The following is a 144,179-nucleotide window of genomic DNA, read 5'->3' on the forward strand; positions in this document are numbered from 1 at the left end:
ACCACTTGTACTACAGTGTCCCTCTTGGTATTTCTGGAGAAAACCAGCAACCATTTGTGAATGGCATTGCAATTAACTATTGCATACATGCTGTAGTTAAACTCCCACTCACCCCACTTCCTTACTTGCCCACATCCTTCCATTCCTTTCTGCTCAGCTCTCATTCTCCCATTTTTATCTGAGGTAAAATATAAAGTATTTACAGCAGGCATGAACAAATTCTACACCACAAGGTCTGGAGCTAAGGATCACAACGTTAACCCAAATGGATGAGGAACTCCTGTGAGTTATTTACCAGCACAATGAGGTCTGGTCCAGGTTTGCCTCTGGCTAGAAATTGCCAACAGGTTTCATCTGTGTGGAGCTTGCCCCACCTCCTATCAGAGCACCTGAAACTGCAGTTGCTCCTTGGAGAGAATTAGGAGAGTCAACTGATCTTTTCCTGTAGCTTTAGAAGAAGGATGAAGAGGTGAAGAGTGTAGGATTGAACAAAGTACCTGCGTTGAGTGAGGGAAGCAAGGAAGAATTCTCTGAGAATTCACTTGAAGGGATTTTGTTTATATTATGGATCTCTGGGTGGTTTTGGACTTGACTTTTACATGTTGTTAAATTTAATAGCAAGTTACCAATGCTGATGTGCTTTGACTGGCTCTGAGTTCTTGCCAGTATACCTTCTGCTTAATCAAAGAAACAAAGGTTCCTGTCATCACTTGCTAAATATCCTGGTTGTTTCAAGTAGTGCTGTGGGGGAGCTAGCCAGTGTGCTGCAGACCATTTAAAATTAAACCTTCACCATTAGACAAGGTGGCTGCTATTAATGTCACTGTAATGCTTGTGGTGTTTCCTCTTGCCTTCTGCAATGATGTGGCCCTGATGAGCTCTTTTGCTGTTGTGGGGCAGGGGCAGGAAGGGCAATGTGTTTTGTGCAACTGTTCAGTGCCCTTAGGTTGGTTTGCGCCCTTATGTACTGGTGTGATGGGGATTTCTGGCTGACAACAATGGAGGCAAATGAGTGTAATGGAATGCTTACAAATAGTGCTGCACAGGTAAATGCTGAAATTTCACTTGCTGTGTGACCATAGCAAAGTTAAAAAAAGCCCAACCAAACTTCAGACTGTAATTAGGAAGTAGATTTCGGTTTTTTCTATTATTTCAGCTGGGGTTATTTTCTGCTGCCTCTTCCATTACAATTTTTCTCATGTATCATGCTAGTTGTTCTGTGAATCACACATCTGTAGTACCCTTTTGGCTTTGAGCTCTTGTCCTATTTTTATGCAAAACTGTGAGCTGAGGTTTCATAGACTAAGCATTGGACTGGTCAGCTGTCTGAGCTCTATTGCTGCCTCTCCCTGGATTCACTGAGTGAGTAGAACAGCTTTTCAGCCTAAGTTATCCATGCTCCCTGCTCAGATGTGAAGTACTTTCCAATCTGGTGTGATTTGTAGTGCTGCTGCCAAGTGTGCTGACTTGGTGCCTCGTGAGAACTTCCATGGTACTCGGTACCACCGTATGAGCGTGTTGATGCTCTCTGCACCATGCTTTACCCACACGTGGATTTAACAGTAGAGATATTTACTTCGGAGTGTTTTGAATAGATGTATCATCCTGAAACCTTTCTGTGTCTCTGGCAGCATCTTGACCCCTTTTTCTACCTCCACTTCTGTCCCCACAATCAAAAAAAGCCTGTGTGAGCTCCAACTCCGTTGTCTGGTGCCTTTTGAATCTTAGAAAAACATTTGGCTTCCACATTCCTTACACTCTCCAAGCTGCCACTTTAATCACTGGGTGGTTGGAGCGGGCTGTGGGTTTCAACATCATCCTGAAATGCTGGCAAACTTGATTCACTGTGACCTTGTGGAAAAGAATTACCTAAGGAGACTCCTGAGCGTGTCCAGTAAGGACTGGCACAGTGGAAAACAGATTTGCTGTATTGTTTCTGTCCTTCACGTGTCTGAATCCTTCAGTATGTACCTCTGGGAACACAGTTTGTTTTTCTGGGAAAGAAGCTCTTAGCTTGTACCACATAACATCCCCAGGACAGAACACACGTTTTTGGAGCGGAGGACGAGGATTTTTATGCAAGTACACGATGTGTACTGGGCCTCTTGATGCATGCTTTTTGTACCTCTTGAGATTCAATTTCTTTTCTGAGTAGGTGAGGACAGCAATACTCATACCCACTTGTGTTTAAAAAGTGGCATTTTGTGAGAACTTCTTGTTCACCTCCATGTAATCCCTTACATTTCTTGGGCAGTTAGTAGGATATGAAATGTACCCTGCTTGCCTGTGTTTGTTTGCTGTGCTGTACTGTGTACTTTTCAGCTGAAACTGTGAGGAGAGCTCAGTATCTATCCATCAGTCAGCCAGAACTTTCTTCATTATAAATTGTTTTAACTAGTTTGATGGTCCAGCTGTCTAATTTAGCTGTCTGTCCTGCTAAATGCTGTACAGCTGCAAGTTGCTTTCTGAGGACCTGTTCCTCAGGAGACCGGTTTGAACAGTTGGAAGTAGTTCTGTGATTTTTTTCCTCATACTTGGTGAAGGTTTAGGAATGGCTCAGCCTTGAATTCAAGTTTTTAAACTGGCTGGTATTTAGGTGTTTTCCTTCTCAGCTGGTGTTTGTTTTATTTATTAAGGGGCTCAGTGGAGCGGTGGGGTTTTTTTCCCCTGACAGTTTGAAAGTCAAAGGGCAGGATTCATGGTGACATCCTGTGCTTGCCTGTCATGCAGCTCTGTGTGAGACTGAGGTAGGACCTGGAGCTTACTCTGACTTCTTTTAGGTGGGACCACAGGCCAGCTTTTTGCACGTGGAAGCATGGTTTTAAGAAGGTACAGGGATGGCAAGCAAATGTTGTTCAATGGGTCCAAAAAGGCAGAGAGGCCACGTGTGATAACATAAATTTATTTCCGAATAAATCGCAACATTAAGAACTACTGTACAGAGAAACTGCATCACACTGTTACAACTCTGTATTTGTGCTTTGTAGGATAAGTAAACATTTATTCTATCACAGCAAAAAAATCGTATACTGACAACTAACTGGACTTAGTTTAAAAATAAATACACTTTCCCATCTATTAACTCAGAAGCGCTGTAACACTTGGTGCTTTTGGTTAACTTCCAGCCTCAGAAATGCTGAGCACTCAGAGTTGCCACTCACAGGTGGGAGTCAGGGATGTTCAGCAAGTCTCAGAGTGGGCCAGTGACTGCATGGTTACCTTCAGCAAATGCAAACAATCAACCTTTATCTTGACAGTAAAGTGACCTTCACTGTTGTGTACATACTGCAGATAGATGTAAAATTACTCACGTGGTTTGATGTTCCACATTGGATTTAGATTTGCTAACAGTTTGTGTTTTGTAACAAATGAGTGATGCAATCATGCGTGTTTAGGAATGGTTTTCAAGAGAAAATTGTGAATATGGCTCTTTTTCATAAATTATTTAAAACTACTTTAAAATTTTCAAAAATATTTAGTGCAAAAGGACAGGGTCTTTTCAAGAAATATTACAGGAGCATATACTGTTATATGGAAAATAAACATCTCTTAAATATTTTACTGGGAAAAGCAGGCAGGCTTTCTATTATGCTGTTTGGGGTAGGGAGAGATGAAAGAGAAGTATTTTCAAAGAAACAAATCACAGAAGAGCTGTGATGTGGTAAGTTATATGTGCCTTTAAGTTCAAAACCAATCTCTTTGGCAGAGTCAAGAGAACGTATCATGAAGTACATGATACTCACAGATCATCTCAACAAGACGATACCGTAGTGTTATCTTACCAAACGGTTATATAAATGCTGTAGTAGTGTGAACTATCACATGTAGTCCAAACCTTTATATTCAAAAGGAACAAGTATGCTGAAATTTTAACAATCATTTTGCTTTGTTACAAAAAATGAAGGTTTTATGAGGAAATGGTACTCTTTTCAGATAGCATTTCTTTGCCTTATTAACAATTTATTTGATTAAAGTAAAATTTAAAATAGTACTTTTTTCACTGCTTTTAACTGATATGTAGCATGTTACATAGTGCTTTAAATAGAAGCACTTTAGGTAAGAAATGTACTATCTTAACTCCCTCTTACCAGGTAGGGACACTGAGGCACGGAGGTGAAATGACTCGCCCAGGGTCGGGCGGCCTGTCTGTCTGCGTGCTGCCCTCACTGGGGTTGTGCTCAGGGGTGTACTGGGGTGGCTATGCTGAACTGCACTGCCTCTAGGTGAAATGGAACAAGACATTGAGGGAAATAACTGAGAGGCTGGGCTTCATTTCCTTGAGAAGCAGACAGGACTGGGGAACAGCCTCCAAGAGAAATAATCACAGGAGAAGAAACTAAAATGTGTTTCCAGCAGCTCTTTATTGTGTTGTCTAACTGCAAAGGTGTGAAGTCTTCAGATCTTTACCCCTTTAGCAGCGTATGGGAATTTAAAAAAAAACTAAACAACAATTTGTCTAGGGACATGTGTGTGTGTCCAGGCATCCCAGGACGTGTGTGCCCAGGCATCCCGGAACACACCCGGGTTCTCACACGTAAGCTGAACAAATACTGGTGTCTCAGAACTGAAAACTAGCACACTATCCCATTTTAGCTGATGGATCTAATGAAACTGATGAAAATGGAACATATCAAGATACTTGATTAAGCCTTTACTGTGTAGTCTGTTGATTCAAAGGCTTAAGAATCCATCCCCTTCTTGTACAGTACGTCCTATAGCACAACACATCAGCAGTCCCCCGTGGTACGGACAGATAGAATACACCTTGGTTTCGCTTTGCGCCTCGTTTGGCCATGGAACAGGCATGTGCTGTTTCTGTGGAGTTTGTACATCTTTGCTCATTTCGTTCAGTGATGTTCAGGAATTGGAGCGTTACACAAACCACTGCTTATTTAAACAGGAATAAAACAAAAACGCTGAACAAGTGACCTTTCTTAACCCAATTCCAGAAGCCAGTCAAACAGGCTTGGTGTCACGGCTCTGCCCTCCTCGCTGAGCTTGCAGTACTGCACCACGGCGTGAAAGATGTCTCCCACTTTCCAGGACTTCCGTTGAACTAACTGCACAACATCTAAAAACTAAACAGAAAAACCAAAACAAAACAGGCTGAGGGTTTGGCTGACCTCTTGCTGGGGTTCTGTTAACTGAATTACACAAACGCTGCCCTAAGCCCATCCTTTGTACATGTGCTGTTGTAGGAGGGAGTGGACACACTTCACCACACAGCAACACAAAGGTTCTCTGTGCTTCTAAAACTTCATTTCTGAAGTTCTGTTGCTCCCCAAAGACTGGGATGTTTTCTAAATTAGCTGCTTTCATTAGTTATTTATTGCAATGAAAGTAAGAACAGTGAAAGTGAGCTTGATAAGGTATCACAACTCTCCTTGTTATCAAACATATTCTGTCAAACAATGGAAGCATGACTGTTTGAAAGAAAAAACCCCACAATCCTCTTCATTACCTTCAGCTGTATTTTGGTTTATGCTTAATTTGCTCTATTTCCACATACACATCCCACAGATTTTTAAATATTCTCATAGTACTGGTGAGAGAGAATTCTGGGTAAGTTTGTCACATGAAGACATTTGCCACAATTGTAGTTCAATCACAGAGAGGATCTATATTTGATTTTTTTTTTAACTTCCAGATAAACCAGAGGTTAAGTACATGTTCTTAAGCAGCTGTACATAATCCTGAATTTTGTCCACTTTGTACTTCATAATGGGCTTCACAGGGTCATACATCTGGTCCCATTTTTTTCTGAAGCACATAAATGAAAATCAAAGCTTTTCATTTCTTTGAATTTCACAATCAATATCCAATTAGCTTGCTCCTTCTACATTTCCCGTTTTAAACCACCCACGAAAATATTGAGTATCTCCTGTTAGTGTAGCTGTTTGCTATTTACATACTGAAGCCTAAACTTTTAATATGTATTTTAATGATATTTAATAGGCACGCGATTTCCAAGAGCACTGTTGTAGGCAGGATGTGCTTCATTATTCTCTAGTGTATTTTTGCAATTGAATTAACTGTTTGCCAAAGCACATGGGTAAAGCTGACAGCTGTTTCTTTAATTAGATGCAATTTGGACTGTTGCTGCTGAATGCATTTTAAATTATGTTTATGATTCCCAAATGCATGTACTCAAGAAAATCAAACAATATCTCTGCTACTCAAAATGATCTTCCCATAGACATTATTTTAAGAGACCAAAATACTGATTTGTAATACTGTTTTCATTAATTGATTTGAATACTGTGACACTTTTAGTAAGCCTTGGGGCTTGATGACCTTGGAAAAGGCTTGTTATTCCCAAAATGCTGTAAGTAGTCGGTGCTCCATTGCAGATGGCACCAGATGCTAGTCATTCAAGTGTCTGCAATGGAGCACCGACTAATCACTCAGGAACAAAACCAGTCTGCACTTCTTGTGGCCACTGTGGGCTTCAGTCTTGCTCCTGGTGCTCTGGCTTCTGCAGACCCCTCCAAAAGCTGCTCGGTGCTGGCTGTCAGTGCCTACCTGCCCTGCCCTGCAAACAGACTTCTGCTTTCCAGTTGGTGCTGGCAGAGGCTGAGCCAGGTGTGACCAGGAGCAAAAGGAACTGGCACAGGCTGTGCTTTTTCTATTGCTACGGCAGGGGAGGCTCTTCATAACTTCCATAAAATGATGCAAAATGTTTCAGTCAGTCTAATTTTCCAGGCAGTGGGTGTGTGATAAAATTACAGCTCCACTGGTTGGTCGCTGCCTGGGTAAAGCTGTGTCTCAGGGCAGCAGTAATACAAGGATATGCTGGCACAGACAGATCCACCCTGCCTATCCTCCCAACTTGCAGTCAGCTCTGGTGCAGGTGCCTCGCTGTCCTGTTCCCTGAGACCGTGAACCTGAGCTAACACAGGTTATCTGAGGTTTGCAGTCAGTCTCTTCTGCACACTGGGGCAGCAGTGAGGTCCGTTCCTTGGCGTGCAGGGACCTCGTTCTGCCAGCACAAAGTGACTCTAAAGCCAAAGCATTTGGCCATGGAAGATCTCATGTAAACAGAGGAACTGCCAGGCCCCTGTTGGGACCCTGCTGTATACCCCGCCATAGCAATTTAGGAACAGCCAAGCACAAGCTCAGCCCTGCCTGAGGCTGCCCTCATCAGTGTGGTGGGCAAGGCAGAACCTGCAGGATGGTTAGGAATTCCCAAGATGGAAATCTTTAAGTACAGCTTATGCCTCTCATCACAGTCAGCTCTTAATGTTACCGAGTAGCAGAACTTTGTGTGTGATGTCCACCCACAGGTGATTTTTATCTTTACTTTTTAAGTTATGTGCTTAAACTTCACAAAGCATCTTCAGCCCCTCCAGTGCAGCCACTGTGTGCTAATTCTGCCCTGGGTGTTGGTATTTCACACATCATTGATATGAAAAAGAGAAAACATGTTAGAGAGGCTTTGGAGAAAGTCTCAGGGTGATTCTAGTTTCTTGTGCCATGGGCAATGTACTGACCATAGCTTAAATTCTGACATGTTTAATTCTCTCCTCACCTTCAGTTACAAACAGTAGTATTGCTATAATGAAGATGCTATTACGTGTTTTTAAGTTCATTAACTTCAATACACTGTAACTGCTACCGTGATTGAAATGAATTAACAGTATGCCCAATTCTATAAGCAGTACCTTTTCAATCCTGTTTTCCTGAGATTTCTTAAAATAGATGGTTGGAATTCCAAGTTCAGAAGCAGCTATCCACTGCAGGGTGGCTCGCAGCTCCGCATCTGGGCACTCTGGTTCCAGATCAAAGTTTATCACCAGTAGGTCCTTTTGGCAATTGGCTGTTCCCACTGAAAGCCCAGAAGTACTTTCTGGAAAAATAATCCCAGCAGTTACTGGTGCAATTATGTGCATTAACTTCAAATTGTATGCTTGAATTGTTATGGTTCAACTTACCCTCTGTATTTTCTGCCTGTTCTTTAAGGAAAACCTTTTCTTCTACTAATTCACTTAGAAACAAACAACAACAAAGCTTATTAGTGATATTTAGGAACAGTCTACAACATTGCTTCTTGATGGATAAACTTCTCCCTCAATGTAAGACCTAGAAAACTGCAAGAAAAAAGTTACATAGGATGAATGAATAAAATGCTGAATATATTTAAATCATTTAGTCTGTAAATCAGGAAAAGCTTATGGGAATCACAGCACTAGTCCTGTAATAGGATGAAGTACTTGTACAGGTTGCACTGTGTGTTACATTTCACCAGGATCTGTCTCTCTTTACAGATTACATAATGACAAGCAAACGACATTATGGAAAGACACAGCAAGTCTCATAACCTGGGGGGAAATACTGAACTTCCTATGTATGTAATATATAGGAAATACTGAACTTCCTATGTATGTAACATACTCTTTGCTGTAATAACTCCCTGGCTGAATCTTTTCCAGTCTTGCTTTCCAGTTTTATCTTTCATAGTTAGGCAGGATCATAACTATCAATGACTTCAACTACTGCTAGTTTGGATAAACAAATTCCAAATTCTATTTACACTTCACAAAAAACTTCCAAAATTCTTACGTTCTGAGGTATCCTCTCTTTCTCAAACTACAGAAATGAACTCCAGGCATCTGGTCACTGCTTCTCCTTCTTGTTCTCAACACGATATCCATGTCCATGTGGCAGGAGACTGCCAACTGACTATTGATGTCACAGCTATAGCCTTTGGTATGTGTTTCCAGACTGCCCCGTTTTGCCCTCAGTTGGGGCGATGCTTCCAGGGTAAGGCTTTGTTTCCAACAAGGGAGGGTGCTACTCTACCGCCCTTGTTCACAGGATTTCAGAATGTCCCCCAAGGCTTCAAAGAATCAAGATCACATGTACTCATGAACTGGCTGCTGTGTGGTGTGAGAGGGGAAACGGCAGCATGCAAGGTGTGGTCTGTCACAGGTGCTTAATAACGCCCTTCCCACCGCGTTCTTTTCCAGTTTTCTGTTGGAATATGGATGCGTTCTGTTCCTTGATTTTGGTCTGTGGAATTACAAACTTCTCATGCTTATTGGTTAATAATAGCTCCTGAAAGCTGACAAGGGGAGTTAGGAATGTACCCCTTTGGTCCTTGGAAAGGTAAGCGAGAAGGATCATTTTTAGGCGTGCCTGTAGCAGGTATCACTGCCTGCTGTGAAGGTGAGAATGTTTTAACAAGCTTAGTCTCCAAACAGGCAGCTGAGAGAGGAATGCCTGTAACTCTATAGAAATATAAATGCCCAGATTTATTATGAAAAAGCTTCTTGAAAGCAGGGCAGTGGTAGTATAGTGAGTATTTTTCTGAGGTGACAGACTTTGTAAAGTTCCCATGTGTCATGTGTGATGTACAGTCCGTCTGCTTCTGCAGTGGCCTTGCCCTGACTGCATCAGGATGCTTGCCAGCTGGCAGGCTGCACCAGGTTTCAGGGTACCAGAATCTTTAGGCAGGTACTTGCACATCTCTCAACAATTTTATTGCATGCTCAGTAGAAACATGTCTAGAAACAACACATAAGATGTACTTTGGGCAAAAATATTATAGGTCTTGGAAAGAATGCTATCACATTTTTTCCTTTGACCTGAATTGATCCTTATTTGCTTGGCCTTATTGCCATTGCAGTGAATATCTGAAATTATTGGGAGAACCAAGTTGTCACATTGGGAAACTGATGCTGCAGAAAAGTATCTTTCAGGCAGAGTGGTTGGTGGCTCCATATTCTCTTGAGAGACCCACCTGGGGGGGCTTTCCCTGGAGTCTTTCAGTGTCTGGTGCTGTTGCTCTGCACAGACACCTGCATATACTTTTTTCGGAAGCGATCGGCAGGCTCAGCAGCAGGTGCAAAGCAGGGCTTGGCACATTTTAGATGGTGTAAATGATTTGCAGTTAAAATTAGACTAAACATCAAGTCTCACTCCAGTGACTACTTACTTAATCATAGGAGAAGATGGCACGTTCTCCTGATAAATTTCCAGGTCCATAATGCCAAGACTGCTAGTTGTACTGCTGTTGCCATTGCTGACAAAGCAAAAGTTTAAATATTAGTGCCAAGCTGCACTGAACATGTCTCCATACATCATTTTTTCCTTAATTTATTCACGTACAAAACAAAGGGAGGAGGCTGTGTCCTGTTACGCAGAGTTCCATAAAACCAGATACGCTCAGCAAGTGGGTCCCAGAACGAAGCACACTAATCTGCTCAAAATAATGAGGCTTTTATCAAAATAGTTCTAGATGGAGCATGTATCAAGTGATGCAGGTAAAAATAAAAGTGGACTATCTTTTTGTGAATGGCTTCTGCAATGAGCATCTGGCCTTAAACAAAAAAAACAGTCGGAATGAGTCCTTGACAAGAAGGTTTGTCAGGTGCAGAGATGTCCTGGAAAAAACCTGCAGAGATTCAGATACCTCTGAACATGGTGAGATACAGCAAGGCAGTTGCTTGCCCATCATATGACTTACCTGCTGGCTGACTCCATGCCTGTAACCAGCAGCAGTTTCAGAGTATTGCATCGTACCTCAAACACTATTGGGGATCTGATGGAACCCACAGGTACAGTGACAGCCCCTTATGTTTTGGACTACTCTGAAAGACTCAGACTTTAATTAAAGCCACTGGTCATTGGGGCCACTAACACACAGTATTCTTTTTGGCCTCCCCATGAGAATGAAGTATTACATCTGACAATGTCTGGAAAAAACAACACCAGTTTGCTTGACAACATCACTGTAAATTTGGCAGTGAATGTCTATGCAGGTATTGTAACAGTCTCACCTACAAGTTGTGAACTTGTTGGCTGCCAGTCAACTAACACAAACAAGTTCTGCGTGGTGAGTCAACTCAAACCACTTTCTGCTGAACAGCAATTAATAGCAGTTTTCCTTTCATCAGAAGGACTGACTTACACAGACCCTTTTGCCACCAGGTTTTCTGAGTCCATGTCAGCACGCCGTGCAGTCAGACTCGTTTCCATGCAGAGCCAAAAGGTATGATGCATCAGCTCTCCCAGACAAAGGACTTGTTAGAGGTTGATACTACAATGTACTGGGATGAATGTTCACCCACACTGACAGGCAAGTTTTCTTCAGAATTTTTTCAGTGAACCAACAGTGCTGACAGAGGCTCTTTCCCCTCCCTGCTTCATTTCCATACTGTCTTTTCCCTCCTTGTCATCTTAATACCCAAGAGGAACCTTGCTCAATTTGCGTTTGTGAAAGGGCTGAAGTCAAACTAACATCACTTGATATAAACTCTAAGGACTAGATAACATCTTTAAACATATGTCCTGACTTGAATAGGAACAAAAAGCAGCACACTGCAATGGGAGCACTGCAATTTATGCCTGCTTGGGGGAGCTTGGCCATCCTCTATTGATCTGCTCCCTTGTGCCAGTCTAAGGCTCTGTCTCTGCTCTAAGTGTGCAGATACCCTGTGGGAATAGCAGTCTCAATCTCAGCTAAGAAGATACCAAAATAAACTTTATGTGAATAGGAGCAAGTAAATCAAAGGCAAGGCCATAGCAATAAGGTTGTCTGATGGTCCTTTCACTGTAGGACTGAGCTGCTTGAGTGGTGCCAGGAAGTTTTTCCTTGTCTGAATCTAGCTGCTCACCAAGGCAAAGACCTGACTGAGAACCAGAATGTGGCTCAGGTTTTTTTTGCTTTTAAAAATAATGCAGACAAGAACTCTGTCATGTGCTTTCCTTCCAGTACTCTGACTGTTGACCCTCATTCCAGATGCATGGTAGTCAAATCACTAGCTTGGTTGACCACTAAGAACAGACAACATGGGTACCTCAGGGATCGCTCGCTGAGTTGTAAGTAGCTACTTGTGTCATCAGGGTTGTCCTCATCGTTAGCTAGCTGGGACCAGCTGCCAGTGCTTTCTTCACTGCTGCTGAGGTGGTTTGGAAATTCTTCAGCTGTTTTTGTGTCTCCCACGATTTCAGCATCTGGTCTGCTCTGAGGACTGTTGCTGGTGGGGCGACAAGGAAGGCACACTGATATTGTAATAAGGGTAAACAAGCAGGAACCACCCATCTGCAGGCAACGCTGCTCAGTAAAATCAACCAAGCTGCAGAATTATGCAGATGCAAGAGAATGGACAATCTTATCATTTACACATGAAGTCCAGTTGAACATATGGCCTGAGATGCTCTTAAAGAAGGATCACTGCTCTAAGCAGCACAGAAAAGGTTTAACTCGTACAAAAAAACCCTGCTCCTTGCCTAGGCCTATTGCTCAATGCACTTCAGTCAGTCAGGGGTTGAAACACGTGGGATGTGCCAGTGCAGAATGACAGCACTTCCTGAAAATACCTATCAGGGTGAAATCCCCATCCTGCTAAAGGGTGAACTGAGTTTATTGCCAGGGATTTCTACTCTGTTAACACTGTAGAAGTAACAGCAGGGAAGTATTACAGGTTGGGAAGCACTAATGACTCTTGGTCTTCTGTGCTTATTAGGATATCTGCTGTTTAGGTTGGGGAAGGACAAAGTGTTCTTTTTCTAGGTAGATGTGCAGTGGGTAGTCAGAAACCAGACTGAACGTGGAGTCCAGGCCAAGCTGAAAAGTGCAGGGTTAAGGGAAAAATGTTTTATAATTCTGCATGCTTGGCATGGCACACAAACACACACAAAAAATAAAAACTATATTCACAGTAACTTTTCAGAGGCAAGCTGGACTTTGTGAGACTTACTGTGGCACTTCTGGTATGCAGTACATAATAATCCAAACTCCCCTCTTTTTGGATGATAATAAAGACTTAGTGATAGAATAACAATTAAAGCAAAACCATATTTTGTTATATTTACTGGATGGTCTGCATTTGCAACTTTGTTTAGAACGATATAATGTGTCCTGGCAATCCTCTGCAGGATGCCTCTAGAGAAGTTCTTGCCCTCAGACCTCTAGCTATAGTTACAGCTGAGGCTCCCTGCCTTCAGTTAGAGCAAGAGATCACCCCAAAAATTCTATTGCTCTCAAGTAGTTAACTTGATTAAGAATATACTGAGACAGTATCATCGTGGTTATCTCCTCCTGCTGTGCTCTCACTGTCACGACAACAGAGAAGTTGCTGGATCTGTGTTGGAGGGATGCAGCCTCCTGTACAGGGAGAAAGGGAGTTGTTTGCCTGAGGGCCTCTGCTCTACCAGGCAGGCAACATCTGTCAAATAACTGCATTCGTCATCCCTGACCCCTTGGGTACAGAACTCCTCATCTGCAGTAACGGGAAGGTGCTGCACGGACAGGTTGCAGGGTAGTGGTGTCAGCTGAATTTTTAACACAGGGAAGGTAGCACCTTGGTCCAAAAAATGACAGATTTTTGTGGGAGGCTGTTACTTGGGGGGGGGGTTGTTTCATTTGTTATGAGGTTACATCTCAGAGCAGTGATGCTTTGAACTGACAGTTCCCAACTTCTGAACAGTCAGTGGGCTGGGGCGGTTTCTGTGTGTCTGTCACAGGCCTGGATCTGCTGCCCTGCCTGTGTACAAGGAACAACTCTTTGTTGTTGGATTTTTATTTTTCTAACTGGCTATATGTCTGCTTGACATTTTTCCTGGAGTCCTGTGTGTCTGTATCTATACTAGCAAGTAATTTTGTGCAGTAGGAGTGGATCAAAGTAATTGGTGCTGATATATACACACCCATATATATATTTGTATGGTTTTATTTCAGTCTATATTTGGTCCAGCCAGCCATGCTACAAGTGGTTCATATCCACGTGAAGAACCACTGGAAGCTCTGATCTCCTAGTATGGGTACCAGCACATCTGGTACAGGCTTGGCATGGCTTCTGTTTGAGATTCCTTTAAGGAAATCTGCCCTGTATGCTGGAAATGGAGCTGATGGGTGGAAATGGACACGGGCTGATTCAGAGCTGAACCAACATGCTAACGAGGTGTAGCCTTTGGGCACCAATTCTGCCCTACTAATTGAATTGCTCTAAATTTCCTGTAGGCACTTTAGGAACCCTGCATCAAAGGCAAAGTTGTTATTAGAGGGCTCACAAACTGCATGGAAATAACTTCCAAAGAGTCAGGATTCCAAACAGGCAGATTTCTATGTGTATATTATTAAAAGCTGGCTGTGCTCAAAGGAAGAGCAAGGGCAGCAGGGGAGAGTCACTATGAAAGAACAGCAACACTGTGATAATTATCCACCTAATTACTGCTGTACACAGGGAAGTACGTGCTTTCCCACTTCAAGCAGGGTTTTGTTGAAAGTCAAAGCAAAGCCCTGCCTAGAACAGACCGAGCTGCAAAGTGGTTTCTAACACTGGCACCTGCTCTCTTTCTGGCACTCTGAGATAATGGGGTGCTGCAATGCTCCAAGTGATTGGCGGTTTAGATACAGTTGAAGTAACAGATATGATGAAGTATAGCTAAAAATAGGCAATACCTCGAGAGAGAGAGCCTTGCTCTTAACCTTGGAGCGTTTGCAGCAGCCCTCTACGTTAGCGCCGCGCTCTCGTACGGCAGGGATTACACTTTGCCTTAACCAAAGCAAGCTGGAGCTTTTCCAACAAAAGGGGTACAGCTGAAGGAGAGCGGGGTGGGCTCCAGGATAAACTGCATGAAATGAAGTTTTATTTATTCGTCTAAGTTGTAACTGAGGAGTCTTGAACCAAAGGAGGTGAGGGGTACTTTGAAGTACTGTTTTACTTCCTTCACTAAAGAATGCTTTTCACTTATAGCTCCAGACAGTAAACTCAAAGCTGAACTTCAGGCTCTTGGAAGCCTGGTTTTGTTTCCAGGTACACACAGTGTTACAAACTACAGGTCAAATTCTGCTATCTTCTATTTTAAACTAACATTGACTTTTGGTGGTGTGGTGGGGTTTTTTGGGGTTTTTTTGATTGAGAGATCAGCCAGTGCTGAATGAAAATTCAAACTTTGTCTTTCCTGTGTTGGCTACATAAGACTTAAATATCTGTAGAGGGAAAACTTACTTGTCTGTGCAGTATTAGATTTGGATCTCGGAACTGTAACATTTTCTTTAAGTAACTTTGTTCCAGAAATCAGCACTGTGATATGTTATTGGTCAATTTTATGCCATTGGAAACCTGTAGCCAGAACTTTACCTGTTTATTTCTCCAAAAGAGCTTCTCTTCTTATATAACAAAATCATTTTTACTGGGAAATGAAAGCAAACACCAAAGTAACATGCTGATCTGATGCATACCTGTTTAGCAGGGAACTGGAAACTGCGTGTTTCCCATCAAAAGCTTCTGGAGGCTTTTCTTTGCTTTGATGCTCCTTTCCAGAAGGGCCGCATGAAGTTTGGGACTTGGAGTCTTTATCTGTCTCATCCCGTTGCTCAGTTTCTATCTGAATTAAAGGCACCTCCCTGTGCTGAGCTGCAGGGAGGTGTCCAGGGCTCTTCATACGCTCTTTTTTCTCACCCAAATTTACTGCTTCCTTTCTGGGTTTTGATTGGATCTGAGCTGTGCTTGGGGGATGCTTGCTTTCCAGCACGTGTTCTCGGCTCGTATAGTCAAAGGAATCCTGCTGGACAACAATTAAATTTTTACCACTTTCAACAATATTGGCAGCCAGTCTGTTGGCATATTGTTCCACGTGCGGTGGGGAATCGCTGTGGAACTGCTCTGCCTCTGCCTCATCCGCTATGATTTTGTTCTTGCGCATTAGCGACTCGATAGAACTTGCCCACGTCTCGTGAATCAACATATCTGTGATCTGGTCAGTCTTGCATCTTTGGTACAGGCATGAGTCAGACTTGCAAAGACCTGAAGAAGACACGGTGCTGACTGGTTGTACACTTAAGGAATCTTGGTGATGGTGAGCAAATCCATCTAATGACTTGGCCTTAACTGGGACGTTAACTGTTAGCCTAGAGCCTGATGATCTGCTGTCAGGCACTGACGACTGTCTAAAGCAAAAAGGTGATCGTAGAGAGGGTGGTAGCAAGTTGCCACACCAGTCCTTCGAGTTCCGAGGGGAAGAGACGTTCTCTTTATTTTCCTTTTCTATTTCTCTTAGCATGTACCTGTAAAATTCCTCTGTTATGCTTTCTGTGCTGGACTGTTTGGATGGGCAACTTGGTCTTACATTAAGATGACCGTTTTTCTTGGCTACCTGTTGCAAAGCAGAAGTTAAGATGCTGTTTGCATTTTTTCCTGCATAGTAATCCAGTAATAAATCAAAACCTCTTCCTTCATTTTCCATTTGGTTCACCATAAATCTTGAAAATTCGTCTGTAATGCTTTCACAACTGGACTGCTTTGAGACAGAGCTTGTTTGGCTCACAGACTGACCAAAGGTGTTCATTAGGCTTAGGGTATTGAAAGAGGCTTTAGAATCCGAATCCTCCTCTGGTATGCTCTCGCAGCTTGAGGCCTTGGCTCGGCTCCATCTTTCACAGTGCAGCCTGTTCCTGGGGTGGTTTGGACCTTGCCAAATGCCATCAACCATGGAGAGCTCGGTGAGGTTCATGATCTTGGCAGCCACTTCATTTGCAAAGATATTGACTGAATCTGGTGTGTCCTCAAGGTTTATAGATTCATCCACCACCCGATTCATCAATCTTTCCTTTAGCTCAGGATGCTCATCTGTTTTTCTTTTGATCTCACTCAGTCTGGGTGCCCTGTGCTTCCGAACAACTGAACCATTAGCTTCCTTTTTCCTTTTCATCGTACGGCACGATAAACTCTGGGTCACCAGGTATTCATTGCCCCTCTTCCAAGCACAGAACCAGGGTTGCTTTCCATTTGAATTTTCAAGACAAATGGCAGCTATTTCTGTTGCCATAGAGACAACTGTTTCTGCCAATTCTTCTGCAAAATCTGTTATACAATATTTATCCCTTGAATGTTTCACTTGTAGCACAGGCTGAGAAGGAAGCAAGACATGATTTCCTAATAAAGACAAGCTAACCTGAACATCGTTATTTAGCACAGCATCACACTTATGCTTGGCCTGGTTTTCTGCGTTGGTGGTGGCACTGGAAGACAGTTGTTCCTGAACACCATGCTTGCATTCATTGCTAGCAAAGGTGTTTTCTCTGTCGGAAAATGATCTGTAGTCTTTCTTCTTCTGATGATTGTTACCCTGATTTGGGGTTTTGTAACAGTCTCTGGCAGTTCTTTTCAGGTATCTTTTCTTGGGAGATGTTTTTGCAACGAGTGCGCTATGACCTGTGGGTCTACTCACTGGTTCCGAATTCAGTGCAGCGTTTTCCCTGTTGTTTGCATCTTTCACGTTACTTTTCCTAGTGTTTGTGACATTTCCAAGATCTTTGCTAGTGCCAGTGCTGCAGGATGCACCATATGGCTTAACAGCAGCGTGATCAAGCGGGCTGCGTGAAGTTTCATGGGCTGTTGCCTGCGTTGACCGTCCTTCTGCTCTTGTGACTTTCTCTGCTTTTGTGGTCTCAGAAAAGAGAGGAGAACACTCTTCAACTTGTCTTATGTCATTCATCTTCTTGCAAGTAAAATACATTACATTAAAAAGTAACTCATTTGCAGTCTCAGTGAAAATGTCTTGTGTGCTTGAGCTGTTTTCTGAAGGGGGGTGTAGCTGCCTCTTCTTCCGAACCTCTTCAATAGAATGTCGTAGAATAATATTGGATAAGTTTTGTGCAAGCTCATCCCTGATTACTTCATCAGTGTGTGGAATCCGTGGCCTTGCTGCTGTTTCAATAATCTTTCCGTTGATGGATTCCATAAAATGCCCTACGTTTTTGTACGTGTTGGGTTTTGTCAAAACGATCGACGCCTCTTTGAGCAGCGCCTCTGCAATGCTGTCATTGAGCTTCTCCATGCTGCTGCCTATAGCTATGCTGCAGTGAAGAGTAACGGCTGCAGAAGTCTGAGCAGCAGACAGAAGTCCAGTGGAAGCTGCAGGATACTTCTCTTCCTTTGTTTCCCCCAGACCACAGACAGCTACGGCACTTGCTACTTGAGTCATGCCGCACAGTGCAGATGGAAATGAATATTCTGTGCCAACACAGTCATCAAGTAGCTGTGATGCTGCTGCGGGTAGTTCTTCGTTATCAACTGTGCCACTTTTAGAGTCGGCGGCTTCTTGATCCCGTCGGAATTTCTCTGCAGCCTGGGGACTGGAAATGGTTCCAATGACCGTGGCTGCACAAGCCAGAGCCACTTCCAGCGCACTCTGGCCATGTCCATTCAAATGTTCTTCCTCAAAGTAATCTGAAACCTCAGCAGAACTTTCTGATTCGTTCCAGTGGCACAGGTTGGGGAAGGCAGACCCCGGCCACTCAGATGCGTTCTCACAGTTGTCTGGACTTTGCACTATGACAATCTTTGGGAGTTCATTCCATGATCTGGGAGCAGACAGGTCATCTGGCTTACAGGAGCTTCCTACGGAGATGCTGACTGCAGCCTCCTCACTGAAAGTGGGTCGAGACTGTGACAGTCTAATGAACGCATCCTGCAGAACAGACTCTGCTAAATTTGTGGCGTACTGACCAGTAGTTGCCTGCTCATTTTGCAAGGGCTCATCAGCTTTCCTGATACCTGCACCATCCTCTCTGTCTGTCTTACTGTTGTGTTTTGCTGGTGGGTCATGCAGAGGCCCCAGCTCCTCTTTAGCCATTTTGGTTAAGGATACATCTTCTAACATGTGAGCTGAGCAGGAATTTTCAGCCTCACCAGTCAAATTAGCAGTACTAATGGAAGAAGTAGCTCTTCCAGCTAATTCCTTTTGCCACAGTATTTCCTGGTCTGACTTATCTTCAGGTTGTAAGGCGCCCTCTTCAGACACAACACTTACAGCTTCAGAGACTCCAGCTGCTGCATTATCTTTATTAATGCAGCTCCCTTCCAGAATGAGTGGCAACCTGGCTTTTCTGTAGTGGAGACTTTCAAATCCCTTTCCTTTAATTTTTTTGACATCTGAAGATGCTTCTGAAATACTTATTTTTTCGTGACCTATTAAAAGAAAAAAGAAGTTAATTTTTGCAGAGTATCACATAACTTTAAAAAGAAAGTGACTGCATAAGTGTGTATCACGTTACTGCTCTGCAAAGCTACTGCATCACCATGTAACCTTGTCTTTGAGCCACAATTTAAAAGTACGACTGGCTGTCCATTTTCTAAATGCAAAGGAAATATATGCATCAATTAACATAAAGTGCAATTTCTGAGAGTGCTGCCCTGGCTGTCTTGCAGTATGAACAATAGCAGAATTATGGTCGGTCGTGTTGCTTTTACCAGTTTTATATTCATCAGTGTCATTGTCATCCTCGAGGTGCTCGGATGCTGTGAGGAAATCTTCTTCTATTGAGGACACTGAGCAGTTTGTGTCATCCTCAGGCTTTAAGATGTGGGTTTCTATCTGCAGCTGTCTCTCCTGAACGAGCTCAAGTCCAATCAGAAACTTGTTTATTTCAAAAATGATGCAGCTTGCGCTGTTTTTCCTGTCCCCCCTCGCACACTGAACCAAGCAGACATCTGCCAGCCAAGGACACTGGAGGGGAAAAGAATCTCAAATAGTTATTTAATTAAAAAAATAAAACTTATTTTAAACTTCCCCCTCCATAAATATCTCAGGAATGTTCTGTTGCAAAGATGCAATGTAATTTGTCACTTAGATGTTTGTGACACAGCGTGCAGTTACATATATGCTAAAATAAGACTGCTTGGGCTGATAGCTTTTGTTATACAAGCAGTTTAGTAGAGATGTCAGATGCATCCCAGGGGCATCTTTATTTTGTTGAAACTACCAAGTAGTTTGTTTTCAATCAACTTCTTGTTCTAATGACAGAGACCTATTTGCTTTTGGCCATGCCAGTGTTAACCACCTGACACGCTGTTATTGGGAGCCTCACACCCCCCAGTATTACCTGTCTCTTGAGGGAATTCTTTGTGCCCATGAATTCCTTTTCAGGATAATTTCTGTTGCAGCACGTGTTTGGAGGCAGCCTTGTAAATACTGCCTGGTGAGATTGTTAAGAGCAGGTGACCTCTAGATGTTTCTACACACATTGACAATGGTGGGTTAGTTGGGCTGGGTTTTTTTGTTGTTGTGTTTTGGGTTTTTAAAAAATTTTGCTTCTTTGATCTTCTCTCATTCCTTAGTTGCCCAAAGTCCTATTTCAAACCAGTACAACCTCTGACTGGAAACAGGACTCCATTGTGTACCATGCTGAGCTTTTATATGAAACTGTCTTACCCAGAGCAGCTGGGCAATTAAGTTGGAAGCTGAACAAAAACCAAGAGACAGGAACTGTTGTTACTCTGGTTTTATTGATATGAAAACTGTTGGATATTTATGCAACCACACAGCTAAGTTGATATCTCTGCATGGGACTGTGTTTGTGGTCTGGGTGTACTCTAAAGCAAAGCCAAGCTTTTGCAGCCTGTGATCTCATGCTTTAACTCCAGGTCCCCAGGAAAGAGCCAGCTTGAGTGGAAGGAACTCTGGATTGATGCAGTAGATTTTAAGATATGCAAAAGCTGCCCTTAATCCCCTGTGCATTTGCAGGGCATCTAGCATAATGTAACCCCATCCTAGATCTTGTCTTCGAGTGTGAATGCAAAGCAAGTATCTAGTGATCAAGGGAGTGGGATGACTATGATGTTGGAATAGGCTGTTTGATTAGCCTGGTCTTCCTTTCCATCAAACAAAAGAGAAGTGTCTGAACAGAAAAACAGATGAATTAGTATGTTAAACAGAAAAGATAGATTTTTTTTTTTTTTAAATAGCTGCTAAGAAATTGGTGCTGAATCAGACTTGAGCATCCACTGTATTATGAAAAATGTTATTAAAACCAGATGCAGCCTTAGATCAAACTTTACACTGCTGTTTCACCAGACCACAGTTTGCAGGGTTGTACTTTTGACCAGGGCTAAGGGGGAGCAGAATAAAAATCCCTGTATGAAAGCTTCATGAGTCTCCTTACAAAAGAAATTCTCTGGAAAGGATAAACAGCATCTGCTTATCTGGCCAATACATCTCATCCAGTCTCAGTACAAAGCCTTCTTAATCTTACAAGACAGAAATTTAGGTTAGTTCTCATTTGTCTCTTGCCCATTTTCTCCTCAAGAAGGGAAAAGCAGTCTTTCGGAGATGGGGGCGACCTGGGTACTTGAGTCATCTTACTTGGGCCTTGAAGCAGCCCCCTTGTGCATCTGGCAGCGGGTTCTCCCAGGGAAGTGGGGTTGGGAGCTGCTTCCACTGCTGGCTTGTGCTCTTACTTTCTTTAAATCTTTCTAAGTTCAGCTAGCATGCAAAAATGGCATGAATGGTAAATAACCAGGCAACTTCTCTCATTAGACAGCAGCTAATTGGCATAACATCTTGGCAATACAGCTGTTCTAGGGCTGCTTCATGAAGGCTTTTGTACACAAGTTAGGTTTGTGAAAAAGGGGTTTTTTTGTTGGTTTTTGTTTTGTTTTCCTGCAGTAGATAAAACTGGAGATACCTGTTCAAGTTTGCTGAGACAGTTTTGTACTTCAGGGTAACTCTGCAGTTTTAATGAAGTTGTTTCCAATTTATCCTTGGCCAAAAGAGATCAGAATCAGGCCAAAAAATATTGGAGTGTTTTTTGTTCTCTTCCTTCACTCAGACATAAAGTTTGAGAAAAATGGAATGGAGAAGCAGCTTTTTATTACTACAAGGAGTTAAGTTTCCAGAACTTGTGTATTAAAATGCCTTTAAGTAAATGTTATTGTTCACTTCCTTTCTCTGCATGGTGCCAGTAAGAGGAATTCTCAGCCTCCAGATCACAGATGGGAACACTTCATTGACAGCAATGGGAGTGATGGGGTTGGCATGGAACTTTGCCTTTATGGCCTTTACGTGTTAAGTTTTAATTAATGCATTAATTACTTCTCAATTGACAAAAACTAAATGGGGTACCAGTTCTGATATGGTTAATGTAGCTTGTTATTTTCCATTGTCACATAGTACATAGAGTAACCTCTAGGATCTTCAAGTCCTGCTGTCAGCTCCCTTCTGAGGTGTGTGAGTGGGAGAAGATGGACTAGGAACAAAAGTGGGAAACAGCAAGACTTGGCTTCAAAGCAAGTCTGTAGGAGCTGCACCCTGAACTAGTTATGTGCACAAAAAATGTGCTACATCTTTCCTTTCACCCCTCTGTGTAGCCCTTCTGACTCCTGCTACTCTTAAAATCTGGGCTTACGAATCATCTCTGCCACCGATGCCTGCCTTCCCTGAAGGATCAGCTGCTAATATGGCTTAGAGCGTTATCAGCTGTAGCCCAGATATCCACAGGATCTAGAGGGAATAGCAGGATCTCTCTCCTATTTTTGTGCCATCCCCACCCCCCTCACCACACACTCTTAACAGACTGATTGATTTTTATTTTTTTTTTAATGCTTGCAAACTCCCACTCATCCCTTAAACTGGTGCTAGGTCTTTTCTTTCAGCTTCCTTTTCTCCAGTTTTCAAATTCCATCCTTCATAGGTGTGGTGTGACCTTAAAGATGAGTTTGATTCCTACCTGGGGAACTTCATAATCGGCCTGAAGGTTTCCTGACGATAATCCACTCAGCAAGACTATTTCATTTTCCTTTGGTGGCTGTACATTCATTGAACTGATGAGCTTGGGGAGATTTGGAGAGACGCTGATCAATCTCTGTAATATGAACGACAGATTTTGCTCTCAGGTAATGAAGTCAGAGTTGCTCAGTTATATTCATAAATATCAAAATGAAATGCCACATGTGGGCATCCCTTTAGAGAGCTTACTTGAACTTACTACTTTGAGTCAATTAAAAATCACTGGATGCATTAAAATGCACACTCTTCCTTTCAAGTCACCAAGCATGACAACAGCAACAGTGTGAAGTTCTGCACAACTGTCCAGCAGGATGATCTGTCATCCATGACGTTATCATGTGCTGAACAGTTTGATTGTGTTTGTGCATGTGAATCCTTGGCTGTCTTATTATGAGTGATTTCCTAAGAGACTGAGAATACCATGTCTGTATGTGGTCTAAACCAAAAAAGACTCAGTAAGCACTGTAATGAGAACAGGGCAAATCTTCCAGCAGGCAGATGAGAAGAAGGAAACCAAAGGGAAAGTTTGCTGGAAATGGCTGACTAAATCAATCCAATACTAATGGAAACATTTAATACACAGATGGAAAATGCACTTCTTTGCTGTTTCACTGTGCCTTCACTATCTTTCATTTGTAAAGATACAATCATTTTCTATCTGTTATGCGTTTGCTAGAGCCAAAAGTGGTAATAGTTGCATGATCAATGATGCTACGTAACATAGGAGATTTGAACTGCAATAGAAGCCCCCAGTGATGTGCAGGAGATGTACATGAATGAACACAGACCAAGGCCAGACCAAAAGGACAATCCCTACTACTCTAAGGGTGCTTGCAATTCTTTTCTGCCAGGGATCCCCATGTGCTTGCTTTATGAACAGGGAATCAAGGGTGGCCCCTCTGAGGGAGTAAATGCCACCTCCATTTTATGCACTAACATAGCCCATCCAATGGTAACACCGTTAAGGGGGTGCAGATCTCAAGCACCAAGCCATGTGCTTTAGTTACTATGCAATTCAATCATACTTCTCTTCCTTTTCATCTTCAAAACAAGCTTGCAGTACTGTTAATTTTCCTCAGAGTGAATTAGATGTAATAAAACCTTCTGGCTTAGCAAATCTAATTCAGTATTGGGGAACAATTCACTTTTCAGGAGACTGATCTTTAAATGAGGCCAAGTATTTATATTTGACACAACTAAATTCAGTTCTTCAATTCAGTTTGACATTTCAGGATAGTACAAAAAAGTTATCATCCTTTTCAAATTATAACCTTCCTGTTATCACATGCATTTCTCTATGTATATCTATTTTTCTACTGCCTAAATTGCCACATCTAATCAGATTTCTCAGGGAGGAAATCGTGCATTTTTTTATATCTCTTCAGTTCCTTAACTTCTGAATAAAAAAGTCTGGGAAGACAATTATTTTACAACAAAAACCCTAATTTAACCTATTCCTAGGTTCAAAGGGCAATGCAAAATCCTAACAGTACGTATTAGTAAATAGTTATGTATTTCATATGAACAACAGCTATGCTAACATCTTTAAAATTCTATGAAATGCTTTCACTGCCCCAGTGTGTTGTACAAAAATCCCCCCCTCAAAGCTAATTTACACAGACTGTGTGTTATACACAGAAATTGTGATGAAGGAGTTTCCTCTTCGAAAAGCACACACAGTGCCTGTCGTAGTGGCAAAGGTTTATTACCTACACTGAAAGCTAAAATAAAAGTATCATCTCCCAGTTATGGCCAATAAACGTGGTGACTCTGCCCCAGAAACTGCTTTTTTAAAAGAAGGCCAACTGCTGTGTTCCCCCTGTGCCCAGCCCTGCCGTGTGCCAGGCGGGAAGCGCCAGCTCCGGGCAGCAGACTGGGCCCTGCTGGGCGGGAAATGTTCAGGCCTGTGAGGAGCACACAGGCAATGAAAGCGCCTTTTACAGGTATCAAGCTCTAAGACTGAGGGAGAAACTTTTGGTATTTCCTTATAAGTTGCTATAGCTTTTGTTCCTTAACACTATAAACAACAATAAACCCACTGCTTGTTAGAAAAGCACCGGTGCTTCTGTGGGCTCGGTAGAGCTGAGTCTTTCAAGCTGTTCTGCGCAGTTAACCTGCTGATTCTACTGTAAAATCATTTTGCTGCAAGAAAACCACATTTATTTTGACATCTGAATTTTCATGGACCCAGGATGCAGGAAATGGCACAGTTTTTTCTAAGTCAGTTCCTGCTTTATGAATGACTTGGAGGAGGCAACAAAGACCCAGCATTGGTTGTCCTCTTATAAGCGAAAAGTAGTTTCAGCAGACTAACTGTAATGCTTTACTGAGCATTACTGATGCTGTCAGGAGATCCTACCTTTGTTCACTTACCGCATCTTGCTGCTATGTTGCTGTGTAGACCATAGACACCAAGCCAGGGCAATGAAAATGAACTGATAAAGGAAGATGTAAACTCAAAACGGACACCAGGCCACATCTTTAAAAAAGGACTTCCTCAGATCTGAGGGGGTTTTTGAATGATAAGTATTTTGAACAGCAGATAATGATGCAGTTTGTCTTATTGTTTCTAAAATAACCAAGGTCTTTTTTTTTTTTTTTTAAATGCCTTTTTTTCTACCCTTCAAACTTTCAATTGCAGAGGTAAAACACACCTTCAGTTCTGGTTTATCTAAACCCATCCTCAAAACCACATAGTCAAATCATCTGGAGTTTGATGGAATAAGACTGGTCAGCTGAACAAGACCTAAATAAGCAGAAGATTCTCAAAGATTTTTGGCAGTAGTATTATGAAAAATTTAAAAACTGGATGTATGACACATCCACGTTCATTTTTCTGATAAAACCAGGACTGAGCAACAAGTCCACTCACATGAAAACTGCTGCAACAACTGTTAGACATTTTGGGATTGGGGGAGTAAGAAAAGCTATAAAATACAGCCTGGTGTTGAGGTAATTCCTGATGCATTGCTCTCTGTAAGGGTTAAAACGCTTAGGGCTAACTTTGATTTGTCCATAGAGTTTTAATTTGCATTTATATTATGCTATACCTGACTAGACTGATTGCACATGTTATTAAGACCTAGCAGTTACCTGTTTCACTTGCTCGTTGCTGCAATCATCTCTGTTTGCATCTAAATTCACAAAACAAACCTGTAAGAAGAGAGAAAAAGAAATGGTAGCTTATAAAGCCATCAAAATGGCAGCAACCCTTTTAAAGTCTATACATATGCTTTTTCAAGACTTGCAGCTGAATTTGTGAAGCCTTTTCCTAGTAAAGAAAGGTTGAAAAGTTAGCAGAGAGAGTAACAGAGTGGGAACAAAAGGAAGAGTTGTGACATCATCTGCTCTGACAATTAGCTTGTCTGATGAATGGGCAGATTTTGTCAATAAACTGTAATACAGAGGATGTTAGGGAAGAGAGAGGAAATGTTAAAAATGTATTTGTGTATCAGATAAACCTTTCTGCCTTGCTTTTCCAACGATTTCACCTTTTCAGGTAATCAGTGCTAAACGTGTGCAAGTACCACTGTACGTACAAATCAGGAGCTGCTTTTAGTGTGTTCATCACATAAATATTGTAGTATTTTTCCTATCTTTCCAAACTTCCTAAGTAGAATTTAAGAATTTATGGAAATAACTTATTTTAGCCTTGATTCGTAAGCCAATATGCAGGAAGTTTTCAGCAGTGCTAATCAGGCTCTATAGTAGGTGGTGGAACAGCTTACTATCTATTGCATTTACATGAGATTCACTAGAAAGTGCTACTTTTAATGACAAGGTCTTTTGCTGCTTCTTTAATCATTAGGCATTCCAGCAACCATTTAACAGTAGTGAGATTAGCTTAAACAGAAACTTCAGATCTAAAGACTGTTTAATTTCTGGAAGCTATTTTATTTTTTCTTACATGACTGGAAGGCCATTTTCTAATTTTCAGAAATAAGAAAATCCCTCCTCCAGCTTTACCTCTGAGTTCGAAGCAGGGACTCCAAAGCCCAGCTGACTGTCCTACTTCTGAATGCAGGGTATATCTCTTTAGAAGTTTGTGAGAATTTGGTGGTGTTTTGGTTTAACCCAAAAGCTGGCACAAACTCAGGGCTGAGCTGAAGCCATCAACTGATTCCAAATAAACTGCACATCCCGAATTTAACTTCTAAGAGCTGTGTGATTTTTTTTTTTTTTTAAATTTACTGTTTGCTGGGAAAGAAAAAAAATGCTTCTTTCCCCAATTCCATGTAAATTTACCCTAGAAAATAAAACACTCTAAATTATCCTTTCACCATTATTCTTGTTACGTATCCGAGCTCCTACTGTGTGCCTGCTTTTACCCCAAGACAGCACCGATTTCAGTTTATATATGCACGTACCATACATACAGATTATGACCATCTGCAGTAACAGCCAGCACAGCAGATGGAAAGATCCAGCCAGACTTCCCATTGTAAACCAAAAAACCCCATTGAAAAAGAAAGCTTTTTGCCCTTTTAAATAGCTTAATGGCCTCTTGATACCAATTTATATGAACATATTTCCCAACTTTTTTAGAATTTCAGGAAAAATATTTCTCTGACAGTGTAAATCAGGATACAACGCTGTCATCTGCATTTTATGTCTGCCTAACTTTTAAGAAGTGTTTACAAAAATTTCCAGGCTGGAAAGTATTAAAAATACCCTCTAGCAATACAATGTGGTAGTTATGTAATGTCCTAAATATGTTACAGTAAATTAAGCAGACAAATTTTTGTCTTTTTTTTTTTTTCCACTGGGATTTAATGTGGAGGTATTTTATGTATCAGCAATAGGTGGCTCTTGCAAAGTGCTAGAAAATTGCACTCCTGATTCCCACAGGGACCTGCCCAGTGCCTGCAGTGAGAGCTGGGTATGAGTACACAGGTACCCGGAGGTGACCGTTCATCTGGCAACCGGGGTATGAGTGCTGGAAGACATGGGTCCTGTTTCCAGTCCTCTCAAGTATGGTCACTACCATACTGAAGGTAGGGTTATTCCTTAGGAGCTTTGTTTCCAAGCCCCCATGCCAGATTGGTAAGGTCTAGTTTTGTGCTGGATTTGTGGAAAGGCTGCGCAGGAGAAGTCCTGCCTGTGTCACGTCCAAACGCTCAGCTCCCTGGTGAACCTTGTCTTGTCATTTGCTACATACACCTTGGTATGATAGAGTATGTCTCTGCTGCACTCCTACCAGTGACACCAACTACTATCCCAAAGGCATACCCTTTCCAAGCAGCCAAAAAACCATCATCTCTCTCTCCTTCACATGGCATGGATGACACACAACTCACTAATGCCTCAATAGATGAAATAACAGTGTAAGTACTAATATCTATTGTTCAAAGTCATATTCTCTTTCATCTTAAAAATTTATTTTCAGAACCCAATGAACTCACAAAATCTCTGTCAGTACTACATCCAGTCTCCAAATACACTTGTCAAATTCCATTGACGTTGATTTATTACACTGCCAGTGCAGTCTCTTGACATTTTCCCGTTCTGTGGATTCTGCAGTTTTAATTATGGGAAATTTTTACACAAAACTAGATTTGCACTGGGAAAAGACAGTGAAAACTCATTTATTTTTGTCATTTTACAGTTTGCTTTGAGATTAGCCCTGCTTTTTGAGCAGGAGGTGGGACTAGATGGCTATTGTAATAATAATTTAACTCTACAGCTCCATCCTGGCAGGCTCTGTGCTACTGACACCTTCTAGGACATTCACATTTTTTTCTTGGAGATATTTCACTAGAGGTGCTCAAAGAGAAAAAGATCCACCTGAAAAATCTCTGCTTACACAATATAAAATTTGAGCTTTCACTAGGTTGTATTGATCAGTGACCTTCTAGTAACTATCAGAGACACCTCCATCAAAACACAGCAAACCAAGACTCCAGAATAATTCACGATCTGTAGGAGGGAAACATTGCCTAGATTGTGAGGAAAGAGCTAAGGTCAGGTCAGCATTTACTAACCTCTATTTAATTCTGATGTTCCTTTCTTTGGATCAGATGCAGGTTAATGTGTTTTAGCTTAGTTTAAATAGAACCTTGTCCTAATCATAGTATCTTTAAATGTCAGTTCTTTCCCATACGCTTCTCCTTTACACCTCACATCCTTGTCTTCCCACAAACTTCTTTTCACTTCCAAAGTATGTCTGCTCTTCGTTCACACTGAGCTACTCTCTGAAAACCATGCAGAAATGTCAAGATACTGCCTTTTTTCTGGCTTAGAAAACATTTATTTTGGTGGGGAGAAAACAACAAAAATTAAGTGGTGTTATGTAATAGAAAAAGGAAAAAATCTACAACCCAAATTCTGGCTTTACAGAGTCACCAAGAACTTCCTGTTAGATGCCAACATCTGCTTTTGGCCCAGTAGTGTTTCTGGTGTAGAAAACTTGTTTGCTCAGGTGAGAACAATGCTTTCCTTTTGGTGGACACGTAACACTGCACAAATCTAGTGTCTGAACACTGGCAGAAAGCAGTATGCAACACACCCAGAAAGCATTGAATACACAACCACATTGAATATAGCAACCCTTTAATTATGGAGATTCTTCTATGTGAATAACACAAATTGGGTGTGACCCCTGAGCTTTCTCTCCATAGAACTCTCCCAGTATTTCTGCTGGGACAGTACCAGGCAGGTTATCACTAACTTGCTGAGCTGTGATCTTGAAGAAGCCCTTACTTTCCAGGATCATATAAAAAGATTGGTTTTTTCCCTATTTGCACGCTGATTTCTCTAACTGGTAAGAGGTGTATGGAGTAAATTCTCTAGATCAATGATTTAAAGTCCTGAAATTTACTTTTGAGTTGGTGTGGAGACCGTGTAGACACCTCAGCATCCACTCTCTGCATATTAAGACTATTACTCTGAAGAGAACTACAGACTAAGAAACAATTTTTTTACAAAGCACTTAAAGATATAAAATACTATGCACACAATTTATTTCACTCATTGACAGGTGACCTCAGGGAAGTGCTAAAAGCATAACGCTGTCCTCACTCCAGTAAAGCAATTTCATTTTTTCCCCCACAGTACTGATGTTGACAAGGACCTGAATGGCAACCAAATAAATAAATGATTGTCTTTATTTTCCTTATTGCTTTTATTTCAGCTTGCCCTAGCCAAGCTTGGTATTGCTGGAATTTTAACATTCCTAGACAAAAATAAAGCACACTGATGGTAAGAAAGAAACACTGTCTTGGAGAGAATATTACCAACAGTATTTTTTTTTAAAAAAGTGTACTTTTCCCAAGTGTCTGGTCTAGGCTGAAGTCTATTTCAGTTCTGTGCAATTTTCCCCAGATAAGAGATTGCCAAACTCCTTTCTTCTGTTCTAAGAAGTGTTAATGCCTCCTTCTAATGTCTGTATCAGTGCCTGACAGTAAGGAAATATTTTACAGCTTTTGGTGAGATGAAAACAAGTCCTTCTGTTTTGGTTTTTGGTTTGCCTTTTTCTTTCTTTATTTAATTATGTAAGCTAGTACTTTTTTTTTCATTATGGAGAAAATCAGTTTGTTTTCCAATCCTATGTCAAACTAACAACTCAGCAGAGAAGTGTGAAGGCTGGGCTCATCCTGCCACAGTAGCTTCTTGCAGGGTGCTGTATGGCTAGGAGCTGCTAGCAGTTCTTGAGAAGAGAAACAGCTTTGAGATGCTTTTTTCCCCCAAAGTACAAGTTCTTCCAGCTTCTCAGGGACGAGGTTGAAGCGAAAATCCACTCTTATTCCTCCCTCTCCCTGGGATAATAGCTGTCCCTTGCACCTAACAGTTACTCTGGTAAGTGAAGGGAGAGCCATAGTCTTTTGTTCTCTGGGCTTTAAGGGACTGTGATCAACACTTGCTTAAGTGCTGCAAGAGGTCCTTATTCCTCCTTTCCACCTAACCCCCACCCAAGTACATGTACACTATATATTGTCCTCCCAAATAAAATTCACCATCTGTTTTAAAAGAAAGGAATTTAAACCAGAAAGGTAAGACTTAAAGTCAGAACTACATACAGATGGCTCTGCAGCCTTAATTCTGCCTCGTGTGCCCATGTTCATGCAACACAGGGTCTCTGTCTGATTCACTGAACAGGATGAGTGCAAAATAAATGCAGAACGATGAAGAAGCAGAGACCTGCCTAGCTGCCATTTTACTAACACTTCAATTAGAGTCTTTGTAGAATAAAGGATGCTATGAAGCATGGTTTATTTATTTCTAATTCATGGCAGTTGGTGGGTTATGACCACATACAAAGCAGTATCCAAATGCCAAACAGTGGTAGGAGGATGTTCAGGTGGCACAAACACAATCCCTGTCCCTCTCCCAGTGTATCCATAGAGCTGATCCTCATTAGCTCAAGCCTAGGTGTGACTAGCAGGCTGGGTTTGGTGCTAAGTACCTCAGCACAGGCTAAACATCTGTGTATGGATTTGGATTTGCAGGGGAATTGTGCAGAACTGATGTTCTGTGCTGTCCTGGTTGGTATATCAGTATGTAAATGCTGTGTGGAAACTAAGCTTATAGGGTCTTTACGTCCCAGGCCTGGGCTGCTCTGCTTTCTCCATCCCCTCTCCTGTCTTCTGTCACAACACCAAGTCTACTTAGACATGCAAGGTGCCAATTCAGACATCCCAGGAGAGAGATAGAGGAAATCACTGGTTTGGGACTGTGCTGTAATCTGGCCATAAAATTCATGTTTAATTTCCTATAAACAGAAGTGAAAAAGATAATTAGTCCCAGGAGAGATTGTAGGAGAAAACGGTTCTGTGCAGGCAGTTCCTGGGTGCAAAGGCAAAACACAGTTCAAATGCCTAAGCATGAGGATGTGTGGGATACAACCGTGGGGCCTAGGAAGGCTGAGTGACTGCTGAGCCCAAGACTGACAGTAGTTTTGTGTATAAAACCATCCAAAGCACTGATGAGAATGCACTCCTCAAGGGGAAACAACTGAAGCAGTGACTGTGTTTCCACAGCAGGAAAGACAAGTTCAAACTGTGCCATTCCCTGCACTTCAAGATTCCCCTGATAACACCCAGTAGTTATTTTGTTCATTTTAAATGTTAGTGTCTGCTGCTGACAGGCCTCCAGTGGTGGGAGCAGGAAGGTAGCTGCATGTCAAGACAGTCAGATGCTTCCTCTCTCTGCTGGTTTGGCTGATGATGGTATGAAAATCTCAGTGTCACTTTCAGTATGTGTTTGACTGTACTTGTTTCTATCTTCCCTTGTTCCTTGTGCCCAATGTGAGTAACACACATCTTCCACTGATGCAGTGATGTACTGATTATTTTAGCATTAGCCTTTGAAAACTCAAAGGCTTGGCACTTATTTCTTCAGAGTTTCCCTTCTGAGTGGTTTTTCCTCAGGATATGTATTGTTTCTTGCATGCTGTTATGCTACTGAACACTTTATCCCCTTTTTTAATGTAGAAGTGTGAAGGTACAGTTTGTGAGGGTTGTGAAATTTTACAGCAACTGTGACTGCTATGACAGTTGTTCTTAAGGATTTAATGGAGTGTCTGACCTCACGTATTTCTGCTCTCAGACATAACTCTGTGATGGGATGGTAGTTTTGGAATTCTGAGCCCTGTTCTCATTCTGATTTCATCTGTGCAAATGTAGAAAAACAATACAGTTGCTCTAAACTTTTATTATACCAAAGTCAGGGTGTCCTGACTCTAGGAAGATAGTTTAAATGACCATAGTTGCCCCACAGCACAACAGCTAAACGCAGATACTCCAAGGCATTGCTCACTGGAACGGTGTCTCATTCATGTACAGCTGCACGTTGTGTTCCCTTAGGAATCAGTGAAAGCCCTAAGAAAAAACACTGGTTTGCTCTGTGCATCTGAGGCAAAGCAAACTGTAACCCACATGAAATACTGAAGGAGTGGTGATGTGCCATATTTTGTCCAGAAATTTCCTGTGAGCTTTGTCTCTTTGAAAAGGACCAGCAACCCTCACGTATTCTGGACTTGCATTAGGATGGCATAAAATGCCTTTTCCAGCAGATTCCAGCCAGGCAGCCATCTGGTTTTTTTCTGTCTGTATGACAAGATCATTTGTTTTGATGGTTATCAAAATGCTGATATGCAAAGCACCCAAAAAGAACGTTGCATTTATTTTCACTTCAATTACTTATGCTAATTGGAAGCTAAATAAAAAATCTTGATATATATATATATACATACATGTGTGTGTATATACATCATACCTGTGTTTGTATATTTATACATAGTCTGTCCGTAAGGACCCCCAATTACTGACCTCTCTGTCAGAGAGCTTCTTATGTCTTGCTACTTTCAAGTAGCATTTATTTATGATTTTTTTAGAAATAAATAGATGTAAAACTACGATTTCTACATAAATGTTCTGAAATGTCACATGGGATTACCTTTTAGCTAAGAATTAAACTACCTCACAATTCTGGAGACCCTTTTTTTAGCATCTAGGTTTGGTGGGACCTGTGTGAAAGGAGGCTGCTTGTGTGCATTTTTGGGGAAGCTTGTGGCTTTGGTCACTTCACTACTCTTTACAAAAAGATACTGACACCTGAGGCCACTAAGTCTGCGCTTCTCAGTACAGTTTGTACAATGGAATTCTGATTCATGTGCTGAAAAGGAAAGGCACTACCAGGTTTTCATTATGACTCAGGCTTTGGAGAGTAGAACTGTCCCTTATGCTGCACCTTCAGAAATTTGAGGTCTTGGGCAAATTCATTGCGTTTCATGGGAATCTTGTTATCAATGAGTCAGGGACTGCCCCAGTGCCTATGCACACACATATTACTTCACAGAAATGACCCTGCATCTCTCAAGGCCAAAACCAATATCCAGCTTAGTAATTCTACTCTTTTCTTGCCTCTTATTACCATTAAAACATCCATGTTTCTGTCACCAATTTACAGACAGATCAAATGCAGTTCTTGCAGCAGAATGAATAGGAAGCATTACTGCTTGTGCAAGACTACAAAGGTAATGCACATTTCTGTAAAACCTTATGTGCCTGCATTAGTTGTCTTAGCTTTTTTCCTAGGCCTTATGCTTATTTATATTCTTTCTTTCTGTACCCATTTAAACATCAAGTAGAATCTCTGAGGATGATGTAATGTAACCGTGACAGCTAACAAAGCTGAGAAATCTGATTTCAAGGCCAGTCTGAATAAAACTGATAAATATAGACCAATGAACCATAATTGATACCATCATTTAGCTTTGTTCAAGTTAATCTTGTCTTTTTCCATTTCCTGTATATGAAGATGGAAAAACTGTGGTTCCATCAGACCGTTGCAGGGGATGTTATTTTCAAGGAGGGTTTGTTTCTGAACAAAATAACAAGTATGAACCAGAGATCAGTTTGTGGGTTGCATGGAAGCCAGTCCTGCTCCTTCCCTTTTCCTTGCATCTCCGATCTGCTCAGCAGGGCAGGCTGATGCCTGCAACCCACATATCAACACAGTCTGGAATGATACATCAGGGAACAGGCTACTCCAGAAAGACAAAGCTAAAACTTTACAGCACTTGCAAATTTTAGACACTTCTAGGGAAAGAATTTCATAGATTTATGACAACTGAAACTTTTAACAATATGCCACAAATTTTTAACTGTTGTGGTTACCTGTTGCCCAGACTCTGCTAAATAACTGCACCAAAGAATATAAAATATTTAAGGGCTTGGAAAAACAAACTATTTAACAATGAAACTGAGGTGAAAGTCTGACTCCCTGCAGCTGTAAATTCCAATTGTCTTGGCAGTCCCTGCCCTTGGTAAGCCAAGAAATGTAACTGCCTGTCGTCTACAAAGCCAAACAGGTGTATTTTTTAATCTTACAAGCAACCAACGCAGGAAATTATTATGGTGTTGTGTAGCTGGAGGTGAACTGGTTGATGATGCTTTACTAAAAGAATTTTGAGAATCTGGGACAATTGAGTATTTGCCTGTTACTTTTTTCACACACCTAGATAGTCTAGTTTGGTATAGTGTTGCTCTAGGCTACCAAAAAAATCAATTCTTTTTCTCAGAGACATTTGTATGTCATGTAGAAGCAAAAAAAAGAGAGAGTAAGAAGTAGTTCATTCTGTTTATATGTGTATGTCAGACAGTTCTACAGTGCTCTATAGGCACTTTCAGTATTTGAGAAAGATGAGAAAGTAAATGCTGCTAAGCCTCACTTAAAAAGAGAAATAATTTTGCCAAACAAAAATGTCAAGTGAAATTATTCTGTAGCAGTGACTAAGACAGAATGATGGGACTCAAGTTCCACCTGCTCCTAGGTCTCTGGGCTGTATGAATGAGCAGGTATCAACAAAGCATATCTATCACTGGATAGGAGTAATCTGTGCATTACACAACTAGATACAAGCTGTTAGACCAGAACCTAAAGCAGCAGTATGTGGAAAAGTATATATATATTTTTAAACTGAGCTACTTTCCTCTACTACTTGATGATGCTTATCACTTCGTTCCGATACGCACTGTGTCTTCTTCCCCCTTTAGTAGCATAATGTTGTTGTATATCAGAATTTAGACCGTGTTACTCATTTTCATACTGCGTTTCAAGCAGCAGGGCAGGTCTCCTACATTTTGTTCATCCCTGAGCTTAGATGCCTTCATTCTGGACTACAGCAGGGAAAGAAGGAATGGGGAGGTGCTACTTTGCAGGGCAGCTAACAAAATCAGCTCCTCCGTGGTTCTCACACGCCTCCTGAAATATGTCTCCTGATAAATCTGTACTCAAAGCCTGTGGAAAGGATTTCAGGACTGGAGGCAGTGGATCAGAAACTATTGTCTCTAGACAGGGCCTCTTTGCTCCCCTGGTTAGTGAGATTCTTCTGTGCTACAGATGTACTGTTCTGTAACTTCTGCTCTTGAGAAAATTATGTGGGAACTAAGGAAGAAAACACAGAAGTCTGATGATGGGTTTTGTCTGAGCTCAGCTGTATGGTAAATATAAACAAATATAAAAAGAATAAATACTATGTTTGTAAACTCTTACTGGTCAGGATAATGCCCTAAACTCTTCTCCCCACAAAGCCCACCCTGGACCTAGTGCTGTTTCCTGCTTCCTGGCTTGTACAATTCAATTTTTAAATCAAGATCATCATGTTTTCTCCCCTCTGCGATGGAAAGCTTCATCCTTCCCTTAACAGTGTTTGCATTCAGTACACAAAAGATCCAGCTACAACTGACCAGTATTGCAATCAACAGAAATTACACCTTTATAATAGATGCAGTGACAGCATTTGGTGACAGTGTCTTAGTTCTGTGCACTTTATTGTCAGTGTCTAACAGAGTCACCCTGTGGAAATCTCTACATTAAGTACAAATAACCACCCCACACTTGTTCCAAGACTGAACCAGTTTACTCTCTAGAAACTTTTCCCACTTAGCAACTAGCTAGAGGTTTCCACTGCAATTCAGAAGGTAACACACCCTGTTCTAAGCACTGAGTTCACAACACATGGCATAGCCTCTGAATTCAGCTCTTCACAGTCTCTAAATACTGCCTGAAATCTACTAACCCACATTAGTTCAGTCACACAAAGGCCAATGAAGATAGGACACAAATGACTGGGAAAACAGGAACTTGAGAGCAGAAAACCAGGAATGTCAGTGCCAGGTTTGTCAGAGTCAAGGATTAGCCTCAGAGAGCAGAGATGCCCTCTGCATTGTGTACCCTCTTAGCATTTTGTTCAAGACATTCTGCTGTGTCACCCATTCACCAGCTCAGCCTTTTACTGTGGGCTTTGCTCCTGTTGTGGCTCCTCCCATCATTTCTGAATAAAGTTCTATAATAAAGATAACATATGGTTGCCAGCAGCTTCAGTCATTTTAAACTAAACCTGTAGTGACTAACCTCTCTTTCTGCTGAAGGAGACTTGCATAGCATGTCTGCTCACGTGTGCCTTACGAATTCCAGGGCAGTTCTGCCCCAGCTGTTAGACAGGTTATAAATAGGTAGAGCTCTGAAGCAGCAAGATTACTTGAAAAAGACGAAATATTACATGTTCTTGTGCTTGTGAAGTAGTCTGGAAAAAGAGTCAGCTGATTTTCTGATTGGCTATGTGAGTGCTGGGATTAGAAATGTCTCCTTACCTACATATCAACATTTCAGGGCATCTTGAGGTGGCCAAGTCTGATGACCCTTTCCCTTCAGTAGATGGTTATGAAGGTGTAGCTTTATCTTGTTTCTCTGTTGCATAAGCAAGGTTTGTGTTCACACTCAGCTGGTGCACTTAAGTCTCTCAGCTCCACCTGTGTTCATGAAACCTGCAGGAACTTTTAACTTTGGATGCTCTTACCTACTGTCAAATTAGATAGATATCAACCTACAGGTTGTCACCTGCACCACATGTACTCACAAACCATCTCTGCATTGGAAACGAAGATCTAATCTCCAGCACACAGAGTCTTGTGTGGCATCTGAAGCACGTTGGATACAAGATCCTGCAAACTGCAGGGGAGTGGCAAGAACACTGTCAGGGCAGAAGCACCAGCTCCTCCTCCCGCTGTCAGCACTGGTGGCAGCACAGTCTGTCTCCTTATCAAAGCTACCCACCCTTCAGCCGCCTTTGTTCTTCTCACCTGCCTCCCACAGACCATCAGGCCTCAAAAAGCTGAAGCCCAGTGCTCAGTTTTTGCTGGTGGAGCCTGTTGCTGTGGGAGGCTGTTTGACATGGGTCCCTCAAGACACCGGACTCCTCTGTCTTTCTATTTAAGCCTCTCAGAACCATCGGGGGAGGCCCTGTTTGCCAAATGTGTCTCTCAAAGGAGTGGGCCTGTAGTTCTGTCTGCTTTTCCATTAAGTAGGGGTTTGCTTTGGTGTTGCCCTCTCTTTCCCTCTGTTTATTTTTAGAAGGCTGTTCTGTGTTAGCATCCATTAAAAAGCATTTAAAAATCTTCTATGATAGAACCGCAACTTTTTGAAACGAGATCATGAATCACCATGCCTACCATGCTTGAAGACTCTGGTGTTCAGTCACATAAAAAAGATTCTTCAAGTCAGTTAATTTGACATCTTAAATATATGCTCACAAACCCTAAATGCCACTGCATAATTAGAAAGAAAGCCTTAACTGAACTTTGAAATTTTCTTCCCCACTTCTTTATTTACTCTCCCCTCAACTTGAATTTGCTCTTTCATTGCTCTCAGTTGAGTCTGAAATTATTTCTGTTGGTAAATAGACAGCCAGAAACCATAATTATGCTTCTTTACTGAGGCTGCAATCCTAGGTATTCTCTTCTTTTTTTACAAAATTAATCAAACTATTTGAACTATCTGTTTCAACGAATTGTCAAACTATTTTTATGCACAGAAATCCACAGCTGCTTTGGGACAGTGTTCTGCCTAATTACATGTAGTTTTGGACAGATTTAGGTCTTGGCCCAGTTAAAGTCTGATCTATTGATTTCCAGAATCCAGTATGAAGTAGTAAAGAGGAATAATTTAATCTCACAGATTTCTTTAGGCATCCTTTTTTTTTTGGGGGGGGGGGGGGGGTGGGGGGGTGAGGGCATGGATTTGGAAGGACTCCTCTTACCCAAATACACTGTTTAAGAAGCAAGCTGGGAAATTCTTTGAACTCTTCATACTGTTCCCTGCAGTGCTTTCTGTGGCATCATCCCAAAGTTGGGCTCATTATAGAAAGCTCCTACAGTGATGATTAAAGTCAGGGCTTTTGTAGCTCCCAGTGTCTCTACAGAAGAGAGATAAGAAATTCTGGTATCCACTTGAGGATTGCACTGGATCTTCTTGGAAAAAGGAGCCAGAAACCTCAGCCTAAGCTAATTTCCTGCAACACTATCAGGAGTGGTGTTTTAGATCATTTCAGAAACAATGTGTGGTTAGGTTCCTGGTTGTTCTCTAACTTATGCTGATACTTTAGGAAGGTAAATAAATACCTCGGCAAAATAAACTCCTATCCCTGTTTCTGCAAGGAAAAGAAAAAAAACCCTGTATACTAACACTATGATGGTAAAATCTATGTTGTGCTTCTTTACAACATCTTTATGCAGAGCATGGTGGCTTGTGGTGCATTATAAAGCATGTAAAGGAAAAGACACTTTTGTATGGTTTCTGGTAGAGAGACAAAGGTCCCAACCATTCACAACCTGCTAGCTGAAATTTGTTATCAGGATATAGAGTGTTCTCACACCCTTTTGGTTTTTGTGGTCACCACTATTACTTAGCCCCTACTGCTCCACCTCTGAGTAGCTTTGGGAAGCAGGCAGAATTTTGTTTCCTGCTTTGATAATTAATCTGTGTTCTGCCATGGGTTGGATGAATGTATTTTCATTTCCAAATTATTCCCTTCCTTGAGCATAGAGATAAACGCCTTCTGAAGAAGGATGTGTTACAAGGATTGACATCTCCTTTTTGTAGAGTTCTGAGGCATTTAATAAGAAATAAGGAAACGGAAAATTACCAGTTGTTGCTTTTGTGTTGCAGTTATTTGCCTTTAGATTGCAGTTTCCTTTCCCAGACTGACTAAACTCTGGTGACTTATTTCCCCTGCCACTGACTGCCATCACTTCTTTTTGGAGTCATTATTAGTTATAACTAATATGTATAGCTCAACTTTCTGGTAGATAGAAGACTGAGAATGGTATCAGAGACATAGATTTCTCCTCCATCCATTGTAGAATTTGATCCTTTAATTCTGAATGGTTAAAGAGGATCTTGAGTTGGAACATATCTTATAGAAGGTGTTTGGAATAGCCTGGTAGTGACTCAGGGAAAAAAAATAAACCTTCTGGAAGACAGAGCTAATTATCCATTAACGTTTGGATGCAGTGCTTGTCTCACATTAATTTCCATGCTTGCCAAAATTATTTTGGCAGAGGAATCAGCTGTGAAATGTAGAAACAAAAATATTAGTTTGGAAGTACTAGATATGCCATGTAGCTGTTTGCTCAAATGGAAGTGTGAGGCAGCAGTATCATACAGACCAAAGAATTTTCAAGTGATAACCCCAGAATATGAGGGAGCTCAGGCACACCACCTGCACTATAACCTAAATAACTCTGGCTTCGTGACAGGTATCCCTCACTTATACAGTGGTACCTTCCTGAGATCAGGCTACTGCAAACCATCAAAAAATCCAACCTTGTTAAATTAGGACCACGGCACTCTATTGACAGTTTCTCTGTCCAGAACATCAGAGCATGCAGGGCAGGTTGGGGAAACATCAACTTGAAGCTAAACCTGGGCCTCCCACCATACAATTCTTCACATCATTAGAGCAACAATTTCCCTCTCCAGCTGTGGGTGGAGAAAGTATTTTTTTCCCTTTGTTTCCTGTATTTTCATTAAAAAAGCCACAAAATTCATGTTAAAAATCTCTCCCATGTGGTGTGTGGCTGCTCCCTAACATGCAGATGAGGTTTCCAACCACTCTCCTTGCAAGTCTCATGGGGCACTTCGAAACGCAGACAACCCAGTATATACCATCTTCTTTCAGTCACTCAAGTTCACCTAAATAAGTCCTGACATGACTTTCCTGTGCCTCCCCAGGCCAGCAACAATTATTTTTGAGGTACACATCCTATGCAGTCTGGAGGATGTGTTATACTGCTCTCCCTCCAGCATTTTTAGCATTTTTAGCATCAATTTAGTCCCAATTACTCTTGAGAAGGTGCACACCTCAAATGACTTAGTGGATTTGTGGATCTTGATATTTTAGAGACTGTATTTTAATGGCTGGACTGCCTTAATCATACGAATCATCCCAAGTGATCTCTTCATAATCTGATGCTTCAAAACCAGCTGTGAATATTTTCTTCCATTAAGGCTTATTCCTTTGGATTTGATGTAATTAATTGTCACTTATGACTTAAAGAAAACATGCCAATAAATATTTATACCACATGGGCCATCTGCTGCCTCCAGTGCCCTGTATACTTTAACGTTTAACAAACTTCTATAAGCCTCGCGCTGCGATTCGTGTTAGAGGCAGCCTGTGGTTCCAACAGCAGCATCCACTTACAGATGTCCACTCTGGAGGTAGCCCAAGAATCAAATTTCTTGATATAGCAGTCCATGGAGGTCCTGAGAATCTGCCAGTGAGAAATGCTGGAGGGAATACAGCGGCAATACCACGCTTGTTTATTTATAGCTTTGTCAGAGTAAGGTTAAGCATCTGGTTCTCTTAAATACAGATAAGAAAACACTGCTGCATCAGACTATCACAGAGGGACAGGAAAGAAGACAGCAGATCTAGACAGAAGATTAAAGAGTGTCTAAGTCTGAAGTTACAAGGAAAGAAAAGAAAATCAATTGTCAGTCTTCCCCACCTATATAGGAGGCAGCTTTTGGCTGCCATATAAAATACATGTGTGGTACTGAAAATGCAGAAATACAACCCTTTAAGGACATCTTTAATTTTTGCCTTAACATTAGCTCATACACGAAGATGTGTGTTTCAGAGCCAAGTATGTACAAGAGCAAAAAAGCAAAAGATATTTTACAGATTATAGAAGTAATCTTTTCAGAGGGTCTTTTAAACTACTGCTCAGTTGGCCTGCACTTGACTCCATAAGGCAGAGAATAATTGGTGAAGAAGAGGATTTCTTATTTCTCTGTGCAAGTGAGAGAGGGGGGTCTCTGGAAGGTACAATTCCTTACCACAGCAGCAGGAACACCCACACATGCCTGAGAAAGGACTAAGCCTCAATGCCACAATTTAGCCTGCAGCTGTTGATTCTTGCTCCTTGTCAGGATATAATTAAGGTATCGTCAGGCTGAATAGGAAGATGGGACTTAAAACTAAAAATACCTCTAGTAATTATGGCTTAGATCTGAAAAGCAACGGATGGGTTTTGATTTTTGAAAGAGACAATGCTGTTCTTGAAGATGGTTGAGTAATTACTGAGTGAAAGGTAAAATAAACACTCTTGTAATCCTCTGTCTGAATGCCATAGTGCTGAGAGCGTGCATGCAACCTCATGAGGGAGGGCAAACATCTTATGTAGGTCTGTCCCTTTTATGCAGACAAACAGGGCTCTGGTATGTTTACTAGGAAATGTAAATCATCAAGCACAATAAAACAGTTGTCTCAGCTATGTATGGTCACTACTCAGGAACACACATATGGTTTTGATTAAAAAAACCCTCCTTTGGGATTCAAGATTGCACTTCCATACTTGACTTGGTGAAGAGCCTTATTGACTCCTACCAGTCCTGGAAAGAAACATCTGCTTTTCTGAACTCCTGTAAGACCAGCTCTCCACCCCTCAGTAAGGGCATATGCTTTCATTCTTCAGTCAATATGGAGAACATACTGGGGATAGGGGCCCAAAATAAGAGATACAAAATGTCCCAGTGCTCAGATTTCAGCTTCCTGGCCCAGTGTCTGCACTAGTGTTACCAAGTTACCTGGAAGTATTTCTAGTGTCAAAGGCTGATGTGACATAAATCAGTATGTTTGTACCTAAGCATCTAAAGATATGTAGTGTGCATCCTTAAAAAGACTTGGGTGAAGGAATGAATAAAAGCCACTCATAATCTGCTTTTATTCAACTGAAAGCTGTTCTCTCTTATTTTCCCTCAAAATATACCTTGCCAAGGATTTCCCCTTTCTGCATATGTTATCCTTCAGTTTGAATTAATTTGTGGAACCTGTTTCCTGCGTGTTTTTGTTCCATCACTTGAGTGAGCACTGGCATTTGCCTGGCAATACAGTGAGATGACTCAAGGAAGAACTGTCCAGAAAAACTAATTTCTTAATTTCAGGGTTACTTCTCTTTTTGAACCAACTTACTGCACATTTGTAAAACACCAGGTAGTAACAAAAAAATAAAGTAGAGACTGTAAGGCATGATTTGGCTCGAATTAATGCACAATAGTATCCTTAACCTCCTCCTGAATCTGCTTAAAAGCTTGATGGCTAAAATGCAGTGGTGGTTTAAGCCAGCAAAGCAGCTAAACACCACACAGCTGTTTGCTCATCCTCACCCCCCAGTGGGATGGGGGAAGAGAATCAGGGGAAAAAGGTAACATTTGTGGTTAACATAAAGACAGTTCATGGGGAGAGAAAGGGAAAATAATCATAATACAACAGAACTGCTCACCATCTGCCAATCACTGCCCAGACAGTTCCTGAGCAGCCCTGCTTTCCTGACCAGTTCCCCCAGTTTAAATACTGAGCGTGCTGCCATATGGTATGGAATATCCCTGTGGCTAGTTTGTCCTGGACACGAATGGTCTCAGCTTCTTGTGCAGCCTCTGCTTTCTTGTTGGGAGAAGCTGAAAATTCTTTGACTGCTTGGCAATAACTAAAAGCACCAGTGTGTTATCAACATTATTCTTAGCCTAAATCTGAAATACAGCATTATGCCAGCTGCTAGGGAGAAAATTAACTCAATCCCAGCTGAAACCAGGCCAAGTACAAAGAAACTGATGATGCTTAGGTAGCTGCTTAGGACAGCAAAGCTATGCAGTGGCCAGGTAAGCAGCCAGTTCTGAAAATCCAGCTGTTATGATAGCAAAATTACATTCTTCATTAGCTCAGTAAACAGATCAGAGACAACATGATCCATAATGACATCACCTGTTTGCTTTCTTTACAATCTGTTTTATTTCTCACTCAGGCAACAGCCTTGCCACCCTTCAATAATATAAGCATTGATTCCTTTCCTTGAGATGCTAATGTCTGTCTTGTAGACTGGTTATGTTCTCCTGTACTCAACCAGCTAGCAACACCAAGCAGCAATTCTTCTTCCTGGATGTTTCCACCTTCCATATCTATCACTGCCATTTCATGGTATAAAGTTTGTGTTTCTACTTCTCCAGGATACTTAACAAAAAGTTTGGAGCATTTCTGCCAAAGTCTGGAAATCCCATTGCATGGAGACACGCTGCTTGGGAAGGGAAGGATGCATTTTCCTAGATGAGTGGTCCTCAAGAGCAATCCCTTGCTAGGCTGCAGGGATTGGAAAGGGCTGCTTCCCAGACTCTGTGCTGGGACAAGGTTGTCATGTGAAGAGGGAGAGGATATGGTGTTGCATTTTGCAGGAAGATTATTGGAATCTGGGTCCATTTTGAAGGAAAATATTTTTTCAGTGCAAATATAATTTCTAATGGCTTTTCTATCTGTTAACTGGTCTAGAGTGTGAAAGTCCAGAGAATTTCTGGAAAATTTACTGCTATGATTTTTGAATCCTGAGGTAAATGAAGGCCAAATGTCTTGCAGGACTATAACGCCATATCTTTTTTGTTTTATTTTGTATCCCATTTTTTTTCTAAATTATCTTTTCATTAAGACAATTAAGAGATCTTTAGCAGCACAGCAATGCCACCTTAATCATGCCAGCATTGCTACACCGGCATTGAGAAGAGGAATGCCAAATCTTATGAATTGCTGAGAAGAATCAGAAATTACTTTTCTGTGCACAAGATTAAGACTTTGCCCTTTAGGAGAGTCCAATGCTAGAAGAAACTACAAATCATCTAATTAATGAAGAATTTACATTTCTTAACTTGTACTAACATAAGCCAACCGCAAATATTCGGAACTGGTAATTAAAGTAATTTACATCTTTGGAGTGAAAGTAGGGATAAAGTATCTGTCATTTTTTTTCTTTTAAACTAAGGTTTACTTGAAAACATGCCCAAAGCAGGAAGCATTTGATGTAGGTCCAGAGAAGGATAGTTGGCAATAATGGTGAGGACAAAGGTCTACACAATTATGTGGAACTACATTTATTTTATGAGGTCTCTTCATGGGGTAATAATGTCACATTACAGATATTTTAATTATATTTATAAATCACTATGTGCAACTTATGAATGATTATGTCTTCTGAATCCATGTAATTCTATTAGGTAGATTTTGATTAAGTTCTTATTCAGTGGAAGCAAACAAGACTTCCATAATTAAACTACCTTTAAAATTTATACTATCTAATTATATGAGCATGAAACTATGTATTCTAATCTGCAGCAGTAAAACACTGCTGAATGGTATCATTGTTAATTGAACTAAGTTTCACTTAATGTTTAGCAATTACGCAAATATTACCTGAGGAGGAAAAAACCACTTAAAACATCAGTGCAGAAGAAGTTGTTCCTTGATGAACTTTAACCTTTTTAAGCAGACATCATGGCAAAATCATATAGTGTCATCTGAAATAACAAGTGTAGCACACTTCAACCCCGGTGTGTTTTAAAGAGACCTGGTAGCACGTTTTACTCCCATACAGAAATGAAAACAGTACTACTACAGGATTTACTTTCACTTTCTTCCACTGTGTCCTACTTCAAGCACAGAGAGGCAGCTGAAAAAGATCTCTTTCTCACTAGCCTGTGTGGGACGTCGCCCTAGAAAGCCCTAGTAACCTGAGACAGCCCTGTTACCCTGACCTCAGTGTGTGTAATCTCATTCCCTCAATGTAAACACAAAGAACTGGACAAAAATAGTATGCACATAAAGTAGAAAAGGAAAGTTAGGACAAGACAATTACTTAAATTCTGTTCACATCATACTCACTATACATATAATACTTCTTTTCATAGAAAACACACCAACATACTGCCACTTTGGTATAAAAACGAAGAACAGGTACCACATCTTGCTAATATTTCTCCTTATGATTTCTATTGTGAATGCTTGCAGATGGATTTGAGTAAATATGGACACACTAGCATTTGAAATCACAGTTTTCAGAGCTCAGAACATTTCCAACTTAAGCAGATATGAAATACTCTTCCTCTAATGCAATTCATTACTGTCATACTGTAGTGGCTACGTTTTCACTAACCAGTTTGGAAATGAATGGACTGTTACATGGACCAAAATTCCTCTTCCACTTAAATCATCTCTGAAAAAGTAGTCTGCTATAACTGAGTTAATTGCTTAGTATTTTAATAAATCAATGTTAGTATACATGATGAGCATATGTAGGACAGCCATGAGTCTATTTTTACTTGTACTAACTGTGCTAATCTGTAATGGGAAATAGTGAATACAGCATTTATGAAAGCTACATTCATATGGTTTTGCTGCATTTATAGTTACAGTAAGATGAGACCCATTATAACTAAACATGAACTCTTCCAAATGAAAACTGAACACTAAAGCTAAGTGTATCACCAGCTATCTTTGGGAAAAGCTGCCATTAATGATATAGCATGGTTCAGATTTCTTTCTTTGTTCTGCAAACCTAATGACAACTTTCAGAGGGAGTTTGATTAAAACATCTCTGGCACCATTGGCAACAGCAATTTATAAATCATCCACAGGAAAGAGAAGACAGAATGTATTTTCTGCTAAGGACAGTCTGGTTTGCTTGCTAATTGAAAAGCTGGGGAAAGTATTCCATGTTTATACCCTTCTTCCTCCCTCATTCCTGCAGCTTCTGCTTGTTTGGTGTCAGTCAGGACTCAGGATGAAAAGCTTTGCTCGTTCAGGGTATGATACTGAACTAATGCTTGATCCTTGCACAGTGGTTAAATTCCCTGCCCTGGTTTGCCCATGTGTGATGCACAGCAAAATGAACCACCCACATATCTAGGGTGAGGAGAGCCATTCTGGGGAAAAGAAAAGTGCTTATGTTCTGATACACACATCAACTTTTGACAGTTAATGTCAAAGTTTCCTAGTTTACTGCTTGCATTTACTCTTTCTCTTGATGTGAACAGTAATGTTCCAAATTGATGCTTCTCTTCTAAGCTTCTAAATTAATGCTCTCTATATGTGCTATTTTAATTTCACTCAGTATATTATATTACATTCCACTTCAATCCTATTAATACCAAATTCTTTCAATATAATATTCTTTCTTCTATAGCAATAACTAAATTGCATAATCAACTAGGCAGTAAAATCTTGCTTTGAAAATTGCAAAACCTGTGCATGCATGTGTGTAGTGTTGGCACTGTGTTCCAAAAGCCATCTAGGGAAAGCTGACTGTCTTCTATGTACCCTGCGTGAGGAGTAGGCAATGGGAGAAGATGTCTTGGCAGACCTTGTTTCAAAGCATATCCTAATATTCCTCTCATGTAACAAAGAAGTCAGTCAGGGTCTTCTAGTGTAGCTTAGGATGGCATTAGGAAGTGTGGGGCAAGGCACCTTTGCCCACCCTCTGCCAACAAGCAGAACTACACCATCACATTCTACTAACGCAAATTGTTTTCTTAGGAAAGAGCTGTCTTGTCTTTTCTTGGACAAAGAGGGGATTAAAAGACAATTATCACCTTGCATGACTGCCAGGGAAAATTGTTGGCATTCAGTACATGTGAGATTTGGGTCTGTGACTTGCTGAAATCCCTTACCTCAGAATCTCAGGACTGTAATGAAAAGTCATTTCAGTGCTTCTGTCTCTTCTCTCATATCTGCAGAATGGTAAGAGTAATTCGTATTTTCCCTACAAGGTGACTGACCAGGACTAGATAAAACCTGATTTGTGCTTTCAAGAGTAAAAGTATGTATCATGCAGCTATACTGGGCACTTTAAAATCAAATCTGCGTATAGTCTTGCTTTAACAAACTCTGTCTCTCAGTAGCTCCATCCTATCAGAAACAGACATCTCCTACAAGATTCAGAAAACCATAAAGAATAAACCCAAAGCTCAACATATCCAAAAGCAAGTAATATTTTTTTTTCTTTTTAGGATTTGAAATACTAAATAGTAAATCCAAATTACTCTGGTTAATGCTTTTTGCATTCAAGGCAATCCTTTCCCATATCAAACAAGGATACCAGTGATTACCTGACTCTGTTCTGGTTAAGAATGTATTCAGGACACTGTTCAAGTGATTTCAGCTACAATTGAACAATGCTTGTACTTCCTAATACCATGATCCTTTTACTTGGGAGAATATCTGTAGAAGGCTTAAAGTACAGGAACTGCTGTCTGTCTAGCACGGAGAGTAAGAAATTAGTGCCACTAAACATTGCTCCTTAATACTACTTCCTTGTTTCATGTGGAATCATCTGAAGCAGACACAGGAGTCTGTCTGGTTTCACACCTTGTACCTCGTGTGGCTGCTTACCAGCATGCTCTGCATGATTAGCTTCTGCATTTTCCTCACTCTTTCTTGTAGAAACAGAGAGCAGCAGACAGCAGGACAGTGAATTCAGCCCTATAACCTTTGAGCATATTCCTAACTTTTAACTACTGCAACTGTACTTTTGTATCACTCTGCTGTTCTCAAGTGTGCTGCATCACCCTCAGGCAAGACACAAAGCCTCTAGTCATTGCCACCATGGGATGGAGATGCAGTTTCTTGACAGCAGGCATCTGGGTTCATCAGCTACAGCTGAAATGTCCACGTCCTTGAGGGAATCCCAGCAGACTCCATGAGAACCCACAGCTGGTCTTTAGGTTGTGTCCAGCACAAGCAGTGCTGAAAACATTTTTCCTGAGAAAAAACTGCTCTTGCCTCACTGGGGGAAGGGAGTAGGAATCAAATGGGATTCCAAGTAAGGACCTGCTCCCCTGAGTCCTTCATTGAACAAAAAACTACTATGCTGATAGCAATGTACTTCCACCCTGTTTTGTGTAGATAGTGTGTAAAGAAACATAACAACTCCTATTTCTTCATATATGCTTTAAACCAAAAGTTGTTCTTAATTGCATTATGACCCACAATAGTGAGATTTAAATTTAAAATATAAAGTAATTCTGTTTGAGGTCTTTAGCAGCTTCTCCTCACCTAATATGGAATGAGTTTTCTATTCAAATGTATTTCTAATGCCTTCAAAAACACTGAGCAGCCTTTACAACATCTGCTCTTTCCAACCTGTCACTTAAAGACTTGCAGATCGGAATAATTTTCTCTTTGGCTTATATTTCCCTCATGTCAGTTGCAGATTATGAACATAAAAAAACCCACGGAGGGCCACATTATCTGAAGGCCAAACGTGGGGAAACCTCTGCAGTAATCTTCATTACAGTGCTTTGTGTAGAAATCTGTATGTCTTTTTGCTTTGTATTTTGCTTTGAACAGAAAGCTGGAAAGTACAGACACTGTAGATTGCTATAATTTCAGTGTTGGTTAGTCATTGCCTTTTTTAATTTAACATGTACTGTGGTCAGCCCCACACCCTACCCAAATAAATCTCAATGGACTTTTCCCCAGAGGAGATTACAGTGAGTACTTACTGAGGCACAGTTGCTTTCTGACTTGTCTTCCAGAAAGCCAATTTGGCATGGTGTCCTCTGATTCTGCAGCCAGTAGTCTGTTGATTCTAGCAGACTGTTACTGCAGAGAATCTGTTAAAATAGTTAAAAATTGTTAAAATAATTAAAAAATTTACCCAATCCTACTATGCTTTGGGGGCCAAATTCTATTCTTGTAACTCAAGGAAAATCTTGCCCACAAAGCTCTATTTGGGGCAGGACCAGGACCCATCTGGTTAATGCCCCTTCAATCATGTAATTTATATATCCCCTTAAGTATGAGCCTGTTTCCTTTCAGAACTGGAAGTTCTTTGAGATACTCGAAGGAGCTGCCTAAACCCAACATTTTAATTGGAAAATATTGCTAGGAGTTCTGTTCTGTGTTAAAGTGATAAACATGGATGTTGGGAAAACTAATTCTGTAATTACAGCAGAGTGCAGGCACTTGCAGCCTTTATGATTTACCACATCTCCCTCCACAATAGATCAGTACCATTCATTCTGCCAGCAGCCTCATTCCTGGGACTGCCTGGACTACAGATCCTCTCTTCTTAAACACATTTTTCTGCTTTCTGAGGAGCTAATGCACTTATACCTGCTGCAGTGACTACTGAGCTCAGCCAGTACCCTGAGACCAAAACTTTGCATTTAGACTCCGAGATGACTCAGTCCTACAGCTTATGCCACAAACTTTGCTCAAACAAAATCAAAACACAGACTATAAAGAGGCAAAGCCAGTTTTGCAAGTCCTATGCTGAGATTGAACTGAATTCCACACTTGTTGCCTCTGTACTAATATTCCTTCATGACAAAGGAGGACCATTAGTATTTTTAAAATATCTAGATAACAGCAGTACAGCTGCAACGATGATGCTATTTATAGAGCATTTTATATGATTATCATCTTCCCCATGCAGCAACGTTAAGTATGTTTGTGAAATGAACCTGTGTTTTATTTGTACCTCTTGCCATTCTTACATTACATAGAAATAGAGCATACTCTGGCACTTTAGCCTTTCATTTTAATAAATTTATTTTATAAATTTTTTGCTCTACCTGGAAAAACCAGAATCTGTTCCCAGTGCTTCACCTTGCTGCCTGTTTCACATTGACACATTTGTCCTACTTGATTCATAAGCCTCGATCCCTTCCCTTGGAAGAGAAGTGAGAAGAATTTGTGAGTCCTCATCATTTCTCAGGGAAGATGAATGACTCTGAAAAGCTGATCTGGCCAGTTGACACAATTTTCTAATACTCTGGGGCAATGCAGAAGTAAGCTTATTACCACCCACAGACTAACACCCACTAATTTTTTATCTTTCTGGCAGAAAGCCAGTTAGTTAATACTGCACTCCCTGCATTATTCTATCTTGTTTTAGGAATTAAAGTCAGCAGAAGATGAATGAGGATGTAATGGGAAACACCACAGTCCGTAAGTTCAGCCTGCTTCAGCGCCCTTCTTTGGTGCCCTGCACAAAAGCTTTGCACCTCTGTGGTGCTTGTGACTCAGTATTTCAGCCCTGCTATGGAATTTCTTCCAAAGATCTTCTGAATACAAACGAGGGTTCACAAAATACTAGGAAAAAGCACTATAATGAAAGGCTTTGTTCTGAGAATGACAAAGGCTCACAAATGCTTCACATCCACACCAGTCTCTTCTTGGGGGCTGCTAGCTAATCTTGTTTACCAGCTAAATGACTCTGCCCTCAATAAATTTTATAACCTCCTGTCTCAGTGCAAAAAGAGTCCTGTCACAATAACTATCTCTGAGACTAAATGGGGAAAATAATATATTTCATACCCCAAAGAAAAAAAATCCTGATAGTGTTATAAACTGGTTTTTTTTTTCCTTTAAGAAATGTTTTCAAATGTGGAAATACTGAACCATTATAAACTGGTTGGTAAAATCTCGATTAATGCATTTTTTTTTCCAAAAAATTACCATCCTCTGAGGCTTTTATGAAGACAGAAAGAATTGAACACATACATACATGCTCACAGACATACATATCTACATATATCTATATGATTTCAGATTTCATCTGAGTCTAGATCTTATTCTCAAGTGCAGAAGTTCCAATTACCTGTTAAAACACTGTTTTGCATACATAGGAAACAGTTCTCTCTAGCTCAAATAGCTTTTGCTTTAATAAGCAGTCGTTCCATTTCCTTAAAAATCACAGTGGGTTTGTCTTCAGCCTTAATCACTTCAGATCTTTCTGAAATCTCAGTTTCTGAGAAATTGAAATAGGAAGAAATTATCCTGCAGAAGGAAGTTTCCTATATCTTTGGTACTACTCTTCATCTCCTAAGGGTCTGGTGTGCAGACCCAACATTTCGGAACAGCTAGATGATAGTCTATGTGTATTGTAGAGGCTAAACCCATGAAATGAGCTGTGCAGTTCAAAATCACCAAGATTCCCTTCTATGGGTTGTCAAACGACCCTTGGTAGCAAATTTTTTCAGAGGATGTTTTTACCAGTAAGGAAATACTGGTAAAGCACCAACAGAAAAAAATAACTCTCCTAAAGCAGTGTTTCAGTCAGGACAGGTCACAGTTGCCAAGCTTGGGTTACTCTGGGATGGTTTATAAGCTGCAAAGCTTTATAGTACATTTGACTTTTATATGCATCTTTTTACAGTGGACTTAGAGGTCACGGGTAGGAATTATTACATGGGAGTTTTGCACAGCACATGATTTTTAAGTTAACACCAAGGAGATGAACAACATTAGCAGGATGATGTTTCTCCAGGGCCAGAACTGCTTTGCATGTTCTGCAGATGCTTTGCATGTTCTGCACATGCACTGCAGAATGCAGCCAGAAATATATGAAGAGTGCAACAAGCATCATATTTTACTACTGGAGGTTGGAAGAAATAATGTCCAATAATTTAAATTTGAAGAAGACAGGTGAGGAAAACAAAACCAGGTATACTTGAGCAGCAGAAGCTCTCGGAGCTCAGCAATCTAAGGAATAAGGGTTGTCCCAAAGTCTTCTGGAAAGCCTCCAGAAATTTCTCAGAAAAGACAGTGCTGTGGGAAACACATGTGAGAGGCCTCCTTGCACAGGGTCAGGTTTTACACATATCTGAACAGGGTTCAGAAAACAAAAGGGGATATTTAAGTAAGCAGTAGCAGGAATGAGGGGCACACTTTGGATAAGTTTAAACTCTATGAAATGCCAGTTTTTGCATTAGGACCGTTACAGACATGTTATTGTTTGGAACCTTCCCACGAGTACTTCTTCAGAAGGAGGGTAATTTGGGCCTCCCCACAATGCTGATCACAGTATGGTTACACACACCTGCTATGAAAACTTGCATAGATAGAAGCCACGTGAACTTTTGGGCATATTTCTTTTGTAACAAACAGCAATATTATTGTGGTCAGGGACAAACATACAGTAGGAGTGAAGGTAGTGCTTCTTACTGCATCTTGTTATCATAAGGCAATTCTCCCTGTTATCTGGGTGCATGTGTTTATATACAGTGAGAGTTTGTGTATGTATTAGAACTTGCTGGGATATTCATGCCTTTAGAGGAACGTACTGAAGTTCCTATAGTAAAGCAATGTATGACTGCAATGATCAAAAGCATGTAAGCTTGAAGGATCTTGCCTAAATTAGCAGAGCTAATTAATTAATCAGATGCAGTGTGAGAACTGGTTAGAGAGATGTAACAGTACCAGTACATTCCGACTGCCTTTTTTGCAATTAAGCCTGTTTTCAAAATACACTGAACTGGTCTGTGCCAGAGGAAACACACACCTAAACCACCTCAGCTGGCAGTTGGCATTCTTCTTTCATGCAGCCTGCACTTCCAAGGCAGACAGTATCACTTGCCAAAATGTTTTCCTTCTAACTTGCACTTCTCTTCATTCTTACCTAATTGAGACAAGTTTTGGGCCAACCCTACTGACAGATTTTGTTAGTGATTTTGCTGAATTCAGCCAGATTGGTTCTGATTTGCAGTGGTACAACTGAAAGCAGAACTTGATTCATTGACCACGCTGATGTGTGACAGCTGCACACGCTATACTGCTGGATATCTGGTTCAGGGCAGGATCATCACACTCAGAAAATAATTCAGGATGAATCTGCATCATGCACTAAATGTGAAATCAGCAGTAATTCATGGTTCTAAAAAAAAAAGTTTTCCACTCTCATCTAGAGACTCAGCCGTCAGCATTACTCAGTGTGTTGTGAATCAATGAACTAAATCAGCCTCTAGCAGCGTGTGGATTAGAAAAGTCACTCTTTCCCAGAGGAAAATACTGCATATGAGTTTAGTGTAACAGCTTCCTGCTCCCTGATTTAGATCACAAGACATTAAAATACAGTAAATATCTATAACCGAGACAGCATTAGAAAGGCTCTTGCTCCACAAATGAAACATCTGCGTCTTCGTGGCTGATCATCTTAATTGCTTTGGTTAATTACTACTCATCAAAAAAGAGATGAAAGTGGGCCATACAGAATAAGATGAGATACCAAGGGGCACAGCTTCTGCATGTGTTCGGATCGGTCTGTGTAGTAACAGGCCACATCTCATACGGTTCCTGACAGGAGCCATTCATGCCAAATGCAATTACTCAGACCTGCAAGTCAATTGTTTAAACTGTTCCCCTGCAGCAGGAACCCATACCATTCACTCCCCCACCAATTACACAGCCAAGTTAAAAACTCCTGTAACTAACAGAGGCTAAAAGTGAAAGTAATGGCCTATTTTTGGTAATTCCTTATCCTTTTCTGCACTAAAAAAGAATGGTAACACATTCTGTGACAATGCTGTAGAGAAGCCCAAAATATCCTGCTGTTCCTCAGAAGTGTTGGCAGATGTGAATCACTTCTTTTAGTGCGCCAATAACTATAAAATCGACCTGTGTTCAAATGTAAGGGATCACACAGGTGAAGCAGCTCTAAATCTAGAGCTAGCCTTTCAAAGGAGTGGTGTCTCTGAAGGTGACCAAGCTGTGAGCATTTGTAAACACAGTGGTGGCACTTTATCAGCACTGTGCCACTGTCCTTCACTCTTACATAAAATAGACAACTCTGAGATTAAATGAAAATTTAATCTCTAACACAATAGATTTTCTGCCTATATCTAGAACATAATTACAGTGAGCAGCATATAAAAAAATAATCAGGAATTCTTTTGCAAACAATAAACCCTTTGATCAAATGAAATACTGTCTTTTAGCCACACTGGAGTGAGCTGAAGGAGCTCCAGCATACACAGCAGTCTCCTAAGTTCTTTTTTTATACTAATTTTACATGTAACAGAATTTCTGTAGACAGAAAAATATTTGATCCACTCACCCACAGTGTGGTTTTCAGGATGAGGAAAACAAATTTTTATCTTCTACATATTTTATCTTTCTCTCTCCATGCTTACATATAGAAATACATATCATTATTTTTGGAAAGAAAAAAAAAAGGGAGAAGATTATTATTACTAAAAAATGGGAAAAAAGCAAGAATTATGGGAGAGATGAATGAACTGTGAAGTTTTGTAACATTTCTGTGTTAGAACAAATGCTTTCTTATCAGCTCTAGAATTATGCCTGTGGGAGACCACAGAGCTCTGAGGGTTGCTGCAAAGGGAGAGACGAAAGATGGCCTGCCTGCCTCAATAGGTCTTGGGTAGTGCCCTCTTCCCTTGGACTGTACTGCCATAATCTGGCCCTGGGGAAGCAGAATAAAAGGAAGCATCTGTGGTCTTCACCTGTGTATTCTCAGTTGTACTTAAATTACCTTCATGCTTAAAATTACGCCAGTGGTATCTGACTCCTCCTAATGATGTACATACACACAGAGCCGTTCTCTTCCCCACCCCCTCCATCCTCTAAATTAAATCACTACATATAAACCCCATTTTTAAGGCAATAAAAATAGAGACAGTTAAATCTATCCTAGCTTTTGGGTTTCTGAATCCCTTCCAGTCAGATACTAGGGAAGGCAGAAAAGCTGTTTCATGAGGGACCCTCCATTGTATTGACCTGAGAGAGGCAAAGCTCTGGACCTCCACACTGGGCCCCAGAAACATGCCACCTATTGAAGAGCAGCCCTTAAGGTCCTCGTGCTATGTACTGCTTCATATTGTCAGATAGTGAGGAAAAATAGAAATGTTCAGGGGCAGTTTATCTCCCATAGATGTATAATACTTTTTAGGACCAGACAAGTCTAGATCAGGCAGACAAAACTGCAATATACCATGACAGCACCCCAAATTCATTTTTTCTGTATCAGTCCTTTTATTTTGTAGGTATCAGTTAAATTTTGTATTCCCCCATAAAGGCAAAAGGTAAAAAGCAAAGCCATAACCTGGGATATATCTGCCTTTCAATATAACACAAACTTAGAAGTTACCTTCTTACATGCTGTGACAGAGCTTCCCAAACTGCTTGCTGAGCTGTCTGTGCTGCTGCCGTGGTGCTCTGGGACTTCGTGCATCAGTGGTGATTCAAAGTGGCTGAAGAACAAAACAGAAACAAACCCCCAAAAACCTTTCCAGTGACTCAGCCACATGGATAGCTCTAATGATACCAAAATACAGTTCTGTAAAGAGGTGTCACGTAACTGAGATTACAAGAAGGTGCCTACACTCTCCTTGATGATGTTCCTAGTCCATTTATTACCTTAATTTTCCCTTTTTGGAAGACTCTACTGCCTTACATATTTTAGATATAAAATAGGAGACCAATGTCTCTTAAGACTAGAGGATAGCATATAGCTGCCCATAATCATATCTGCCTGTCTAGAATGACACTGTAAAAAGTGGTACCAGGTTGTTTTCATAAGCAGGCAGCTTGGAGCAGCAAATTAAATGTCTGCTGCATTAAACCAGCATGATTGACAAAAGAATTGCTTGCAGCATGTTTACTTGCCTCGACAGAAGCTAAGGGGTAGTGATTAACATGTAAAAAATACAACAGGAGTGGTTGAACTCTGTAATCTAGATGGAATAGCTTGATATATTGTAGGTTTAGAGCAAAGGTAAAGCACGTACTCTGTTTTGTGAGTCAGCTGTATCACCCAGAACTATATTTACTTTGGGCCTGTGCAGATGTGAAATACAAAACCATAAAAACAAGCTCCCCCCAGTCAAGCTATTTGCATGCATAGCTGGTACCACCTCTCATGCTTTTCTTTTAGAATAGATCAAGCTGGTCTTGTAAGATCTCCCTCCATACAATAATCAAATTGTCACAGACTTAGTGCAGCTTCTTTCCCTGGACATGGTGTGATCGCAATCAAAGACCATATAGTGCTAAGGGTCTCTCTCCCCAGAAAGGTACTAGGGAAAGAGTATCCGACACGATCAAGTTCTGCTTCCCAAACTGGGTCCCCAGAGTGCTTTGAATTTATTGCAAGTGGGTTATGAGAAGATGTGGAACACATTGTGATAGACCATAACACATGACAAGATTATCATGGCTTAACTGATAGTCTTCCATCAGTTCCAGCAGGATAACAGATCATGTGCAATTTCCCAGTATGCTCAATTAAAAACTAAAATGCATTTTCCTAAGTCACCTTCACTGGAGCTTAAGTCACTACATTAAGAGGAGGCTAGCTTCACTTTTTGCCCAAATCCACAGTTGATGAATAAGGCTACCACCTCTCTCTCAGAGATTCAGGTATGCATGTTTCACTTGATCTTGCTTAGGACCAGTAATGAATATATCTCTGCTTCCATGGACAAGTAACTTTCTCAGTATGAATTTTGCTGATACCCCATAATTATTGAAAAAGTATCTGTATGTGCTGGAATTAGAAGAGTGAATGAAAAATACAAAACTAACTTAGCTCTTCTTAATTAGTAACGGGGGGAGGTTTCATGAATTGCACGGGAGGATGGAATACAGACACACAAGTAGGTTAACTGCCTTTCCTTGAAAAGCATGATACCATTTAATGCTCTCTGAGGTACCAGCATCATTTTATCATCCAAAAAGGGAGAAAACTCTGCTCCGTTGCTCTGATTACATAGATTTCTGGGCAGTAATTTCTCTGGCATTTGACAGAGCAGAGTAGCATTTTATAAGCCTTATCCTGAGTTCTTGAACAGAATGAGGGACATTTAACATATGAAGTCATTCTGGTTTTGTATCTTCATTAAAATTAAGAACCTCACATTCAGAGAGTCAAATACTGTCTAAGTACCTCCTTGATAATCCCACATTTAGATGTAGCCTCTGTACAAGGTACAACTCGGTACTCCCAGCAGAAGCACTGCCTCTTTTTATAAAATGCATCACTTCTGCAATGTAATAGTAAATTACAAATCAACCCTGGCCTGCAGGTTGAAGTTTAAGGCCCGTTGTTTTCTCCCACTCTTCACTGAGAGGAAGACTGAGTGACTTTGCCACTGCTTTGCCCTACAGGGAGTTGGTATGCTGATAGTGACTATTTGCTCCCAGTTACACTGTGTGCAGGGAACTGAACTTCTAGTTCACAGGGTCTCGAGTCCCAAAGCAACAAAGATGACAGTGTGGCCACTACCTGAAGGCCTTTTTTGGACCTTAATTAAACAGTACAACTAGACTAGCAGATTAAAGCACAGCAAAGTCACATTCTGAAGTATTAACAAATTTGTTCTCCCTCTGGATGATACTCTGCTAAGGGTTAGCACTTTACATGTTCCATACAGAAGTAAGGCTGTCCTACTAGTCATGTGGAAAGCAAAAAGACCTGTCAAATTTTAATCCTTTAAAATCTTTGTTCTTTCCAAAAGAAACCCAATTTTCATTTGTAGATACAGAAAAACTTGTTCAAAGTATGTGAGGAATGAAATAAATGTAGAATGTCATTAAATGTTTTGAGTAAGAAAAGGCTCCATCTCAGACTGAAGGTCAGACAAGCAAGAACTGCCTTTGGTGTTTCTGAAATCTGGTACACCTAAATTTTTGTCAGCAAACCCAGTCCTCAGAGCTGTACTTCATGTCCAACTGACTACTCAAAGCACAGGTAAAATCAACAAAGAGGTTTCACAGGACAAGGGGCAGCACATTTACAAGTATCTGGAATGCTTTCAGAGCTGCTTTTTTGTCTCAGGGTTCCTGTTTCTTGTGCTGGGACTGTAGAGCAGAACCCTTATTCTCAGGTTGCACTGCAGTTCCACTTTAGCATTGTGCTAGGGGCATGAACTCCAGGATCCCACTGTTTGCAAACAGGTTCACAGAGTCTTGGGTCACAGTCACTGAAAAGCAGAAAAATTTTAACAAATGCTGAATCAGGAGAGCTACATTCAGAAACAAGTTTAGACTCCATAGCCTCTTCTTCAGTGAGTTTGTGAATGAGCAATTTTTAAAGGAAGTACAGAGAAACACATAGCCCACACCTCAGCTGCCACTGATTGTCAGCTACAGGAATACCTCAAGGAAGGTCTCATGTGAAGCAGGTATGTGGCAATACATACTAACTGATGGGAAAATTATCACCTAGCTGAGCTGCTTCAGGCTGGGCATCCAATCTCACCAACCTGAGTTTTCCATAACTCAGGGAGGTGCAGTGTATGAGGTTCTGTCTAGATGCATTCAGATTCATGGGTCTCTCTTTCAACATGGAACATGGGCTTGGCTTTTCAACATCTCTTTTTCAATTATTTCTCAGTTAAAAGTGTCTTCTCTTTCTTTATCCTGCAGGCACCCTTTCTAAGCTTTAATTTTCAACCCACATGTGATTTCTTGAGAGACCCTCCTCTGGCCATACAGGTCTGCCACCTTTTCATTAACTCCTCAGGGAAAAACTTTTCTGACTTTTAGAACCTGCCAGTTCTCATTAGTTCCTCAACAGCAGGAAGCTGAAACTGCTGCAGAAATGTAGCAATCTCATCATCAAATGAGAGCTCTGCATGGATGTACTGTAACTCCAGCACATTCAGAGTTTACACAAAGCACTAGTCTTGGAAGGCACCTGGCACAGAACAGAGCGTTTGTGCTACAAGATAAAGCAAAGTGTTGAAGGTTGCAGGTTCTAATTCTCACCTTTACTTGGGTTCCCTTGTTTATTATGACATGGAGAATGCACATCATTTGACTTTGATGTGCTCATCTGATTTAGAGCTGTCATGGAAGGCCACAGGTATAACAAGGAAACTCTGTTAAAGGATGGCTCATTTGGGGACTTTTCTTTTGGTGTGAAAGATCCTAATTTACAATTCACCTTTTGAAATTGAAGCTGGGAACCTGGACCTATGACCCAGTATTAGGAAGTAAAACATTTTTGCTTTAATAATGTCATTAACAGCAGAGTCTCCACACTTATTTCCTACCAGATGCTTACTGATTTATGAATTATGACTGGTATGGATATATTAATTTTACTTATGATTTATGAATTTATGACATTGATTATTACTTATTACTTTCCCCACAAAGATAAATGCTCTCAAAAAAATGCAAAAAACAAAAATCCTGGTATTTAGAGGACTACAGTAATTAGCTATAAGGCTTATGGCACTAACTGCAATAACAATACATCCTTCATTATTGGCCAAAATGCAAAACAATTGCTTCTATTTTCCTACATTGAATAATTCAAAAATACTGACCTTGATGACTCAAAACTTAATCAAAAAACCACAGCTGCTCCTAAAAATAATTATCTTCTTTGCAGATGTGGCAGATGGTGCTACATCAACTAAGAAGAGATAATTTATAGAATTCCCTAGGTTACCACTGAAGAAAATTAATCTTGTGAAACAATATCAGAAACTCAATTCCCTACCATCTTGAACAGACATAACCAGTTTCCAAAAACTCACTGTTCACTAATCAATCCTAAGGAGCAATTGCAATAAATATTAAGTGACCCTTACATGTTTTCTTTTTATCCAATCCTATTCTAGCCTAGTGCTTTCCATCTTTTTATTATGATTCCTAGTCTCAGGATTTTGAACATGCAAAACATACTGATCCATGTAAAAGATAATCTTGATGAAGGAAGGGAAGTGAATGAACACAGTGAGGTTTCAGAGTGCAATTAACTCCAAGCTATAGTCAATTACATTCCTAATGTTTTGCTAATATTTGTACTGAACAGCATGAACAACAAACAAAGTAACAAACCTCATTTTGAAATAGAAATATAAGACAAGTGAATGCAAAATAGTATATTCTTACCTTTACATTCACAGAAAAACCCCAAAGCTGCTTGGAAACTGAAAAAGGCAGCTAGCTTAATCCAGACCCTAAGCAAGCAGCAGTTCTGAAAGGCATGCAGCATTCAAACAGCATCCCCTAACTTCAAAGCCTTTTTGAAGTGGACTGACTGGTCACGCTCTTTCCTCGTGTTACCTTTCAGATTTTACAGCTTTAAAATTTACCTTTACATGTAAACAGGTCAGCAGTCACTAGAAGTGAATTTTTTAGATGTTAACACTGTTGAAGTTGCTATTTTAATCCACAGAACTGGTTTTTATTCAGTCTGGACCATGTGTATACTTCAATCAGAGCACAGATGGTTAGTCAAACAGACGTTCTATAAATACCTCAAACAAATGTCTTTCTGATTTTGTTATGGATTTGGAACCCATGTGCAGAATGTAATCACTGGCAATATCAGGGTCTGATCTTGTAAGGTATTCATAGGCTTGTTTCAGTCTCTCTTGGCTGCTACTGAATTCACTGGGAACTGAAAATACTGAACACATCATTACCAGATCTGAGTGACCGTGCAGTCTAACAGGTATAGGATTGGGTTGCTAGTTTTACAGATCAGCAGACTAAAAGGATTAGAAGTGTAAGTCCTTTATATTCAGATTGGTCATGTCATGTCTGTTGGGTACTCTTGATTTACATTTTATTTTTATTGTTGATACAGCTGCAGAAAGGACAGGTCTTTAGCTACGTGCTAACGAAAAACAGGAGCAAAGGAAAGACAACCTATACTATGGTAACATGACACCATAAAAAAGCCTTTTCTTTCTATGTTCACAGAGCCCTGATTGCCCTTTATTCTGCTCCAAATTAAAAGAAAAAAAAAGCAAACAAATCTGGAAGCCTCAGCAAGCATTAGCACTGACCAGCCGTTTTTCAAATCATGTTTTAAAAATACTGTAAAAGAAAACCAAGTTTTCCTGAAGAATAGAACCCTTCCTTCCTTTACTTACTGATCGAATTCTTAAAGGAAAAATAACAGTTTTACGTACAGGTCGGACAAACATCTCCATATTCAGTAGTTACAGCAGGGCACACTCATAGGAGAGAGCTGACAATCCAATCAAAGAGCTGGCGATGAGGAGCTGAATGACAGATGATTGGGTTAGGGTTTTTCTTGATGATTAACTCTGTTTCAGTAGTTTATTAACAGAGCGCCAACCCAATATAAACCGAGCTTTTGCATACAGCTGGTAAGTATCCTGCCTTTTTCCCACCTATCCCTGGATTTGACATGGTTTTAGGAGAATTCAAGGTAGTCCTTTGATAGGCTGGTAAAATGACTTCTTACTAAGAAAACCGTCTGGAATGGACCAGCTTGGATCTCAGTCCAGAGAATACAGAAGAAAAACCCTGAGGAACTGAGGGATGTCTTTGTGGCAGCCTGTATAAGGCAGTGAAAGAAAATTCCTAGAATGATGTGTAGGATGCGGTGATGGTGACAATTTTTTGAGTTCCCAATTTGGAGGATTTTTAGGAGATGTTAAAGTCCTGTTTCAATAACTAGGAACTAGGCATGGTCTGATGAGGAAGAATAACTGAACCTGGAGAACATTAAGGAACAAACCCTTAAACTTAGGGAGGGCTAAAGGGCTGCACCTTGCAGAGACATACTGAAAACAGCCAAGACTGCTTTTCTGCCCTAAAATCAAGGAGTTCTGGAGCATGGACTAGATGGGAAATTAAGGCACTGTCAAGCGTTTGACTGCAGGAAAGGTAAAAAATGTTGTTAAAGGAAGGATTCTTCAAACTAATTAGTCTGTATGTACATAACTTCAGTGGGCAGTGCTGATCAAGATGATTTTGGAGAGATAGAGACTTGAATCCAGGCACAGGTACTACATAAACAGCAGAATAAGGCAGTTTCACTCCTTCTACAGCCACTATTTAGGTCTACTAAGTAAGCAAGAAGCAATATAAAATGAGAAATATGCTTAAAAAGATGTAGCAGAAAAAAAATCCTTATCACTTAGCATATGTAGGTGGCCATACAATAGCATCTGTCCTTGTGATGTAAAAAGAAGACACTTGTTTTTCCTCTCAGACAGAATGTTCATGACCGTGTATTTATTAAGCAACTTATATTATTATTGCACTTTTTATGGCAATGCCTATTCTTAATATAGATTGTGTTGTTAGTGTAGCACAGTGTAATATTCCAAGTGTGTGATGTTATCTGATCTTACTTCTAAAAATAATGGAAAAAACACTGTAACACAGCTGGAATCTGGTGAAATTTGGTACAAATTAAATACATAACAAATGTGCAAGCAGCTCCCACAGATTTCAACTGGAAATGGAAATGATCAGCATTTTTCAAGATGAAGTCAAAGATGCTGCAAATTAAGCTTTAATGCCATAAAACAATGGGCAATTGTTAAGTCTGTTTGAAATGTTTCCTGTATGGAACTGTCCTGGTCTTTGGCTGGGATGATAAGTTAATATTTGCAAGAAGCTGGGAGGGGACACGGCCAGGACAGCTGACCCAAAGTAGCCAAAGGGATATTCCATACCATATGATGTCATGCTCAGTATGTAAGGGGGGGGATCTGGCCAGGGACCAGGGATCACTGCTGGGGATTGAGCTGGGCATCAGGTCCTGGGTGGCAAGAAAATTACACTGTGTATCACCTACTTTGTATATTCTTTTATTAGTATTGTTATGTTCCTCTTCCTTTGCTGCCCTATTAAACTGCCCTTATCCCAACCCACAAGTTTTATCTTTTTCTTCTGATTCTCATCCCCATCCCACTGGGGTTGAAAGAATGAGCAAGCAATTCCATGGTATTTAGTTGCCAGCCAGAGCTAACTAAACCACAACACTAACAAACAACTTGCATTCTCTCTCTGCTCCTCTTGTTCTTTTGCTACACACATACTCCAGGTGGGCACTTCAGGAGAATCACTATAACCTGAGATAGGCAGAAACCGTGATTGCATGTGGAGGACGTTAATCTTGGCTTAACCAATTTCTTAGGTATTTTTTTGCATCTTGTTTGTATTACATAGCCAAAACTCAGAGTCAAGCTTCTCAACCAGCTTTTCCATCAACCCACAGAGTGGGTTTCTGATTCTGAGCATTAGAGCAAGAGTCAAATACTGACAAAACAGGCCTGATGAAAGCACAGCACGTGCAATCAAGTATTTCTCTGACAACTTTTCTTAAAGGTTACCTTTTAAGGATCTAACATCTACTTGATAAAAGCTTTTCATTAATTAGATTCAAGGCAGATACTGAGTATTTCTGAAAGGAAATGTGACAATGATGTTCCTAAGTTAAAAGTAAATGCGTATGTCATGACGTTAGTAGAAAATGCATGTACCTAACCAAAACTTCCTAGCTGTTTCAGTGTTTTCCTTTTCTGATTGATTACAAATCAAATAGACCGTAAAAGTGTAACTGAAATGGGGTAGGTACTCCAGATGATGTGCGTGATAGGAAGGTGAGCGTTGTTTTTGTATTCGGAATGGCACATTTCTAACGTTCAGCAAACTTCCTGACATTCTCTGTACCCCCTCTCCTCAGAAATAACACATCTGGGTTGGAAAATTTCAGATTCACAAAGTCCTGACTTCTTTTCAGGTATCTGAGGGGAAAGCTTGGGAATTTCCTACTGTCACAGGATCACTTTCAAGTACCTTAAAAAAAAGTAAAGGGCAAAGCTGTTAGTGAAAAGGGACTGGTAATACTGGGAAGCCAAATTTTTAAAGACAGCATCTGAATTATAGAACAGCGTGAGGTCTTGGGGAAAAAAGCACATGTGCACAACTAGCCAAGAGGCCATGATATCATGATGTAAAGTGTTCTTTATTACAGACCATGAGATCCTAGAATTGACTTCAGCATAGTGTAGTTGAAGATGCAGTTTTCATAACACAGAATTAATGTTTCTGGATGCTGAAGGAAATAATAACAAAATATTTATTTCAAATACCTGAAGACATACCAGCCATCAATAAGTCCCAGAACTAATCAGTAAAACATGACAACCTCTCTTTCCTTATTTTTTCATTTTCTTGGGGGCATTTCTAAGACACTGAGCAGAGGGAGGAAGAACAGGGTAATGTAATACTATTATCAGGAATCTGTGTGGCATGCAACTTGCTGAGCTGGTGTTATGCCAAGCCTTTTATAACATGAGGAGAATGATCCCTCCTACAACCTAATCGCCACACTAGCATGTGTGGTTGCTCTAATTCATGAAAGAGGTAGGGAGTTAAGTGGAATTGACAGATTACCCTCATTGTCAACTTTACAGAAGTTTATAGATAATTTGGCAAGCAACCAAAGACAGTTTGATCTTCTGTTTGGCAAAACAAAAGATCTCAGCAGATATATTGAACCCACCTGCTTGAATTTCTCCCACACACCCCAGAGAGAATAAAGACTGCTACTGTGAGCAAAGCTGGAAGCTGTGGTAGATATTCTTCCATGGAGAGTCTACTCTTCTTCCTCAGTTCCCAGAAATAACGCTACCTATTTGTAAAAATGAAGGCAATTCATAGTCTACTGCCATTCATTTCCTTGGACAGGCAGCTTCACCAATATCTATATATTCAAAAAACAATTGGTCAAAACTAATCTATGTAGTTGTGATGTTGATACCTACTAAATTAAATTTAACAGTATCTAAACTACTTTCAAAAGTACGTATCTAGTAAATGCATTATTTCCTCAACTCCATTCTGGTTTCCAGTCCTTTTTATTTGAAAGAAAGCCAAATCAGTTTAGATTTCTGCTAATCTTTCAAAATGTTGCTTAGTTTTATATTAGTGTTCAGAAACTGATATGATTTAACTAATGATTCCAGGAAAGTAAAACAGTAGTCTAAAAATAAGTGTCTTCATCTAAAATAAACTAAAACTTCCCATAAACTTCCTATTCTCTTTAATCCAGTATTGTTTCTATGACCACCTGCATTTGTATTCATAAACTATCTAGTTAAAATGCCAGGGTACATTCTGAAGTTATTTTAATGCCAAAGAATACATTCTGTCATTGCTTATTCACAACAAATCTTATTCTATCTTAATGTACATGCCTGAAATATTCCTGAACATTTCTGATTTGCTAATAACATCCCAAAGGAACACTTATCTGATCAGTTTTGGTGCTAACTTAATATGTCAATAAACAGAAATCTGTGATAACTTATAGGAAACAAGACCTTAAAACTCACTTGTTTAAAAGTATGGGTTTTTTAGAAAACAACATTGTCAGAGACATGAGCAGAATGAAGCTGACTCTATCTTGGCTTTTAATATGATAAACCATGCTTTTGTGTAATTCTACCAAGATACCACGAACACTGTCTTTGGTTTAGCTTGCTTGAATTTGTGCAGCTGTTTTTCCATGGACTATAACGTGATTAACAAGATGGAGTGGAAGGTATAAAGGCAACAATCTCGATTTTTTCCTATCCTATACCAGCATAAGCAAAGTATGAGGTTCCAGTTTAAGAAACAATGATAGAGGATTTTTTTGGCAAGGTGTATCCTTTTTCTTTCTACCTTCTAAAGTCTACTGCCTCTGTAACTATATATAAGGAATACAGGATATATTCTCAGAAAGTCTTAAGGAGAGTCAGACTGATGAGTTGTTATTTTTTTCCCTTGGTAGCATGATGTAGATAAAATTTAAAGCTCCTTTGGCCACTGCTGTGCAATGAAATCCAGCATAACTATGAAAATGCTGTGATAACTGGGCTTGAAATGCTTTACTTGTTCTTGCTGAGATGCACAAGGTCCAGCAGGACTATCTGCACCACCAGCTGAGCTCAAGTGAAGCTGTTAAATAACCTTACCATTGCCTGCAAGGTTATTACAGCAGTGCTTGCTAAATTAGTACTCTTGTGTTTATGTCTAATGTGAAAATATAGACCAGACTGTGTAACCACGAATTTCCAGTTATCTATTCAGAAATCAAGATGAGAATTGGTTGCAGAGAATCTGAAGCACATTTAATCGCTCTTTGATTCCACTCTTTTTTATGCTTTATCCTTGCAGATTGAAGTGCTTCCACTAGATACTAGTTCAGATGCAGACAAGTTCACTTCACTGGCACCACAGTCTAGGAATGATCCTACACTAACTTCTGAGCAGCTGACCATCTAGTTAGATCGTACATGATGACCAAAAAGGGTATCTACATCAACCATCAGTATCATAAACATTAGCTTGTTCAGGCTTCTTTAAAAAAAACCCAAAAATGTCAGCATGACATGTTTGTAATGCATTCAAAAGTGACACATGACCATAAATCACAGCACAAAGGAAGCTGAAGGTGCTCACTGTCTCTGAGGCCGGGATGTCACGGTCCTTCTGCAGAGCCCAGGAACAGGAACGTTAACTTCATTAAGAGCAGAGCTTGCCTCTTGTTTCATGTCTTTGTGTGTTTTAAGTTTTACTCTGATTGGCACTCTGAAGTATAAGTGCTTTTGATTTAAAGGTTTTGCAAAATACTCTTATTAGTGGGGGATGACATTAACAACTGCAGCTGGAGAGAGATGCGGTCTAATAGAGGGGTCTAGTTCTATGTATCTATAAATGATCCATGTGGCCTCTTTTGTTGTTTTTAATTACTGGATTTCAATTATTCTTTGTATTTGTATAATTTATGGTTCATTTCTTTCTTCAGTAGTCACTCAATTATTTTTCTAATATGTGATACCTTAAAAGCCATGCCTTCCAGATCAGCAAATCAGCTGTTGCACTCAGCAAATATGTGCCTACCTATGAATTAATTTTGCTTGTATGATAAAAATCTGCTTCTGATGGTAGTACCCAAAGAAGATACCTCTCCCTTATAATGGGAACCACTATACCATAATGTACAGTATTGAATTCCATAGTATTAGAAATATGGCTGTACTTCTAAAAGTATCAAAACTTTGTATTTGGTAACTATACTGCTATTTAAATTACATCATGCATACTCATACAGTTCATATATGTCACTTACTTTCAACAACATGAACTATATGACCGTTGGATTTCAGTGAATTTATGGCATATATTATGTTTCATATTGAATTTACTGTCAGGTACAATGTGACTGTTTAACTAAGCTCCTTAATAGCAGTGCTATTGCTTCTATCCTTTTTCTAGTGAGGGTTTTTTTCCAGAATTTGTGTGGGGATGGTGGGTTTTTCACTTCAAGATCATGGCAGGCAAATCTTTTCCCTTTAAAAATAAATGAGCTGTTCAGTTTTATTGGGTGTCTACAATGGTAATACACATTTTTCACTGAGAAGGAAGACACCGCCTTGACAACACAGAAGAACAATCCATAAGCACACTGTTGAACTGTTACCCTGCTGATTTGATCTCTTCCCTTTTCAAACTGAAATAGCATAGACAGTTACAAATGAGTCTTTGGGGGAAAGGATTTAGAGCTAATTTAAACAGAGTTCTGAAAACTGAGAAACACCTTTTCTTTCTCCCTTTAAAATTCTGATGAGCCACTGAAATGAACAGCTCCAATTCTGGTAGAAGTGTTCTGTGACTACATGGCATTCTGGTAATGACACAATCCCACAAGGACTACATGAGGACCACCTAAGCTTTTCACTGCTGAATGGAAATATAAGTTCAGTCCTATGGGATGCTGTAAGTAAACTGAGCCTTCACTGAAGTGAAACTACAGTACCTAAGTAACTGAAGATTACTGTGCAGACAGGTACTGCAGCAGTCTCCCTTGGCCTGTTGAACGTTCTCACTTTTACAAAGGCTCTGCCCATGGGCTGAATGGTTACACTTCAGCTTTCTGGACTTACCTAGCCCATACTTCCTATGCTGCCCCACCAACAATAACATTAACCCTCATGCAAAAAAGACTCCTGCAAATCTAGCTGGTCACATACCCATGACTAAGTTGCTAATACTATAAAAGTTAAACTATTATCCAGTCTACACATCTTAAATTTTGCACATCTTTCAGTTTAAAAAAAATTTAACTGTAATACAAAGATGGTTTAATTAAATGAACTCCAGGTTTTCAGCAATCTATATAATAAACCAAAACTTTTCCAGAAAAGAAGTTAAATCCTGTAATACTCAGAAGCTGAGCATTGCATGGAACCAGCTCAGAATAGAGTGCAGAGGGTTGGTCCCAGTCTTGAAAGTGACTGACCACTTAGGCTGATATAGGGCTTGCTGATCAGGTTGGAATTTCAGTAGCTGGGAAATGTGCACCACAGCATCAGGTTCCATGTTAAAACTTTTTTAAAAGCCACTTCTCTTTCAGCTATAAATTAAACTCAATCAGGATTTAGAAAGGAAACTCTCTTACATAGCAGTCAAGAATAAAGAGATACACAATAAATTGTGATGCCACAACCAAGGGAAAATACATCTTTGATAAAAAAGCACTGACTACCTATTATCTGTCATGGGCATTGGCAGCAGACAGATACTTAATAATAATCAGACTAGTCTTGAAGTAAAGGAAATTAATGACAATAACTAAAGACATTAATGCAAATAATCCAAGGTAGACAAAACTAAAACATAAAGTTTAAATAAATCCTAGCAATTATAGTATTAATCCACACATACAGAATCTGTACTTGTTAGAAGAATAACAGAAATATCCAGTGTATTTTCCCCCTCTGTTTTCAGTGAAGCAGGAGGAAGGGAATGTGTTCTGTGCATGCAGTCTGAAGCATTATCTGATCCATTGATTGGAAGCACTATCTGATCCATTGATAAGCAAAAAGTGGTTAAAAAATTGGGAAACAATCCTCCCAAGTTTCTGACCCTGAGCTCCCAATACATGCTAAATGTTTCAACGTGCACTGTCTCTCCTAGTGCTAGGCAGGCTCTCCCTTCCCACTCAGCCCCAGAGAGCACAGCCAGCACTGGCCAGGAGCCTCCACAATACACAGGAGGAGAGGGAGATGCTGTTGCATTTTATCCCAAGAGTTGGTTATTAAAGCTAATTTTTCTTCTTCTGAGAGAAAACTAAGACTCCATTTTCCACTTTTGGGTGAACGCTCGAAACTGCCCAGCTTGGTTTCCTGCTCTTTCATGCTCAAGCAGTTTCCCCATTGTCAAGTAACCACATACTGGGAGAGGAAGCTACTGCATTCCAGCTGAGTTTGAACCTGGAGGGACCACTGCCAGGATCCCAGGTTGGCATCCTGACTGCAGTGAGCTCTCTCAACCTCTCACTCCCTGTTCCTGCTCCTCAGCACCTCTAGCACCCAAGACGCTCCACTGTCTGAATACAGGACTCACTGTTCTGACTTCTGGCTGTTCAGTTATCGATCATGGCTTAAAATAATGATCTTTAGAGGGTGCTCTGATTTACAATGTTTGTAGCCCCAACTCTCTAGGGCATGAGAGAGTGCCCTGAAGCAGGTTATAGTCCTAGGGTTCATTATACACAGTGCAAATAAAGGCTCCCATCAACCTAACAACTATGGCTCCCTCCCACTCAGGGTGTCACCTAACAAACTGCATGGAACAAGAAAGAGTAAAGGAATTAACACAGCGCTGAGGGAAGAGATGGCAAAAGCCTGCTACCCCAGTAAGCGTGCTTACAATCATAACTGGAAGGAGCTCATAGCATACATCATATTCAAAATGAACAGCACAGCAACAAATAATAGACATATCAAATTGTCACTGAAGTGTGTAAGGGTTTCTTAAGTCAGTCCTGGGGGAAGGACGTTTGAAGGAGGAGAGGACTGAACAATGAAGAGGGAGGGTTTGTACATACAGGCAGAACTGTGAATAGAGTGACAGATACCATTACAGGCACTGCAGGCAGGGAAGGGAAAAGTGATGTACAGGAGTACAGCAAGAACTGAAAGATGAGACTAATAGATGTTTTGAAGAAAAGAAGTGTGAAGTTCATGTGGGAGGCTAGGGTAGCCTGGATTAAAGAATTCAAAACAGATGAGAGTGGTAAAATAAAGGAAGAGGTGTAGATGCATGTCTGGAAATAAGCAGTTTTCTGTCACTAGAGCACATACTGGGTTAGTGAAACAAAGCAGGCAAATGGTATGGTTTATTTCTTTACTACTTCTGCCAGTCTCCCTCCTCCTGTCACCTACAGCCCCACTCCCCAGGGGATCAGATTCCTCATCCACAGACTCATGCTCTCTGAAAATGTAAGTTCCTTCTGGTTTTAGCTGAATTTCTTTTCCCCTGACCTCAATGAAGTAGAAGATCTCCAAGAATAGTTGCTGTGTTTGACAACACAGCTTAGCCAGGTTAACAAACTGTTTAAATTCCCCATGAAAATAGGATGCAGCATGCCATTTCAAGAATTCCCACCACTGACAATTAAACTAACACCCTAAGAAGGCAGTCACTATACGAAATTATCACATTGCATTAGATAAATTTTCTGGCCACTCCACTCATAACATCTGGTAGATTCATCTGCTAATTTGCAAATGAAAAGCATACCCAGCAAGTATTAAACTGATCCCGATTAGTAACTGTTGGGCTGCAGTACTGGTTCCACACAAGTGCAGAAAAACACATTTTACCCTCAAATGTGACACCAGCTGTTGTCTTGATAATGAAAGTTTTGACGTTACACTTTTGTTCAGGGGATTTCCTCACTGGTCTTATTTTATTTAAATCAGACTTGTAGTGCATTTGTTTCTCTTTTACTCACAGAGGTAGAAGAATATAGAGAACAGATCTGTAAGCTATGTGGCCAGTCTCACCAAATACACTCATCACCCTGAGTAGTCGTCTTTGCTTATTTCATTCCACTCATCACTGACAATAGTTCAAAATACACTTTTAGTATTGATGACTGGTGGCTTATGTGTGGCTCTTTGGTTTTTCAGTTGGGTTTTTTGTTCTGGGATTGTGTTTGTTTGAATTTTTAATGATTTCTTCAAAGACACTGGTATCTCCAGCTTACACCCATGACTGTCAAACTTCATAATTCTGGTCTTTCCAGCAATTCTGTCTCCTTAAAGGATGAAAGTTTTATTTCACTCGTTCCTAAAATCATCTTAGCACAAAGCCAACGAATCTGGTTTTTCTATTATACAAGATCTGGGCTGTTTTGCTGGACAACAGGAGCAAAGGCAGCTGAAGCCTGTGACATAAGTGTTACCGTGTCAGTTACCAACAGCAATGAGTGCATACCATATGCCTATTGTCTGTAAGAAACGTCTGACATGCAGGTTTAGGATCACTTCTTATCTCTGAATATCTTAGCTTACCTCTTTGCACCTGACTTCAGCCCTAGCATATTTATCAAACACTTGGTGGTTCCCAGCAGGACCTTACAAGACCAGAAAGGCCTTTCTAAGGCTTTCTCTGCATGCCCAAGGTTTCTGCCACACCAGGTATCACTGAGATGTGGCAAAGATGTTGGACTTTGTGTTGGCAATATGAAACATGGAGAGTAAGTTTCTCAGAAACAGATATTCTTTGGGCTTGTCATTTCACTGTTAAAAATATGCAGCCTGCTAGTTCTCATCTCTTTTGGGTGGGTACATATTTTAATTCTTTTGAATTACTGTTCAGTTCAATGTGGTTTGTAAGCCCCAGTGCTGCTTCTACTCCTGAACTGAAGAACACTTGATTATCGTCCTTTTCAGTATTCATGAGAGGAAAAGCATGTGCCAGTCCAAAAGATGTATCTGAAGACACCTGTCAGTTAAGACTAATTTCAGGTATATGGGGTTGACCAAAATTTGTCTATGTATACAAGTTTTGTTTCATAAACTTGAGGAAAGAAACTGTTTTTACTGAAAGGGGTGGTTCTATCTCCTTAGGTAGCTGTGCACCCCAACTAGTCACTGGCTTTAACAAGGGGCAGAAGCAGAGGTTCCTGGCTCACATGCAAAACAATCAAGTATTTTTATTCCCACCTCTCCCCTGAGGAGGCAAAGCGCAAGATGGTTCGTTTAAGGTCTTCATGTGGTTTTGTTTCTTCAGCATAAAAAGAAACAAAACCGTTAAGTCACTCCAGCCTCCCATCCACAACGTGCACCTAAAATGTCTTTTAGCTGCCTGAGGAGAAAACTGACAGCTACCAGTTCTGTGCAGCTCCCTGCAGCTGCTCCTCTGATCCCCAGGGGAAGTGCTGAAGAAGCTCCTGCCGGAAACGTTCATTTAGCAGGGGATGGGCACAGGCCGCTGGCCTGCGCTGCTGAGCTCCAGAGCAGCTCCAGGCATCCGGACCCGGCGCCTGCGATTTCACCTTCAGACGTGAAAGCCCAAGCAAGGGACGGTACCAAGCAGGAATAAACGTGCACCCTGAGTTTCTGCTGAACTCGGGTGCTGATCAGAGCGTGTGAAAGGACAGGCAGCAAGGCGGGCAGCACTGCAGCCTTGGTTGAGGCAGCTGGGTGAGCATGAGTCACATCAGGCCACAGGAACAGGCCAATGCCTGAAGGGATTCTGCAGGGAAGATGCAAAACACTATGTGATTTGTAACAGTTCAATGGTGAAAACTTTCTTTGCTAAGGTGTGTAAAGCTAACTCCTGAAGGCTGACATTCATTTGTTGTCTTTCTTGAGAGCTGCTGCAACTACTTCTCAATTAAAGTTTCCAGAATATGGTGTGGTGGGCACGATGAGCTGAAGCTGTCTGAAGACAAGTGATCTGTCCCATATTTTCCCCCAAGGTTTCCTGATGAAGACAGGAATGGACAGAACAAATTACTTGCTGTTCTGGTCACCATCTTTCTTGGGAGCCCTTTGATCCTTATTCACAGACAGTAAGTATGAAGCTTACATAGTGCAGCAAAGAAAGGGTTGCCTTGATTAACAAGCAGCTGTCAACACACCAGCTGTAGGAGATAAGAGGACTGTAGCTGTAGGAGCAGGGAAGTCTGACTTGCTGAAGCTACAGGAGAAAAATCTCTCACTCTTCAGGGGAAAGAAAGAGGAATGTTGCTCCCAGGAGCAGGATAAGGCTTGGCCTTGCTACTGAAATAATGTTTTCTGGGCAATAGGCTTAGTTGGGGTGAAGAGATGACCAGATAGTAGAGCTCTGGGATGGCTTTATACACAATGAAGAGCCTAGCAACAGTTGTGTGGAGTTGGAAGGTGGTTGTATGCCTGTGAGGAGGTAAATGTTTAACAGTGAAAGCAAGACTACAAGCAAGGAAAGCTTGTCTAATTCTTCATATCTTTATACAGTCTCTTTGGAGACCTGGATTATTGGGATCAAGACTACATTCTATCCAATTTTTGTTGTAGAGTGTGACATACAAGATGTCAGATCAGATAACCTAGAAGTGCCTCTGGTTTTAAGCTCTGAGTCCCTCTTACTTTCAGACTGTGGCTTCCCTTAAAATACTAAAGTTTTTAAAATCATCTTGGTATTCAGTGTGTAGAAGTTGCATTTAAAAATTACTAGCTTTAAAAAAAAAAAAGGTCACTTAAATTTTGGTCGTTTCACACTGAAATGCCAAGAAAAAGATTGGGAGGGGCTGCTTCTAGATGGGGCAATTCAGATCGAAGTTCAAAAACATGATTAAGCTTCGGTCAGTAAACCTTTATTGATATTCAACAACTCTCTTTAGGGGTTGCTTTAGAGCTTTTTGTTTCCTTCGGTAAATAAAAGCAATTCATCCTGCAAGTAATTATCTCCCACTTAAGCGTTACTGTCGCTCCCTCCCCCAGCCAGCTCTGCCCGAGCATTCAGGCAGTTACCCAGCCTTTAAAAGCTGTGTTTGCCTCGCAACTTTATTTCTGTCATTTGTACCACTCATCTCTCACCGGGACACTGCACTGGGAGGAACTAAACCTAATGGAGTTGTAATGATCTCTGATAGGCCGTGCCACGCTTAACCGGCACGGTTTCTATAATATTTCTGCCTGCTCGCTGTCATCAAAACGCAATTTACTGGTGACTGGTGAAAATTACGCTTCACTCCATCCCGCAACCCCGGCGGGCTGCTCCGACCTGCGCACCCATTTCCATCGGCAGGGAACTTTCTGCTCGAATCTGTTGTTCCCAGTTGTTACGAACAGGCGCTGGGGTCGAGCCGGGGTGACAGCAGCACAGCGATTTCCAGGCTCGCTCGCACCGTGACAGCACCTGCCTCTCCAGCTCGCCTAACCGCGCTGGGCTGATATAAGCACCGTGTCCTCAAGGCGTCTTATTAAGCGCTAATTAACTTACCGGCTCTCTTAGGATGCTACTGCACGAGAAGCCGCTGCTGTAGCGACGCTAGATGACGAGCTATCTTTTCGTTTTATTTTAAGAAAAGCTCTTTTAATTCCTCTGTTCGCGGAGCGGTGAAGCCGCGGCCGCCACCACCTCCCCGGCCGGCAGCGGCGCGTCCCCGGCGCCCGCTCCGGCTGCTGCCTCGGCTCCCGAGCTCCGCGCAGCCGGCAGCCGCCCGCCTCGCCTTCCCCGCGGCTCCCCGGCCGCGCTCCCCCTCCAGTACCGCAGAAGCGACGGGCGGTACGGCGGCGTTCCCCGCTCCTCCGCGACCGTCCTCGGGCCGGGAGGACCCCTCCCGTGCGAGCTCCCGACTCCCGCGCCGGGGTAAGCCCGGGCGCGGGTACCGGGGCGGCGGGTTACTCACCGGGCAGGCAGCGGGGACCCGCGGGCGCTCGGCGCGGCTCCTCACCGGGCAGGGGACCGGCGGCGCCCGCGGCCGTTACTCACCGCAGGCGGCGGCAGCCCCACGCGCGCAGACGGCGGCGCGCGGGGAGGGGCGGGGGCGCGGGCCCTACCTGCGAGCGGCGGGCGGGGGGCGGCCGGGATCGGCTGGCGGGGGCCGGCCGGCCATGGCGGGCGAGACGACGGCGGCGACGGCGGGACCCTCCGCTCCGGCGCTGTCGGGGCAGCAAGAGCGCGGCCGCTGCGGCGCGGCGCCTCCCGGCCCTGCCCTCTGCTTCACTCCGCCCCGGTCGCCTCCCCCGTCCCTCCCTCACGGCCGGTCCCCGCGGTGCCGGCGGGCAGGGGGCTGCGCTCCCCGGCGCAGCGGTCAGCGTGCCCTAACACCCCGCCCCGGTAACGGGCCGCGGGCGGGTCTGAGAGCGGCACCTCAGGCACGGACCGGCCGGCCGAGCGCGGTCACCCGCGGCAGCGCCGTGCCGCGCCCGGGGCTCCTCGCACCTGCAGAGCGCTGTCTGGCGGCGGGGGCCCGGCCGGGACATGCCGGGAGGCGGGCGGGCTGGGGGCGGCCGGCCGGGGTTGTTTCTGGTTCGCCGTAGAAGTTGCCGGTGGCTGGGAAGTTGCCGGTGGCTCCGCTTGCGGAGCGGGGACTGGGGTGGGGCGACTCCAACGAGAGAGACACACGATCGTTGCTGGCTCCTTGTAATCGGTGTCACGATGTTCTGGGAGTCCCGGCCCCGTATCCCATGTGATTGAAACGAGGGGGGGGTGTTTCTGTCTGGAGATGCGAGGCTTGAAAATTTCGCAGAGGAGCCTACCTAGTTAACTGAACTTGTGTCTGGCTGTGAGCTCCTTTGGGCTGTTACATCTGGTTACACGCTGCAGCCTTTGTTTTTCCCTTCAGGAAGATCCTGTGCCTGTGGCTTGGCTCTGTCACCATGCCCGTGCCTGTGGATCTGTGCGGTGCAAATCGTTAAAACTGGTCTCCAGTCGTGGAGAGCCGAGATTAAAAGCATCTGAGTCACAGGTGATGCACGGTGGAAGCAAGTTGTCTGTGAATCCTGAGCTAGAGTGTACGCGGAGCCCCCTGGGGTCAGTAGGAGACCTTTGGGCTCAGGTGTGAAATCCGCAGGGCTGGAGACAGCTGTCATCACCTTGTGGTGGCTGATGAGATCCCCCTTTTCACAGAATCACAGAATCTTAGGGGTTGGAAGGGACCTCAAGAGATCATCGGGTCCAACCCCCCTGCCAAAGCAGCTCCCTATCTCACATTACACAGATAGGCATCCAGATGAGACTTGAATATCTCCAGAGAAGGAGACTCAACCACCTCCCTGGGCAGCCCATTCTACTGCTCCGTCACCCTCACTGTGAAAAAGTTCTTCCGCATGTTGGTGCAGAACTCCCTGTGCTCCAGCTTACAGCCATTGCCCCTAGTCCTGTCCCCACAGACCACTGAAAAGGGGCTGGCCAATTCCCCCTGCATCCCAAGTCTAAGATATTTATAAACACTAATTAGGTCCCCCCTAAGCCTTCTTTTCTCCAGGCTGAACAGCCCCAGCTCACTCAGCCTTTCCTCATAGGGGAGATGTTCCAGGCCCCTAATCATCTTCGTTGCCTTTCTCTGGACTCTCTCCAGAAGGTCCCTGTCTTTTTTATACCAGGGAGCCCAGAACTGGACACAGTACTCCAGGTGGGGCCTGACTAATGCAGAGTAGAGGGGGAGTATCACTTCCTTCAACCTGCTGGACACACTCTTCCTGATGCACCCCAGGATCCCATTGGCTCTCTTAGCCCCCAGGGCACACTGCTGGCTCATGGCCAACCTGTCATCAACCAGGACTCCCAGGTCCTTCTCCACAGAGCTCCTTTCCAGCAGGTCACCCCCAGCCTGTACTGATACAGTCGGTTGTTCCTCCCCAGGTGCCAGACTTTACACTTGCTCTTGTTGAACTTCATTAGATTTCTCCCAGCCCAGCTCTCCAGCCTGTCCAGGTCTCTCTGGATGGCAGCGCAGTGTCCTGCGTGTCAGCCAATCCTCCCAGCTTTGTATCATCGGCACTTGCTGAGGGTGGATGCTGTTCCCTCATCAAGGTCGTCAATGAAGATATTAAACAGGACTGGACCCAACACTGAGCCCTGGGGAACACCGCTAGGTGTTTTTTTACGAAAACTTGTTTTCAATACGTTTATGATGTAGGTCAGAGCCCAAGGTCTTGCTCTGTCCAGGTAGGTGGCAAGTATTTTACTTTTCTTAGTTAGGTGGCAAGTGATGTGCTCAACAGAGCGATTCAGCACTAAAGTCCTGGCAAGAACTCGGATGTATCCACCAATGCTGCTGGAAGCCCAACTGATGTATGGTGAGCCCAGCTCTTTAGTCATTAGTGTGTTCAGAGATTTGGTGGGTGAATTCAAAGGCAAAGAGGAAGGGCAGGTGGCAAGGGTGACTAAATCCACGCTCTGATAACCAGCTCTCTCTTCAGCGATAGAGATTTGATGTTTCTCTCCATTAAATGCATCATTCCTGTGTCTTTTCTACACCTTGCTATGCCTTTTAGTTGTCATAACATTATGAAATAATGAAGTTTAGTGAGTTTTGGAAGGGCCTGGGGCACGCAGAGGGAATTATATATGAAATCAGGTTTTGTTTTCTGTTCCAATTTGCTGTGCAGAACTTCCTTAAACCAACTTTGCAGCCAGAGGCACAGTATCATTTAATTACTGAAACCAACACTTTTAATTGTTAAAGGCTACCTGAAGGGTTTGCTCTTGGTCACTTTTGCATAACCAAGACAAGAAAGTTTCATGTTAATTTTTAAATACCTCTTAATCCATGCCCGTAGCCAAAGTCTTGTCCCTGCTGTTGTAGCAGTCATCTGTCAACTTGTGAAGTGACAGATGAGAGATGGCAAGGCTGACAGCTACATCATCATCATCATCATCATCATCATCACAGTTAAGGGAATCAAAGCAACAGGAAGTGTTGGGTTGTAAACGGAGGGTGGTGAAGCAGGGAATAGATCACAGTAGCCTCTTAGGGGAGCGCTTGAAGCAGCCCATCTAAGAGCATAGAGACCTGAGGAATCTTTCCAGGCTCTGAGTGCATGGAAAGTCCTGAAATCCAAAGCTGACAAACCAGAGACTTTACCTGCTTAACTGCAAGCCCAGGTTAGTGTTGAAATGTGTTGTCTGCATGAAATACTACTGTTTGATGCTGGAATGTCAGCTTGCTGACATGACTCCCTCAGCACTGTACTATACCTTTCTTATGTTCTTGCACACCTTTGTTCCTGGGAACAGGCTGTAATGCCCTTTCTTCCTCCTGTCCCCCACGTGGTCCATGTTTTGGGGTCACTGTTTATGTCCCTCAATTCTGACTCATCAGCTCTTCCTTAAGAGACCCCTTTGCCCTACCAGTGTAGTGCTTAATATTTTCTGTCAGCTTCCACTTGGTCAGTTACTGTGATTTTCCCTGTCTTCTTGTACATGACTTTGCATCATATCTCTGGTTTTGTATGTGAAGTATCCTATTTTCTCTTCCTGTCACAGCACTCTGATAAATTCAGTGCTGTTGCCTCCAAGCTTCTAATCTTCCATACGTCCTTCCTTATTCAGCAGCTTGTCTGCTCCTTCTTCACTGTCATGGTCTTACCCTTTTTCTGTCAGTGTTTACACGTTTCCTCTGCACCAGATATTTACTGTTACCTGAGATTGAGCCCATATGTGACTCCACCTAGGTGATTCTTGGGTTGCATTTAGGCTGGTAATTAAAGCTGGTCAAGGCCTGTTTGCTGTCTCCATGGGCACAGAGTAGGACATGGCTTGTGTCTAAGCTCCTTTAGTTTTTAAAGCTGGTGTAACGTTGTCCAGACTGGTGGGGTTTTTTTTCTGAAACAGCAAACACTAACAATTAAAGAGTACAGCTGATCACAGGGGTGTGCCTGGCTCTGACACATAATGTGCACAGACACTGTCAGTCCTGTAACACAGCCATCTAGTTCAGCCTTTAGTACACTCAGATTTTGCATCTAACCTCTCTGATGCCTTCTCTGGAGCACATCCTGAGCATTGCAGCCTCTCTTCATTCTGTGCATCCCTTGGTTAGTTTCACGATTTTGTGTGTAGTTACTTGAACTTTGTCACCTCAAAGGTAAGGCAGTTGACATTAGCTTATGCCTGTGCTATTATATTTTACTTCTTTGTAGATTTTGGAGAAAAGACTCAGACGTTATTTGCCTGCAGACGTGCTGTTTGACTGTCTCACACCACCTCCCATCCTCAACGCTTCTGTTACCCTCCTTTTCCCTAGCAGCAAGCAGTGCTTGTCTTTATCTTCTCTGGATTCTCCCTGACTCCTGCTCCACACACACAGACACACACCCCCCCTTTACTTTTGCTCTCTCAACTATTCTGCTGTGAGTCCTAACTTTCTAGCTACGTTTTTCACATTCCTGTTTCTGGGTTTCAGAACCACTTCTTCAGCATTGTTGAGATGCTTTGCTGCTGTTCTGAGGGAAAAGGCCAGACAGCCCTTCAGCTATGGACAGTTCAGAGAAAGGAAATGACCATTTTCTCTCAGTGATGTTTGTTCTCCAGAAGTTCATGACAGGTTTTCCACTTTCTAATTTTGGAGTCTGCTCTTATGAGTTGTCAAGGAGAGCTTTGTGATAGACTAAAGAGAGAAGGAGAGGCTTTTCCCTCTTTAGAGAGGTGGATATTTGGTGCTCAGTTCTTGCTTTATACACTTGGTCTTTGTTCCCTGATGTGAAATGACTGAACCATCATTTTTCCATCATAGACACCGCCACTCACCTGTCCCTCACTCCAGCATATAGCACTGAGAATACACACATACTGGTTCTTTGACTTTTATCGTATCCTTGTAGCTGATATGAAGCTCTCTGGCTCTCATCTTGTAATTTGATTACTTCTCTTTTTTTGCATTAGTCACTCTCTGTCATCTGGCTTCATCATCATGCAAAACCTCCACAAACCTGTCTTATACAGGCATGGACTCTCCTGTTGCTGCCTGTCACTATTTTAAAGCCTGTCTCTGAGCCAGCCATTATCTCTTGATTTCCTCAAATATACCAGAAACTTTTTTTTCCAGGTAGCCAGCTCTCTGCTGAAAGCCCACAGCCTTTATTTCTGAAAGGACTGGCCATGTGCTACTTTGTGCCACTGTTCTCATTCCTTGACAGTGTTGGCACGTGACCTAAAAACCCCAAACTCTTTTTTTTCCTGGAACCCAATTTGACAGAACTGATTACTGCCACACAGTGACTTATTTCAGAGCTGTCACCAGGAGTGTATTTTTTTCCCTCAGTTCTTAGATATGAATTGGCAACAGAAGAGACTACTGTGGCATTTTAGGTAGCTGTCTGTCTCTTACATGTCAGCCTAGGACACTGTTCCTCTGCTGGATAATAGAAAGTCATGGCCAAAGAATATAATATACTTGTATTTTAGGGATGCAGTTGTTTCTCTGAAGATTTTGCTGGTTTAGACTTTTATAAAAATGTGAAGGACTGTTTAAATTATCATCCCTTCTGATGGGAAGGTAGGCAGAATAAACTGTTGCAGAGTTGCTCGTTTGAGGTGTCAGAATCTGAAACAATAGCACTAGGGATGATTGACATATGAGAAAATATGTCAGTCATTCTGAAATGGCAGAGGAAGCCAGACTGAGACTAAGACTTTGATTTGGCTCCAGCCATTCTTGGAGATACTCAAAACTCTTCTGCACACAGTTCTGGACAACCTGACCTACCTGACCCTACTGAACAGGGGCGTGGGGACTAAGTGATCACAAGAGGTCCCATCCATCCTAAGTGGAAGACTCTGTGCTTTGTGTGAGTCTGTGCTGCTTTACCAGCAGTAAAAAACTGTTATCAAAAACAGTGTTTATGCATCCCTTGCTTGGTCCCAGGAGATTATTCCGTCTGTACTGATTCTTTAACTGGCTGGTATTTTCAGGCATAGATCAGTGTTGGAGGGGACTGGGAAAAACAGTGTTTTGCTTTTCACTTCCCTTTGCTTGTCCTATAAGCTGCTTTTTACAAAACTCTCCTAGTTAGAAATATGGAGGTGGAAAGTTTAGCATATGGTGCATGTTTACAAAAGTAGTGTCAAAAAAAAGCTCTCAACATCTTTGCATTTTCTGGACAGAGGCATAATATTTCCAGAATAAATATTCTATTGTCAAATCCCCAGTAAAGAGAACATCTTTCTTGCTTAATAAAAAAATAAATTAGTCAAGTGCACACTGCTTGCTGTCTTGGTGGATGTGCAGCTATTCCTTAGTATTAAAGGGGTGCCTTAGTATTATAGGGCTTTTGTGCAGTTGTTTTGATATTTCTTTTTCAATAGGGATCATCTAACATAATTCATATTTGTCTACTAGATGAATATTGAGGTTTGTGTTATTACTGTGCAGTTGATTATCACACGTAATATATTGTGTTGTCCTATCAGGTAACTGATGAAGTTGCATAATTCTCTTTATGCAGTTGTTCAATCTGTTGTTTGAATTCTGACACTAGACAGACACGTATCTTTTACTCAGAATAGCGGGTGCATTTTGTTTGTAGAGTTACAAGTTTAGTTAAAGTGTTTGCATTGAAGATGAGGTCGTTGGCTTTAATATCTTTGGACAAAGAACTCCTTGTTTGATACTTCATTTTTTTGTTTGTTTACAGTTTTGGTGATCTACTTACATCCTTTTCCCTTTGAAATGGATATTTGGGTTGTGACTACAGCACCCTTGGTTAACCAACTTGTGTTGAATGGGTGTCATAATCTATTGCAGCAAACAAATACCACAACTTAGATTTGCTCTGACATAGAGTAAACTAGCTCCCAAGGTTCTTGCTAGACGTGGTCAGAAGCTTGAGAGGAAAATGGTCTGGCAAAGATGGCTGTTGGATATAGTCAGAAGAGAATGATCAGTATCACTTGTTACTTTGCTCCAGACTGCAGGATACGTTTCTCCATAAAACAAGTGCAGATCATTACCAGAGAATGTGGCTGGTAGGTGTGTTTATTTTTCATCTATATACATACCTGTCACTGCAAAGAGAAGCTTTTCTAGCATAACCTCAAGCTTTTTGAGTGGATCTACAAGTTTAAATATTAAACTTACTCATTCAGTGTGTGAGTCCCAAACCGATGTTATTTTCAGCCTGCCCGTGTTCCTGGGGAAGAGGAGGGGAAAGGAAATGGCATTTAAATTCTGGAAGATAAATCAAGAATATTAAGTTATTCCCTGGCTTTAATTTTTTAAATTCTGATTGGTTTGTTGTCAGTCTCATTCCAGCAAACTAGAGGTCCTATAATTATTTCAGCTGCTCTGAATGGTATTATTCCCTAGGGAAAGAAGGTTGTGTTTGCAATAAACTCAAACTGAGCCATTTAGTTCCTCTTAGGTTAAAACTAATGCACTCACATGTACTCAGAGTTGGGCTAGAAGCTGATAATAATAACCAGCTGGTGGGCAATGAGCCATCATCTGTAGCGTTGACTGAAATCTTTTAGGCATCTAAAGGTGATGGTGCATATATAGCAGATAGAAGGAGACACATTCACAAACATACCCTTTCAGTTCATCTTTGCTCTCTTGGGTGTTCAGATAAAGATGAAAAAATGTTTTGTCTTCCCCCTGTTCTGGGTCTCTAAACTTAATGTTGCATGAGCTGTGAGGATATATTGTGCAACTGCTGTGAGCTCACTCTCAGCCCTTCCTCTATGTCCAGAGGCCATTCCAGGTGGTGGTGCATACCTAAAAAGCTGTGACCATATGGGTAAGCTTTGCTTTGAGAAAGCTTATAGAATTTTTAAATTCTTCTGATTAGTTATTAAAAGCAGGATCTAGAATTATGCATCTTCCTGAAAATCACTGGAATTTTTCACTACTAAACTATTTTGGGAAGTTTTGTCTTGATTCTAGCTGTGACCCTCCAACATAACATTTCCTTCAGGCATCATTTTTTTCATTGCTCTCTTGGGTGAAATTTTCAAGTTCTGGGAGCAGTTAATTTCTAAGTAGGGATTATATTTTCTGTGTCCCTAGAATAAATTAAGTCAAAAGACATACTAGAAAGGCCTCATAGCAGCTATGAATAAGAACTATTCATTTTTCCTCTTGTGGACAGGCAAGCAGAACACAGGAACAAGTGGAAGGGGTCAGCAAAACAGGTTGAAAAAGGAAATTCAAGACCAGTGCAAATGAAAATGCAGGCACTAAAAATTGACAGGGTTCTCTGTAGCTATAGTCTTCTGTGCTTTCTAAGATTGCTACTGAGGCATTCAAACACCATAGGTAGTAAGAACATACAATTAAAATGTGAAAGAAAATGGTTTACTCCTTTGGTAGCTTTTTTCATGGAAGAATATAGCAACTGCTGTGTGTTAATTTTCTGGGTGGGTTATATATTCATGAGATGCAATGTGAGAAATTGCTCGTGCAACCTAGTCAAATCAGTGACAGGATGTGAAATGCAGGTGTATGGAAAGAGCAGGGCAGCTCCTACCAGTGTGAGAGAAAATTTAAAATCTTCTTGACTGGACACTGTTTTCCAATGTTATTTTGGACATCTCTGAACTCTCAGGAGAAGAACAGAAATACAGCAACCTTCATGCAAGCCAGAAGGGCTTAAATGAATGTAGAAACACTGACCTTTCTTGGCTTTGATACTTTCTGCCGCTAAATTACCATGTTTAAATAGCTGCAGGAGGGGAGATTGTAAATAGATGACTATAGTCATGTACAGTCATGTACAAAATCCTATAGAGTTAAAAGTTTGATTCAAAATTACTGTGAAATTAATTTGCATCACAATAGTAGCTAATGGTATTTCCAGAATCGCAAATATCAGTTGTTAAACTGAAATGTGTATTTCCACTGTACCAGGTAGAGCAGAGCCACAGGCATGGAAACCTCCCTGCACAGTCCCTTGAATGTAGTTCAGATCTACTCTGTTTTCTGAGGAAATTTAAATAGCACAGTCCCTGCACCAGGAATCTTCTGTGTTTTCTCAGGAAACTTGTAAAATTGCCAATTACAGATGAACTTTTTCAGACATCCATGAGAACCAGGATTGCATCAGAGCCTAAGCTTGCCAGACCATAAACACTTTTGAATGAAAATTTGCCTGTAGGAGTAAGACAGATGTAGAACTTCAACAATAATGTACTTTGGGGAAGGCTTTAAGAAGGCAAAAGTGATTTTGTTTATAGTTCTGAAGGAGCACAGAAAGAGTTTATCTAGATTTAGGGAGAAGCAAGCAGGGAGTGTTTAGAGCTTGATGAGGTCCTGAAATAATTTTCTGGTTTATGAAGCAAAATCAGAATTAGGCTTTCATAGCTGCATGTGAAGGCAGGCATTTCATTTTAGAACTATCTGGGTTTGAGTATGTGATGTTCACTTCTGTCAGTGAATCTGACTTTGGTGTTTAGTTACTTATATTTTGATATAGGAAACAACAATAAAAATGAAGCAAGGTGCATGCACTTTTGCTGTGTGTCTGACTTCTAGTTGCTGCAAGCAAAATTAACCGAAAACAGAGAGATGCTTCATATAGAATATACCTGGAGACTCATCTAGGGAATGGTGTATTTGAGAAATGAGTGGATCATGTGGATGCTCAATGCAGCTTAATTTGAATTGATGAACTGCTTACAATTAGAAGAGGAATGGGTGAAATAAAAATGTTTGTATTTCTGTTAAAAATTTTGAAGCACTTGATTTTTTTAATTTCTTAAAATTTTAATTCCACCTCCCTTTCTCTGCTCTGCTTCTTGGAGAGGAATATAAAGGGAAATGGTAAATTGTGGTTTTTGTCTGAAGGAAGTTGTGGACTGCAGTAAATTCAGAGTGCTTTTAGAATGCTAGTTGTAAATGACAGAAGTCTTCATCGTGTTGCATGTTGTGAAGGAATAAGATGCTCAGTTGAACCATGTCAGAAGACTTCTGGCATGGTTAGGCATTCCTAGAAACAAGTAAATCTGTACTAAATATTTAATGAATCCTATTGTGGTGATGGTTTGGGGTTTTTCAGGTCTATGTACTGTTTTTTTTCCTGAATTTTCTTTATTTGTGGTTATGTTAAGGTCTGCTGTCCTGGCAGATGACAGTGCTTTGGAATTCTCAGAGTCGTAAATTTGGTTTATGTGAAAGACTGCAAGTCTAAGGACAGTCAATTGCTGGAATAAATTACTGTGAATCTGTGACTTTTTTATCACAGGGTGTTCTTCAAGTGGTTGGGAAGCCATCAGAAAAGGACTGGATGACTTCTTTAGTTTCTTTCCAGTCCCATTTTCAATATGAAAAGTGAGTAAATTGGTAATAGGTTTTGTTTATTTGGAACAACAAAGAAAAAACCCCTCAAGCCCAAATATATTAGCATGGTAAGGGAAGGAATCACACTTTAATGACCTCTTCTGTGAGATTATTCTCTCCTGATGCTATAAATGATGAGTTTGGCTCTGGCATTGAGTTAATTTATGGTAAAATAAAATGAAGGAAGGATCAGGTCCTACTAATCTATTTAAAATAGCACCAGCATTATATTTGTATAATTTAAGTGTAAGATTATGCTGTGAAAAATCAAGAGTTGGGATTAAATGTAGCATTTTCTGCTGTAAACTGTAGTTCACCTTCTTGTGGTGCAGTAAAATGTCACCTGTAAGGTGTGTGACTTGACACAGAACAAACGGCGCTGGAGGATCACACCTGTTCAGCACGTTTCATTCGCCGGGTGTGGGTACTGAGTGAACAGCTCCCCGAGACCTGTGAAGAGTTCATGAGCAGATGAGGGCAGGAGGTGAATGTGCATCTCCTCTGATGGGTGGGGTTTTTTGGGTTGTTTTTGCTTGCCTTGTGCTCTCCCCAGGCTGCTAGTTTTTTGTTGTTGTCTCTGTGGATTCACTGTTTGTCTTGGTATTTCTGTATGTTGGGCAGTCCAAGGAGAAATGCCCTACTGAGCTTCTCCTGGGCTGCTGCCCTATAGAAACCCCAGGTATTCCAAAGGTATGCATCCTGAGAAACTACACAGCATGTGGAAACATCTAGTATATTGCAAGTGTGCTCCTCAGTTGATGACTACATGCAGAGTATGTTTAACGTGTGACAGCGTTCGATGTACAGCGTATGCTCAGACTCTGCGTGTGGCATGCGTGTGGTATGTTTGGCTCTCACCAGAAGGGTTGCAGTTCCACTGCCTGCACCAAGAAATTCCAGTTGGCAGCATTACAAGCTGTATCTAGCCCTCAGCTCCCACAGATTATGGAGAGAGAACATGTTAATGCTCTGCATCAGGAGTGACAGCTGCAGGATTGATGGCTAATGTTTTTTAAGTGGTAATGTTAAAAAGAGCAGAATTCATCTTTATGAGTAAAGTCTCTCTGATTACTGATTTTGCACTGACTTCTAGTAGCTGCCTATTGGTTGCTCATGAGAAACTGCATTTTGGAAGCTTCTCTAAAACTGTCTTAATACATTGGATTAGATTATGCTCACTATTGCACCAAGGCATTTCTAAAGGGCTGTGACCAGGTAATAACATCTTTGGCCCTATCCATGGAGAAACTATTACCAGATTGGAAACACGCTGTTGCTTAGTGGTGAGAAAATCTGCTTTGAGTGAAATTTTGTTTTGCAAGAGCTAATGATTTTGGTTGTTGTCCAGAATGTATTTTCATCTTTAGTATAGAATGAAGAATTCTTGGAAAATTAGCATCTTTGATATCAAAGACCTCCAACAGAAAATGAATTTATGCTCAAGAGAGCTGTGTGAAGATCCTGTGCAAAATCAGAGTTTACTACACTCAGGTTTTGCTTTGAGTATTTATCACATGTAGCTTTGACTCTTACCAACGTACCTGATGACTGCTCCTAGGTTTCCTGGGTTATATTTTCAATAGGCAAGATTTTTCAGAAGCAGTCATCACTGTGCACGCTCTTCATAGTGGCTGCCATACTGGTGTTCAGCTGTCAGTCAGTAATCTTAAAAATCTTTCTCCCTAGATTTTTCTCTGTCATTCTGTCATATTTGCTCTTCTTATAGTCTAAAAGCATGAAAACTACTATGCCCACACCACTGCTGCTTGTGGCATGAAGCTGGACTTGAATTATAACATTTGGAATTGGAATTTCCAATTGTTTTGGAATCTGGAAAATGCTTTGTTCTATGCAAGCCATGACATTGGCACAGCAGACTCATTTCACTCCTCTGCAGGATGAATATTTTTCTTCTACTTCATAAATTATGCCTCTTCACACTTCTGGTTGCATCTCCTGTACCTGAAAACTGTTCTGTGCATGTGTCCTGGTTCTGGCCAGGCCGGAGTTACCCTGCCCAAGCAGCCAGCCCAGGTGAGCTGAGTTAGCCTGGGCTGTTCTCCACACTCCATAAGAGGAGCTGTCTGGGAAGGGGTGCTCCTGGGTGCCTTCAGGGCAGTCTGAGTGTGGCAGGTCAGCACTCTGTAAGGTACTCTGTGTTATCACTGGATGTGAGTGTAATTTGCTGTCACTGTTCTACTTCCAGGGTGCTTTTGCCACTACACCCTGTTTGTCCCAACCCATGGGGGCTCTGTCTCCTTCCCCTCTGGGAGTGAGCAGGCTGTGTGTGGTGCTCAGCTGCTGCTTGGGGCTGAACCACCCCAGCACGTGTATGTGATCTGTATCTGCACGAGAGTACAGTGCATGCATGAGAAATGAAACTCTTCCAAAATTCTTTACCCAGTCCTATGTGCTTTGCTGCACTTCCATGCCAGCAGATCCTGCACCTTTCCAGGGACCCAAATTTCAATTCAGTATTGAATACTGGGTAGGGAGGGAAATGTAAGAAGCCTAGGTGGGGCTCTAATAAATGCAGAATGATTAGTGATCTGAGTGCAGGCTGGAAATCTGAGCCTATTCTGATCCCTCATCTCTCAGATTGAAAGTCCTCTCCTCTCACTGAAGTCAATGGCAGTTTCTCCTTCAGCTTCTGTTCAAATTGGAGTGTACCACCTGCTTTCACATTCCTAAAATTTACAGCCAGTTTTAAAATTTCCTGCCAAACACACCAGAGACTTTGTTCTTGCAGCTACATCTGCCATGTTAATAGCTCTGCCTATTTCTGGATGGAATTCAGACAACCTGAACATCCAACAAGCAGCTCAAACCTCTACCCCAGCAGCAGTGGAGCCCTTTGTGTGACTGTCCCAGTGGGAGCAGGTTCAGGTTGGTGTTTAGGTTTCAGGGTTTAGTTCTAGCACTATTTTTCTTTTTGTCTCTCTCATTTTTTTAAGCACCTATTCAATCAGCCTTCAGCAAGACACTATAATGTATAGATCTCATTATTGGTAGTCTATTGTTACAAGTAAGGTATGTTTAAAGAATTTCCTGAATGTAGGCCTTGTATTTCACTTTTATTACAGAAAAAGCCAAAATGGATTAACAGTAGAGCCATACAAAACCAGCTTTGTAAAACCCAGTTACTGGTTTAGTAACTTAATTAAAGTTTGATAAAATTAGACTTACTTTGATTTTTTTATTTCTTCCCCATGGTGCTTGATTACAGGCTCTTAAACCTTAGGGAAAGGCTAACCTAATGGTAATTATATTGTATCTTGCTTCTTTGAGTGCTTTACTTTATTTTACACCACTTTGAATAGAGAGAAATAAAAATCAACCAAAAATATACGTATTATAAAATATTTGGAGTAGACCTCTGGAGTACACGTTACACACTGCTCTGTGGTACATATTCATATTTCTTTATTGTCAGTTATCCAAGCTGAAATCCATGCTGCCATTCCCCTACTCTTTTGTATTAAGAAAAAGTTGAGCATTAGGTATTGTTACAAGGCCCTGTGCTTATTTGGATTATTTTTCTGTTGAATCTGCTTGACCATTCAGTCTTGCCCTCTCCAGCACCAATGGTAGAGCTCTCTTGAATTTCTCTAGCAAATTTTAAATCTTATAAGTAAGTACTGCCTACCCAGATAGATGGGACTGCTTTATGAAGTTCTTGGGACGGTCATACTATTTATTCAAACCCGTGGTGGAGGGGAGAGTAGGGAAATCAGTCACATTACAGTTCCTTCAAACACCATTTAATGTACACATTAATATGTGGTACCTAATCTGATGGTCACACATTAGTATGCATGTAAGTTTCTGGTTAAAATATAAACACTGCATCTATACTAGGTACCAGACAATATATATGCAAGTATAATTATCTTCAAATTCAACAATTATGCAATGGCTTTGTCATGCCTGTTGAAGCAAATATTTTCAGTCTGGTTGTAGTTTATCAATCTTGTTTCTCAGTGGAAAACCAAAATCTCTTGTGTATTGCTTCAACCGTGTCAGATGTTAGGTATCAAACACTTGGAAATCCTTGTGATTATGGATGCTCTCTGCATATTTATGCACACAAGGACTTAATATTCGCCTTTGATGTGATTTTAAAAGATGAGACATTGGCCAGAACGTGCTTGGCTTTTTTCATCAGTAAGACGACCACAGGGTAAAAAAAGTCCCTTTATATTCTAGGTTTTAATTGGTGTTTCATCAGGGTTGGTACTGTCACAATACAGTTTTCAAAGTGTGTTACTCATGGTGGAATATGAACATTAATACTTAATTATGTTTTCTCTAGAAACCCCTAATTTTCAGTCTTTCAACACGTTGTACAAATGTAGCAAGTGATACGTTTCATATTTCATTCTGTCAGGTTAGATTGACTTACCTGGTGACTGGCATTTGGGAAGAGTGTCTGCATCCTGGTCACTGTGCTTGTCTTGGTATCAGGAAAGGTTTTCTGAAGGATTACTATAACCCTACATGTGGAATTATCCACAAATGGATGCAGACATCTAAGTCAGTCACTAAACCAGTGAAAGCAGCAGTTTCATGATTTGTGTTTCTAATTCAGATGGTTTAATTTTTTTTTTCTGTTTTCACCTAAAAATTCCATTATTTTTCCTTTCAAATGTGGCAATGAGTTTAAACTGAAAATTAATTTCCTTTTATGAAAAAAAGCCCTCTGTAAAACCATTAAGGCTCTTCTGCCTTAGTAATTTAAAGCTTGTCAAGACACTCAGATTTAAAAAAATCCCTAAAGTCTTTATTGGATTTTACTTATTCTTGTAGATGGACTCATAAAACAATTGTTTTGGCATCTATCTTTAAAAGCATAATGTACAAGAAAATGACAATAGCAGCATTTTTGCCTTGAAAATTATTTCATTCAGTAACTTTGGCTTCAGCTTTAAACAACTTGCATGTAATGCCACACAACTACACAGGTACCTAGGTCTTGCAGTTGGTGAATAAGAGTTGTGTTGGCATACATGTTGTGTATGTTAGTGGGATCAGAAGACAGCCCAGCTTGTGTGTACAGTACTGGAATGCTGGCTTGTAAGTTTGCTTTGTGTGTTTGTGGTGTTATAGGGGTTGGGTTTGGTGGTGTGGTGGTGCTTTCTTGTTGTTGGGGGTTTTTTGTTGTTTTGATTTTATTTCATTATCTTTTAAATTTAACAAATCTAAAAGCAAGCTCTTCTTTCAGTCCTAATTTCTGGTTGATTTAAAGGAAAACCTTTAATAATAAATAAACCTTAGGTCAGTCTTATGTTTGTACTGTTCAGATTTGGTCAGTTTGTGATTGGAATACAAAGGCTACCAATGCCCTGTGGTTTAGAGGGAATTCCTTCCTTTCTTTCTTGGCTTATGTAGAATCACACAACGGGTTTGTGTTCGCAGGGACCTCAAAGCCCCTCTATTCCCACCCCCCTGCCATGGGCAGGGACACCCTCCACTAGCCCAGGCTGCCCAAAGCCCCATCCAGCCTGGCCTTGAACACTGCCAGGGACCCAGGGGCAGCCACAGCTTCTCTGGGCAGCCTGTGCCAGGGCCTCACCACCCTCACAGGGAAGAATTTCTTCTTAATATCCAGTGTTCCCCTCCTTTAGCTTAAAGTCATCACCCCTTGTCCTATCAGTCCATGTCCTTGTAAACAGTCACTCTCCAGCTTTCCTGTAGCCCCTTTAGGTATGAAGAAGGGTAGGTCACATGAACCTGTTAAACCTGACAGAGTTCTGTTTTATATGAAGTATTGTTTTGCATGGTTTTCACATCTCAATTCAGTTCTCAGTATCTCCAAATCTTTCTTCACTTAGGGAGAAGAAACCCAGAAATAGTAGGAAGGGGAAGAATAAAGTTAACTTAATTTGCGTTTGGGATATCAGCAATGTGGTCCTTAAGTTTTAGGAGGAAAAAAAATTAGACTAATTTTACAGTTTTAATGGTGCTTTGGGCATAACTAAATTTTTTCTGTCACCAGAAGCAATCTCCAAATGTTCTTGTTCTTGTGGAGTCATGAAGCTGTTTTTCTTGTCAGAAAACACTTGCTAAGAAGCAAATTCTGGAGAAAGAAATAAAATTATTGTGTGGGTTTATAGCATGCTATAAGTACATGTAAATTACACCATTTATCAAAAGCTCATTTATACTAGTCAGATTATGAAGCTAGTTACACTGAAGACTGAGTTCAAGAATTTTCCATTTTTTTCAAAGGTGATAATTTCTTTGTGTTTTTTCTTTATATCTGTGTTGAGATCTTTGAGGCAACTCAGTGTATGACATACTCCTAAGCCACTGATATATAGGGAAAAATGTTTACAGCTTCACAAAGTTACTTACATAAAAGTTAATTTGCAGTAAAAATAACAACTTGGCTGCTACAGCAATAAAAACCTCAAGTTTTTTCATTGTTCTGAGTGTTTATCTGTAAATACAGCTCAGTTTTAGACGTGAAGATCTTTCAGAATGATAAAACATTTGGGGAAAAAAGTCTAAACATATAGAAGAATCCATTGAAACCTGTAGAATGTGTTGCTTTCCAGAGGAAAGGCAAAGCAGCTGCCAGAAGCAGTTTGTCCAATGTTCTTAAAGGTTCTCACTGCTAGATATTTCCATAGCTGCTGCAGGTAATCTATTCCTGTGCATTAGAGCAGTGGATAGGCATTGCACTTTGGCACTGTAGCAGTTTAAGATGCCCTTGCACCACAAGTAGGAAGCAAGGAGTACTCACTGAATTAAATAGCAGGAGACAAGGAGGCATAACTTTATTTCTCTGTCAAGGTCAAGATGATATCTTAATGTTGTGTTCCCAGAGAGGTAAATTCTGGTATGTTTATGCTGTGCTTTGGGCTGTCTCACCTAGTGATCACAAGAGGTTATTTCTTAGGATATTTCAGCTGGAAATATTTAAATTGAGCCTAATTATGATTTTTCAGCCTCTTCCAATAAAAGGACTGATCAAAAAACAATTAAGTGTATATTTGGATAATTAGAAATCTACATTAATTCAAGGACTTTTAAAAGAGGAATAGAGTGGAATTGTGTGAGGAATTGTCCTGGATTGTGATGAATGCTGTTATGCATGTGAAAGGTAGATAACTGTGAGCTCCAGTAGTTCGTAGGGCTGTGAAAACAGCAAATCCATGCAATTAATAGTTGTTCAGAAGGACAGAACACAAAGGTTGCTGAATGACAGTAAAACTGGGAGGCTTGGATTTGGGGAATACAAATGCAGAAATCAGTCCATTAACCCCTGTATAAATGAGCCCCTCTGGGCTTTCCAGAACTGCAGAGTAGTTTGGCTGACACCAGCATTTTGCTAAACGAAGATTCCTCTGTTAAACTGAAAAATGCCATCTGATTGCTGCAGAGTGGCAGCCTAATGATATCAGTAATGCTGCAACCCCCCCTGTGTGAGGCTGTGTCTCATCTTTAGTCCTTGCTGCTGCTAATGGTTATCACGACGTGCTGCTTTCCTGATACTTTAGGCAAAAATACACACTACTAGATTGTCTGTTTTCACTGTCACAGTCCAACCCTCTCTGCTGCTATCACAGAACGAAATTACAAGCATCAGAGAGAAATGAAAAATCAAATCAAATTGCCCACTGAGTGACTGAATTGCATTTTCTGTTTATTAGATGTGATGACATGATAAAATACCTTCATTCCTGGGCAGTCTAAAAGCAGTCACTAAAAATTTACTTGATAGTTTTCTCTTTCAGCTCAGTCTTTGTTTCCAGTCCTCACAAGAAGAGGTATTTATCTGCCTGAATTTAGCCATTTTGTTTGGATTTCTGTGTTTGCCAGCTTGTCTCCTAGTCTGCCTAGGAGAGATGGAAACACCTTCAGAGGATTTATGAGTAGGTTTTGAATCACTGTCTGGGAGAGCCTACTGAAGCCTCTTTTTCCTTGCTTTGTTGGGCAAGTTGCATCCTTTACGTAAGAGCTGAGTGTTAGGCAAGTGACTTTCCCCTTTGTTACAACGTGAACCCTCTGGATGTAGGCTGACAAACTCTATGCCACGCTTCTCCTTTTCTCCTTAGTGTTCTTGGGACTTGGGTTTATATCTGCAAGGAGCAAAGTCAGGACAGACCAGCCAGGATGGAGCCTGAGAACAGGACAGACAGACACGACCAGCTTCCCCTACTCCTTTCCTCAGCTCCAAGTATTTCTAATACAGAAGTGTCCTTAGGTAATACAGTGCAGGTGTAGTCAGTAACTGGTGACAGAGATCTCTTTCATTGATTTTTCCAGTTTCTCTTTAATCCATATAAACTTTCACTGTCATATGGCAAGGAGATCCACAGCTTTACTACTTTTGTATGAACAAACAACCCTTTTTTCTTGAGTATGGCTCTTAGCCTGAGGCCACTTGGCTCTTCTACTGAAAGATACAGTGAATGGGCCACCTCACCATACTGTCTCTATGGCATTTGTAAGTTTGAAGATCTCTGTCATATGGCCATTGTTTGCTTTTCCAGAATTCCATGACTTGGACATCTATGGGAGACATTCCTTATCTTTTAAATGTCTTTGTTTCCTCTCTGTGAATTTTGTCTCTCTCTGCTTTTTGAGATGACCAGAACTGCCAACACTACTTCCCACTGCCCCCCTTGTCCTTTTACTCTGTTTCAAGGTTCACTTACATTACATTTTTCAAAGGTTTAGCATTTCTGCAAATTTGGGACAGCATACAGCATCAGTATAAACATGCTGTTCTTCCAAATTTCACATTCCTGTTCTGAATCCTGGGAGCACTGAAGTTAGAGAAAAGAAATGTCCCCAGGATTTTCTTGGGGGGTGTGTACTTTATTTGTTGTTGTTGCCTTCTTGGTTTTGTTTTGGGTTTTTTGGATGGCTATTGCACATTTCATCTTAGGGAAAAACCTCAAGAATGGTAGAAATAGCACATGGCTGAAACTTTCAGTTTTCTGAATCTGTTTCTGTGTAGCTGAATGAAGGTTGTGGACTGAGATGTGCTTTGAAAGTGCTTTGTCTAACTTCTCAGCTGCTGTCTTTTTGTTTGGTGGGTGAGGAAGCTTGTAAGAGAGTTCCTAAGCTTTCCCTCTTCCATCGTGTTCCTGCAATGCAGTTTGCATTTGCTACAGCGTGTGCTTTTTATAGGGATAATAATCATGTTCATATGACCTTGTGCAAATCAGTGCTGAACCTGGATACTCTTCATGCTTTTGCTGTGTTTGAAATGTAGTGCAGTGAAATGATATACCAGCTTATTTTCCTGTAGTAAAAGCCCCCTGGACTTGAATTTACAGCACTGCTATGCAAAGTGCTGCAGAAGAGTAAATCCTATTATGGGATTTTTGAATCCACACTGAAGAGCTGACAAAAAGATGGGTCAGTTCAACTAATCAGCTTTTTAAATGTATTAACACTTCATTCAGGAGACATGACCTAGAATGGTCAGCTGCCTGCAGTGTCCATGGGGCTGAAAGGATCAAAGCTGATGAGACTGTTCTTGTAGGTATGTGGTGTTGCTCCAGGCTGGCAAAGTGCCTGTTTGCATCTCTTGGTGATGGGCATGAGAGACGAGCACAGTGACTTCACAATTCAGTTGCACTAACATATCTTGCTTTATCCTGTGATTTAACTGAACTGGCATCTCCCAAAGGATTTTATTCAGTGATATTCCTGCAGAGGTTCTATGTGAAAAATACCTAATACTTGACAGATATGTAGCTGCCATCCTAATTATGACATTATCGTGGCACAAAGCATGCAGCTATTGTGTTCACGTGACTAGTTTTAGCATAAGATGCCTACAAGCATTTTAATTGCTCAGTCAGACCATCACTTGTGATGTAGCAGTGGCCCTGATTGGGCACGTTTTGGTGCTTAATTAGCTGTGTCAAAATTAACTCATTGGAGACAGAACAATGGCTGGTTTGGAGTGCAGGTGTTTGTGCAGAACTGGGGCACAAGCGATAAAGTGACTACAGGTTTTTCTTCTAACTACTTCACTGACATCCCAGGCTACAGCCTATGAATTTGAACTGTCATTTTAGATTCCAGCAGCAGTAGAACCCGCAGAAATGTGAGTACAAACTTGTAAAAGATCTATGACCCTCTGAATTTGAAAACGGGAGTGCTAAGAGTTGATGAAAAAGGGCTGCTCCCTAGAAGCAGTAGGTGACGTGTGACAGCACCACACAAAGCATGTCCTCAGCAGCAGCTCCCAGGTGCTTAAAGGTGGCCCGGTGCCTGGGGTGATGTAGCTCAGAAAGCAAGAGCTACTGGTGCTAGTGTAGAGATGTCAGAAAGAAAATTTGAGGATACAGAAGATTTGTTGGATTTTTTTTTTTTGTATAATAGTACTGGATTTTCATATCTAGGGGTCATTATGCTTTTATTTAATCCAGTATCAAGCCCAAAGGTAAGGCAAAATGAATGAGGCAAAAAATAGCAAATCCTGGTCAGGAACAAAATATGTGTGTGTGGGTTTTTTGTTTTTCACTTTCTTGGGGGTGAGGGGCAGGGATGATGTGTCTGTGTGTGTGTGTGTGTATATATAGTACCGTTAGTCATTTGTGTAATTGCATTGACTCACTGGTTTTGATGCACTGAGTTTCCCTTCTAAATACATGAAGATGGAGAGGACCAAGGTCCATGATGTGGCATCCAAAAAGAAGTTGCAGTGAGTGAGGTGCAGTGAGGAATGGCTCTGCAGAGTTCACTGGTCTCAGGAGAAATGAGTCGAGGAGCTATGCCAAAACCAATTTCATGTGATATCTACATCATAGTTACTTGTATTGGCACAGACCACTTTAAAGCTAGCCCTGTGAACAGAAGGAAAAATGGATTTATATTGCAGGCTAAATCTAGCTGGGGTTAGCAACTGGCTGCCTTGAGATCATGAGTGTCAGTCATGTTAGTCAAATAGATACCTGGGGTACATGCACATTTCCAAAGGGCTCGTGATGCCAAGGTCTGAAAAAGGATTTCAGGGCAGGAGTACTGTTCTGTTCTTCATGTGCTCATGTGATCTGTTGTCCTAAGTAACAGGAAGCCTTTGCACATTGGTTAACATCACAGCTATACCATAAAACATGCTTACATCTGAAAAGGAATTATTGGAGCACCCAGCTCTCCTCTTGAACTAGAATTTTTTGTGCACTGTTACTATATATTGGAAAATTTTGTTGAGTATGGACACAAACCTCAACTTTTTTTTCCTCCCCAAGAATGCTGCAGATGCAGATTTTTGTCTGTGGAGTTTTGTGCATGTTCAGTGGCAGATGAAGACGTGATTATTTAAATGATCATATTGTCCTTTAAGTCAGACAATGCACAGATAATTATACATGGAGAAAAACTGGTAAAACATTTGACTCCATAGCACAATACTATCTAGGAGGGCAGTAAGGTTACAAACTTAGCAGTCCAAAACAGTAGGAACAGCAATAAAAAGTTACTCTCTGCTAGTCTACCACCTGCAGCTCCCTTGTTTCAGTCCTTATTCCTTATTCAGAGGGATCTGAACAGACTGGACCCATGGGCTGAGACCAATGGGATGAAGTTTAACATGGCCAAGTGCAGAGTGCTGCACATGGGACAGAACAACCCCAGGCAGCGCTACAGGCTGGGGGAGACTGGCTGGAGAGATGTCAGGCAGAGAAGGACCTGGGGGTGTTGGGTGACTGCAGGCTGAATATGAGCCAGCAGTGTGCCCAGGCAGCCAAGAAGGCCAATGGCATCCTGGCTTGTATCAGAAACAGTGTGGCCAGTAGGTCTGGGGAGGGGATGGTGCCCCTGTACTGGGCACTGGTGAGGCTGCACCTCGAGTGCTGGGTCCAGTTCTGGGCTCCTCACCATAAGAAGGACACTGAGGTCCTTGAACAAGTGCAGAGAAGGGCAACCAGGCTGGGGAAGGGGCTGGAGGGCAAATCCTATGAGGAGCGGCTGAGGGAGCTGGGGGTGTTCAGCCTGGAGAAGAGGAGGCTGAGGGGAGACCTTATCCCCACCTCCACTGACCTGAAGGGAGGTTGTAGAGAGGTGGGCGATGGTCTCTTCAGCCAGGGGACAGGAGATGGGACAAGGGGCAATGGCCTCAAGCTGGGCCAGGGCAGGGTTAGATTGGATAGTAGAAAAAAGATTTTACTGGCAGAGTTGTCAGGGCCTGGAACAGGCTGCCCAGGGAGGGGGTTGAGTCACCATCCCTGGATGCGTTAAAAGAAAGGGTTGATGAGGTACTTCAGGGATATGGTTTAGCATAGGATGGGAATGGTTGATGATCTTCAAAGGTCTCTTCCAACCTTGTGATTCTGTGAATTCTGTGAATTTTTTCATGAAAACAGTGAAAAATTCCAGATGTTAAGGCACACTCAAGTTGTGTTATGAATTTTGTTAGTAGGGGTAAAAGGAGTTTCTACTAATGATAACTTTTACAAATGACTGCAGGATTTCTGATACAATGTCCCCAAAATCGCCTCAGTAAAAACTGTCAGTGTGGGACAGTTAATATGGGGAACTGTCACCTCTGTTTCTTGACATATGGTGGAGTTCTGGAAGCACCTGGTACTTCCATTACAGCAGTTATACATCGTCATGCCAAGTGCTGTAATGTTACCTGTAGGCAGCATTGCTTGCTCTGACTATTTTCATTTACATCCTCTCTTACAATTTAGCTTGTGGGCTTCCTCAAAGTTTTTCAGCTGCATGAATATCCAATTTCTCCCATTGCAATTTTCTTTCCTAGTACAAATCTCTTTAACTTTGCAGTTTGCTGTATAGGTCTGAGCAGTACTTGAGAGCATTCTGTGGTACAATACTATAAATAACCCTCAGAATAAATTATATAGATGCTTATTAGTGAATATAGTTATGTTCTATCTTTTTTGGGGAGGTTTAAGGACACAGATTTCTCTGCATGCATGACTATATCAAACCATTTGTTGAAAGAAACCAAGGTTTGTTTGCTAACATCCTCATGACCAATAAGATAAAAATAACTAATATGTGGCTGCATGTTGAGTCTTGTTTTGTTTGTTTTTTAGTGGCAAGCTGTTGTTTTTGGCGAGTTAAACTACTCTATGAACCTTCCTTTGGATAGCTGCTGGAGTCTGCTGTGTTTGCAACATGAAGAGCAATGTGAAATAACAAAACTCTTGAAGCAGAAGGGATCTCTCCAGTTTTTGAGATCTGGTCATCCACACTAACAACTAAATTGAATTGTATTCATACCAGTTCTGTTGGATAGGAGCCACAATAAAATTGAGAAGTACAACCTTCAGTATTAGCAACAATAAGGATAAACACACACCCCCACCCCCCCTTGCACCTAAATATACAAGATTGCGTAAACAACTAAGAAATTAAGTGGTTTTCTTCTTATATTTACATGTAATATTTTTTTCTTTGAAGCTTATTTTTTTTCTCAGTCATAAATCATAAAATCATCGTAGAATCCCTGACTGGTTTGGGTTGGAAGGGATCTCAAAGCCCATCTAGTTCCAACCCCCTGCCGTGGGCAGGGACACCCTCCACTAGCCCAGGCTGCCCAAAGCCCCATCCAGCCTGGCCTTGAACACTGCCAGGGAGGGGGCAGCCACAGCTTCTCTGGGCATCCTATGCCAATGCCTCCCCACCCTCACAGGGAACAATTTGTTCCTAATATCTAATGTAAATCTACCTTCCCTTTAGCTTAAAGCCATCACCCCTTGTGCTGTCATTCTGTGTCTTTGTAAACAGTGCCTCTCCAGCTTCCCTGTAGCACCTTCAGGTACTGGAAGGCTGCTGTAAGGTCTCCCTGGAGCCTCCTCTTCTCCAGGGTGAGCAACCCCAACTCAGTGGGTTTTGTTTTTGATGAAAGCTAACTTTCTCAATTAATGTCTTGTATCAGAAGCTGAGCCTTTCAGGAAAAAAACAAATCAGAAACCTTGGAGCAGAATAGGGAACACACCATGCTGTCTTGACATTACACAGAAGTGTTTATTAAACAGCTCTGTCAGTATCATGCTTCCAGCCCTGCTCTTACACTCCTCTGTTGCTGGTGGTGTTTAAGACCTCATGGGTTTCTTTAGCAGTTCAGCTGTGTGTTATTTACCTTTCATAGAAATAGAACAATCTCATTTGTATTAAATGACTGAAGTATGAGTTTAGGATTGCAAGATCAGATCTGAAGGAAACCAAGATATTTAAGCAAAGTTCTCTTTTCCTTGTGTTTGCTCCAATTGAGGCTTGCCTCTGTAAGAGCAGAATTCTAGCAAATGACAATTCAAATAACTTTTATAATAAAATATTTAAAATAATAGCCTCATATGGAGTACTTATTTTGCTATTTAGGTTGGGTTTATGGAGATCCAAATCCTGTTAGGCAGAGCTCCAATCTCCCCCAGCTTATGGAACACTTGCAGAGGAAATGTTGAGATGGATAGTTTTCACATCTCAGTTGCTTGCATCCCAGTAACCATTACTTGGTCTCTCTGCTCAGTCATAACTTGGTACTATGGATATTTAGTTATTTTGTGACTGTCTTCTGAATTCTTGACCTGTCTGAAGTTTTCATTGTCTTTGGGTGTGTAAGCTTACAGAATCAGAGCCAACATCTGCTATAGCCAAAACTAAGTTCCTTAGAAATAACTAGACTGAAAACAGCTGTATATCTCTTCAAAACCGAATACTACAGTGAGTATTATGAGGGTGTTGGGTTCTTTTTAAGGTAAGATAACGAGAGCCTGAGAGCTGAGCAAGTCACAGCCACAACAAGCTGGCCTGTCCAACCATTGAGGCAATAGGAGTAGGATGGAAGTTGCAACTAGGTATTTGCTGAGGACTCTTGAAGCTGCCTGACTTTGACAGTTCCAGCACATACATTGTTTTTGGGGGTTTTCTTATGTTACTATGGCACCAAGATTAGTGATAGATGACCTGTGTTATGTTAAATGTGTTCTAAAGTTAATGGACATAAGATACAGTGTTCTTACTAACAGGAAAAACCTAAACTGTCCTAGTTGGAATTTTTGCAGAAGTATGTATGTATCAATTTATTTTCTCAGCACTTTCTAGTAGGAATAACTATTGAATATACATCTGATCTAGTTCTTATTTAAGGTTTTTTTCTTTTCAAATCACTTCTTTTCACATGAGCAGGACCATAAAACAGAGCTTAAAAATTTGTTCTATATATGGAGGAAAAGGACATATGTTTAACATACCCACCACCCTCATCCCAAAGAGTCCTACTTTCCTTAGTAGAGACTCATGATGTGCAGCAGTGTATCTTTGCAAGCAGGTGTACATAACGGTTCTCAAAGTTCATTCCCAAAGCCTCCAGTTCCCTTCCCAATGGTTGGGTCTTAGATTGCGTATTCTCTGCTTTGTCCAGTGGCTTTGCTTGGGATCTGAACAGGGATCCTGTATTCCCAATTCACTGTGACAGTGTTTGGGTTCCCAGCAGCTTCTCTGTCACTCCAGGGTTGTGTCCCCCTCTACATATAAAAAAGTGAGTGTGATTCCTTTCCATACCTACAGTCTGTGGGAACTGGGGACTGTGCTCTTTGAAGGAAAAAAATTAGCTGTGATTTTCCAGGCTGAAAAGAGCAACTTTATCAGAATATAGCACAGTCATGACAGGGTTTGTTTGTAGGTTCATAATAAAAACAAATACAGAAAAGACACAGAAAATGAGTCTGTTACCAGATTATATCTTTACTGAATGTTTTGAGACCAACATTTCTCTGATACTTCAAATACATTGGGCCAAAAATGTGTCCTTGGACCTGCAGCAGTGGCAGGTGTGTTGTGCAGAGACTGTACTGGGCACATGATGACTAATGGTGTGACAGCAGCAGCCACTGTGGCCCAGGGGCCTCACGGCGCTGCCTGCACTGTGGCACTGGCCCCTGCCTGCCCGCAGCCTCCTCCCTGACCGCCCAGGGCCCATCTCCCCGTGCTGCTGACCCCTGCTTACCTCCCAAGTGACCACCTTGGGCTTGCTGCATGTTTCACAGTGACAACAACCACTTTGGTGGTGACCTGACCCTTGGTAGGTCCAGGGTCCCCTCAGTGGTGAACTGGCTCCAGCCATGCCCCTCATTTCCTCTCAGGTGCCACCTTGGGCCTGAGGATGCCCCTTGCTGGGCATCCCTGAGGTTGTACCTCATAAATTCTAATTTGTAAAGTTATTTCTAGATTATCAAGGCCTTTCTCTTACCTGAAAGTGAATTCCTGCTTGCTTTGTGTTTTGGTTTTTGGTTTTTTGCTTATTTTAAAAAGCGTTTTAAAAAAATCCAACCTGGAGTTGCCCGTTTGGTTTCACTGGAAGCTTGGGAAGGAATATACTTTCCCTGAGTCATAAGTTCAGTGTGTGGGTGAGAGGTATTATTTAGATAAATAAATGATTCCCTCCCTTAATTACAAGGGGAAAAGCCATACGTGTTTCTTTTGTAAATAATTAAGGGCAAAAATGTGTAACGTGAAATTATCAGAAAAGACTTAAAATCTGTGGGATTTTAATGCAGCTAAAGGAAAATGGCTGAATGTAATGACAGTGCATTAAAATGCTTTTCATTAGGGCAATATTAATTCTTTGCTTTTCTCCTTTGTTGTATAAAACTTGCAAATAGTGGGCAATTATGTGCTGGCAAGGCAGCAGCTGCGATGAGCTGCTTGGGCAGTCAGTACGACCACAGAGTCAACAAACAGGATAACTTTATAGCATGTGGCTAAATTACTTATAGCTGGTAAATTATGGCTCAGAGTAAAGAGCACCCGCCTACGGCTGCACCTTCTATAAAATTCTTGGGTCATTTCAAGGACTGGGAAGGCAGTTTGCCAGTATCCCCATGAGGTAAAAGTTCTGCTTTCCTACTCCAGAAGACCCCAGAGATCCACAGATACTTTCTGGCAGGGGCCACCAAAAGCTAACTCTGAAAATCTTGAGCATGATCCAAAAATATTGTGGACTTCATTCCCTTAGAGTTTAAGGTAAATTTTTATCTTTCATGTTGTCCCTCTCATTAGTGAATGTATTTACTGGAAGCCTTACACGTAGAGGCAAAAGTTGCCTGGTACAGGTCATGCTCTAAAATATCACTCACACCCATCCGCCAGTAGCCTTGGTGCTCATGGCAGGTGCTGCTGTGGAATGTTGATAACTTTAGTTCTATTAAATATATTTTTGTTTAGGAATGTGTTCTTAAATATGTTGGAATCTTGTTAGAGGAAACAATCTTAACAACAAAACAGATCTGGTTTGGTTTGGGGTTGGTTTTTTGGAGGGGTGGGAGATGGCAGGGTTAGTGGAAGGTTTTGGCACCGCAAAGCTACATAATTTCAAAGCCTAAGAAGAGCTCAGTAGGCAGCCTTTACCTTTACTTTTTTTTAAATTCAGTTTTGTTGCTGCTGTTGTGGTAGTTGAATCGAATGTTTTCCATACAGAGGGCAATGCCACACTTGGCCAAAGTGTGGCTCAAGCTGGCATCGGCATCAGTGTCAGTTGGGGACTTCAGACCTGACTCTTTGTTCAGTGCTTGGTCTGGAAATATTTCATTAAAAAAAAAATAGCTTGCCTATTCCTTCTGTATTCATCTATGAGACCCCTCAGTCCCTTATTCCTCTTTATGCAGGAAATAAGTCTTTAATAGAGACATTTATGACTTTTCATTACAGTAAATGATAGACCTGTCTCTGTGTTCAGAGTTCATCTCGGCTGGAATGTTCCCAGTCAGCTGCTCTAAGAATACCTACCCTTTAAACTCTGTCTAGATAAAAACAACACTTATTTTTGATACAGCCCACACTCTTCATGAAACAAACTAATTATATACCACAATTACTTGAATGTATTCCTTCAGTTTATTACTTGATTTTGAGGCAGCATCTCAGACAATGTTTGTTGCAATGGTGTGCTGTATATTACCCACTTTCTAGGTATGCAAGCTGATCTTCAACAAGCAAATGAGGTGGAGGTCAGATAGACTAATTCAGATTATTCATGCTTTTTAACAAGGAAGTCCATTAGCAGAGTCCCTAGTGATGGATCAAAATGTCATTAATAGAAGGTTTATCCAGCAAAAAAAACCCACAATATTTTTAATGAGAGGTTGGAAAGAGGGATTGTGATACTGATGTGTGATTTCTAACATAAGGGAAAGAATAACTTTAATACAATGCTCTCTATCTTTATGCAGTGCATGATGGTAAGCTTAAGACCATTAAGGTACATTGCTTTATCATATGAGATTCAGAGTGTGTCATGCACTAGAGAAACAGAATTAGCTGCACCAAATAGAAACTTGGGTTACAAAATTAGACCAATTTTTCATGCTTTATTGGTCCAAAAAGACTTTCATATATTCAAGGGAAAGTACTAATAGAAGAGCAGAAAACGAGGACTGGTGAAAAAAAAATTCTCTTACCAACAGGCTGAAGCCATGGTCTTGGGCCATCCTGGTAGGATGGGAAGGAACCTGGGTGCAGAACTCTTCATGGTAGTCAGGCATTCTGTATTTTTGCTGCTTTGACCTGTTGTGGTCAACTTGGTCCTTTGTCATAAAGGCCACGAAGCACATAAAGAGCACTCTGACACTAATTGGAGGCAGTGTTTTAGAGGGTCTGACAGGCAGGCTTGGAGAGGTTGATTCAAACATGTACCACTTTTTCAGTGACAGTGTGATGAGAGGAGACTAAGAGAATTCTTTTAATGCTGCTTCTGTAGAAGCAGATGAAGGTTCCTGATATGGAAGCTGGCTTGTGTGACTTGAGGAGGAGGACCTGTGTTTTACGATGCTTCTCTCAATATTTCTATGCCAATCTTTCACTCTAAGAATGCATGCAGAGGGAGGTGACCTGCAAGGCTTCTCCCAGATTGCTATCCTGGCTTTTTAAATATTTTCTTTAAAGAACTGCTTCAAAAAGGAACTTATATGTTTAGCCCATAGCTGCTCTTGAGTCGTTAAGAATCACTTGCTTCTGCATATTAAAAGTTCTAATTTTTCCTAATGTAGTTGACTCAATGTACATACTGACTTCAGGTTTAACTGAACCCACTGGTGCTTCTTAGTATCTCTCTGTACCCAATGGCTTCATGAGAATTCACACAGTTCTTGGTAATGCTTCAAAGAAACAAGCTGCTCCAAGTTGATTTAAATGAAAACATTAATGCACTGGAGCATTGCCTGTGCAGACTCAGATGTGACTTCTGCACTACCTGTATTTATTTTTCCATATGGGGAGTTTCATCTACTCATGCTTCATTTATCGGCTCGTTCGATATAATCTGCAAAGGTTGTTGTACTTGGATTTTTGTTTTTGAGCATGACTCATGGTTTTGCTATTACTTGGAAATTAGTCTGTACATAATTTCTGTAATCTTCTTCCTGTCAGAATCAGATGTATCATTTTAAAGGAAAAAGCCCACAGGGCTTCCAGATTTTGCCAATGTGCAGCAAGTAATTTCATGAGCAATGTCTTTAATATAAAATCTCTGCTCTGGTATTTTAATATTCTCAACTTCTACGGTATGATCCAATAACATTTCTGACAAGACTGATAACTTCTCTGACATTGGGGCAGAAAGCAACAGGTTAGTTTTCCTGCAGTATTTTGTCTGTTATTCCTAGCTCAAGGAGGACTATAACATGCTCTGTAGGATCATCTAAGATATTATTCTGGCAGTTTGAGTGAGACTTTTAAAAATCTCTTTTATTTAAGTATAATTTTTAATTCCAGTGAATTAAATATGCCACCTTTCCCATGGAGGCATCTTTCTGTGATGAATTTCTGCAGCAGAGTGGTAACTCCTCTAAATTTTTCTCTGTCATGGAGAAAGAGAGAATCCAAAGGGATACTGTCCATCACAGCTTGTATGACAAAGGCTTGTGCTTTATTATTTTTTTTTTCACTTTGACTAGTCAAAAAAATGTTTGCAGGAAGAAGGAATTAAGGCTAAGTGCTTCAAACACACATGCTGAATCTGAACACACTCTCAAATTTAGAATGTGGTTCTCCTGCAGACATCCTTGGACAGCAGGGCTAAACAGGTTTTGGTGTATTGAAGTCCCCTCTTAGAGTAGTTAAGCATATGCAGCTAATACTAGTTATAGATATGTACCTGCCTAAATTTAAGCAGTATTTGAAAAATGTACTCTGACACATGTGAAAACTAGTTGTAGAGCTAGTGTTAGAAGCCTCACACTTCCCTGTGTCATGTCTTATGACTCCTGAGACAAGCAGAAAGTACTGCTGCCCTGATCTACTTGCAAAATGTTCTATTGAGGATGAATACCCGATTTGAGCAGAGGGAGGTGCAAAAGATATTGGCATGCAGGAATGTAACTGAAAGTTTAGGAGACACTTGTGAACAAAAATCTGGTTAAATTTAATTAGTGTGACTGGAAAAGTCAGGTAGGAATGCTGCATTTGACTAGACCTTGAACGCTCTGACACTTCAGACCCTCCTACTGTGGTCTTGTGCATACAACATAAAACTTGCTCATGTGTTGAATTAAACTCTGAGACCAAATCCACCTTTTAGCACTTGCTACATTAGTAGAGAAGAGCATCTTTCATACCTTGACAATGCTGCTGTTAGGAGGGGTTCCTTCTTTTCCTCCCTTTCATACAATATTTAAGGAACTTGAACTCATCAGCTAGTTTCCCTTGTAACAATCAGTATTAAGACATGCACAGCTATGTATTTCTCTTTTAAATTTCTCCTGTTTGCTGGACTGCAGTGGCCTTTGTTGATGTGGCATGGAGGAAGTTGGAGTGTTATTTTTCCAAAAAGAAGGGCGAAATGGTTTCAGTCCTATTTAACATCTCATGCTGTGTGTGTATAAGATCACGTGTGTCCAGCCACCTGAGCCTGTTGTTTCCAAAACTGATGTTCCACTTAAGTGCCTTTAAGAACAAAGCAGGTCGTATGCAATTGCAATGCTTCCTTGGATCACAAACAGTCGTGTGCAAATCTTCTCCTGAATTTACTTTTTTCAGTCTGTTGACTCCCTCATGTATCTTATCTTTGGCATTTTGTCTCTTCTGCGTTGCAGGTAGGAGTGTTTTGGTAGTTGTATAAAAATGGGTGCCCTAAGTGTCAACTTTCTGATGGCTAGTTCTTTCGCTCCCTTTTTTTCCTTCTCAACAAAAGGAGATCAGTTGCCCTGAGTAGCTCATGACAATTGGCAGGAGTTACAGATGGCACTGTCAAATAAGCAAAATAAAAAAATAATGTCCCATCTACTGTGATTTGTCTGGCAGAACTTAGGCTGCTTCTGTCATTTCCTTGACACTATGCTATACTTATCCATGGCACGTGGACAAAACTTGTCATTTAGGTAAGAGTGAACAGAGGAAGCAGAACCACAGTGGATTTATTAGTTTGGAGTGAATTCAAAAGAAAAACTGCTGTTGAGAGTTTTTGATAGTCACTTTATGTAATTCTGCTCTTGCTGTAAACTATAGCAGCTTGACCCAAGAAAAACGTTTCTGTTCTTTTAAAGATACTTTTCTCTGAAGTTAAACTGCAGTTTCTCTCTGCATGCCTTGTAAATGGCTCACCAGTACTGGTTCTAAAACTAGATGTAACTGGCATCAACCTTGTTTCATTCTTGTTTTTAAAATGGAGCAACCACAGTAATCTGTTAGATGCACAGCTCTAATTCCTCAGCTTCCAGCCCTTTGAAAGGTCTGCATCGTGTTCTGCAGAGCAGCCATATGTCATTTAAAACAGCGTGTTGCTGGTTCAGGTGCAATTTGGTTTACATCAGGTTTATTCTCAGCAGGCTTTTCTCTGGTCTATATATGACTCTGAAATCACTTCAAGGTGACATGCACAGTGCCCTAAATCTTCAATAATTTAAAAAATAAAAATTCCAACCACCAAACTGGGAGTAAACTGTTCTTATTTAGACTGGAATATATCCAGAATATGTCAGTGGAGAGAACTATTGAAAAGACTTGTGAAAAAACAGGCTAACAGTTTTGGGAAGGAAACAGAAATAGGAAAGCCCAGGAGACAGGCTGTCAACACAGGGCTGAGAATCTACCCCTTGGTATTTGGATCTTGAGCAGCTCAAGAAACCTTAGGGGAACTCAGTTGGTCTCTGTGCCTTTTTCTGCTTCCCCTCTGTGTTCTCTATATATCAAGTGTGGTGGGTCAGATGCTGCCTCGGTCAGAGGTCCATGTGGCATCGCTGCTGCTCAGCTGGAAGTGGTGTGGGAGGAGTTGTGTGTGCCCCTGGATAGCTCTGCCACTGCAGAGCTCTTCCTCAATTTCTGTATGATGGGAGGGGAAACCCATTTGGTATGAGCACTTGCAGCATGTCTTTGTCATGCAGCCTTAGGACACGTGTCTGTGACCTTGGCAAGGTTTGTTACAAAGAACCTTCATGATCTGGACCCAGGACATTGGCAGGTGTTTGAGATGCTTTGATTGATAGCCTAGGTTCATGAGAGCTCTCTGTCACCTTCAGAGGCATACTTCAGAAAATTAAGTAGTTCACAAACCATTCTCTGAGTATGAATGACTGAGGAAAAACTGTTTTTTGAGAGAAAATGGTTTGATCAGTAGTGGAATATGCTGAATTACCTTGTTGCATGTTGTTTGTTCCATTCCTGTTCAAAGCATTGATCCAGTGATAGCTGCTCTCACGAGATGTACCACTTTGGGCTTATGTATGTAGAAAGGTCGCTTTGAAAGAGTTACCAGAGGCTCTTCCATGTCTGTATCTGGTAAAGGGGTGTCAGGTATTGCTGGCTTGCAGCAACTTTTTAGGATTGTTACAAACATTGTATGCCAGAGACTCTGGTGTGGGGTCGGAAAGGGACTGGTGCTCATCACCTATGTAAAGAGTCAATGGAAAACCTCTGCACTTTCCTATTCAGGAGTATGAACCACGTGGTAACTGGTATTTTTCTTTTCTCCAAAGAGCTTCCATAATATCTGTATATCTTCCTTACTCTTTGATTTTTGTAAAATACTAATTAGCTAAAACCTAGTGTGTGTACTGGGTTTGGACATAATAAAGATGAGGCCTCAAAGAAACTGTGTAGTGTGGGTGGAATGCAGTCACTATGGTTCAATATTGAAAAGAATGAAGGAAGTATGTAATGGGAAATAGCTCGAGAGCACATCATTTGTAGGAGCAAATGTAAGGCAAGGAGGACACAAATCTAAAATCTGAGAACTAGAAAGAAGAAATAGATCAAGCAAGTCAGTTTCTACGTAAGACTATTATTTTTTCTACTGTACTTTAAAGGGCAGTGAATATAGTATTAGGCTGATGTGGGGCTATATTTTCCCTTTAGAGTGCTCTCACTGGAGTCAAAGTGAGAAGTAATATGTATATTGAAAGGAAGAATTTGTGCAAGAATTTTTAAGCCTTTACTTAGATTCATTAAAATATATCAATGCATCTCACATAAGTGACTCAACTAAAATAAATGACCAGACTTTTGGAATAACCTCTGGTCATCTGCATTTCTCCCACACAAAATCCAGTATATCCATACAAAAATGGAGATCCTGATGGGGAGTTGGGAAGGAGGGGAACCAAACAAAATCTTGCTTTACTGTTTGGGAAAACTGCCACTGGATTTTTGAAGAGGAGGGATAGGGAGTACTTCTTGGTAAGACTTAAAGAAATTACGTGAGGGAGAACTAAATGCAAATTGTTCTGTTTGCTTCTGGTTCCCTGTGTAGACATGATGAGTCCATATGTAGGTGGATGATGGGGGAGATAGCAGAGGTGTCTGGGAGGGGGCAGGCTGCCTGGCTCTGCAGTGGTACATGTCTAGGCAAAACAAAGGAATCCTCTGGAGTTGGTGTTTTCTATAGTGTTCTGATAGAAAGGTTTTGCAGCAGCTTTTGTATTTGAATAGAAATTATCTGATAATTGGTGTGCATTCTGGTAGGGAGGAAATGTTTATGGGGAATTAACATTTATTGTCAATGTGATAAATAGCAGTCAGTGGGGAAAAAGTTGTCAGGGTTTGGTGAGACACAGGCTTGACCTGAAAAGCTCTTTAGTGTGTGAATGTTTTGTTTCAGCCATATACTTGATAGTAATGATATGACTGCAACCCTCTTGCTCTTTAGAGTTGGTGAGTTAGTTTAATAAAGGGGTGGCATCAGCTTCCATTGGTATAGTCTAAGTTGTGAGTCCCATCTTGGTGGCAAATTTACCAGCTCCCCTTAGTGTGTTGGGGCATGCAACCAGCCAATTTAATCTGAAAAATGGGTAGCACGTGACTAAAAGTTTGTGGTGTTCCCTAATTGAAAGCCACTGCCTGTAAGACTCCACTGCAGGCAAGAAATATTGCCAGCTGGGAAAGCATGAATACTCTGATCGTCCCTTTTTTCCTAGGAAGGGGGCATTTTTCCAGAATGGAGTAGTACTTTAAGAATGTTAAAGAAAATCCCAGGAGTGGTTTCAATCTGTCAGATTAAAAATCTGCTTGGTCTCCTTTGTCTACAACTATGGAAGCAGTGATAGATGTAAAAGCAGGACAAGTGTAGGGTGATGCACTCCCATAGCCTACAGTCAAAGCACTGGCAAAATTAGAGGCTGCATGAATTATGTTAAAGTCCATCAATTGAGGTATTGTCCATAGAGTTGTTTTATTCCTTTCTTGCTCATGTTTCTGGTCAGCCCAGTCTCCTGTGGCAAAATAATCAATGAAGTATGTAAAAATATTTATTCTCCTATGCTTCTAAGAGTAGTACTAAATAACTTGACTTGGTAATTGTAGTGTTCTGAGAAATGGTCACTAATTGCTTCCTATTCATCATCTCCACATTGATAGAGATGCATGAAATAAGCATGTTCCATCTTTATTGTCAGGCTTCAACTCTGAAGAATCCTTTTCTATTTTATCTCTATTTTTAGAAAATAATTTGGTACTTCTAATTATCCTTTGTTGCTATGTGTGTTATCCTTTTCTACTATGTGTGTTATGAGGTGAGGTTACTAAAATTGCACTCAAGAATCAAAATGTGGGCACTCGAAGGATTTATATAAAAGCATAATGATGTTTCATGCTTTGTTCTGTGTTCTTTTCCTAACAATTTCTGCCTTTTAATTACTCATTCAACATTTTCAGATCTTTCTGGAGTGCTTCTGGGTTTGTTATGATCTTTATTGCCTTGAATCCTTGAATAATTTAGCATCAACAAGAGAACTGTTTACTTTTATCATTTGCTTCTTATCCTTTAGCAAATTATTAATCTCCCAGGGGATGTTCCTTCTTACCCAATGATAGCTTATTTTCTTTAAAGGTCATTGAAGAACTTTTCTAAATTGCTTTCTTTCAGAAAAATCTAGGAGTCTCCATGGGTGAACTACACTAGCTTATTTGCAGCTTCAAAAACTTAATAAATTTGAGATTTTACTTTTATTCCAAAAGGAGAAAAGTTGTCTCCCTTCCCATTCTATCATTTTTGCCAAAGTGCCTAGTAAATTTATTTTTTATTTCCCTTCAACCTGTCTACTTGAGTTAAAAGCCCGTTTCTAGGATTGTAGTTGCTTGGATCACCCTTGCCACCATTCATTCATCTGGTGGGGAGGCTAATTTAGGCAATAAGTGTTTATAGTGCAGCTAGTAAACAGGCAATTTCATGAACAAATTATTTTCAACTCTTGGCTGAATATTGTCTTGTATGTACACCTTGTTGTTCAGGTGGTGATTTGCTTCTTGCTTATTGAAATCAATTAAATGAGTAAAAGCATTGTACAGACACTGCAGATTTGTAATAGATGGGGAGATGTGTCCCTGGGAAGAAATGCTGGGGGGTGAGGAGATCCACATAGCTCTTCTAACATTATGAGCATTAGCACATAGGTAGCTGAGGTTGTATGCTGTGCTAGTATCTTCATTAATATTTTTGCTGTACTTCAGCACCATCTAGCATGGGTCCTAATATTTGTGCCTTTAGAAAGTTGGTTTTTTTAAATCTCTGACTGGCCTCGATTGTGTCACATTCAACTTTCAGAGATTTTGGTGGTGGTTGTGTGTTCTTCAATTTGTCATGTTTTCTCTTTTCTTTAGGATATCAACTGTCTTGTCAGTGAAGAATCACCCTTTTCATATGTTTTGAAGCTGGCTCCTACTAACTTTTTTGATGTACACTACTTCTTGTATTGAAAAGAGGAAAAAATACTTCAGTCCTCTCCAGGTGGTGGAAAGTCAGGTGTTACCTATTTTTCTTGAGTGTCTTCAGCTTATGTTCCAAAAAAAACCCAAACCAATCTTGTGCTACATTTAAGAAAACCACTTTAATAAATATATTGCTTGTATTTCTTCCTCAGATATGCCCATCAAACTGATGTGGTTTCATTCTTATCCTTCATTCAGAACTTGTCTGTTAATTACATTATGTAATAATTCAGTTTACTTCTAGAGAGTAGGGTGAGTTTTGGGTTTGGTGAACTTTTTCTGGTTTATTTGTTTGGCCTTTGGTTGGGTTTTTTGGGGGGTGTGTGGTGGCATTTGGTTTTGGTTTTTGCTGTGTTGGGCTTCCCTCCCTCCATGTTTGGGTGTGCTTCTCCCCGCCCCATGTGGTTTAGCTATTAATTCATTAATATACAGTTATTTGTCTTGAAATTATTGGTATGGATTTCAGACTGGGGGTGGAGGGACTGATAAGAGGAACACAGCTCTACTCTAATGGAAGTTTCAAATTTAGTAATAGAATATTGCATGTATGAATAGGTGACTCTTTCCTGGTTCAATGCTATTTTTGTCCACTGCCAAATACCTGACATGGGTGCCAGCACAGATTTGGAATACCCTTTATTTATAAAAGTTGACAATTAATTTCATTGACATTTCGCTGTTCTAAATAGAAGTTCAGGATGCTGCTATATTGTGTCCTTGAATCATAGTGTATCCACTGAAAAGCATAATTGTAGTAAAATTATCTAAAATGCTGTCTTAAACCCCAGTGCATTACAGAGTTTATTCAACATGCCAGTTTCAGTTTCTTCACCAGTGTGGGGGAAAAATAAAAAAGCAAGCCATCTTTCCAGGTTTTGGAATGTATTAAAAAAACCCCAAAAAACCACAAAAATAATCACTTCCCCCCCACACCCCCCTTGTTGACAAGTCTTAACTAATCAAAATTCGTTCCTTGACAACATATCCTGTTGCTTGATGTGGGCTGAGAGTTTACATCCATTAATAATGTGGAAGAAGTTCCATTTGAAGGGCAAGCCTTAGCACAGGTCTTTTATTTCCACACTTGATTAATTCACCTTTCTGGGAAGGAAAACTTGCAGCAACAGCCTGATTTCATCCAGCCTGTGATGAAGGTTCACAATTCAGTCACTAAAATGCAGTTGTGGGGGGAAAATAATCACATTTCAGTAAGTTGGTCATTTTTAACAGGTCCAGTGTGCTCAGAGTACTCATAAAAGAAACCTCTGAAGACAGAAATTAGGCAAGTTACTTGGGCCAGTACTGAGTGACTGAGAACTGCAAAGTTTTTATTAAGTTCATAGGAACCATTTATATGTAAAGCACACTTTACCTAATATCAGCTGCAAAAATAATTCAGCTGATATAGAGTTCAGAGATGCCTAGAGTAGTAGATTTGGCAAGTCTCATTGTGCTCATGAAAGTGTGTGCACACACAGCTTCAAAAGAATATGCTCAGAAAAAGGAATCCTAATGCTACCATTGTCACCAGTTACTGAAATGGAAGAGAGCAGTCTTAGGTTTTCTTTGCTAACAAGTTTTGGCTGGGAGAAGCAGCAGCAACAAACCCAAGTCCCCTGTTCCCATTAGTCAGATTTATTGTATAGTAACAGTATATGATTACCAGACTGATTACTTGTGAAGCACCTCTGTGTGTGTGTGTGCCTATGTCTAGAGATTGACTGCAAGTACCTGCTCCCCAGACAAGTCGTGTGGAGTAGTTTGGGGTTTATTCCTAATTGGATGAAGCACATGTAGGCACTTGTGTGAGTAACTGTGCAGTGGAAGTCCCTTTTGGAGTCTCACAGATGAAACCACTTGTTTCATCACATGGGCCAGACAAAATGTCTGAAATAACAGCAAACTTATTTATAAATATTAAAAAAAAAACCAAACCCTTCTGTTTTTGTCATGTTTTGTGAAGGTTTTTCATTATTGCTAATTGTTCTACTACAGGTTAATTCACATCACAAGTCTGGGGAGAAAGAGATACCATCTTCTGTAATATAGTCCCAAACATCATCTTAAAACTGTATCTTTGTAGCTTGTGCCCTAAAAACTTAGAAAAAGGGAGAATTCCTAATAACAACTGGCATATGCAGGTTTTGATTTCTTATGCATATGGTTCAGATACATCTGGTCTTGATTTCACTGGCTCTGCAGATGAGCTTCACTGGCTAAGCGTGGCTTGGAGAGGGAGTGGGCAGACGCTGGTGCCCTGCACAGTGTTAGAGATGAGAAGTGGTAAGTGCATCCTACCCATGGGGTAGGAGGGATGCTGCAGGAAGTGTCGCTAACTAGACTACATGAGTTTCAGACAGCTGTTCTAAAAGAGCAGGGATTCTTGCTTTGCTTGCTGTGGGTGTAATAGAAACCTCAAAGAAAGTTCAGATTCCCCAGTAAGGGGAGAGGAAAACATAGTTTTTCCTATTTTCCTGTTGAAGTTTGGCTGCATTTTGTTTCCCTGTATTGTACCAGAATAGCTGTGACCATCAGTATTTTATTCCTCCTATCTCCCCTCAGAGCTCCACAGCCCATCTGGAACAGGCCAGAACATAGTGAGGCAGACAGACTTTTAGCCCCAGGTCTGACATAGAGGACTCAAAAAGACAGTTTAAGCAGAAGTTGTTCACGTAACACTAATGCCCAGAGCCTGTATTTGTGTCCCAACTTGACTCCTTTTCATGCAGTTCCTGTTCTGCAGCCACCTGTGTCACCTCTCTCGTGGGGTCTTAATCCACTGAGCACTTTGCATGCCACAGAGCTGAGTGTTTATCCACACAGATAACATGGTATAAAGCTTTTCTGCTGCATTCTAAGGTATACAAAGGTGATGAGGGGACTGGAGCATCTGCCTTATACAGGAGGGCTGAAAGCTGGGTCTGTTTAGTCTGGAGAAGACTGAGAGGGGATCTTATCAGTGCTTATAAATATCTGAAGGGTGGATGTCTAGAGGAAGGAGCCAGACTCTTCTCAATGGTGGTGCCCAGTGACAGAACAAGGTGGAATTGACAAAACCTGAAACATGGGAAGTTCCATCTCAATATAAGGAAAAACATTTTTACTCTGACAGTGACAGAGCACTGGAATAGGTTGCCCAGAGAGGTTGTGGGTTCTCCTTCTCTGGAGATATTCAAAACCTGTGTGATCCTGGGCAACCTGCTCTAAGTGATCCTGCTTCAGCAGGGGGGTTGGACTAGATGATCTCCAGAGGCCCCTTCTAAAACCTACCATTCTGTGAATACTGTCTTTTAATGGGTGCAGCATATAGAGTGAGATATGACAGATTTCCCACGTGGCTTAGAGCCTCAGATTCTTATACATGCAGTTACACTGCAAGGAGAGGAAAGAATGTTTAAGATCCTTTAAATTATCTATTAATCTATGAAAATGCTAATATAATAAGGTCAGTAATGTCGTGTACTTAATATTTACTTATTTTTCTAGTAACTTACATCTGCAGCACTTAATTTGTTCACAAACAGGACAGGAAGAAGCTATTGGATGTTACTGAGAGTCCATTCTGGTGAAGAGTGTGGTGATTTGGAGCCCATGTTTGAATGTGAAACTAACTGAAATGGTATTAAAAGTTTGATTATACCAGTCAACCATGTGAGCTAATCTCCTTTTGTGCCCTGTATTCTGTTGGACTCCTGGGTATTCTTGGCTCTGTAGGTCGAGTCTCTGCAGGTGAAGTTTGGCCAAGTCTGATGCACAGGTAGCACTGCTTTCTTGGTTGGGAACCCTGCTGAGCACACACTGCTCATGCAGCAGGAGTCATGGCTGGGGAGGTATGCTGATCTGTTGCTTTGAGACACAGGACTCTCTGCAAGGGCTGACTGCAATCTTTAAAAAACATTTGGATGATTATATTTTCAAGAGCAGCATCGTTCTTAAACTCTTGCCTTTTATTTCTGCTGTAGCTGGCTGTGAGAATTCTTGAGTTGGAAACAGTGCCAATGTGATATGAAATTCATCAAGAGGCAACAAACATAAACTTGAGAATGTGATTTAATGTGCTTCTGCATTAGGCATTATTTTCTTACTATTACTGCAGTGCAGCTCTGAACCCTCACTCACTGAGGTCATTAGCAGTGCTCTTAATGAGTGCAGTAGGACTAGCAACAAGTCCACAAAGGGGGAAATTAAAACACATGCCACTGACTCGACAAGTAATTGAAGTTCTTGCAAGCTGAGACTTCTAAGAGGTTGTTTCTCTGTATCCTTCCACAAGCTTGAAATTACAACTTTTTGCCTCTCTGGTAATTTTATGGTTTTCTGTTTGGAAAATTTTTACTTTCTTCTTTAGGTTTTTTTTATGGGAACTGAAGCTGCAGGATGTTTTTCTTATGCTATTGAACAAGCTGAGCTTAAGCTTTATCTGTGGCTGGTTGTGAAGTATTGGGAAATAAAACATCATAGAGTTTTTGTGCAGGGGTTATTGTTTAAGTGCTGTTTTCTTTATAGTTCTGTTAAGGTGGTATATGGGGAATTTTTAGTGTGCAGATTATGTATTTAAAGGTGTTTGCTATAAAGAATTAACAGTTTAAGTGTTGGTTTATAAATAATTATTGAGAAATGACTTGCCAAATTTACATGAAATAATTGTAATGAAATAATAGCTCACCAAACCAAAATATTTCTCATAACTCTGCAAATGTGTTATACAATAGGAACTGGGTAATACTTGAACATAATTCTAAATATATCAAGAGACCTGACCAACTCCTCATTATTTTTATGGGGCAGTAATGAATTCCACACACACATCTCAATGAGGCAAGACGCTATCTGACATGTACAGGAGTGAAGGCAGAGCTAAAACAGAGGGTTTATTTTAGCAGATGTAGAAGGGATGGAATGAATGAAGAAATCTTTAGGTTCAAAAGGACCTTGTGAAGACAATGAAGTCCAACTGTAAACCTAGCATGGCCAAATCTGCCAGTAGTCCCTTACTCTAAGCACCACATCTACACATTTTATGAATACCTCTGTGCATGGTGACTCAACCCCTTCCCTGGACAGCCTCTTCCAATGATTGACAAACCTTTTGGTGAAGAAATCTTTCCTAATCTCCAATCTAAACCTCCCCTGGCACAACTTTAGGCCATTTCCTCTTGTCCTATCACTTGTTACTTGGGAGAAGAGACTGACCCTCACTTGGCTACAATCAGTAGTTGTAGAGAGTGATAACGTCTCCTCCCTTTACTCCACGCTAAGTAACTCCAGTTCCTTCAGCTGCTCCTCATAGAAGTTGTGTTCTAGACACTTCTCCAGCTTTGTCCTTCTCTGGGCACGCTCCAGAACCTCAATGTCTGTCTGGTAGTTTGTAAACCATAGGTTGTCTTTTCTGTCATCTGATTTCTTTCCTTTGTAATTCTTCTACAGAAAGAGTACTCCAATATTAGACAGGCCTACCGTGGGAGAAAAGGCTTTTAAAGGTGCTAGAAGGGAGCCTGTACCAACTTTTGGAGCTCCTCTGCCCAGCACCTCCCTCATTTGTTCACCTTGTGGATGAGGAGTCAAATTGAACAGTTGATCAAAATGTGTGGAATGCTGTCCAAAATGGGAGAAACAGGCTACAGTTTATTTATAATGTTAAGAACTGAATTTTAGTTTGTATTTCCAATAAGCTCTGCAATTAATATTGTCTATAAAAATTACATATAAACAAATCCTTGGAACTTAGAGGGCCCTGTCCCATCTGTATGTACCATGCCAGCTCCTTCTGGGCTAGGTGCCTGGCAAACCTAGAAGCCAGTGAAGAAATTCTGGCTTTGTCCTCTGTTGGCATTGTTTTAATTGCTTTTAAAGTATTTGACTTCTGTTGTTTAACACTGATATGCAGACTCTGTGATGCAACTGAGGGGAAAAATTGGTACTACAACCTGCTCTAAAATAGTTCAGCAAAAGGGGAAATGAAGCAATTCCAGCTCTTGGATGAGTAAACAAACACTTAAGAGCTGCTGTCCTTGTGTTAAAAAATTAGAGAATAACCAAAATGAGCAACATACTCTGCAGTTTGGGGCTCTAGAGGATTTGAACTATGCTAGTCTGTCTGTTTCTTAATGCTGGTTGTAAAGTGCTGGAAATCTGTGTTCTAGCTGAAGAAAACATTTACATCTCCTTTTCACTTCCAGTCAGTTTTACTGAGGTCTGTAGGGTGGCTCTAAACCTAAACACACAGAGACACTGTGCTGACATACTGACTTTTTCTATGTTCTTTCCAAGCTCACTGGGGTTTATGCCAGGGGATAGGACTAATTCAATTGCAGAGACTCTGGTCAAGCCTTTTTTGTCACAAGCCATGCTAGACAACTAGTGGCTTTATGTGAGTCACTTTGCAGCACTGTTGTGACTTGCTAGCTGGCCTAGGCAGAGCAAAAATGTTTTAAGAAAGACAGTGTAGGAGAACGAGAGCCTAAGGGCTCCTGGGCGTGAGATCACGGCTGCTCTATCCTGCCTGAGTTGAGTCAGATCTGAGAGCACTGGAGCATTTCCAGGGAACAATGGTTATAGCTTACAGGTAGGAGAAAAGGAAGACAGAAGTGGAGGGCAGACAGTTGGTACTGGCTGATTGCTCTACATTCTTACCTGCAGGTATGATGGGTTTTTCTTGCCAATCCATTTTTCATTTTGTCTGGGCAAGGCTGATGTGCATCTCATGAAGCATAAAGGGAAATGTGCCCAGCAAATGAAGGCTGGGAATGAGACTGTGGTGCTAGTGTAATTAATTTTCTTGTCATGTTGCATTGCCTGAATTGTAAATAACAGCACAATCAATTGGAAAATGACTTGGTTTCTCTTGCATCTAAGGAAGGTGGAGATAACAATTTTCCTGGCTTGACTTAGTTGTTGCCACTTCTTCACTGTACTTAGGTGGTGTTAAAAGGTTTCTGCAGGTCAGGAGTATTGAAGCATTACTATTTTAACACTGGGTGGCACATTCCTCGCTGTTTGGGAGTATTTACATAATGGAATATAGCAGTTCCCACTTTCCATCTTCCTGAAATTAGTTTAACTCCTTAATTTGCTTCCTGGAAATCACAGATGTAAAACTGCAAACTTAAATCTTACTGCTAATGAGACCATGCTAAATTTGCCTCTAAAAACAATATAGGTGGCAGCTAGTTATGCCAGCATAAATCCAGAGGTTTTTTTGTTGTCTATTTTATTCACCCTTATCGCTGTAACTTGTTCTTTGAAGTTACACTGATGATATCACCAGCATGTCTTTTGCAATTTCTGGTTTTATTACACAAGGATGATTAGGCTTCCAGTTGGAATTAATTCTATTCCAAAAAAAAATCCCCAACCAAATATTCCCTTAAACAAATAAACAAAAGAGAACCCAAACAAAAAACCTCATATAACCCAACAACAAATTGCAACCCCTAAGTCCAAGAAAGCTCCCAAGAGGGAGCACATAAAGCATGACTTTCTGTAGTGGCCCTGCACAAAGAGCCAAATTTCTTGCACTTAATAGCCAAATTCCCATAAACACAATGTAGTGGCACCCTAGTTTATGATTTGACATTTAACTCTATTTTCTCATAGTATACAATCCTAGTTAAAGAGAAGCCATAAGGCCTGGAACTGCGTTTTCTGTATCACAGATGGGTGCTGAAGTCTGAGTGCTGCGGAGGAGCATTTTGTTTTGGTGCAAATGGAAAACAAATGCCAGAACTTTGCAGAGTAGAGGTCTGGTTTTGCAGGAAATTTTAATAAGGACAACTCCAGGAGAAACCTTCCTCTAATTTGAGATACTCACCATCTGTTCCTTTTATTACATTGTCAGAATGTGTAGGTGGAAGGGCTGATGTTCTGCAAGATGTGGCAAACCTGAACTGTTAGGAGAAATCTGCTGTAATTAGGTATGTTCATGATAAGGTCAGTGATGGACATGAGAGTATACTTTTGTGTTTCCTTCTGCCTTCCCCCTCCTTGAAATGAAACCCAAATACATTTGACTACTTGCTTATTTGTGGAAAAACATGCCTACAGTAGTAAAGCATCAGCGTTATCCACTTCTCTTCCTTTAAAATACTGTGAAGCAGAACTACCCTCTGCAATGTTCTGTCACATTCGATTCTTCTGATTCCCTGCAGACCACAAAATGGAATGGCAATTTCACATCTACATTTGTAAAAGAGCATCCTTGCGTCATTTCTAATTCCAGTGCTGCCTGATCCCACTACCCTGGTGCCCTGAAGTGGGAGGGATGTTTGGGACCTCTCTGCTACACGGTTCTTGATAATAATAGGCTGTGCCAGCAGGTTTACAAGGACACAGTGAAAAAAAGCTAGGGAATCTGAGATACCATGGCCTAAATCCTGAATACAAAGTCTATTAATTATTTGTTGCAGATAATAGTAATCCTCATCTCTTAGATGTATTTAGTATAGTTTTAGGACTTCCTTTTATTTTTTTACTCTGCAAAATTATGTATAATAACAGGAGCAAAAACCTTATGGATTCATTAGAAATCTTTTTTTTTTTTTTTTATATGTGTGTTTTGTTAGGTCATATTTCTTATATTGTGTGTTTTGTGAGCTTAGACAATGTTTTGGAATATTAATGGCCTTGTAGGAGCATGTAGGATGGACACGGAAGTGACATGGACCTCCCATGGCAATATTGTGTGTTGCTTAGAAAAGTTACAAACACCAGATACTGAGAGGAAGGCATATGAAGTGCTATTACAGAGGCAACATTACAATTTTGCTATGAAGTTAGATTCTTTCTTAATTTACACACAAGTAAACTATGCCTAAGGATACATCCCATACCTTGTGGAAGGTCTGGAAAATTAATTCTAATCTTGCATCTTGAACTGTGGCTTTGCCTGAAGCCCACCTCAGTTACCCACCCTAAAGCTGTATTTCTAGCTGCTGTAAGTTGCAGTGGAAGAAGAAAGGGCATCTGCTTTGCATTTCAGTATTCTCACTCTTATATTAGATCTGTGTTGAGTTCTCCCTTTTCGCAGGTTCAGTTTCACAAGTTTTTTGGTTCCTTTCCTGTTCCGTGTCTCAGAGTATAATCCTTGCCAACTGAACATAGCATTGAAACTCCATAAAACAGTGAGCTAGTTACAGTTGAAAAGCAATCCTAACAGAAAGCACACCTTAGAAATGCTAATTCAAAAGATGTTAGTTTATTGGTATACTTGGATTTTCTACAGGGAAGTACATAAAGGAATTAAATGTACAGGTTGTGTTTATAAAGCTGTGAAGTTTAATGACATAAACTTAAAGTGGAGATGTCACAGCAGATGGAACCTTCATGGGAGTAGAAACTATACAAATACTTGTATCAGTACCACCAGCTGTCAATATGCTTTTGGATCAGTTTAGAAAGTAGCTTACCTCCCCTGTTAAGAATAAACAAATCATGAAGCAGGCTAAGAATTTTGCTTTAAAAAAAAAAGACTAACAAAAAATCCCAAACCCAAACCAAACCACCCAACAAAACCCACAAGAACTCCAAACAAAAAACCCAAACAAAAGTTAACTTAAGTTGAAACAACTTTTTATATAGCAGTGTTAAAGAGCTGCAATGCTTCAGAATACTCCGGCAGATTTATGCCCCTCTACCTGCCTTGGATTCAGTGCAACTGATGTTTCCTCATGAAGTATAGTGACTTCTGTGGGAACAATCTGTTTAATATGAAAGGCATATAAAGCACCACAGGCCCCTACATACAGAAATCCCTGTAGCCTTCTTGCCTCCCTAAGATTGCTGTTGTGTAACTATAAATGTTTCATTTTGAATTGTTACATCTATTTACCAGTACAGCTCCCCTCACTCGGGTGGTCTCTTTAACGTTGTTTTCCCCATGCTGTGCTTACTGTCAGCACTCAGTATTACAGCATTAAATATTTGAAGAATTCTTCTGTGAGAAAGCTTGTTGGATCAATCAGGCCAATTTTAGTGTGATGGGATATCGAATATTTATGCCTTGAAAACTACAAACCCTAGTTAATGTAGTGTGGTGGCTCTTGCAAAGCTTGTTCCTTTTCATCTTACAATATGTGATCTTTGTTATTAAACCATCTTGGTACCAAAGGCATCCTGTGAAACATGTTCCATGTAACATGGAAATGCAGCATTGGAAGAAGTTTTTAGCCTAGGTGGAAAAGGCATGAAAGATGAAATGCAGCAGGTAGACAGAGAAAAGGCAAGGATTGTGCTTCCCTCTTAGGTCAGAGGAAGACTTTGTGTGATGTGTGAGAGAAGGTGGTGGGAGTAGCGCTTGTGTGTGTCTCTGTGTGTGTGTGTACATCTAAAGAAGTGGTTGGAGTCTTGTTAGTAACTCATCTGGAATAATTTTTTGCATGGAACAATGGGTTATGTTCCTGAATATCTCTTTCTGTATTCATGTAGCCTCCCTCAAAATTCATATAATAGCAGAGTTGCTCTGGAAAAGCAAGGCTGGAATTAGCCAGGGTTCCCTGGAAGTGTTTTTGCTCCACTCCATTTGATCACTCTGTAGATGTGAATGATGACCATATATATTATCCCTTATGCTCAGGAATTCTTTTTGTATCACTAGCTCCAGGCTATATGTTTATAGCACACTACGAGATGCTACTAAAACCTCTTTGATGTGAAAGGGAGAAGAGCTCAGATCCAGAGCATGGTCCAGCACAGCAGTAGACATTACAGTGGCAGGCTAGAGTTTGCATGATGTACAATATCAAAACAGCTGAAAACAGAAAAAGGAGCAGTTCTTTGTTGGATGTCAGATGAGAATAGATACTGGTAAGGGAAAGAAGACACAAACGAACTAGAGAGTAAACTATTTGGAACGATCCTGTCTACCCAGGTTTTCAACATGCTGGGTTCCAGCACCCTCATAGTGCCCTTCAGCTCACTAGCAAACACGAGCTAACAACTGGCTTTCACACACCCCCTTCCAAATATGACAACTGAACTGCTACTGAATTGGTTTGGCAGGTCTGCAAGAATGTTTTTGTCCTAATATTGGCACTACCACTCTATTTTTTATAATACCTTCAAAAATCCCTTGATTCCTCTGTTTCCTCATTCTATAAATGACCTTAATCTTTGTTTTTCATTAGTTAAATAAACCTAATCCTTATTCTTCATTAGTTAAATATTTTATCACTGCAGACAATTTTCCAAACAAAATGAAGAGTATTCTTAAATAATTAAGCTTCAAGTACTTAAGAGATTCAATAAGAATCAATTTGTTGTTCAGCTTTCTAGACCTATTGAACAGATATACTCTGGCATGATTGATCAGCCTTACAGAACTGCAACTAGTTTTGTATAGTGTTGTTTTCTGGATTTGCTATGGAGAACTGGCTATGAAATCTGACTTGTGATAAAATAAGAATGCGCAGAAAATACTTTTCTGTTATGTGGTTTATAAGTCGTTAAGAAATCATGAACAAGTTTTACATTCATACTGGACAGGGAAGGAGGAATCAAGGGAACTTTGGGGGATTTTGCTTTATTCTTTTTATGATTTCATTCAAATACTATAAACAGGTTTATGTCACTTTGCTAGAATAAAGCTAGTGTCTTTCATTCTGGGCTCCTCTAGAATTTTGAAGTAAAATAAGCAATAGCTGCCCCATCAGGAATGTTTTTCACTTTATTGGGGCTGAAAGCAAATCCATCAGGAGGTTTTTGATGCTGGTTCTTCCTATCAGTCTGTTTCCATGCTGGCATCGCATCCTAGAGAGAAAGATGTACCCTAATAGGAGTTATTCACAGCCTCTTGACTTGAAGCCCATCACTTCAAGTCAGAAAATATCTATAGTCCCAGACCATGTCTCCTTTCTTTATCAAGTCAGGGTAATAGTAGTTATTTGTTCTGGGGTGCAAGTTCCAGACTGCATTCTGTTACTAGGTGATATTTTTTCCCCCTCCAAGATCTGAATATTAGCTCAGTTGGACGTAGGCAAAAGAGGTGTTTGTCTGAAAATGAAGTTGAGAAATCCCACCAAGTGAAAAGTTTTCTTTTGCCTATGTGTGATACTGAGAACTATCAACAATCATTATTTATAAACATTAGTTTTAGTTTTGGTATTACTGATACCTGGTGGAGGTGGTGGTTATAAAGGTAGAAGAGATTGTAGAGGGGTAGAGGTGGAAGGAGTGGCACTTGCATGAATGTTTAATCAACTTTATCCAAGTGATTGACTCTTCAATACCATCAATTGTTATATCCAAATTGATGAAGTATACTTTGATATTGTTACAGGGTTATCAAATCACATGTGAAGTTAGAATGATGAGTTTATCAAGTGCCATTCTAATGTGTGCTGAAGAATAAAAATCTGTCATCTTGGGAAAGTTAATTGAGAGATGGGTGATAGTATCCTTATGCTGCTGAAATGGTAGCATCCTTCAAATATGTGCTGTGGAGTGCCTCAGACAAAGTAAAATATATTTTACCTCATTTTTTATAAAGAATGAAGGAGAATTTAAAGTGGCTTTTACACAGATAATTATGAGTTTTTTATCTTTTATGCACAGCAAGCCAAATGAGGAACTGGCGTGAGTTATCGTGCGTGTCTGCACATTACAGAAGGACACGCAAAAATCATATTTTAATAGCAGAAGAAGTGAATTTGTGGGAAATGAAATTAACCAGATGTGAAAGGTAATTGTGAAATCAGAAAATTTTATTAGATGCTCCATAACCCACTGGCTTGCAGCTGAGCAATTTCACTTAGAGAAAGAGCACAAGCAGCTATAAAGATATAAAAGAATATATGGTAAATAGAAATAAAAACAGGCAATTAAGACTTAAATTTGAATGTCAGGAATGTAGGTAATCGATCAGGTATGCCAAATGTCTTGAGAAGAAATGTGGCCAAAGAGCAAAGCATGATATTGCACCTAAGTGTTTGTGGAACAAAAGAAGTCCAGCTATGCTTGCAGGCTATTCTAAAGGAAGGTGTGTTGGTAGTTTTTTCCTTATCTGGGGCTAAAGAAGCAGGTGATATTTAATTAATATAGCTACTGAAAGTACCAGAAGTCACATCATAGAATGAACTAGAATTCACTAACAAACTCACATCAAAAGTTTTAAGAAGGCTGCCTGAGGAGCTGTGCATCCTGCTGACTATTGATCTGTTTAGCTGCTTTCAGAACATGGAAAGAATTGCCTAAAAGTGAGGAAAGCTAAAGCTGTGTGGTGGCTGAAGGTAGAGAGGAAATTCAGGCAGTGACCCCTTATATAGTTTTTGAGTAGTTGATACAGGATTCAATAATAAGGTATCAAAAGCAGGTTATGGTAAAAGAAGAAATAATTTTATTACCAAGCAATCATAAAAGAGAGTTGGTTTGAAAAGATCTGACTCTTCTGACTGGTTTACAAGTTTAGGTGATACAGTTGATGTGACTGTTCTTATACAAATTATGACCTGATAATAGTCAGCATTTTGACTGTGAAATTAGAATGAAATAAAATTCACCTGCTACATAGAGAAAGGATTCAAACCTGGGTAATTGTCATGTAACAATTGCTTTCAGGGAGTTGCCTTGTTGTGTCTTGCAGGCTGTGACATTTGGTATTGTTGCTTTTTTCCAAGCAGTTAATAGACAATAACATGTGACACAAAAGCAAACAGTTGGACAAGTGAAGTCCAGGACTGAAGCCCTTACTGGGATGCAGTGATGAGAAAGGTTAATGTGATTATTAGCTGTAGAAGTCCCTTCCAGTAGGACTAGACATTATCCTTCATGATTAGCAGTAGTTTTCTTGTTCCTGAAGCACCACGTCAAATCTTGGGGTGATAATTCCAAGAGAAGCCCAGTAGGATTGTTCATCTAATGGGGGCAGAGGGCTAGAGTGATTTCACAAAAGAAAGTATTTTAGTTTAGTAAATTACTCCTAAACCTTTTCCTAACATCTTTTTGTTAGTTTGTTTTTAACCTCTCTAACAGAAGTGACCATGCACAGGTTAAGGTGGATTGGCCATTTCTGGAAATTTTGAAATCAGGATTTTAATTTTTTTTTTTTCCTCCTGAAAATGAACATTAAATGATGTTGACCTAGACAGCCTGGCTGTCTTCAAACCATGTTTCTATATTCAAACTCTCACCTATGCTTTTTGGGAGAGCACACTATGCATTAACAGTGGTATACTTTACCTTTTATATCAATGTGAGCTGCTCCAACCCCCCAAAACAGCAACTTATTTCTTCTGAACAAAATTAGATTCAGAATTATGCCTAAAGGTGAAATCTTGTAAATAGTAAACTTCTAGCTTCTGTCCTTTTGTCAACAAAATATAAAAATGCCCTTTCTTTTGACTTTATAAAGTCAAGTTATTGCAATTCTGTTTGTGCTCTCTTGTTTCTATGGAAACAGTCAGTCTAATTTCAGGGAGTACTCTCCACTCCTATCATTCAGTTAATCTTTACAAAAATCTGTGTAGTACCACTGGTGTCTGTTGCACTGGCATCAAGGAAACTCAAAATGCAGTCAGAAAAAATGTACATGCGGTGTGGAGAGTGCATGTGAAACCAACAAAGCCAAGCAGAAACACCAGCCATGTGAGGAAGCTCTGTGTTTGATTAAGGGTGCTGTGGCTGGATTTGTCTGAAATAATATTCAAGGAAGAAAGAGTCTAGCAAGAAGTTGGTCTCATTTAACTCAGATAAGGACCAGACCTCTTCCTTTGGTATAGTTTAATTGTAAAATAATTAAAACATACAGTGTCACATGCTGATATAGAAATGAAGTGGAAAAGTAAATTGGGAGAGTGCTGTTCAGTCTCTGTAGACTAGATAACAGGGTTTGTTACAAAGATGAAGTTACCTGAATAATATCATTTATGAAGCCTCACCTATAAAACCCGTGATGCCTGTATTAAAACAATAGTGCCAGTGTGTTGCATACAACATGCTGAGGATTAAAAATGGGGGGAATGTCTCAACTGTCAAGGGACTGTCAGCAAGGTACTAGAACCATCTAATCCATAGTCAAAACCAGGACAAAGATTTCTGCTTCTGCCAAAGCCGAGACAGGGGCTGTCAGAATTTCCTCAGGAAAATGGTGCTTCCAAAGATTAGGAAGACTTGAGGGAGAATTGAGAATTCCAACTGGAATAATAGCTGCATCCCAGGATCTAGATCAAAAAACAGCTCTAGGAATATTTCTGCCTGCTTTAGCGTTTCTGGTGATATTCAGAACTTAGTGTTAGCAACATAACATCAAGTTCTTTCTATTGGGAGCAAAAAATTCTCTAACACTGAATCCAAAAGGAATAGATATAACCTGCACAAAATTATATTCAAGAAGATTTGGTGCCATAATGAGTAACTGAACCAATTATTGAATCTGGTAATAACAGGGGACCTAAACAGCTCTCAGCAACCCTGAGCGTACTCACTTAGGTTGACTTATAAAAGGCTGTAAACAAATGCTTATCCATAGCAGTGTGTCTCTGTGTGCAATTACATTAACAAAGCTCCTTCAATTACTTCTCTAACAGCAATAAATGACTGTAGAACAAAAAATCACAGACAGCATATTCTTAATTATCACGTGCTTAACGTAATATTATTGTAGAACTAGCTGTGTTTATTCTCTCTCTTGTTCTCTTATTTTTAATTGTTTTATGAACTAAGGAGAATTTTAATGAGTTGAATATTTTTCAGGTTTGTTTTCTTTTGGCTTTGGCCTGGGAATATTGTTCTAGATGTTTGAATATAGATGTATGAATGGAAAAGAGCTTTATAGAACATAGAGGTGGAAAAAGATCTTCATGGGAAAAGTGATGTTTCTTTGTTTTGCTTTGCTAATCAGGAATCTGGGATAACTTTTACAATACGCTTTGGAGAGTTAATGTAGATCCTGAAATACATTTACTGAATGGTTATTTTCCTTGAGTTGATGTGAACACAGTGTCTCGTTTAGATTTACATCCAATAAACTGAGTAGATTTAAAATATTCTGGATAGAGATTAATTTGCTGTCACCATTGTAGGTGGGAATACGTCAAACTTCCTTTTCTTAGAAGTAACCTGAACTCTACTTGGAAGAGTATCTGGAGTATTTTAAATGTTGTATATGCGTTTCTGGAAGATGGCAAAATACTTTTGAGTGACCATCTCTCCTAGGAGCAGACATTATATTTTCTAGAAAGATAAAAGTATCTGAAAATATAAACTACTTGGAACTTCATCTGTTTCTTACACTTGAGGTGTTTTCTATGTAACTTTTGCACCTTCCAAATTGTTGTAATAAGGCCTGACATGACCAGTTTAGAGATTCTTCTGGCTTGCACAGAAACGTGTTGTAGCATTTATACCCTGACCGTGATATTGTCTTCATGTCTGCATTAAGTCAAAGCTATATTAAATCCTTCTAGAAAACCCAAGTAACTGTTTGGTTTTTTTTTTTAAATTAGTGTTTAGCATTTGTCCTGTTTCTAGCTGTGTATGTCTGGTGGCCATGAGTCTCTTCTTCCTTTCTGCTTGTGCGCTCTGAGACCTGTTGCAGTGAAATACAGAAGACCTGTTCATGACTTGTGAAATACATATTGTTAGAAGAAGGAAAAGCTACCCCCAGAAGAGTGCAGTTGGTGGCAATGCAAGAAAGACAAAGGAACTGGCAGCAGAACAACACACTGCTGGGAAAGCATCTGTGCTTTAAAAAGTGGTGTGGGGAGGGAAGAGAGAGCAGTGTGTGAGGTAGAAGCTGTAGCTCCTGACTTATACCTCATACAAGGTCAAGATGATAAATTAAATCACTATAAACAGTTTCAGTTCATTTACTGAATTCTATTGTTTTAACCTATTTTGACAGGGTTAGTAGGGACTGATTCTTTCTGGAAGCTGTCAGAGAGGTACTCAGGCTCGGATGTACAGAGACATCTGAGCACATGACCACACGCTGAAAAGCCTAACTTGTGTCCTGGCCTACCCTGTGTTGCCTTCTGCTCCTCTTCTGACCAGCCCCATTAAGTCATACCCCTCTCTGAAGTGTATATATAGCTCTCAGCAAGACATAGCTGGATTTTGATCTGCTCTGGTGCCTTTATGCCCTTTGATGCTTCCTGACAACACGCATGGAAGCTGCTCCCTCTAAACTGATGTATGTTGCTGAGAGAGGCAGGCTTGTTTACGTTTTCTCTTATGCTTGCATTGCATGTGGTAGATTACAGCAGGAGAGGGCTTACATGGTTTTGCAAGCTCTTAGTTTCCTGAAGGGCTGGGGGAAACTCTAGAGAGGGCTCTGACTTTTCTCTGTTGGCTGATTATGGTCACAAGCACCATGGTAAATTACGTGGCAAGAAAAGCTTCCGAAGTATCCCAGAGAGTGATGAAAAGTCCATCATGGAGCGTGACCCCATTCTTTCTGCCAGTTGGAGTATTGTGTCCAGTTCTGGGCTCCTTGGTATAAAAAGGACAGGGATCTCCTGGAGAGAGTCCAGCAAAGGGCTACGAAGATGATTAGGGGCCTGGAGCATCTCCCCTATGAGGAAAGGCTGAGTGAGCTGGGGCTGTTCAGCCTTGAGAAGAGAAGACTAAGGGGGACCTAATTAAAGTTTATAATTATCTGAAGCAGGGGATGCAGGGGGAATCAGCCAGCCCCTTTTCAGTGGTCTGTGGAGACAGGACAAGGGGCAATGGCTGCAAGTTGGAGCACAGGGAGTTCCACACCAACATGGGGACGAACTTTTTCCCAGTGAGGGTGAGGGAGCCCTTTGGACAGGCTGCCCAGGGAGGTGGTGGAGTCTCCTTCTCTGGAGAGATTCAAGACCTGTCTGGACGCCTATCTGAGTGATATGTCCTAGGGAGATGCTTTGGCAGGGGGTTGGACCCGATGATCTCTTGAGGTCCCTTCCAACCCCTACAATTCTATGATTCTATGATTGTACAAGTAGAAGGCAGGAATGGAAACCCTTATGGAAAGCAGAGGGAGCTCTATGTTTTTTTCTGTTATACAGAACCATTCTATGAAAAGCCTATTCCACAGCTTCCACCCATCTTCCTCAGACTAGCTTTTTAGCTCCTACAATAAAACATCAAACCATCCCAATCCAACCCCTTTCCCAAGCCCCAACAACAGTGTGGAAATCTGTGCTGAGCTCTTGTTCTTCAGAGAATGCTTTACACCTTTTTTTTTTCACCCTGAAAATATTTTGTGGTGAACAGTAACTTAAAATTTGTAGTGTTATTTAGTAGGTGATAAATATTTTGCATAGCTCTGGTAAGTCTTGGATTTGTTTGGGTTTTTTTTTTTATTGTTGTTGGTTATTTTTGGTTTTGGTGGTTTCTGATGAAATGAAAACTACAGAGACCTTGCAGTTAATTGCAGTTCTCTCTCTGCATAATTTTGCTCTAATACAGAGCTCAGGAGGAAAAGCAAGTGGGCTACACAAGGAATGTGAACGATGTGTAGAAGGCTTAAAATATTTAATTCTGAACTACTGAAATACTTCTACAAAATGGAGGAAATAACACAGAAAATAGTTTTCCTGGTCTGTAACAGCAGAGTTGTACTTACATCTCATTCTACTGGTCATTGGCTGATGGGTAACTTTTTCTTTCTCGCTTGGTCCCCTAAGCATTTGTCACACCTCTTACAAGGACAGGAGATTCACTTTTAGAAAATGTGATTTGCTTCAAAATCCCAAACTCTACAGCTAAATCTAGTTTACTAATTTATTTAAATTTTTTTTTGAGGAACTCTCGATTTTTTTATTGGGTATCCTTATTCTGAGGATTAACTAGAAAACAATTTGTCAAGACTAACTGGCTGAATTTCTCAGCAACTGAAAATGAACCTTTGCAAAAGGAATGGATTATTTATAAGGTGGAGAGATGTGACTGAATGTGATAACATCAGAGCAACCGAACAAGTAACTGATACAGAGCTACGATAGTAAATGCAGGGGTAATAAATGTCCATATAGGCTAGGGAGCTGCTCTGGCAGGGGGGTTGGACCTGATGATCTCTCGAGGTCCCTTCCATCCCCTAAAATTCTATGATTCTGTGATATATTTGTTTTCTTTGCCTTGATGCTGTATCCTCAGGAATATGCACTATTTTAAATTTGAACCATGCATAGTTAAATCTTTATGATTACATGTAACAAGCATAAGCTAACCTCTAAGTATAAGCAAGTGAATAATTTACATGAAACTTAGCTGTTGTTATAATTCTTCAGCGAAAAAAATTGGTGAAACCTGGTGATAATTTAAGTTTTTATGCCTCATTTGCCTTTAATCAATGTGAAATTGGTGTATGATCAGAACTGAATCCGACTTTTCTCTATATACAACAAAGTGAAAATAGCCCTTCAATTTCATTTAAAAATCCCAAAGGAGAAACCCAGATTTCCTGCATGTTCTTATATCTAGCAACATTAAATTCTGAGCAAAATTAAAGGCCACATCATAGAGGCAATCTTTCTCGTTTGTGTAAATGGTTAATTTCAAAGATACATGTTTTATTTATGCATAAAACCACTAGAATTTTTACAGTACCACGTTCACAGAATCACAAGGTTGGAAGAGACCTTTGAAAATCATCAAGTCCAACCATTCCCATCCTATGCTAAACCATATCCCTGAAGTACCTCATCAACCCTTTTTTTGAACACATCCAGGGATGGTGACTCAACCCCCTCCCTGGGCAGCCTGTTCCAGGCCCTGACAACTCTGCCAGTAAAAAACTTTTTTCTACTATCCAATCTAACCCTGCCCTGGCCCAGCTTGAGGCCATTGCCCCTTGTCCCATCTCCTGTCCCCTGGCTGAAGACACCATCGCCCACCTCTCTACAACCTCCCTTCAGGTCAGTGGAGGTGGGGATAAGGTCTCCCCTCAGCCTCCTCTGCTCCAGGCTGAACACCCCCAGCTCCCTCAGCTGCTCCTCATATGATTTGCCCTCCAGCCCCTTCTCCACCCTGGTTGCCCTTCTCTGCACTTGCTCAAGGACCTCAATGTTCTTCTTATGGTGAGGAGCCCAGAACTGCACACAGTACTCAAGGTGCAGCCTCAGCAATGCCCAATTCAGGGGCACAATCCCCTCCCCAGACCTACTGGCCACACTGGTTTTGATACAAGCCAAGATGCCATTGGCCTTCTCGGCTGCCTGGGCACACTGCTGGCTCATATTCAGCCTGCAGTCACCCAGCACCCCCAGGGCCTTCTCTGCCTGACAGCTCTCCAGCCAGTCTCCCCCAGCCTGTAGCGCTGCAGGGGGTTGTTCTGTCCCATGTGCAGCACACTCTGCACTTGGCCATGTTAAACTTCATCCCGTTGGTCTCAGCCCATCATTGTTCTGGCTGTTCTTATGTATGGGTGTCACATCTGCCAGCCTCCAGTGCAGTGGAACTTCCCCAGTCTGCCAGGATTGCTGAGAGATGATGGAAAGGGGTTTGGCTGGCACATCTGACAGCTCTCTCAGCACCCTGGGGTGAATCCCATCAGGCCCCAGTGACTTGTTGGTATCTAACTGGCCAAGTAGGTCGCTAATCGTTTCCTCCTGAACCATGGGAATTTTGCTGTTCCTCCCCTCTCTGTCAGCCAGATCCTGAGGATGAGTACTCAGGGAATATCCATCTTTAGTGTTATGGACTGAGGTAAAGAAGGAATGAAGGGCCTCAGCCTTGTCCTCATCCCTTGTCCCTAATGTTCCCTCAGCATCCAATAAGGGCTGGAGATTCTCCCTGACCCTCCTCTTACTGTTAATGTACCTAGAGAAGGACTTTTTATTCTCTTGTACAGAACTGGCCAGGCTGAGTTCCAGTTCAGCTTTAGCCCTTCTGACTTTCTCCCTACATGATCTCACTAAATTCCTATAGTGGTCCCAAGACACCTGCCCCTTCTCCCAAAGCTCGGATTTTTCCCTCTTTTCCTGAAGATCTTCCTGGATCTCCCTGCTCAGCCAAGCTGACTTCCTTCCTCGCAGACTCCTCTTCCGACACACTGGGACAGCCTGTTCTTGTGCCACCAAGATTTCCTTCTTGAGGAGCAACCAACCCTCTTGGGCTCCTTTGCCCTCCAGGGCTGCCTCCCATGGAATCTTATTGAGCAGCTTCCTGAACATGTAAATTACTGCAGGTTTCACCCTATTTTTAATGTTTTCAGAGGAGTAGTGCAGTAAGTTTTACAAAAGGAAACACTGTGTACCAAGCTCAAAAAAGTGTGAAATGGAATAGTATTAGACTAGAGAAGAATGCCTGGCAACGAATGACATGATCATTCTCTTTGCAGCATGGTTCATGGTCACTCTTGGCTGGCTTACAGACCAGAGAGTATTTCTATGCTAGCTGGAGAATTTTCTTAGTCAACTCTGTTAAGAATCAGGAAAACTGATTGCAGAACAAACATCTTACTGTGTTTGTAATACATCAGCTAATCCTGGCAGATTTTCAGTTGCCATTAAAGAAAAAAGAAAAGAAGTATTCCTTATGGAGCTCTTTGTGTGTTTATTGTGAAGCTCACAGCTCTAGAAGGGGACAGTTCATTAATCTACAGAAATCAGGGGATGTGGGAAAAAGGTTTGTTCCTTACATGGAAAGCTAGAACTTGGCATATCAGGCTTGAAGAGCTTGCTATTACTTCTTTGCAATTCTAAACAGGAATGCAGAAGTGAAAAGTTTACAACACCTTTCCAAAGATCAGAATGAGGAGTTACTATTTTGCGCTGCTCGCGTGTCACGTCGTAATGCTCAGGGAGCTCATGGACTGATGCTGAGATGGTGCAGACCCACAGCAAAAGACTCCCAGCCTTGGTGTCAAAGAGGATGTAAACATATCCAGCTTTGGCATTTCACGCTGCGTAACCAAAAGGCTTCAACGCCAAAGACATCCTGTCTTTTTCTGCTGGGAGGTTGGGATGATGGGTGTTTCTGAGAAGTATTTTGAGGTAATTTCCTTATATCTAAATGTGGTTTAGCATTTGCAAGCTTGAAGTATTGTTATCTGTTCTGCCCCTGCCCTGTACATACTAGGGTAAATAATACATGCAAGATCTCATTACGATTCAAAAGGTTCTTCTCTAAATAAAAAGTGCTGTTGGGTGACATCTCCTGAGCTATCAATTGTCTGTCTATTAAAACAAAATATTTTAAAACATGTATTTCTCATCTTTGCTGGAAAACAAACACATCCTTTTAAATTCTGTTTCAGTAATGTTGCTATTCTGTAACGAATTAATAGAGTGGCGTGTGATAAACAAAGAGAGCTGTAGTAACTGTGGTGGCCCTTATAGCTAATTTCCCAGTAAGGTTTGTTTTTAGCTGGAAGGTTGGCATTCAGCTTTCATCACAGTCGTCCCGTTGCTGCAGGGATGTTTTGCATATGCTGTGTGGAAAGCTGACATGTAGAGAGGCCAGCTCCTGCACTGCCTTTCAGCTATCTTCTTAGTCTGTGGAAAAAACAGATGCATTTTTAATCCTTTTAACTATCATTGCAAAGTGACAGTGTGTATTATGTAGGTGAAAGGGAGGACAAAGCTCTTCTATTTACTTTGCTTCCTTGGGATTTTCTTTTTTAATAACTCCAATAAGGTGACTGATTTTTGGCAGTCTTCATAATTTAAAATGTTTTTAAAGCAGAATCTCTAGTTCCCTGGAGCAAATTGATTGACAATGTGAGTGTTATTTAAGAATCATGTTGTGTACTGAAGTGAGCATGTTTGTAATCTATATTTACTACAAAGGAAGGGAAATACTAGCTAATTTATGTCTTTCATGAACATCTATCAATGATGGTTTTTTAACTTCAACTGTAAAGTTTGATTTCCTATTTCTCAGTTACACAGTACAGATGATTTCTGCCCTACAACCATTTCTATTGCTAAGTGGGTTTTGAACAAAGAGTTGATTTCCAAGTTGTTGGATAATTTCATGTGCGAGTGTGAAGTTCTAATCCTCTTTAGTTTCTCTGTTCTCAAAAGCAAATTGTTTCATATAGATCTTTTGTTTTGGAAAGATAGTTTATCTCAGCAAATCCCTTTCTTTGGATAAGGATAGACTTTAGTGGATAGAGCTAGGTGGATAACACACAGTGCTATCCCTGGGTGATCAGCCAGACACTGATCTTAAGAAGAGGTTCTACTACAGTCCTTAGAATTGCACTTCACTTAAAAACACTGTGTCAAAGTGAATCAAAAGGAAGCAAAACATTTTCAAGGTTTATTTTACATGAAATATCAGGAAACTCTAAATGCATGGGTTTAGCTAAAAAAAAATTTAAAAAAAATACTGAGTTAAGAGTCTATAAAGAATTTATTGAAAGAAACTGAAATCTGCATCTGAGGAAAAAGCAACCAGGACAAAAAATAGTTCTGTTTTGGGGTTTTTGTGTGTGTAGATTTGTGTTTATGGTTTTTTGGCGGTTGTTCTTGGGTTTGTTTGGGATTTTTTGGGAGGGCGGGGGGAGCAGTGAGGGGCAGGGGAAGGAGGGTGGTTTTGCAGCTTTTGGGGGGTTTTTTGTCTGTTTACAGCATCCATGTCCAAAGCTTTCACTTGGTCATATGGAGGAGCAGTTGTTAAGGCTTGCCTCTTAGCTTTCAGTGATGTTATAATCATGAAAAATGAATTTGGGTTTCAGAATGAAGCATGACATGAAGGAAAAGGGGGAAAACTTCTTCTTTAACAGATTCCCTTTATGAAAGATAAATTTGTTTGAAAGAGAAATTCTTATCAGAGAAGTATCTGTGGTGATAGCCCAAAGAAATCATAAGTGATGTCTCTAGAAGAGTGCTCTGTAGGTGTAGAGATAGTTTACAACCAAAGTAGGATTTCCTGGTATATAACAAGGATGGAACCAACAGAGGAGTTTTTAGTTTCTGGTTTCAGGATGCACACATGCATGTATCTGTGAGATAAATATAAATGGATTTTAAAACATGCATTAACATTTGTATTTGATTATAAATGAAAAGAAGAATAACCCTATCCCAGGATCCCATGGTTTTCATTAAACTAGCGTTAAACTGCTTTTTGCAAATCGTGGCCTTTCTTTATTTCTGTTTGTACAACTACAAAAGACTGAAATATGCAAAAGCTATTAGTCCTGTTCATGCATTCCTTTTGATTCAATACAAGAACATACAGACATGTTTCCATAGCTGGAGAAAACTATTTACTTGCTACAAGAGTAGCAGAATGCTGTCTGGTGCAAGATGAACAAACTTCTCCATTTCCTATTGCCACCCCTTAGAGACATGGAAATACCCAAATTGTAATTTTTGTATCTACAAAATAGACTGCCCAGGGAGGTGGTGGAGTCTCCTTCTCTGGAGATATTCAAGACCCTCCTGGACGCCTATCTGAGTGATATGTCCTAGGGACCTGCTTTGGCAGGGGGGTTGGACCCGATGATCTCTCGAGGTCCCCTCCAATCCCTACAATTCTATGACTCTATCTGCATAACTGTTGTGGTTGTGCGTGGCAGGGTTCTGTTTTGCCCAGGATGCTCATGGTGGAATGATCTCTCCCTGTCCTTATCTCAACTCCCATGTCTCTCGATATATATTTTCTCCCCTGTCCAGCTGCAAAGGGGAGTGATAGAGCAGCTTTGGTGGGCATCTGGCCTCCAGCCAGGGTCAAACCACCACAGTCATCTAAGAATACATATGTTTGCTAGAACAGGCCTGAAATGGGAAAACTTGAAGGATTTTATAATACCATATCTTAAGTAATTCTTTTCTCCAAAGGGTCAAACCACAAAATATTTCAAGGAAAGAACTTTCCAGAATAAAGCCAGTTGCATTCCTATTTGTTTCCCCTATTTGGGGAAAAATGATGTAGCACTGACTCTATGAAATTATGGAGCAGGAAAGGCAAAAAGCTTCTTTAATATATCTTTAATATCTTCTTTTCTGAAAGATGTAGAAAACCCAAATGTGATTCTCAGCTACTCTGGTTACGTGTCAAAGGGTCTGAGCCTTCACAGTTCTGCATATGTGTGCTTTAGTTGTTATTAAAAATAATTATATGCTGGTGTGATGTACTTCAAATATAGGTCTGAACTTAGTGCCATGAAATATATTTGTTCCCTGGGACAATCAGTAGATTTTGTTGTCTTAGAACACTTGGTTATTTTATACAAGTGAAAAAATGAGTAAAAAAAAAACAAAAAAAAGCCAGTGCATTAATTTCAAAGCTGTATGAAATAGCTGAAGGGAAGAAGTCCATGTAGTAAACTTTTTTGAAAGCCAACAGGGTGTTTATCTGGAAAAGAAGTGAATAGGAAATGTAGGGTTTGACCAAGGCAATGTTATTTACAGTGATCTTATTATCGATAATCTTATGAATCATAACAAGCTTTTAACACAGTATTTAAGTGATTGCCCACTTACTAGTTTTGAACATTTGTTGCCCATTTCCCATGTTTTTGAATTGTTTTCCATGTATGTGGTTGCTACCTGCAGTCATTTGCCTTAAAATGGACCGAGTAGGAGTTACTGCAGAGAGATGCAGTCCCTAAAGAGCACTTGGGTGGTTTGTGTTCTCTTTTCCTATTCCTCATGGTGAAACAGAGGTGCTCTGTGCTCTGTCTCAGAACCATTTCTTTTTTCTATAAGCCCTCAATAGGCACAAGAAGGACACAAGAATTGCCCTAATTGTTCATCATTTATGTATTCGAAATGTTTAGTAGCTTGCAGCCAGCATCAGTATTTGAGGGGGGAAAAAAAAGGCTTTTGCTTTCCTTCTCTTTTTTATTGTTTTAAATTTTCATTTATTTTTTTCTTTACCTATTTCAAACCTTTACCTCATCAGTTAGAGCTCTTTGGGAAATATCCCCAGTTTGCTCCCTGGTGGACAAATCACCAGGGCGTGATCATGTTAAATGAAGATTAGAATTTTGCAGCTGACTGAACATAAGAGAAAATTCACTGTTCATATTAATTAGCTATAATTTTCCCAAACTAATTTCACAGAAATTGATCTTAAACCTACACAATAATAAGCATGTTTTTAAATCTCCATAGAGTTGTACTGATAAATATTTTAGAAGGAAAATCTTAACATCAACACTAACACCTTTCTTGCATGCGTAATAGAAGGAGCAGTAAATTCCACAGTGTGTCTTTAAGTCGAGTTGAGCAGATTGAATGATTGCACAAATTTTAGGAAAAAGGCATTCTAAGCTTTGAATTATCCAGTCTTCTCTTTCTTCTGCTCCAGCAGAAGTCAGGCAGTCTAACTGAGCTCCCAGTGCGATGAGGGGGAGTTGAATTAAGCCTGTCTGCTGGCAGCTCTAACTGGGAAGGGAAACGGTGTGCATAAACAGAGGATGAGCTCAGGAGAAGGCTTCTCTTTGCCAGTCTCTTCAGATTGTGATCTATTCAGATCCTCTTTCGGTAGTGGAAGAGAGAGATGGCTTCTTAAGCGTGGCAGAGTGTAAATGGTGAAAAATGTAAATACACACACTCTGTGCCTCCTGATGTGGAAGGTGAGAAATGGAGAGTTTCACAGGAAGAGGAAATTTCACAGGGATGTGTTAAAGATTGTTAGTGCTGTGCTGGTTGGTCTATTTACCGTAAGGGAAATTGCTGACTGTTCTGGGCTTTATCTTAGAATATTCTCCACATATCAGCTGTGACAAAGGACCTACCTGTTTAGCCTGAGCTTGGTGGTAGAGTTAATTTAATGTGTGAATGTACCCATTTTATCAAAGGCCTGTCCTTGCTTCGGGCTCTTTCTGATACTTCTGGCTGTTCTGGCTTTCTCTTTGCTGACTACCCATTGATGAGAAGCAGTCATCTGAACCATGCTGGTGAAGAGCTTGGCTGTTTCTCTGCCTTCACTTGTAACACCTTTTTTCACTTTTTGTTGCTTGATTTTCCTCCCTATTTCTTTATCTCGACTTATCAAGAGTGGTCAGGAAGATGTTTACATTCCTCTCTCCCCCAGTATCACTGAAGGATTCCTTTAGAGAGAAGTATACCTGAAAAAAAACCCCAAAAATCCACACATGCATTTAGTTTTTCTTGACTGTTGCATTAATGATCAGTACTCTGTATAAATCAGCCAATTACTTAAAAGCCACAGGAGACATGGGCTGGTGAAGCTCCTGAGCAGAGGCGTGTTCGGGCACCAGTGTTTCCCTATTTATTTTTGCAGAATCACAAACAAGCAGATGTTTTAGATGGCCAAGGAGTACAAGCCATTGATTATTTATTTATTTTTTTCTTTTTTCACCCATAATTTTGACTTGCCTTTCTTCTGCCACAAGGTCAATTTCCTAAGCTGAATATTCAATGCTGTTTCATTGAATATTACTCTTCTCTCCAGTAGGGGCCATCTCCCTGTTTGAAACAAGGCTTGTGCTCCCATGTGACTGTGGCAGAACCCTTCTGCATGGCTTTTTTTAAAACTATTAGCTTTGTTGTATTCTGATTCATAAATCTCCCAAGGGGTATGGGAGAAAATAAAAGGGGGCTGGTAAAGTTATCCTTACCTAGTGCAACATGAGTTTGGCTTTCTGATACTGCAAATATATGTGTTCCCCAGGAATTGTTTTGCTCCTGATTAGGACTCAGTCATTTCCAGTTATAATGACTTTGTTTCTGTGCTTTGGACCCTGTAGGTTCTGGTGGTGTGAATCATGCTTCTCCACTGATGCCTCATTATTTTGGCTGGGGGAATGAGTAATGCTGTCATCCCAGCTAGCTGGCAAAGAAGCTTAGGTCTGATACTCAGCTTTTGACACCTGATCAGATAAATCAGTTCAGAACAAGTGAGATACTGCCTGCTGGGCCAGGGCTGCAGGAGCTGCTTCTATTTTAAGAAGATGCACAGTACATTTCACATACTGATGGCAGCACTGCAACTGGCAGCAAGTCAAATGATTTTAATTCTTTTTTTTTCTAGGAAAGGTGGTTTCAGGTGTCTGAAACCAGCACACCCACATTCTTCTCAGCTTTTATTACATATAAAATGATATTGAAAAGTTAAACTGAAGTTGTAAGGTTAAGGCAGGTCACAGGGATCCCTTTTTAGTGTGTGTGAGCTGAACAGTAACCCGTTGTGGTATTAATCTTCTCAAGCTACAGCAGGCAGGCCTGATGCTCATGTTGATTGGCAGTGAGTATTGCATCTGCTGTAAGAGGCTAACAAAGTGGCTGGAGATCCTTTTGCTTCTTTGAAATGTTAGCAGGGTTGTTGTGCACGCTCCACTGGCTAACACTGTACATTGTATGGGGAAAATAAAAGCACCTTGGCTTTTGCTTTAAGTTTTTTTTGTGATGAGGTACAGGACTGTTGCTGGTCTTACAACATGCTACCTGAGGTACTCAACAGTCTGAGTTTGTTACCATATATGCATAGGACCAACTGATTATGCTGGTGTTCATTAGACCTCCACTTTGTCACATTCTAATTGCGGGGGTCAAATTGGGTAATTTAGCTGCCTAAAACTCTGATCTACAAGGGGTTTGCAGGATTTAGGGCAAACTAAATTTAGGTAGCTGACTGACACTTGTAGCTGCAGATAGCCCAGGCAGGGGGAGGTAATCATTGTATAGAAACAGTGAGCATGCAGAAAAAAACCCCTCCCATCATCAGCATTCAAAGTTGTCCCTGAGTTGAAGGTACAGATATTGTTTGCAACTTGGGTATGCCTTTTCATTCCCTGAAAAGAACCAAAGCACAGCTGCTTACAGGAGGACAGAAGAAAAGCAGATATAAAACACCCAGGGAGTGTGGCAGGGTATAATTAGGACTCCAGTTTGTCCTCATATAAGAGTGTCTATTGAAAAGGTAATTGGACTGATTGCTCTCTGAAGGCTAAACCCTAGCATCTCAAAGACAAACTTGGGCAATTTTTTGAAATCTTTTTGTCCCCAAGGGCTTTGGGGAAGGAGATGGCATGGAAATGTTTTGATCATTTTGTCTTCTTTGGAAGGAAATGCTGTTAATACATCTATAGGTGGGGAATATACATCTCTTAGCACATATTGTCTGTGACACCCAGAGCACACAATATTTGTCTGTTCTTGAACTCTGCTGTTAAAAATATGTTGGAGACAAGCTCCAGGTAGACACAGGAAGTATTTTTCTAATATAGTAGCTGGAGGAAAGTACTTATGGAGTTACAAGTGCATAGTGTTTATCAGTGTACTGCTAGGCTGAGGGTATGTCAAAAAGAAAGTGATGGCAGTATTAAATAGGCTTCACCTTAAATCTGACTGAAGAGGGCAAGAAGACCAGACAAGGTATATGGTATCTGTTCTCTCAGGCATAGGAGAAATAGCAGATGTGAGGAGGGACAGAGGATAGGAGGGAACAAAAGAGGAAAAGTGTTTTGCAGGAGCTGGATCTTGGATGTCATTGTGGATCTGAACTCCTACTCCTTCAGAAGAAAGATAAAAATTAAAGGAGTGGAGAAATCAGCTTTAGGAAGGAGAGAGAAATGAGAGATGCTTTCCACCACTGCTGTCCTCTCCTGTCTCTGAAAAGTGTTACTTGTTCCCTCCTCTGGCCTCTCTCCTCTCCCTGTCAGAGCCCAATCTGCAGAGCATCCTTGAGGCAGGAAAAGAATTGCTGATTGGGGTTGAGCAACCCAGTGTTGCTGCCCCAATTCATCCCATGTCATGCCTAAGGAAGGGAGAGCTGTTTGCTGCCCACTTCTGCTGCTTTTGCTCTGAACACATGAAAGTTGTCTTTGCACATCCAGCAAAGGGCTGAGGAGACAGCAATGTGTCCCAACTCAGCAATTCTTCCTGGGAAGGTGCTAACCTACCATGGCACAAGTCTTTCTAGCAAAGTATTGCCTGTCCTCACATCTGAGAGTAAGAGGGACTTGTTCAGTATGGCACTTGTGTGAAAGTAGAATTCTACTCCATGTTTTATGTATGTAACTTTGAACTTCTGCAAAATGTAATTTACATTTCAGTAAAATATGAGAACATTCTAGGACCATGTTAAGTCATTTCTGCTAACTGAATCTCTGAAATGGGATCCTTGCAGGTATCCTTAAAGCCATGGGTGCTGCACTTCAGTCAAGAGAGAGCAGAAGTGAAACTAAGACCTAAATAAGGTAAGACTTCACTTTTTAGATCGTATGCCACAATGTAGATTTACTTTAGCATTGAATCATGTGCTTACAAACCAACTCTCAGATAACCAAGTGCTCGATTAACTCTGTGTACCTTGTTGAGATAATGATTCAGGGCGTCCCACAGGGCTCCATTGCTGCCTGGTGTTAGGAGGTAATCCTGCACTGCTTTCCATCTTTCATGTGGCACAGATTTGTGGCAACCTATTCTGAAAGAAAAAAGACATCTCAGTTTAATTGAGGTGTTGCAAGTGTGTGTTTTCCTCAGGACCCTAGTAAGATGCTGGTTTAACTTGGATATCCAAGTCACTGTACTCAGAAATATTGATAGAAATGAATGAACTCATCTATTCTGTTTTTCCAAGCTACAGAAGCTTGCTGCTAGGGACATCCATCTTATGTGAGATAGTTTGGAGCAGAATTTAAAATACAGAGAAACAACCAAAAAAAAAAAGCCTGAGTAGAAAGTGGGACCTGTTGAAATTCCTGTAGCAACCCTGTGTAACTTCCTCTTTACTCTTAAGGTTACTGATTTCTGTATAGGAACAACAGAATGTTTGATTGCTGTATCTCCCTTGTTTTGTTCTACAAATACACTCAAGAGTTTGCTACAATTGAAGTAAAGGGTACAAGACCTTTCTACTCATAAGTACCTAGAGTTATGTAAACTAAATGATAATTCAGACATATTGAATGTTTAATTTCTAAACTGTGATCAAGTGTAATGCTGTTTGAAGATCAGCAATGTTTTCTTGCTTTAGTAAGCAAATGGTTGTTGGTGTCTACAGGGAGTACTTGACAAGGCAATTTTTTTTTTCAGCTTCCTAACATAACATAGATCAGGGGTTTGGTATAAAATTGCTATCTTTAGTTCATATTGAATTAACCTGTAGATTAGCAGTATGAAAATATGATTGGACTACAGTATATATCACAGAAGTATATCTTATACAGCACTTTCTATAAAAGCCTGATCAAATGTCCACAGATTACTTACCAGATTGTGAAATCTGCTTAAAACTTCTGTTCTTTGATGACTCTCCCCATTATGGGGTCAAAGAACTTCAACTTTGAGTAGCCATCTCCTTGGCAAACAGTGATTCTCCTTTAACCACCAAGAAACTCTACTGATATGTAACTGCTTATCTAAGATGGGGATTTTTTGTTCTGTTTTTTTTTTTACAAGTGAAATGATATATGCTTAGGAATGCTGGAGGCTGAAACACTAATGATGTGTGAGCGAATATGGCAAAAAAACCCCACAAAACAAAAAAAAAACACAGCAGCTTGCTAACAAGTCAAAACTTGAGGAACCCAACACTTGATGACTTTCAAACTTAAGGTGTTTGTATGAAATTGTTTTGCACCTGTACTACACCACAGATTAAAACTTTTACTGATTTTTCTGCAGATGAACAAGCTTGTTCTTTAGTTGTGGAACAGTATTTCCCAATGTGACTGATTCAACACTTCACTGTTCCTCTCATCTGGATCAGATCGAGAGTTTTCTGAGTATCTTTCCCTCTAAATGGAAAAACAGGTATAAGGAACGAGTTATACCTGTATGATGCCCTAGTGGGTGGAGAAAAGAGCAAATATATGTCACAGGCAAACCAAATTGGCTTCAAATATTTTAGAAGCCCTAATGCAGTATTTAAAGGCAGGGTTTCAAGGATTTTCTAGGAAGAGATATTTGCATGAAGGAATATGCAGGCTAAAACAGAGTCCATGGTTCTCAACAGTGCTCATGTAAGGCCACAATTCTTGTAAATTTTCTTGGACACTCTTTCCATCCAGTTGCAGGCTTTGGATTACACTGGGATTTAAACAGTAGAACTAAAGAATCAGGAAAAGTATCTATGCTGTTTAATGATATACATATTGACACAGAGGAAAGCTTTGGGGTGGATATCTTCTTCTAAAATAATAATAAAATTAAATAAACTTGCTGTATTAACAGCAAGAAGTAAAAGCAAATGAAGAAACTTGAAGTGAAATAAAATTGCTTTATATTCATGGTCACTAGTAACACCCATGGTGTTTGAAAATACAAAGTCTGAGTTCCTTTTATATTGATGACTCCTTGCCTGTCTTCCCCCCTGTGAATAAGGTGCATCTCATCCCATCATTCAAGCTGCAACATGTATTAATTTAAAAAGTAACATACAAGAAACTCAAACAGTAAACTGAGGAGCAGCTGCTGCTCTAAGAGAAAGGATGAGAGAAATCAGAAGAGAGCAAATGAATAGTGATGTGGAAAATGAACATATGCGTGTTTTAAAATGCTTTAGTCATGGCCTTCTCAGGAACCTGGCTGTTTTCTGAACAGCCAGGAAATGATGGGCCAGATGACAAAAGCTAAAACTTTCTCAGACAGGCTCTTTTACTGAATTAGAAGATATAGTATATCACTGAGCCATTTTCAGCTTCATTGAATGTTCTACAATTGCCATCTCTTCCCCTGAGAAATATCTTAATTATTTTTAGCCACTCTGCATCCTAATCTTTAAATATTGCTGCCTTTGGGTGCAACAAAATGGAAAGATACCCGCTGTGTTCAATATTCTGGTCACTATGAGCTTGAGCTAAAACCCAATGAAGTTAGCCAGTTGATTTGGGGAGACCAGAAGCTATCTGCACTTCATTTCTAACTTCAGTGACTTGAGCATTGCAGAGTTGGCCATCTAAGGCAGGATTTATTTTTATAGCAGTGGAAAGGAAGCTTTGGAGATGAAGAAATAATACCTTGTATTCCCTGCACACTTCCTTGCTAATGGATGAATATTGTGAGGTAGAAGAAGGGAAAAGATCTTTGCAGTTCAAAGCACATTGTGTTTTTGCTCACAGCTACCATAATGATAACAGATTTGCACAAATCAATGTCATTTGTGGGCATGGTATATATTCAGCCACTCATTTGAAGTTATAGTGCTGTCTAGGTTAGGTTCAATGTGGCAGGAGAGCATAAATTTCTGTTAGTAAATCTGCATATTTCACATTGTATTAATGAGCTTCATTCTTACCTTTCACTGGCAGTGCTGGTGCAGGTGCACTTCAAGTAGGTTTTCCCAACAATCTATAATAGCAGACTGTGGGTTTAGTCAACCAAAAGTTTCTCAGACAAGGACTATTAGTGTCCTGTCATAGCACATAGCACTGTGAGTCACAAGTGAGGAAGCTATTGAAGAAAGCAGAGGACAAAAATGCTGATTGAAAGTCTTACCACCTAGCAGGGAGGTGGAGGTAGGGATGGGAGTGGAAGGGAATTTTTGTCGGTGTGGTTAACCATATTCTTAACAACTGAAGATCAAAGAGGTGTTATG

At 40.8% G+C, this 144,179-nt stretch overlaps 1 protein-coding gene across 1 annotated transcript; it reads right to left on the reverse strand.

Annotated features, from left to right (window-relative positions):
- Positions 1-4,934: 4,934 nt before the first annotated feature.
- On the reverse strand, positions 4,935-103,149 carry SPHKAP (SPHK1 interactor, AKAP domain containing; the record flags this gene model as incomplete). Its single annotated transcript, XM_084267472.1, has 12 exons — positions 103,073-103,149; positions 54,999-55,101; positions 48,613-48,723; positions 25,606-25,665; positions 22,454-22,588; positions 19,200-19,455; positions 15,188-18,917; positions 11,799-11,978; positions 9,935-10,021; positions 7,932-7,984; positions 7,662-7,846; positions 4,935-5,078 (listed from the first exon to the last, which is right to left on the reverse strand). The coding sequence occupies exons 1-12, from the start codon at positions 103,141-103,143 to the stop codon at positions 4,935-4,937; spliced, it is 5,115 nt and encodes a 1,704-aa protein (XP_084123598.1). The 5' UTR covers positions 103,144-103,149.
- Between the last annotated feature and the right edge of the window lie 41,030 nt (positions 103,150-144,179).

This window comes from Gallinula chloropus, assembly GCF_964237585.1.
Source record: "Gallinula chloropus genome assembly, chromosome: 8".
NCBI classification, from domain to species: Eukaryota; Metazoa; Chordata; class Aves; order Gruiformes; family Rallidae; genus Gallinula; species Gallinula chloropus.